The 120,762-nt window shown below is 45.4% G+C and overlaps 2 protein-coding genes across 11 annotated transcripts; both read right to left on the bottom strand.

The window, feature by feature from the left end:
* Positions 1–1,490: 1,490 nt before the first annotated feature.
* USP19 (ubiquitin specific peptidase 19) lies at positions 1,491–41,108 on the bottom strand. Of its 10 annotated transcripts, none has more exons than XM_078388799.1 (27): positions 40,973–41,108; positions 35,878–36,154; positions 31,632–31,688; positions 30,328–30,456; positions 28,461–28,594; positions 27,306–27,668; positions 24,211–24,463; positions 23,358–23,514; positions 23,107–23,178; positions 22,466–22,581; positions 21,618–21,832; positions 19,823–20,021; positions 19,549–19,682; positions 18,597–18,755; positions 18,327–18,437; positions 17,809–17,919; positions 16,059–16,160; positions 14,146–14,286; positions 13,856–13,974; positions 13,606–13,743; positions 13,029–13,432; positions 11,927–12,037; positions 9,517–9,733; positions 8,989–9,141; positions 7,835–7,998; positions 7,296–7,480; positions 1,491–2,595 (listed from the first exon to the last, which is right to left on the bottom strand). In XM_078388799.1, exons 2-27 carry the CDS (start codon positions 36,017–36,019, stop codon positions 2,476–2,478), a joined length of 4,206 nt encoding a protein of 1,401 aa, XP_078244925.1. In that variant the 5' UTR covers positions 36,020–36,154; positions 40,973–41,108; the 3' UTR covers positions 1,491–2,475. The 10 variants fall into 10 exon arrangements, with proteins under 10 accessions (XP_078244925.1, XP_020651062.3, XP_020651061.3 ...); XM_072989290.2 differs by lacking the exon at positions 1,491–2,595 and adding an exon at positions 3,783–5,497; XM_078388796.1 differs by lacking the exon at positions 1,491–2,595 and adding an exon at positions 3,783–5,497 and having other exon boundaries at positions 21,618–21,826.
* Positions 41,109–46,003: 4,895 nt separating this feature from the next.
* Positions 46,004–110,397, bottom strand: LAMB2 (laminin subunit beta 2). Its single transcript, XM_020795407.3, has 33 exons — positions 110,096–110,397; positions 100,599–100,768; positions 99,433–99,568; positions 94,842–94,915; positions 92,236–92,424; positions 91,985–92,048; positions 89,442–89,644; positions 89,192–89,312; positions 88,182–88,370; positions 86,555–86,734; positions 85,969–86,081; positions 85,801–85,880; positions 85,167–85,302; positions 83,098–83,256; positions 78,475–78,602; positions 73,836–73,956; positions 73,225–73,417; positions 72,354–72,497; positions 71,121–71,352; positions 64,212–64,375; positions 63,480–63,704; positions 62,909–63,126; positions 61,356–61,452; positions 58,602–58,968; positions 57,390–57,574; positions 56,311–56,552; positions 55,373–55,576; positions 54,992–55,136; positions 53,422–53,629; positions 51,356–51,497; positions 50,781–50,957; positions 48,194–48,353; positions 46,004–46,936 (listed from the first exon to the last, which is right to left on the bottom strand). The coding sequence occupies exons 1-33, from the start codon at positions 110,121–110,123 to the stop codon at positions 46,800–46,802; spliced, it is 5,331 nt and encodes a 1,776-aa protein (XP_020651066.3). The 5' UTR covers positions 110,124–110,397; the 3' UTR covers positions 46,004–46,799.
* Positions 110,398–120,762: the final 10,365 nt, after the last annotated feature.

Raw genomic sequence — 120,762 nt, 5'->3', positions numbered from 1 at the left:
TCTTTGCTTTCTGATCAGTTCAGAAAGTGTAAAGAGAGAAGGAATTGATGTTTCTTTTAGTTTGCCAAATGTTCACAGCTCAGTAAGCTTGTGTGTGTGAATAAATGCATGAGAGTCTACCTTTTTAAATTTCTCAAAGAGTAAGAGTAACCACCGCTCCTATCTAAATGACACAACCCTTTTGTTTATCTAAGCTACATTTGCTTTTCAACTAAGAAGAAACTTCAGCATACAATTTAGTGTCTATTCCTTCCAACTCTATAAGATAAGACAGCCATTTCCCACACATACCTCCATGTATGAAATCCACATCAGAGAAAACTCTTGTTCTCAAACATTTTAACTGATATAGTAACTTCTGAGTTTGGTGTAAGCACACAATGTACTGGCTATCATCTCAATAACAAAGATGGGAAGGCTGGCCTCTGTTACATCTGTTTTTCATATACTTGATAAGGTAACCCAGCCATGATGCTGAGCAAAGGTAGCAACTTTTACATTGATATGCTTTGTTTTAATCATATGGAAAAAGATATTTCTTCAGAACTGATAAAGTAATCTGTAAGATTCTTCCGGTGGGACGTGGTGGCGCTGCGGGCTAAACCGCAGAAGCCTGTGCTGCAGGGTCAGAAGACCAAGCAGTCGTAAGATCGAATCCACGTGATGGAGTGAGCTCCCGTTGCTTTGTCCCAGCTCCTGCCAACCTAGCGGTTCGAAAGCATGCAAATGCAAGTAGATAAATAGGGACCACCTCGGTGGGAAGGTAACAGCATTCCGTGTCTAAGTCGCACTGGCCATGTGACCACGGAAGATTGTCTTCGGACAAACGCTGGCTCTGTGGCTTGGAAACGGGGATGAGCCCTGCCCCCTAGAGTCAAACACGACTGGACAAAAATTGTCAAGGGGAACCTTTACCTTTACCTAAGATTCTTCCATTTGCTGGCTCTAATCCGCAAAAGCTTATATCATGCCTATCTGGCATCTTCCAGATACGCTGTATTTACAACTAGCATCACCCCAAGCCAATAATGATGAAAAGTATTAACCAATACTTCTAGAGAACAACAGATTGGGAAAATTTGGTTTATGCCACAATAAAATCCATCTGATTTGCCAACAAAATATTTGTCATGATAATTAGTACTAAATCTTGCAAATGTCAGGTGTACATGGTATCTCTGAATAATGGAATGCATACAGTAGTTCATGGCATAAATCCAGTACACTTAAGCAAGTGTGCACATAGCGGGAAAAAGAGTCAAAGGGATACTTCTGAGAACAACTTTTCCTCATGCCAAGAGCTCATGGCAGCCTAGCATACATTTTATACAGGAAACAAACTGTGCATCCAATCCTTTTTCACTCTAACAGCAAAGATGCAGGTCCTGATTCAGGTTGCAGTTTTATCAATTCATGGTAATCTCCAGTCTGGAACTCTCTGCTCGGGGGGTCATGCTAGTAGAGACGAATCACGCAGACACAGGAACAAGCAGCATTGAGTAGAATTTAATGACTCAGGACCCAAGACAAACACCAACTTTATACAAAGAGAGAGCAAGACAGAGGTCTCCAGAAGGGCCTCATTTGGTTACAGCAAGTCATAGCATGGGTAAAAAGGAGAGGGAGCTGAAGACTTAAATAGAGGTGATGATGGCAGTGGTTTCCCACCCCAAGGAAGTTGCAAAGGGAGAAGAAACCGAACATATTATTTGGGGGGGGGGAAACAACGCGTGGGGAGAAGGCATGCTGTAGAGCAAACCACAGTACCAGGCCTTCTGTGTAGAAGGAAAAAGGCAAGGAGGTGCCAACCAACGGCCCCCCTCCCCCTAATTGTCAGACTGGGTAATGCTGGTGAAGGGGCCCCCATTTTTTAAAAAAGCCAAAGGAACAAAGGACATAAGGAGATGTACACCTCCCTAATGAAGGCTTTTACAGCCAAAAATGTGTCCTGAGCTTAGAAGACCAAGAAAGAATAGACTTGGGAGAGAATGGAAAGGGCAGGCAAAAAGGGACCGTGGAAGTTTGTTAAGCAGGCACCCATGGTATGGTGAACTGGGAGAAGGCCCCTTAGGGGCAGACACCAAGGACCCCACCCCCAGCCCCACCCATACGACAGGTTACGGATGCAACAGAAGGTGTTCAAGGCTCACCACAGTTCATCTGCCTTTGAGACAGAGGACAAAACTAGAGCCTCTAGGGCAAGAAGAGCAGCTTTGGGGATTGCACTGGGGGCTCAAGGATTTCCCCCTGCATGCTGGCATAGAGCCGCCGCTAGCAGGGGACACAAAAGGAACCTTCCCAGCTTGCAGGGGAGGAGGACGTGGTGGAGCAGAAAGTGCTTGAGTGCTGAAGAAAAGGTCACAGCAGCTCCTCCTCCTTCCCACTGCAGGGGGTACGCCAGGACGCGGTGGGGGGGGGGAGCCACAAAACAAAGCCTTCTTATGTACACCCCACCCCACCCCAGTGTAGAATGCCTTAGTCAACTTCTTCCATGTTGCTGTAGGATGGCGTGGGATGCTCTACAACCCCTTCCGGTGCCAGTGCAGGAGCAACATCAGGGGCCAGGCTGGGTCCAAAGGGCGGTGAACTAATTCCCTATAAACAGAACAAAGTGTTAGAAGGGAGGTTAAAAAAAAGGCACAGAGTTTCTTACACTGGAAACATATACAACTCCTCCCCAGCTTTGTTAAAAAAAATGGCGTATTTGCTTCTCTTATCCTTTTAATTATTCTGCGGCACAATAACTACAGGTTATTGTTTTGGCAAGCCAAGCAGCATGGGTGCCTACTTTGAAAGACAAAAGAGTTTGTGAAATACAGTTCACCTATAGCCGTTACCTAGAGTTCTCTTCCACCCAGTCCTAAATGGTCTGCTATTAGGGCTGCACATAATCTTCTCCAAAATTTGTTTGCAGAATCCTATGGCAAAATTCCCTGAATTCTGCACTCAGAAAATCTGAATTCTTCAATCTGCATGACATATTAGCTCAGTGTATATAACATATTCTTCCTTCTATTAATATGGAGTGGAACAAAAAGTTAAGCAGTACAAACGCTCCTTCTAGTGACTGGAAGCTTTGCCAAGTCTCTCATTTGACTTCATAGAACTCATTAGACGTTGTCCACACCCTTCTAAGGTATTATTTATAGCTAAAAAAAATTTAAAGTTAGATCCTGGGAAATCCTTACCTCTCATTCTCTTGTGGACAATCTGTCAGGGACACTATGTTGGCAGTGGGCAAGGCCAAAGCCTCCCCCCCCCCACACCTAGTGGTCTCAAGAGGGGAGGAACAACTTGCCATTTGCCAGAAATCCTGGATGGATCTCCTGCAGAAATCTTTCCCATGCTCCATTGACTCTGCCAGATGTTTCCCAGATGTTTCCCAGAGAGAATGCCCCCACATTTCCATTCCTGTGCCCACTTGCCCCATTCCTACTTGTTTTCCTTTCTTCTGGATGAGACAATGGCCAGACTAACCACTTCAGTTTTAAATGACTGTTCTGCAATCTTTAGGTTCACACAGAGCTCTGTTCCAGCCCTTCTACGGCAGCTATGGCCTCTCTATTGCCTTCTTCTCTAATAGCAATATCTCACAATACAAGAACCAGACCAAGCCATTCCCCAGCCCCTCTAACAAAGAAACAGAACCAGCATCAGGCCTGTGAGTCTTTAGGAAGATGTCCATGAAGAGGCAGAGACTCACAGGATCCTTTAGCTAATTTTAAAGGGGCTGCTAAATCAAATAGGAGTGGCAGACAGGAAAAGAAAGGTGTCTGACCATATTTCTTTAGAACAGGTTAGATTTATTAAATACAATAAATAAATATTGTGAAAGCTTTCCCAAAGCACAATGAATGCCTTTATCCACCAGGCTGGCAGAGTATATATGACTCAGGGATTTTTTCCTCCTCAGTGTGAGCTGACCCCCACCAGAACAATGCATGGATCAGGCTGTGTTTTTTGGCACTATGTGGCCTGGAAGTGCCCATTCCTGCAGTACAACAAAGATAACTCAAGTGTTGGCACTGGCGGCAAAGCCAAATCTCATTCCTTTTTTCCACAAAAACAGAAAGAAATCCCTCTTTGAAAGTGCCAAGATCGATGCGTAGCATGTTGTTAAATTTATAATACACATGAGCAATAATAACTACCAGCTGCAATTATATGTATGCCACAGAAGGGTCCTGGGAAAAATTAAACTCAGCAAGACAACCAAGGGCCCACATCAGGATATTTGGTGCAGAACTGATTTTAGATTTAGATTAGAAGCACAAGAAGGATCCTGTGTTGCCTATAGGGAACCATAGCTTGCAGAGCTGAATTAAAAGAATACAAGGCCATACAATTGTGAGTCCAAAAAGACCCCCCCCCACTTCTACTATCTTGTGTGTACAGACACACAGGCATCCACAGAGAGAAGGAACAGAGATACATGTAAGATGCTGTATTCTGTACTGTAGTTGGAACCTTGTGCTATTTAACATTTAGCATTGTATACGTTTGGGTAGATGGAGAAGAACAACATGAGAAACTTTCCTTCACACCTTATATTCAAGTGAGCCTTGTGCCAAGACAAAACATGTAAAGATGACATTGTTAAAAAAAGGGGGGGGGAAGGAGGACAATTGTGATTTACTTGGTGGCCTCACTGTGAGGAATCTAATCTTCTCAGGTTGAAGAGTGAGCGTTGCACTGTCCCTTCCCAAAAGGGAAGAGAACAGATTCCCATTCAGAAAGATGGTCCGTCTTCCGTGATCAGCACTCATACTCAGCTCATAAAGCTGGCACAATCTTCAAATACTAGGCACCAGAGAAGGGGTTGGGTGGGCTGAAAAGCTATCCCAAGGCAGAGAATGGTCAGCACAAACGTATTACCATCCAGTGAGAGATATCTGTAGATAAGAGGGTTCTGCTGGAGTTCCTGTACATACATTTACCAGGCCTGGATTCAAATGGACTGAAGTCTAGAAAAGCCGTCTAGGAAAGGGTCAGTTCCATTATGGTACTCCAAGTGGCCAAGCCATCAAGAACCTTTTCCCAGTCACAAGCCAAGTAGTCATCCAAGTGGAAGAAAAGAGAGGAGATTCTGGACTTGGCATCTTCTCCATGTTGAGGTGAAACAGAGTGTCTTCGTGCACCTATCTGGTGATGAGCTTCCTAGCCCTTCACCAAAGAGATGCAATGGAGGCGAGCCAAGGCTGCAATACACTGGCTGCCCCCTACCTCTAAGCCCCCTCCTGGTGCCCTGTGGCTGCTGCTGCTGCTGGTGCGGCTGCTGCTGCTGCTACCTCCAACGGGTCTGATAGATGAGAGGATAGAAGACATTCAGGAAGAGGGCCACGATAGCCGCCATGGTGCCCAGGACAATGTATCGGACATGGCCTTCATCAGGACATTCAGAGGCAAGGTTCTTTGCTCTTCGGCTACAAGACCTCCAAGGGCTCCTCATCCTGGCAGCTTCCTCTTCAGCCTCCAGTTCCTGCCAGAGCAGAGAAGCCTGCGATGTGGAAACCTGCGTCAGCACTTGAGAACATAGTGGTACACCCCTCAAATCCCCACACACTCTGCCCTGGCCCTTCCCAGAACTGTCTGCACCCTGCGCACCTCTTCCACTGCTGAACTTTCTGGCCCCATAGATTTTCCCACAACCTCCTTGCTATGGCACCAACAACAGACCATGCTTGGATACAGAGGCCTCCCAGAGACAGAATGAGCAGGTTGCAAGCCTTGAGATGGTATCGGGTAAGGCCTGAATTGTTAGAGCGAGACATCCATGCTGGCTAGCTCTGGGGACATTTTTCCAGTATGCAAGTATGAAATGCCAGCTTAATTTTTTCAAGACTCAGTCACCAAGTAATCACACAGCCCATGCTTTCTTGTGTGCAGAAAGGTTATTCAGTTGAGCAACCAGTCACATTGGGTGGGAACACGAGGAATGTTCATAAACGGCCAATCGCAGTTGAACTTTTGTTGATGAGAACGTGAGGATCTGGTGATAATCACATCCAAGTGTTTTGCAGGTGAGAATAAGAGGATCTTTGTCGGGATGACAACTAATCAACAGTGGCACAGTGAAAAGCCATGAGACGACAACCAATTGTGCCACTTTTTTCTCTTTCCCTTTTCTTTAGTTAAAAAGATGCAAATGAGGAGGAAGAGGAGGAATTAAACAAGGGTAGCCATTCACAGACCTGTTTTTCCATGTTCAACACAACCACTCAAACCAGTTACCCAATAAAATTGATTTTCGAATGAGATTTTTAAAAGAAGGGAGAATCCATACCATTTCTCTCACTTGGTCTCCTTGAATTTGCGGACAAGGGTTGCTGCTTCACAAACTTGACAGTTAAAGCTGTTTGGCGAAGGCGGTTCTGGAGCTGGAGTTAAGTGCCAGCCTCACCACAGAGGTTGGCTGCCAAAGTCCACAAATACAAAGGGAATCTTGGCTTAATCTCGGGCAGCTTCTTTGAGTAGCTTAGTCTCTGTCTGCTGCTCTTCTCTAGGTTATGTGGCCGTTCCTATTAGCCTTGGCTTGCCAGGCATCCAGGCCTAGCAAACCACTGTGGATGCCATGCATAAACCAAACTGCCCAGCTCCTGGAGACACAACAGGAGGCACAAAAAATGCCAGACCAACACAGCATGTCCCATTGTACAGCTCTGGATGCAAAACAGTGTGACTCTTTCCCCAGGATGGCTTCCTGAGCAGAAGGCCATGATAGCACATGATAACAGAGTAATGGAACATGCCAGAAATCCCAGCCATATTCATATTGGAGAGGTTCTTGTCTGGTTGTGCCAGGATTGCTGGCAAAATGCCAGTGAGCTCACTGTTGGCATGCCATCTGCATAGTCTCTGCTATATCAACGGATGGGGAGGGAGATAGGAACAAATGGGAAAGACGCCTGTCAACATTGATGCTGAGTAGACACAGTCAAAGGCACCCAACTCCATCAGCTGATTTTGCTGAAGGCTTGTCATTGTCACTCAAGGTTTTCATCTTCCATGCGAAGAAGATAGTGATCCAGCCCTCTTTAAACCCGTGTACTGTATCTTTTCCTGAGAGAAGAATATACACATGTGTGTCTCTTTCTGAATTGGGATTTGCCACAACTGCCTTGAGCTCATGCACTTTCCTAGGATGCAACTGTTGATCCAATCCAGCGTACCAATGTGGTGGTGGAAACTAGAAGCTACTTCCTCCAGTATACAGTCAGTCATTCTAGAATTCCAACAAACGGGACACACCAAGATGGACATATAGAATGACACACAGCTCCTCCAGAAACTCTCACCTGATTGGCTGCTGCCTCTGCATTTGGGGCCAAGTCAGTTCGAGCATCTGAAGAATGAGGTGGCCCTCGTGGGGGTCTTTCTACAGGAGAGTTCCGTCGGCGGTAAAAGAGCACATAAGCGTATCGGGTCACCACCTGGCTTTCATCCACGGTGGTGACTGTGCTGTCATCAAAAAGCCGCCAGCCTGCATAAGAAAAGGAAGAAAGCTGTAAGCACAGAATCTTCCAAAGCAAGCACTTCTCACTGAGTATGGAGGCATGGATGCCTCTTTATCACCTCTTCTTCCCATCTCAGCCTCCCAACTGCATCATGGGAGTGTTCTTCGCTCTCCTACGTCTACACATCATTCTTAATGCTCATCCAACTGTAGTCTTGCAGCCATTGAGTCACTTTTGACTTATGGCAACCATGTTCAATTAGTGACTTCCAAAAGTGCCACTCTACTCAGATCTTACAAACTCAAGGCCATGGCTTCTTTTCTAGTCAGGCTCTAGTGTTGACAGTCACTGGACAACGTAATACCTCCATCCTTACTCACCCACATCACTCCGCTGACTGTTCTTGTCATTGGGCAGCCGGGCATAGGCTGTGTAGTGCCCACCAATCATGCCCCCATAGTGATTGATAACTGCATACAGGTCATACATGGGCAGCTGCTGCTCATCCTTCTGGCCTATGCAGAATTTGCTCAGGTCCAAGCTCCTGAAGACAAAGACAGAAAAGGTTAGACAGCTCCATACTGTGTACCACTTAGGCATGGAAGCAATATCATTCCATCTCCATCATTCCTTTCTTGGGGTAACTCAGCCTCCAGAGTTCAACTGCATTTAAATCCTATATGGAAATCCTCTATGCTTGTATACTTACAACTCAGCCTATTGCAATAGTTTAGTATAGGCAATGCTATTACCCAAACTGAAGTACTGAGAGGGACTCCAGTTCAGTGGCAGAACACAGTGGCAGAAGACTCTTCCAGCCCCATATTCAGTTTCTGACACCTCCAGTTAAACAGATCAGGCAATGAGGAAAAGAGTAGGTCCTACTGGATAAGATCCTGTGCGACACAGTACAAGACAGCTCCACATGGTTATCACAAACAGGAGAATGCCTCCACGGTACAGACACATACCGCAAAGGACATCATTTACATTTTCTGTTGTGTAAACCAGGCTGTGGTCACATCTCAGTAAAAACTCTTAAGAGCCCAACATGATTTTGGTGAATTTTTGGTCCAAAAAGATGGTGACTATGACCTCTTCTTTCATCACCTCCCCCCAAGCAACTAGAAGACCAATGGATCTACACCTGACCCTCAGATACATCTGATGAAGTACGTGAATAAAGATGAATGTCCTGCACCATCTACAAGGTATCATATATGCTCCTTTTCTACTTTTTTTTTGAAAGAAGTCCCTCTCAGCCAGATTTTAATGGTACAAAGGCCATTAAAAGAGTCTGCTACAGCACTCAATTTGTTGTACCAGACAGACTGCAGGTATCAGTGGCGGGAGGGTTCACAGGAGGACTGTACAGCCTCAGCAACAAATGCATTATACAGTTCTGAATTAAGGACAGGGACCAAACTCTGCAATCATGTTTGATCCAGATCAACAGCTTGTTGCTGCTCAGGAAAACATCACTTGCTCAAATGACAGAATAGTTGGGATCAAATTAACATACAGTGTGCATTACCTGACTGGGAAATCCACCATATCATTAATCTTGTCCCTCCAAATAAAGCTGCGGAAGGAGAAGCGCTTGAGCTGAATGATCAAGACATTGGGCAAGCGCCACAACATGAGCTGTTTAGATGCCTCCCGGTGTTGCTTACACTTTGGACAGTACCTATAGGAAAGGATGCAGGAAGGTTAGCATTTTCTGTTACTAATTTCAGGGGAGCCAATGCTCTCTGCCCCCCCCCCCCAGTTTTGCTGCACTCCTTGAGGACAGCAGCATTCAGATCTCTGAGATCAACGGGTTTAGAAAAAGGCTTCTATATGATGCTGCTGGGTAAGTGTGAGAGAAAGCATCATTAGCACGCGAGAGACAAAACGCTCTACCTCTTACCACCACTTACTAACGTGAGGACAGATACAGAACTCTTCCACGAAGCCTGGAAGCAGTTTTGTGAGGAATGAGTGGAACTGGAACTTAGTTGTAGTTCCCATGCCTGGGATTTCCCAGTCCACAAAGAAAACCACCCCAAACCTCTGTCCTTACCAGGCCTCCTCTGGAGCCAACACCTCTGGCTTGGTGAAGAGGTTGAGGCACTGTTCAAGGGTGAAGTGTCCTGCCCTGGCTGCTTCACTTGCAGAGCCTGGATCCTCCACACACTCTAGCTCCTTAGATTCAACCAGCACAAACTCCTTCATCCTCTCATTATTCTTCCAAACCAGGGCCAGAGAACAGTCATCTGTAAGGTCTAGTGGGGTATCATCTGTAAGACAGATGTTTACAGATGGTGTTACTCATTCCTTCCCATCAGGCTAGAACTGACATCAAAGTAATGTGCTTGAGAGAAGTAGTTTTCCTGCTCTGGTTTAAGCAAAATAATAAAGGGGATATATTCCAAGGACTATGAGAGATGCTGGCCTGTGTGTATGCAGAACAAAAGTACCAATGATACATTCTTATTTTATAGTTCATGCACTACAGTGTTCCTACAACTTCTGAGGAACCAGAATCAAGAGAAGATCCCCCCCATTCCACAGCCAGCCAAGAGGAGATGTAAGCTGCACTGCACAGGTTAACGGATAGGAGAGTGACTAACAATGACAGCATTTCATGAGGGAAGAGGGATGCGAGATAATGTCGAGACTGCAGAAGAGACATGCTGACCTCCTCCCACTATCTATTTCTGCAACTGTGTGGCACAAGGCAATGCCAGCTGTGCAGTTAGGAATTCTGATTTTCAATAAGGTGTATCCATTCCCCACAATGTGTGCTGGCCTGAAAACTCCCTTTGATAACTCTTGGCATTCCATGTAACCTTGATACTGGCACATGAATTAGTATCTTGTGAATTCAGCCTCTAAACATGGCAGTGCCCACTGGATTAGTAGACAAGTCAGGGACAGGAAGAATTAGATGCCCAAATGAAATTTCCAGGTTTTTGAGACTCTGCATAGCTGATCTCTTCTCTGCCACAACCAGAATGATGAAAAAACATTCTGTATAGACTTACACCTACAATTTGTTGACAATCATTTCTTACTGTCCCTAATATTAATTTTCAAGACCTCCCAAAATCCACCATTGAAAATTTATAGCATGATTTCCTAGTTTACCAGCTTTTCAGTAGCTGTTTTAAATTAGTTTTAGTTATTTTAAATTAATCAGTGACGAAACAATGCTTACTGGTTCTATTTTGGTTTTAAACCCTTGTACTACCTTTACTAAATGCAGACGTCTTCAAATGCAAGTCTTCAATCACTCCGTTTCTGAGTTAGGCTGCAACTACACTGGTTGAATGTGTACTTGATTCACAGCCTATTTTACGCTTCTGTTCAGATTAGATGATTACACAGAGACCATAGACTGTTTCAATGGCTTCTCCTCTTTTTCAAGCCACAGATGTTTGGACAGACTTTTCCTTATGTGGTTAGTGTTTCATTCTCCAAAAGGACAGGGGATATGATGCTCAACGTGAGGTGATTTTATCCACCACACAGCCAGCGGCTCCCCTCCTCTGATCGCACCCTTGGCCGATCTCTGGCTCTCTTTTTATAATTCACTGTAAACCCTGTGGATTTTTAAAGTGTTGCACAGCACTATGAGAAACTGACAGTTTTCCATAACATACAAACACATATATACTGCAGAGATAGACACCAAAGTCTACCCGTTTCACTCGATCTAGTCTGGGGGTGCGACTGAGGGGCCTAACACCGAGAGAGGCCCGGAAAGAAAAAGCAAGGAACTGGGCCTTCTCGGTGGTGGGTCCTCAGTTGTGGAACAACTTACCTTCAGAGATCTGTATGGCCCCTTCGCTGGGTGTTTTTAAAAGCCAATTAAAAATATGGCTGTTTTGCATCCACAGCAAATCCTGCAGCATTTGACCATGTAGTTTCAGCCTTAACTGGTGACTATTTCCTATTACAGGACTCAAAGTTAGGGGCTGTGATTCTTTGATGCCTAAATAGTCCCTAGCTATCAAGTCCTGCAATAAGAAATACTGAACAATTGCTAATTGACACTGATTGAAGATTTCCTTGTTCACTTGCAGTGATTAAGGTATAGAGCCTGAGTTTTAAACCAAAATGAAACCAGTGAACAATTTTCAGAAATAAACAAGTACAAATAACTTTAAATAAATATAAACAGCTGCTAAACGGCTGAAAAAATGTCTGGAAAGCTGGGCCACTGATTGCAACAGTGGATCATGCAGCTGATTTTTGGTATTTTTTTCGAGGGAGGTGCAGTCCCTAGGCTACTAGCCAAGATGAAAAATTTGTCTTCAGAGCTCAGGAGACAATCCACAACTGGTCCAAGTCTATTAGGCATTCACTGAACACCTTAGCCACGCTCAGCACAGAAAAACGCTCTCTGCAAATTGATTCAAAAGGCAATGCTATTTTAAAAAAAATATTGCTATATTCTGAACACCAAGTTCCTACATTTTCACCCTCACCTTTATCCTCCAGTTTCTGCTCTTTGTTTGCTGCATCAATCTTGGTGATGTAGAACTGGGTAATGTGGGAACTTAGCCCTTCAGCTGGATGCTGGTAACCAGGAATGGCAGCTGGAGACAGGCAGAAAAGATAGTCACTGACATGAAGCCTTTCTTTTCTTGGTTCAGCCGTTCCACAGTCTGGCACACAGATGAAAGGTAACAGCTGGGACAGCTTATGGGCTACAGCACACCAAAGGTACAGAAAGACAGCTGGAGACTTTGAGAACCACAGGGAAGAGGTAAATGGCCTTGTATCAGGGGAAGAATTTCTTCTTATCAACTAGGCTGCCCTCTGCTACTCAGAAGTACCCACTCACACCAAACAAGGCCACCTGCATCTGGAACTAATTATTTCCCTAAGCCAATTTGAACCTTCTATTTTTGACTTCAAGGGAGAAAGGGGACCCCCCCCCAAAAAACACAGTGGTGCCTCGCACCATGACGACAATCCGTTCCCCTGAAATCGCTGTTAAGCGAAAACATCGTCCAGCGAAAACAGTTTCCCCATTGGAATGCATTGAAACCCATTTAATGTGTTCCAGTGGGGAAAATACCTCGTCGTCCAGCGAAGATCGCCCATAAGAGAAGCCATTTTCTGAGCACCAATCAGCTGTTAAAATGGCTGCCCTGCGAAGCATGGGTCCAGAAAACACAGGGCAGCCATTTTGCGGAGCCGGAAAACATCATTGTCTTGTGAACAAACGGTTCGCAAAGCACAGACCTAATCGTTGTCAAATGAAAATCCCCCATAGGAAACATCATTTTGCGATCACTATAGCAATCGCAAAAAAGTCACCATCCTGCGGATTCATCGTACAGCGGGGTCGTCTAGCGAGGTACTACTGTATTAACCTTACTAAGTTGCTTAATATTAAGGCCCCCTTATGGAATTTAAGTATGCGAACTGCATAGATATTTGTCCTCTATGTACAATATGAGCTCCTGGTAAATGAACGCAGCAGAGTCCCACCAGAAAGCAGCAAACAGAAATTGTTAGGAACCCCTTGGAAGTAACAGCTGGGCGACTTTAGATCAAGTCCACAATGGGTCAACTGCTTACCTTCAGGTTTGGAGGTTCTTGGTAGCTCCAGGAAACTCTCAGACCGTGTGTCCAAGGAAGTCTCAGAAAAGCCTGAATCCAAACTTAGCCCCGAGCTTCTTCCAGTGGGTACCTTGCTTCTCACAGAGCTGGAATCTCCTAACTCAGGCTGTAGCTCAGGGGCTATGAAAGATGTTTGGGGTTCTGGCATCAGGTGTGGGGCTCTGGCACCATCTCCTGACTCCATTGCGGTGGCGCTGATGTCAGCAGCAGAAACTGCAGCTGCTGCAGCAGCAGCACATGCCACCGTAGCACTGCTATTCTTGGCCAAAGGCTCTTGTTTTTCACCAGGCTGGAGCTGCAAGCTTTGTTCCGGTGACATCCTGCCCATCTGGAAAGGGGGCTGGAATACACTGACTGAATACCTGAAAGAAAAAGCCACTGAGCATGTAACCTTTCAGTGTCAGAACAGTAACTGTGGGCTGGCACTCAGAAAGGAAATGCTGCTTTTTTCTCCACCACCCAGCCAAAGTCTGCTATGAGCCAGGAATCACTGCCCGTTTGCCCAAGAATGATGATAATCCTTGGGACATCTTACCTTGCATAACCTTCCAGAAGTTGGGCTAGCCGTGCATACGTGAGACGTGACTCAGGCACGCTGATGATGAAGGGAAAGCCAATGTTTTCAGGGCGGCACGAAGTTTTGTGGTCAGACCAGTGCGTTCTCTGACACATTCTGAAACACACACAAAACCCATTCTCATACAGAAGCAACATGCCCTCTTCCCACCTGCCTCGACCCCAAGAATAAAACAGGCCCTGCCTCTAGGAAAGGGAAGACAGCTTACACGTTACAATAGCCGACACGATAGCACCGAGTACAGCGCTTCAATTTCTCTTCTTCTGACTGCTGCTTCTTCTGACAGGCGGCACATTTGGTGATGGGTATGCTGGGCACCTGAGAGCGCTGAGAAGAACAGAGAAAGCCCACTTGGTAGGCAAAACCAATGGCCCTCTTAGACAGACTTGTTTTTTCCCCCATGATGCAAAAGAGGCTTCAAAGTCAACCCAACACACCTGTTTTTTGTCAACAGCTCTGGTCTGCCTCATTTCTGTCATCTCTATAGAAGGCACCTACCTGTTGAACCTGCAGCTCCACGACACGCTCCTTGGCCAGGTCTGGAGAAAGCACCTCAAAGCACAGTAGAAGGTCTGCGGGAGAAACCGTGTCCAGCGAGTTGGAAGGCAGGAACATGCGGTGGAAGCGGTTCTTGGACACCTAAACAAAGGAACAGGTAAGGTCCTGGCTGATCACTGTCCTTTCACAAAGCAGTTAACTTGAGGAATTTATTGTCACAAGACATTGGGGGTGGGGCTCTAAAAATGATGAGAAATCCACTCCAAAAAGGGGCTGCTTTATTAATATTTGCCACCAAATATTACACAGCAGACTTCTGAGCCTCTCTAACTAGTAGTTAAACAGTGGACAAAGATTTGCTTTGCATGTTATCCAAGACAGAATGCTGATCTATATAAACTACTGGTTTAATCAAATAAAACAATAGTGAAAAAATAAGTTGCAACCAAGTACTCCAATTAGCCAAATATGCCATTTTCTGTGATATTCTATCTAATCCCCCCTTTTCAACCCCTCCCTCAATTTATAAGCCCCCTTAGCACGCCATGCCCACTGAACATGGTCAGTCCTCATGGAACTGCTTGACCCCACCTCTCTAATAGTTTTTCTCTCTCTTTTTTCACTTTTTTTTAACTTCTGCAAATCCTGGAACTTTCTGAAACCTGCTGATACCTCCCTTCTCTTCATTCATGGCAAGCTTCTGGCTATGTAAGGATCTACATGATGGGGCTTTTGTAAATTATACCTATTCAGGCCCACAGCAAGAAGGGAAAAGAGAAAGGGAGCCAACTCTAACCTATGCAACTCTTCTCAGCTTTTTTCCATGCTGACAGTTAAGAAACCATTAAAAATGCATCTCTGGGATATGCCTCATGACTGTGGCGTGGCCCTGACCTCCAGCACATTCCTCTTAAAAAACTGCTCCCCACTCCTCTCTCTCTTCTCATTGAGACCTGCTCCTTTTCTTGTGGAGGGAAAAGGAGAGAAATCTCTGTCTTCAACCCTCATCTTAAGAATTCCTGGCAATGGCCCTGCTGCAACAATGTAGCCCAAGACCGTGGGAATAGTGAAGTTAATGAAGAATTTGGTGAGGCGAGAAGGGAGCAAGGAGTTGGGAGCAAATTTTTTTAAGAGGAACATGCTGATGGTCAGGGCAGTTTCCCAGAGTGCCACTTTTAAGTCTGGTTTCTTAACTGTCAGGAAGGTAAAGGATGAGAAGGGTGCATAGGTTATAGCTGCCCAGTAATGGCGGGGGCCGGGGGAGAGGAGAGAGAAAACACACTATCTGAATGCTGCTTGGTAAAGAGGTCCCATGGCTCATCTCTGAGGAGCTTTGAGAGAAATTAAGTGTCGAGCAGGACATTTGCTACATGGCTTGGCATTTCTACTGATAAGTAAAAAATGTGTACACACGTAAGTTCCAGTAAGAAGTAGGGGGAAGATAAGTTGAGATAACCCAAGGACAGATAGGGTTCTATGTACTGCCATAAAAGAGAAACTCTGGATGCTGCAGCTTTAGGGAACCCACTTAAGTTGCTAAAAGAGTCTGGAAAAAAATGCAGCTCATTGGACGAAACCCTTCAGCTAAAAACATAGGCTGCCAACCTCACTGGTCTCATATACAGCTAACAGATTTCTAAGGTCTGGCCAGATTAGATCAAGGGAGGAGACATGTGCTATGAAAAGGGGCAAAGAATTCACAAAAAGTAGCAGTGTTGCAGTCTGTGCAAATGTCTGAAAAATCATTTCCAAGTGTGGCACAACTTTCACCTTTTTGAGCTCCTGCTTGTATTCTTACAAAAGAAGACATGGACAAACATGCATTAAGCAGAGATCAATTCAAGCTGGATTCAGATACAAGAAACTAAACCACCCAAAGTTTGCCATTAGGACTGTATAGGAGTGCTGATCACCTCGGCCAGGCGCAGGTTCTCAGGATTCACTCGCACGCTATGGGACACTGAGTCAAGCACCTCCATGGCAGTGGAGTTCTCCTTGCTGATGCTCACCAAGAACTGTTGGAAAAGAGCAATATTGGGGTGAGAGTACATTTCAGGTGGTGTAGCCATTAGCTGCCAAGATCAAACATGCTTTCCCCCCCATCCTGAAAATCCCGATTCTTTACATACTACAGTTGACGATTACCCCGCTTCATGACAAAATCGCTTCACAATGAGTTTTTTGCGATCGCATTCAAAATGATTGAATGGAGAAAATCTGCTTCACGGCGATTGGTTCCCTGCTTTGGATTCGTATTACGAGGATCAAAAACAGTTTTCAAAATGGCGGCCCGCTGTTTTCCGGACTTATTTCGGGAAGACAGCGACCAAAAATAGCTTCCCCTATGGAGGATCTTCGCTAGACAATGAGGTATTTCGCCCATTGGAATGCATTGAACCGGTTTTCAATGCATTTCAATGGGATTTTTTATTTCACTTGACGATGATATGGCTTAACAGCGATTTTAACGGAACGGATTATCATCGTCAAGCGGGGCACTACTGTACTCTCAAAAGTAGAGCTTGGAAGAAACAAATTAGAAGCAATGCAGTTAACCTACAAGCAGTTGTTTTCTGACTAACTAGTAGTTATACAAGGAGTAATGACAAAGTTACAGTAAATATATTGTAATGAAATTGCAAAAATAATTTTTAGGTGTGCAAAGTAACCTTTCTAGTTGCTTTTAAAGAACATTTTAAAGCATTTCAACAGGCTGTTTCCAGTTCTGTGCCATTCTATCAAGTCTAAATAGTTTGCTTTTTTTCCTTTTTGTAAATATTTGCAGGGGGCAGTATCAGAATTGGCACTGTAGAGAAGAAGTCTTTCTCAGCATTTTTCAGGCTTGTTGGTAACTACGATACATGTTATTAACAAAAGAGTGACAGCTCTAAGTTTAAACCTGGACATGTCACTATTATGGAGAAAACAGGGAATAGACTGATATGAAGTTGGACACAAGCTTAAAATCTAAACCACTGGTTCTTAACCTTGGGTTACTCAGGAGTTTTGGACTGCAACTCCCAGAAGCCTTCACCACCAGCTGTCCTGACTGGGGTTTCTGGGAGTTGAAGTTCAAAAGCATCCAAGTAACAAAGGTTACGAACCACTGGTCTAAACTCCAAGATACTATTATCTATATATCAGTCTCACTGCCAGTAGTTCAGCTGAGGCCAACCAACTCAGTGCAGGTATCTAACAAGGAGGAAATAAGCAGCAAGAAGGAGGATACAGCTCTTCTAACAAGTGGCTGTTTTTGCTTCCTAGCCCTGCTTTCTATGTGACTGAGGTACACCTTGGTTGAAACACCTGGAACTGGCATTGTCACATCTAGTTTGGCCCTCAGAGACAGTTTCGCACTGCTATTACACTCTATTGAAACAGTCCTCGGAAGTACAAATAAGGCTTCTCCTGACACGGACACCCACCTAGAACTAATAACTAAGAATCTTAAAGCATCTGTTATGTGGTGCAGGCTTTAGTGGACTACAGACCATTACATCAGATACGTCTAAATAGGGTCTGTGGTTGAACAAAACTTATGCCAAACAAAACCTTTTAGTCTTGAAAGTGTTAGAGCCTGCAACAGACATGCTAGCTACAATCTAGGATTATTTATATCGTAAAATGATTCACGACATGTACCTTTGCAAGTTGGACTCTTACCTTGATAGGTTTCTTATGGGGTTCTTTTGCAAAGTAATAAACTGTCAGCACCTTCTGCTTCTGGGGAAGGGGGACTGGCAAATAGAGGAAGGGATCAAACGTGATAGACACCTGCAAGTAAGGGAGACAGCCATCAGTCATTACTCAGAGGAATTCATATACTGTGCTGGGCACATGAGTCAATCACGGAGGAAGTAGAGAGGGGTACCCTGGGCTTAGAAGGCCCTGGCCTGAGTAATGAGGCAGCTCAGAAAACATGTCAGTAGGAAAGCAGGACCACAGCTCTTGACGGCCACAGAGATAGTGGAATGGAGGCATACAAGCTAAGGAAATGCAGAATGACCATGAACTGAGCCTTGGCATCACATTGAAGGGCTAAAGCTATTCCCACCCCCAACCCCCATCCACCACTCATCTCACAACCAGCAGGGAAAATGTATTTGTGAATACAGACATCTGACCCTGTAGGATTCTCACAGATAGAAAGAAAACACAAAACTTGAAGGTAAATACTCTACCTTTGAGCACACAGGGCACACTAGCTTAGATTTGTACTGGCCCTGGAAGAGGTCCACAATGAAGGAATCATTCCTCATTTTGTGCCGATGCCAAGCCTCTTCTGCCACAACCTAGCAGGAGCGAAAGAACAAAAGCTGAGCAGCTGCTTAGAAATTATATTAGCTGGCATGTAAGTTCCACAGATAAACATATAATCAATATATTCTCTTGCCAGGCTAGCCCCCTTTCCCGCCCCACTCCTATAATGCCCTTTCTGTAATAAGAGTCACCTCATCCGGCCGGCCATCTGAGTCCACTGTTTCTGTGTAGGGCTTATTATGGATGCGGTTCAGGTCCTCGTGTAGCCCATCCAGCAAAAAAGCCATGAATTCCTGGGCATCGTGTTGAGCATAGCCCGTAAACTGGCTAGCTTTGCTGGCCACAATTGCCTACAGAAAGAGGTTGGATGACATGTGCAGCCAGTTATTTCCCCTCACCCCTTCCATCCCCAGAAGAGTCAAGAGGGGAAAAATCAAGAGAGAAGTAAATGCATCCGAAGGAACTTTTAAAGCTGTAGGAGGGGTGACTGGCGTCGGGAGTGTGCCCTGCCAAGACCAAGAAGCCACAGAGACTGACTGCAGCTGTTTTCTAATTTATTTCTAACAAAAGGCTAATCATTACAATAGGCAGATGCCAGATCCATGGGCTATGTGGATCCTGAGGATAGCTATCCCTCAGGTGCTCTGTACAAGGGATCCTTGTCAGTGAGTAGCAAACCACCCAATGTGAGAGGAAGCAGCTGAGTTCTGATCTTATTGTCAACAGCCCCCTGCCCCCACAAAGGAGAACTTGGCAAGGAGTACATGGCCGCCATTCATACACACTGGAGACAGGAAAGTGATGCTCTTCCAAGAACATTTGGGATGAAGTCTAATCTGTTCTCCCTGGGCCACAGTAATGCTCATTCTCATGCTCTAATATTATGAACACTGGGCCTGCTCCAACCTGCCGAGTCTCATCCTGAATGCTCTTTCTTGGCTGATCTAGGCAATCATATGAACCCAGGGTCTTCTGCACTAGCCATAACCAACAGGGTCTTCACCCTGGATGACAGCACAGCATTAGAAGCTAGTGTTTGTCCACCAAAGCAGTGTTTCTGTCATGAGGAAGGCCTCACACTATTTTTTTTTAAAAACCAACTCTCCCAACCCTGCATAGGCTTCTTTCTGCCGGATCTCTTACCTTCAGCTTGGAAGGCTGAAAGGCATGGTGGGTGCCTTTCCAAAGGGCCCTCAACAGCACAGCAAAACCAATAGCCAGGCGCCCCCCAGTTCCCAGCGGGTTGTTGTAGTTTATTTCAGACTCAAAAGACCGATCTAGGAGACATGGAAAGGGGGGGGAGAGAAAGATGAGGCCTGCAGCAACATCTTCTGGTCAGTGACCCAAAAACCAAAAGGGGGATGAGCAGAGCACACACAAAGGTACCTCCCCCTCTCCAGCCCAAGGGGCAGATTACCATGAAAGTAGTCCCGCAACTCCCTGGTATTGGAGAGAGACTGGATAACGCTGTTCATGAAGCAAGTGTTGCCCAGGTTTACTAGCCCTGTGAACCCTGGAAGGCACACCTTCTTGTCCTCCTCCTCTTCTTCCTCTTCCACACTTTCACTGTTGACAGGGCTGTGAGTCATTGGTGGGACCATGCATGTGGGCTTGGGCTGGAAAGGAACAGGTTTCTAAAGGTTAACATGCAAGCTTCGATTGTTGGCAAGCCTCTCTCTCTCTCTCTCTCTCTCTCTCTCTCACACACACACACACACACACACACACACACACACACACACACAGAGCACACTATTGTCATCACACCTCTTTTAGGTGTAGGTCAGTGACACAAACAGCAAAAAAACCCACCCATCCAGTGGAGGATGGGGCCTGCTCAATTACATGACTCCAATTGCATGAAGCTAGGGACGGATCATGCCATTTTGCCACTCCTCAGAAGCCTTACTGGGAATATTTTACTGGCCACTAACAGAATCCAGCCTTTGCACTCGAACTCCAATGTGTTGGGACAGCAAATATCATCCTCAACTGGCAGAACCCTCAGCTTAGGATGAAGGGAGATACGTATGACCAAATCTAACTGAAGGGCAGAGAGTTGAGGAAGGCTAGGCTGGATGGACCCAATCGAGCAGTTCTTGGGCTAATGTTCTGCATCAATTCAGGGTCTCTCTATTTTATTCCATAGGGAACCCAAGATGGCTCACAGCAGATAAAACAAAAGATTTAAATACATGGTGTAACTGAGGGTAAGATTTCTATGGCATGCCATCTTTTTTCTGCAGCCCATATTTGAACCTATAAGTGGATTTTGAAATGTTTATGAGTAATTTGGTGAGAAAGCCCAGATTACTCATAAACATGTTTAAACGTGCCTGTGGGTTCAAGTATAAGTTGCAGAGAAAGTGTGAAATGTCATAGAATTCCTAAGACAACTTACTGCTTAAAAGCCTGCCTAAAGACTTTTCCTTGCAAGATTTGGAATCTTATACACTCTGTATGTTAACAGCAAAGTTTCTCAGTGCTGATCTCTGCACAATGTAAAGGGAAACAAAGAGGGAGCTGCTAAAAGAATGCATAGATTTCAAGGAAAGCTTCCCCTCTCCACCAAAAAACCCTCTCCAAACAGACTATGGGTCGGTGCAGTTACATGCAAAGTGAAAGAGAGAACACACAGCCCAGTCAGGCCATCAACAACCCTGGCTGCAGAAACTCTTTCTGTGGCCAGACCACTCTAACACTGCCAACCCAGCAATTACCCTGCACTTTTCTTGGCTCCTTTACTGCCCCCAGTTTAGACAAGACTTTAAAGGAAGAAATATGAGCTTTCTATTGCCTTTCTTCTGAGCACACTGACAAAACCTGAAGCCTTCTCTACCCAGGAAACAGGAGTTGAAAGCAATGTCATTTCCTAACCAGTTTCCTTTCCTCTGGGCCATGGAAGGAAAAGCTCTACGACTGCATGGCGGCATCACACCCAAGTCTTTCTAAAGGCACCAGGTTCAGAAACTTGGGGGAGAATCTACCAGACAGAAACACTTCCAAACCTGCAGGCCATGTTATATTCTGGAGATTACATATAGCTCAGATTAGCCATTTTAACCCATTTGTGCAAGACGCCAACCCATATAAATCCAAGCAGCTTTGACTTGCTTGCACCCCCACCCTTCCCCAAGAGTCAGCTTGCTGGCTGCATTAAGGACCCAGCAGATTTGGAAATGGAAACTCAAGCAGAAGGTGTGAGTTCTCACCGAGGGCACAAGGGGTTCCTGCTTCACGGGCACATGCTCTGGCATGGTCCGCGCAGCTACACCATCGAGGCCACCGTCCTCCGTTCGTGGCTTCTCCTTCTCACCTCCTCGTGGTTCCTCTTTGGTAGACAGAGGGTGCTGGTTACTTCCTTGCTGGCTTTTATCCAGGGGGGTAGGACCTGTTGGCATGGCAACCTTTGCACCACCCACTGCACCTTAAAAAGGGGGAAAAGGGGGCTTGCGGTTAGCAGCACCACGGACAAGCAGTTCATCCCAGAGTGCAGGACAGGCAACAATGGGGCTCAAGTTAAAGGAAGCCAGATATCGGTTGAATATCAGGAAAAACTTCCTAATAGTGCGACAATGGAACCATTTACCTCGGGAGTTGGTGAGTGCTCCAACACTGGAGGCATTCAAGAAAAAACTTGGGATAATCACCTGGAAGATATGCTTTGATTGTATTCCTGCACTGAGCAGGGGCTGGACTTGATGGCCCTGTAGGCCCCTTCCAACTTCAATTTTCTATGATTCTATGCTATTGTACTGCTGATATGTAAGGAGCACCATTCCAATTCCTTTCTTAACTGATATTAGACAGAAATACGTCGAAAACCAGGCTAACAAATTGAACTAACTGGACTGGTACTCAACTTCAGAAGAATGACCGCCCTCTCCTTGACCCCCACCTAAAAGCAATGAAGTGATTCAAGGAGAGCAGGCTATTCCTTTCCCTGATTAAGTGGTGATTTCAGAATCATCAGCCTCCCTGGAATCCCACAATCCCCTCACATTGCCAAGCCCAAGAAACCCCAACAATAGAGTGAACTCTGAAAAGTCAAGGCGCAGACCTCGTGCTGCTGGAGCCTCCAGGCCCCCCCAGCGCTGGCTCTGCCGTTTCTTCAAGCAGATGTCAATGCGGGCAGGAGTGAAGTTGTACGTGCACTGGTCTGGCTCTATGAGGTTCCTACATGACAAACCAATAGGATGGAACAAGGAGATGAGAGAACATCAGGTTTACAATCCAACAAAGCAAAGGACTTCTGCACATTATGGAAGTGATTGATTCTGGAATGTTCAATTCATTCATTCCATTTTATGGGGAAAGAAAAAGAACCTCCTAACAGCAGAGGTCCCAGGCTAGTGATCACCCTGCTGCTCTCAGCATTTCATTTCTGACGAGCTTCGATCATGAACACTGCTGCACTCAAATAGCAGAGAAGAACTGCAGAGTTGGGGAGGAGATGATGAGACCAAAGCAAAACTAACAATTATAAAATCCAACTGGGACAAGTCCATAGCTTTGCTGACCAGTAACATGTAGTATAGCCAAGGCTGGTGTTCATGCCACAGAAAAGAGATGGTGATCAGAAAGATGATGGGTTTGTTATGAAGCCACAACTAGACCTCGTGCCTGTTAATGGTTTCTAAGAACATAATGCAGTCATTGTAGTAACTGGCAATATCAGAAGAACTCAAGAAAATTCGATACCTGAGTTTTACTTGCCACCTGAATACTGTATGAGGGCCACAGCTGGGATGCACTCGCAGAAAATTGGCATCACTGCAAAGAAAAGAAAAGTAAGGCTTCCAACACAAGCTGGAGAATATACATAATTCAATGCACTCCAACCTTTGCCTGAGTCAATCCAGCTAACATCCAGTCCTCACAGGTTTTGATGATTGGAACACTCTAGTTCTAGAAGAAGAAGAGCTAGCTTACCCCATTTGAAGTCATCATACCTTGTCTGGAACATTAGGGTGAAGTCTTGCTCCCGAAAAAGCACCTTGGACATCTCCTTCTGAATTTCCTTCACATAAACATGCACCACCATAGAATCGTTCCCTTTCTCATAGGAATCATTCTTCACAAATGTGAGATTCACAATGGGCTCTGGTTCTACAAGGGAAAAAGCAAAGAACAATAATAAGAGCAGAGGGACACCCTCCATAGGGGCTCTGAAGTACTCCCGACAACATTGGCCAAGGCAGGAAACGTGGCAAAGAACCAGAATCTCCACTGACCCATTTTCAAGAGATTCTCTCTAAGGGCCATTTAACAAAGAGGATGGAACACAGCACTAAGGAGGGAGCTCTTAAGTACTACAATTCTGTAGCAAAAGCTTAACTCTAAAAACTGTACACGTTATGCAAATTAAACAGACCCACATAAGATATACTTTCGCTAACGGTGCACAGATCCAAAGAACTATCCAGAACACTGATCTGACCCTCTCAATGCTAGAAACTATGCCTCTGCTACTCTCCGTCCCCAGTATAATATGGATATAAACGTTACACACATGCCATTTAGGTCAGTATTGTTTCTTCCAAACAGTAAGCAACTGTCATTTTTCCACCATATACAATCTCTCCTGTTGCTCAAATATTGTCAAGTATAAGTATATGCTTTGGAATACAGGAAACTATCTTAAAAAAAAAAATCGTATTTCCTAGGCCAATCTACACTGATTATTAAACAGAGAGTCAAACAAGGACCTGGTCTCTATGAACCTTGGCGTCCAGTAGTAGAGTTCTGTGGATCTGAGTTTTATTCCCCCACCTAAAAATGGGAGAGCTCCACAACCTTCCTCACCATTAGCAACAGCCTCAAGAGCCTCCTCCTCCCTGGACCAGTCTGTCTTCTGAGCGTCATCAGAAGGCAAGGAAGAAGAAAGACTTTTGCAGAAGGTAGATACCGCTTCTGGTCCCTGTGCATCCTCAGAGGAACCGGCGGCCTGTGATATCCTCTTCTCTGGGCAGGGCCCAGACTCAGGAGGCAATGGATCTGCAGGGGCGGCAGGCAGCGGCATTCCCATTGGCATTGACTCCCTCTGCAGTCTATCAGCCTAGCAATCCAGAGAGAAGAACAAAAGGCATAATCAGACACTGAGACAGCCACTGCAAAATGTTTCACTCTGCCATCGTGAGCCTTCAATACGAAAACTCCTAATCTATGGTCACTTAAAAAAAAGCTGTGATAAAACAGTAGTGAGAGACAGTATGGTGCAATGGGTAGAACAGTAGTTCCCAACCTTGGATAACCCAGGTGTTCTTGGACTGCAGTGCCCAGAAGCCTTCACTACCAGCTGTGCTTGCCAGGATTTCAGGGAGGTGCAGTCCAGGACACCTGAGTTAACCAAGATTGGGAACCACTAGGATACAGTAAACAGACTACTGTATTCAGTTTCAGGACACCTGGATACAAATCCCCATTTAGCAATGGAAGCTCAAGGGCAGCGGCAATGATAAAACTAAGATATTTAGACATATTCTGTTTCACAGTACCATTAAAGATAAGAAACCACTGTCAGAGGAGAATCTGGTATAACTCTCTTAACCACTGTTCTACTAGAGTTCCTCTGTTCCAGAAAGATAACAATGCTTTGGACTAAATCAAAATTCCTCACAGTAACTAGAAAAAAATGAGGCAGTGGGGCCCAAGCCAGCTTCCCATGAAGTTCCTACAGATAAAGTCACGTCTCAGCTACTTCCTTTGTATTCCTTCCGGCAAGAAGACAACAGAATATTTCAGGTGGGAGAGCTATTAAACGTGCAAGAAACAAATAAAATTCATGTTCTCAAAACTAAACAATATTAATAGGGCATAAAACTAGCTGTGGGTGATTTTACAGTAGCTCTAATTACCACGAAGAAAAAGCTGTGTTGTTTCATTTCTGACCCTTACGCCAAAGGCTCCAAAAATGTTCGGATCTACTTTATTTTGTACTTTTCTATTCCAATCACCCGTGATTATGATCAATTTCCTCCTGGACACCTACATACAGTAAAAACTTTCAATTTATTTGTCAACAACATAGGCAGAGTTACATTATAGCCCTTTACTGCTTGTGTTACAGTGTCATTATTAAAGTGACACAATTCTTTATGAGTCTGCCTGCCTGGAACTGTTCTATTCTGGTCCACTTCAGCTTGCTCACACCAAGCACTGCAATATTTGAAAACTCCATTACTGGTTACTGGTTTCAAGACCAGCTCCAGTCATACTTGTCAAATTATGTGTTCCAATTACACATGCAGAGCAGCATCAGATTTCCCTTTTGCTCTGTGCACACTGACAATCAAATGTCCTTTCAGTTTTAATCAAGCCACTTCATTTAATGACAGTGCTATCCATGCTTGTTCTTTGCTCTTTCCCAGCAGGTGACGGAGGATCTTTCTAGTGTCAAGTCCCATTTTGCAGCACTATCTGTTGTTGCTTTTTGAACTTGTTCTTCATAGGGATTTCAAGCTATAAAACATTCAGAAATAGTTTAACACTGTCACTGTTTGCCTAACACCAATTAAAGAGTCAGTTTGAATATCACTGCTGTTTATGAAAAGATCCTACACCGGTGCTGCCTTTCAGTGCTAGTGCTGCTGCTGCTGCTGCAGTGGCAGCAAACCAAGCAGTTGCAGATCTCAGAAATAACACCAAGTTGCAAGCAAAAAAAAAAAAAAAAAAAAAAAAAAAAAAAAAAAAAAAAAACGGCAATATTAGGAACAGCATACATACTGTGCTGATATTTAACAGATACTTAGTTTTTTTTGTTAAAACTTGTATCTGTTATATAACACTAGTCAATGTTTTCATAATTTTGATTGACCGTGCCTGGTGTTTTTGAATAACCACCACTACAACCACGACCTCTGAACTGCAGAGCTGGAAGAGACCCTATGGATCACTGAGTCCAGTCCCTCTCAATGAGGCACAGTGGGGGGAGCTGAATTCCCAGCTTCTGGCTCTGCAGCCAGAAACCTAAGCCACTGAGTTATCCAGTGGTTCACACAGTTACAGTAAGATTTCCTTCCTCTAAATATAGACCAGGTAGACTGGACTAGTAAGAATTATAGAAGACAGCACAGCAGATCTACTGCTTGTAGATGTGTTTTGTTATGTATTGTTATGTATTGTCAAGTTGCGCCCAACTTCTACCAATACAAATCTCAAGGTGCATGAGATTTTAAAAATGGTTTTACCAATGCCACACACACTACAGTGAGTTTCCATGGCCAAGTGAGGATTTGAACCCAGGTCTCCTGAGTCTTAGTCCATCATTCTAGCCACTACACTACACTCAACCCTTATCTGTAGAGGTTAACAATACTAAACCTTGTTTCATTTCAGCTCTTCCAAACCATTAATGATGTGCTATAAAGCAGGAGTCCCCAACCCCCGGTCTGCGGACTGATCTCAGTCTGTGGAGACAAATCTCCCCCCACAACCCCGCAGATGCATGCATAGCCCTCCCATGCACGCACACCTCCATGCTAAACTGGTCTGTTGAGGCAAAAAGGTTGGGGACGACTGCTATAAAGAGAATTAGATGGATAGTGAATGCTGCAGCATTTACCTGATGTGGACATTAGGATGGATGTATTGACATGCCAATGTTCTGAATGAGAAACACTGGATTTGTGAGGTTAATTTGACACACAAATTCAACTATTCAATTTTCTACTTTCAGTTTTTTTCCTCTTGTAGGCATAAGTCTCTGTTCTTTACAAACACCCAGCCCTTCTTTTCTGAGAGTAGACCATGAACCCCGAGTTCTTCCTTTGATCCTAAGTCATGTGACACAATAATGACATGGCCTACTGTACTTTAGGTAAAGAGCAAACCATAAGACTCAAACCTTGGATCAAAAAACACCCCCCCCCCATACACACACTTCCTCTATTTCTCCTCACCTTCAGCCCCAATGTGACACCTCCCTGGGCTCCTAGGCCAGTCCTCTGGCTATCAAGTTCCCTACAGAGCACGGGGCTGCGGTTCCCTTCTTCTTTCAAGAGGCTGGCCTTGACACACACTGCCCTTTTTGCGCTGGGACCAGCTGGCAGACCAGGACTAGCTGGGTTCTTCCCTCCTGTGGTTTCATTCCTCCCAGGAGCTCGCTTTGGGTTTGAGGGTTCTCGTTTGCCCTTGGATGGCTCCACAGTACTACACGGCTGGAGAGTCTCAGTTATGTCCTCCACAGAAGATGGTTTATCTTTGCCATTCTCCTTACACACAGCCTTCTTGGTCTGCTCCCTTGAGCCATCCTTGGAGCGCGTCTGGAAGAACAGCAATAAACCAAATTCAAAATAATTATAGTAAGTTACAAAAAGAAACAAGTTTCTTTGGATAACTGAGCTTAACAAATTTACTGTAATTGCCTACAAGAAATAAATGTATACCAAAACTGGGTGAAGAGGTAAAACTGTTTGCTCTGGGCTGCAATGGATAAAACTTTCTTTCAATAAATCACTGACATACAGTGGTGCCCTGCTTGACGATTACCTCATTAGACGAGGAAATTGCTTTACAATGAAGTTTTTGCAATCGCTTTTGCGATCGCAAAACGATGTTTTAATAGGGAAAAACCGCTTTACGACGATCAGTTCCCTGCTTCGGGAACCGATTTTTCGCTTAATGACTATCTTTACAGCTGATCATCAGGTCTTCAAAATGGACGCTTGTTGTGCAAAATGGCTCCCTGCTGTGTTTTAGGACGGATTCCTCGCATTACAGGCACTAGAAAATGGCCGCCCTATGGAGGATCTTCGCTGGACGCTGAGGTATTTCGCCCACTGGAACTCACTGAACCCGTTTTCAATGCATTTCAATGGGCTTTTTCATTTCGCTTGACGAGGATTTCATTCTACAGTGATTTTGCTGGAACGGATTATCCTCGTCAAGCGAGGCACCACGGTACTTGAAAATGGAAGGGCCAGTAATAATGAGAGAAGATAGCCCACCTTCTATTCTTACCAGGAATCAGGATCTTGTGAAAGACCAAACAAAGGAATAAAAGGACGCTCATAAAGACATGAGACAGACAGAGTGAAGAGAAGGCTGAATCTTACTAAGAGGGAAGCCCAGTTGTGCAAAGGGATCTTCTTCTGCAGCACCAGTTGTAAGATGTTTCCCTTTTTGTACTGTACTTTGGTGCAAGAGCTCTCAACTTCCTCATAGAACTGGCAGTTCCACTGGCGGCCATCTGCAGAGGGAGAGAGGCAATAGAAAACTCTCAGGGATACACCACTGTGGCTTTTCCTCCCTCGCACAGTAAACTGAAGGGCAAAACATAGTGGTGCATATGCACAGCTACAAAAGGCACCATGCAATACGTAGAATCTTGAATGAATGGATCTGGACTGGTAAAAAAACTGGCCTAACAGCTTGGAAAGGCCACTGAAAATTATTATAGATAATGCAGGGCTATATGGCCTGATACAATGCAGGAAAACAACTTTACATGTCTGCAATGCTCTTACTGTTCCACAGCTCAACCAAAAACCTACTTCTATTTGATTTATTTATTTATTTAACTTATATTTATTTATTTATTTATTTATTTATTTATTTATTGAATTTATATGCTGCCCACTCCACCCGAAGTTCTCTGGGCGGCTTGCAGCATTTAAAATACAATAAAAAGGCAAAATAAAAGGGCAAAATAATTAAAATGCAAATAAAAATATATATTCTAAAAGTTGCCATCAGACCCAGAGCTGATATTATTTCAGTTAAAAGCCTTCTGGAACAGGAAGTTTTTGAGCTGGCACCGAAATGTGATCAGCGTCGGCGCCAGTACTTCTACTGACATAACTAGGACAGTCCTCTTCTCATGTCACGACAGGTGACAAACATTAATGCTGAAATATTTGTATTAAGAATAAATCCATACATGGATTTGGTTCAGTGACACATTATGTCTCATACATAATATGAGTTCTGTTGATTCAAACCAAATCCTCTTTAGTCCAGGGACGTGGTGGCGCTGCGAGCTAAACCGCAGAAGCCTGTGCTGCAGGGTCAGAAGACCAAGCAGTCGTAAGATCGAATCCACGCGACGGAGTGAGCTCCCGTTGCTTGTCCCAGCTCCCACCAACCTAGCGGTTCGAAAGCATGCAAATGCAAGTAGATCAATAGGGACCACCTTGGTGGGAAGGTAACAGCATTCCATGTCTAAGTCACACTGGCCATGTGACCACGGAAGATTGTCTTCGGACAAACGCTGGCTCTATGGCTTGAAAACGGGGATGAGCACTGCCCCCTAGAGTCGAACACGACTGGACAAAAATTGTCAAGGGGAACCTTTATCTTCATTTCCATTGCGGCCACTCAGCTGCCTACTGGAAATCTATCAGAAGAAATCAAGTCCAAGACCACACCTCCAGTTCTTCAACAAATGGTATTTACAATTTGCAAGTAACTTTTGGGGGAAGGTGTCCTCTGAAGTGTGGAGTTTCATGAGAAGTCTCATGGTGCAGTGGTTAAACTGAAGTACTGCTGCCAAAACTCTGCTCATGACCTGTGTTCAATCCCAGATAGCCGGCTTGAGGTTCACTCAACCTTCCATCCTTCTGAGATTGGAAAATGAGTACCCAGCTTGCTGGGGGCAACATGTTACCAGCATTATTAAATTATAAACCACCCAGAGAATACAAAATGTCTACTATTCATGCTTTCTTTCCACAGAAAGGTAAGTAATTGTCCTCCTTTCTCCTGACAAGGCTCCATGTTCAACTTTACTAGTTTTTGTTGCTTCAATTCTGACCTGATTCTCTCCATTCTCTTCCATTCTGCTTTGAGTTTTATTTTAGAAAGGTTGATTTCTATTCCTCATCCCCAGAAACTGAACAAAGGAAGCTTCTGTAAAATATGGAGAAGCTCATTCCCCTAATTTGAAATGCTGAGAGCCGGGGGGGGGGGAGTTGCATCACATACCAGGTAATTTGACAACACAACTGGTGTCTGTGAAAGACGTATTTACTTCTTCGGCTTTCAGGACCTTACTGCCCAAGCTCAGCCTTACAATAATTTCATCAGCATTCTGCTTCCAGTCCAGTAGCAAGTCTAGGAAACAAAAGTGATAAAATGTCAGTCTCTCACTTGCAGATGCAAATGGCAAGCTTCTCAATTCATACAGAAGGATGTAAAAACAGAGCATGGATTAGTTAATAACAAAGTGCAAATAAGATTACTTCTTTTGACACACAGTGCAACCAACACATGGGAGTCGCTGCCACAATAAATGTTAGCATGGTAACTAGCACAAACTGTTAGCCATTGCAGAAAAAAAAAGAAACAATTCTGGAAAGTGTGTGTTAATCAAGTATGTCAGAATGGTTGCAGTGCAGTGGCTAACTGTAAGATGTGAGTGAAAAGATCCCACTTGAAAGAATCTCTCACCTCACACAATAAACTTATCATGTGACCTACAGGCAAGCCTCTCAGCACCACATTTGCATCCTGGATGTAATCCAACTATACATGACTGTTAAAAGATTTATGGAACTCATGCATGTGAACCAGGGTTTAAACTGCTATATTAATTCTAAATACTGTATTATATACTCAGTAGCAATTGGTGGAGATTAATAAATAAGGTGCAATGGATGTCCCCAGCATGTCTCACCTTTGGACTCTGCCTGAAGACATTTAATATGGCAATAGTCAGCTAAGATCGATGGATCAGTGACATGATCCAACACAAATATTCTTGGGATCTCTTCAATCCAAAGCTTCAAACAGGAAGAGATATCCCTGAATACCCATCTATTCCATAAGAAAAGACACAGTTCTGATGCCCTGGTCCCATATGCTGACAAAGGGTCAGTCTTAGCCAGAGACTGGAAAACTGTCATACTCACTTGGGTATTCTGGGAAGTACATAGTCGAAAAAAGGAACATTTCCAAGCTTTAGTTTAACACATCCTTTCCATGATTCAAAGAGCCAAAAACAGGGTCAGCCCATCCCTACTGAAGCTGCCACAGAACCTTCTTCTTTATAAAGAATGTGACATTCTTCATAAAGAAAATAAAGAGCCTGCTTCTCAGTCACACTATTTCTACAGCATGTGAGACTGTCTGATTTCTATAATTTACTTGACTGCTCGTTAGGAAAGCAATCCTCGGGTCCAAAGATGGCAGAAAAGGTCACAAATAGTGAGATGATACATGGTGAGAACAGACTGGGTAGCTCAATACTTGTCCAATTTACTCATGCACCGTCATCCCTTTTGACTTACCCTCCTCAGACTCCCTCTGCCAAATGGGCTCTATCAGCTCCAGGCCAGGGAAAAGCTCTAGTGATCAAAGAAACACAGAAAAAGTGTGTTGCTTTGCCATGAGCCATCTGAGCAGCTGCTCTTCTGCTCATTTTGGAAAAGACCCTCTAAAAATTATGTAATTTTAAATGGCATGTTGCTACAGAACTACCTGAGTTGCCTGGATAAGACAGCTACACATCATGAACAATAGGCAGTAAAACATTTTGGAAGAGAACAAGACAAGCAAAGCTTACTTGATTTATCAGATCATTACTTCAACTCCTTAAGGAATTAGAGCAAATGGTGTTTCCTTGTCCCTTGGTCACTACATACAGGATTGCAGCTTGGGAAAGTGACTTTTTAAAAACACAATTTCTAGAACCTCTAAAAAGTGCAGAAAGTCACCATGTGAGCTGGGGAGCTATAATTTAAAAAAAGTTTTCCAAGGTTTGCACCGCATATAAAAGAGGGCCTGCATCAGATGTACAAAGGACTGGGAGAAGAAATGGCAGCCCTTGAAAACTATAGTCTCTGTCAACTTTGAGACAGGATAAATGATCTTGGGGCAGTGAGGTGAGCAGTAAATGTCTTCAAATAGCTCAGCACAGTGCTGGAGCCCAATCATAACCTCTACCTCTGCAGTTTCTTCATTGCATAATTATAAATTCTGGGTTTACAGAGAGAGTAGGCAAAGTGGTATATGTGACAGGAAAAGAAGCAGACTATATTCATCTGTTGTGATGCCCAATTAAGTTTAAACATATTGCTTATATGATAAAGGTTTTGAAATATATTGTTCTGAAATAAATTGGTTTGGTACAGTATGTGATGGGATGAGGAGAGTGAGGAGCATGGAATGATGGTATGAATGGTTCTGATTAGCCAGGAGAAACTAGGGGAGTGGTTAGGGTTGGTTAAGGTTTGGGAGCATCTGTGGGTTTAAGAGATCAAGCCTTCACCACCACCTCTGCTGGACAGTATTTCTGTGAGTTGAAGTCCAAGAACATCTGGAGGCCCAAGACTGTGGACTACTGAGGTAAAGCACTGGTTCCCAACCTTGGGTAACGCAGGTGTTCTTGGACTGCAATTCCCAGAACCCTTCACCACCAGCTGTTCTAGCCAGGGGTTTTGGGAGCTGCAATCCAAGAATGCTGGGGTTACCCAAGAGGTAGAGGGTGATTCTTAATAAAAGAGTTGGGAATTTGAAAGAGGAGAAAAGAGGCAGAGAGTGAAGAGTGGTGCCAAATGAATTCAAAGCCTGGAGATAAATAACACATTTGGATACTATTATTTAATAAAACCGTACTAAAATATCCCAAGATTAACAGTGTAGAGCTCAATACATCAGGGCTGGCTATGTGGATGGAGTTCCAAGGAGCAAATACACACATATGGGGCAACTAAAGGAGGGTGACAACAAAAGTTGAAAAGAGAAGAGTAGTGAAGGTTATAAAGAATATTCCAGTGGTTATTTAAAGAAACTATTACCTAAATAATCAACTAGCAAGACAAGGGGAATCTGGACATCATTATGAGAAGGGTAGGACACAGGTACACAAAGAACTCACATATTGGCCATCTAAAGATCAGGCTGAAGATAGAAGGCCTGAGGGGGAAACAGTCCCCAGCGAACGAGCTGGAAAAACAGATACTGAGCAAACAGAGACTGAGAGGGGAAGCACACTGGAATGAGCCTTTTGTACATGAGAAAGTAATGAGGGTGATTTAATTTAAGTTAGAAACTACATACAGTAACTGTTTACAAAGAAGGTGGGTTACCCAAAAAGACATTAGGCAAAACTCCCAAGAGGTAAGAAGGCTGAGAAGCAGAAAAGTATTTCCAGTGGATGGTTAGAGAAGAGTGATCTCTTGGTTTAATAAGCAGTTTCAAGTAAAGCTGGCATTACAAGTTTAGCAGAGAAAGATTGGAGTCCCAAGAGCACTGAATGAATAGCATATGTACATGTATAGGAATGGGTTAGAGGATACATCCCTAAACCTCCGGATAGATACTTCAGTATATCAGCTTAATTATTTCCATATACTGTAGTAAGAATAGCATCTCTGTTGAAGAGGAGGAAGGTACTTCTTGTGTGATCACATGCACTTGTGTGGATAAGTGAAGGAGAAGGAATGGATAGCTGCAACGTGATAGATTTAAGTGGATGAAGCAAGTGTGGGATGGCAATAAAATTGATAGAGAAAGAGTGTGACAGCTCAGATTCTGCCCATAAGCAGAATGCAACTCCTGATACATTACTCCTGAGTCAACAGGGCTCTCAAGAGAAAAAAGGCTGTCCATTTCTGCTTTATATATATAACTTACTGTTTGAAAAAGTCCATGACTGAGTCTTGTGTGATTTGTAGCTCACTGAACTGTGTTGCTCTCTGCTGTAACTTTATCAGAGAAATTGTTCTGAGAACTGTGAAGTCTGAGAACTCTAAACAAATGCAAAAACTTTCCATCTACCAAGCCACAGTCCCTGTCAATTTAGAAAACCATGACCAATGTAGAACCTTGGTAGGAATCGAACTTGACATGCCTTTAACTTCAGCTTCTCTTCCTTGGCTCCTACCCTGCAGTTCTTTGCTTATCCTCCTACTTATTTCCCTGACATGTATCCAAGTACAAAGAGAAATCCTGCTTTCAGTACATTTGATCCAAATTCTCCTTTAGTAAGCTAGCCATTTAGTCTCTCTACCACTGTCAAGAGTTAATACTTCTGCATTTATCAGATCCAGGTGGGTGTCTGTTCTTTTCTGGTTTGTGACCAAAAGCTTATGGACCGCCAAGAGAATTCGGTCCACTATGTGTTTCCAAATACTCAAAACCAACCAGAAAGTTAAATTTCCTACCATTACTACGGAACAAGATAAGTCTGCATTTTACTCTGTTTCTCCCTCTTTATCCTAATGTGATTCTAAATGTATCCATTCTGCATGTTGGATGATTCATCCTGTGCCAACAGAACTCAAGGTAACTTTTGTTGCTTACTCCTTTCCAAGCTATGCCTCACTATTTCCCTACTGCCCTTCTCCCTCCTTCTTGGTTGAATTCCAGTTCCACACCTCTGTCTATCTCTGCCACTGACAGTGAGAAATCTGCCAGTCTAATGCTAGCAGGGTGACACACTAATCTAACCACCTTCCTTCTGCGAATATATACGATAATATATATAGTCTCTAATGGACATCCCTCTCTTTAGGCCTATGAACTAAGTCCTTTCTGACTAATTTATAGCACCGTCATAGCATAGGGATCATTTTTCCTTTCTACTCCATAAATCTTCATCTGTTGTGAGCCATCTTTGTTTCTCCTCAGTCTTCTGCTATGATCTTCTATATTTCTAGAACCACTGTCCTTTTTCTATTTGCCAAAGCCACCTAGTCCCCTTTTCAAACTCTATTCCAAATATCTGCAGAAAAACCATTACTGGTGCAAAATTTAATCCCTCTACTCACATATTTGCTGTTAGTCCTGCTTCCACCTTTAATCTAGCCTGGTGGTTCCCAATCTTGGGTTCCCAGATGTTCTTGGACTAAAACTCCAAGACGTCTTCACCATCTTTGCTGGCCAAGGTTTCTGAGAGCTGTAGTCCAAGAACATCAGAGGACACAAGGCTGGGAAGCACTGTCTAATTCATCATACAAGGGATGCATTTTTAAAATTCAGATAACATGAAACATCTTTTTGTGTTCAGAATTTTATGAGTGGGTGAAAATTGGCATAATTTGTGTTTGCTGAGTTGTATGTGGGGCAAATCATCAATACTTCTATGTAGCAAAATATGGTAGTTGTTCTGTTTGTGGCTCAATAAATGAAGCCACAGTCTCAAGTTTGTAAGAGTTTAAAGGAGTTTGCAAGACATTCTGAAGGTCACTCATTCACAGGGTCACCATGGGCCATAAGAGACTTAACAGCAAATATCATCTCTGATTAATTAATCCAGAGTAAAATATAGTCTTATGTATTTAACCCGACTGCAAACTCTTTGAAAGAGAGCACGTATCACAGTGAAATTCTTGGACAACAGTATCATACTGTATGTGTACAAGAAAAACGTATTTTCCGGAGTTCAGAAGTATTTTTCTTACTTAACAAATAAGTTGGGATTTTCTGGGCTGTGATTCAGAAACCCTGCTGGCTTTGCTAGAATCAGTCCACTACAGATGGCTCTCAGCTTTGTGCTTGTGCTGATGGATAACCTACAGCATAAAGCCCTACCTTTCTTTGAGTCACTGCCAGCTGGCCTCTCGCCTTCTTTACTTTCCTGATTGGCTCGGTCCTTCTGCTTCTTCTTATTGGCGGCATCATCCACTGCCCGTGCTGTTCGTCTCTGACCAGGGACACTGGCACTACTGGACATTTTCAGCCGTTTGGATGAGACAAACGGCCCGCCGGGGTCAGTGACGGAGTCTGGGTCAGGGGTGCGACGTTTTCTTCCCGAGCCAGCTATCTTGGCGACTCTTTGTGGTCAATCTCTCTGGCAAGGAACAAATACCTGGGGGGACACATGAAGAAGACATTAGGTAAATGTGGCAACAGAGGAAGGGAAAACAGCTCTGTCCTAGCAAAAGTGTTAAAAACACTGGAAGATAAAAAACAAAATAATCCTGCAATCTGAGCACCACACATGACAAACAAACCAAAAAGAATGGCCAAAAATCCTGTTGGCATAAAGTTAATGCTACAGAGTCAGATCATCATCATCATCCATGACAGTAATATTTAATTTAAATGAATCAAAAACTTCCTGTCCTCATTTCAGTTTCTTAAGCTTCCTAGAGCTCCTTTTTGCCATGAGAAAGTATTTGGGAGCCTAGGGAAAAGGCTGAGGTTTGAACAGTGGAAAAAGCCCCACTGGATCACTGCTGGTGGTCCCTATCCTGGTGGTAGTGATTTGGCAAAGCCCCATCCGGGCAAATCCTGAAGCTTCCAAAGGCTTCCCTTGACCAAGAGGAGAATAGATCTGATAGATGTGGTGAAGATCTAGGAGTGTAAATGGGTATCTAAGCCTATCAAAACTGGAGTGCTGTTATTCAATTCCTTTTCATTACTAGTCACTGTCAGAACAGTTTACAAGACTGTTCGTTTCCATGCAGAATGGTGCTGCTTCAGAAACCAATATATTTTTCGTGATAGGACCAAAGGCCAGTAAAATGTCATCTTAAGTTAGAGAAACTACCTGGTACCTCCACAGTTCTACCAACGCCTTTTCACTGCTTGACAATTTGAGTGTTGAGCATCAAAAAGATCCACTGTGTCTTAAATATTTAATATCTTGCAGCTGAAACATTTTAAAAGTAACTCTCTGAAGCAGTAATCAGAGACAGTCGCAGCCGGGGTGAGCAAGGCAGACTTCCTGCTACACTTCAGGCAAACAATGAGCATGTCTACAAGTCCTGCCTCAGCCAACTCAGGTCCCTAGCTACCAAATGCCACTTTCAATTTCACTGCCACAGCAACTGTTCCAAACACAGGGTTAGACTGCCGTATGAAGAAGCCAAGATTATACATTTCAATTTTTTTTCCTAGTTCATATTCTGCCAATTCAACTCTAAGGAGCACCCCCCAAACAGCTTCACCCACTAATTAGTGCACTCTTGGCACATACTAAAGAGAAGATAAAACCTGGCAATCCTTACTTACAAATGTCACACAAGTTCAGAAAGTACACCGCCAAAATAGCAAGCTCCTGCACAAATACAGTACCTGGAATATGTGCCCTCACAAGCAGCATAATATGAGCAGAGGATAGCCAATCAGACCATAAAAGATATTCCTAGAAAGAAGCACTGGATATCCTACCTCAGATGGTGTTTGAACCAGGCTGGTCCCTTCTAATATTATGAGTCTCACCTATCTTGTTCCACAAAGACAGACTTGCAAGCTATATCAGCCAATGAACCGAGTCACTGTCCACGACTCTTCTCTCACTAAAGCAGCTACATTTTTTATTTATTTATTAGATTTCTATCCCTCCCATCTAGGCCAAAGGTCTACTCTGGTGTTCTGTTTCTGGTGGGCCTAGTGGTCTGCAAAATCCATGGGCACAAATACGGTTGAACATACAGTGATTCTGGGAACCACAACAGTCAGAAAAGAGGCATGGAAGAGAAGTGAGAGCCTCAGAACAGAATACCCTGGGAAACAGTGGGTGGGGACAGATCAGCTCCTGTTTTGGGGAGCACCCAGCAAATGGTCCTTTGGTGATCCTTCTCCTTATCCACTGCTGGACTTCTCTGGCAGTGCCAACCAACACCAGCAGCCTCGAAAATGATAGTGGGTCTAGCCACCATTTTCAACATGTCAACAGTGTCTCCACTGAAGCATAAACTCTCAGTTACTGTGGGAAATTAAAACAGCTATTAAACCCAGATACTGTACCTATGGCTGCTAACAACAGTAAAGGGGGGACATCAGCAATGGTTTGGAACTGACATTTCAAAATACTTCTTAAACACTTAAGGGCCCCTCCTGCTCTAAGACTGCCTAGCCATAATCTCCAAGCCCAATTCAGTTTCCCTAAGAAGAAATTAGTCAGCATAGTTCTTCAGTCAAGCTAAAATAAGACACTCAAGAGATCTACTTCTAGGTTACACAGGAGAGCACTGCCAGCTCCTTTAGCAATATGCTTGGGCTGACATGCCCAAACCACTCCCAAGCAAGGAGTCGATGACTCAGGGCTAAGTGCATGAGATAAAATAGCATCTACAGTGCAGCTATCATGCAGAAGAGAGAGAAAACTTTTGCTGCCTGACAATAAATGGAAATTACAGATTGAAGCCTGACATCATGCAAAATATTGTCCCCACCTGTGAACACATGGTTTAGGATTATAGCATTACTCATGAAACCAAGGACTAATGGCTGGCTCTTAACCATCGATGCTGATCTCTCACTAAGTAGAAGTACTAAGCTTTTCTCCAAGAAGCACTGTTCTGAGGCGCATCCTGAAGGAAGACCTGAAGCCTCATCTAGGACTGGGAAAAGTCACCATTGGGAAAGGTTGCCATTAATACCTGTCTAACATCTAGAAGCCTTAGGATCCTTTAGATACATAGGCAATGAAACCTTGCTTCCCATGCCTCAAAAGGGAGTATTCAGAGTTACAGCCCACTTAGCCAGCCTGGCACCATCTAATTGGAACAATTTTTAGAAAAGAGAATGTTGCCTTCTGATAATGTCTATTTTTCTACTTTATACACAGAAATGCAAGTTCTGCAGTACACAGAGGGCATTTTTATTCTATTTTCAAGATCCTTTTCCATCACCCCTCTTCCATCTGCACATAAAATTACAATTGAATGGTGCTAGAACATTATTTCTCCATATATGAGGCTATGAAATCAAAGTGACATTGTGCCACAAAAGTGCCAAAGTGGTAAACATTGGCACACTACTTAGGCAACCAGCTATGGGAAGAAAAAAGAAGAGTGAAACAAAAAATGCAAACAGTTGCTATCCAAATGAAATATTCTTCCAGACTTGAAAATATAATAATCACTCATAACCAAAACTGAACTTGGGGTGGGAGGGATAATTCAAGACTGAACAAAGACAAACTAAAAATTTTAACAAATAAAGTCTTAGATTTGTCAGGATGAGTACTGAAGAAAGCCAGAAGAGCGTAAAAACCACAAAGCTAATGTTGATTACTCATACCAGTATGAGGACAACAAATCATTGTCTGAAAGAAGGTACTCAGAAAAGTACAGATAAAACAATAAATTTTACCTGCCATGAAAAACAAAGGTGTTATCCAGGCCCACACTGGCTAAGAGCAATAGTTAACATATGGCAACTTAGAAATACTAGCTGCCTTTCTAGATTTTTTTTGTAAAAGCTACACCAGAAGATATACGTAACCCACAATATGAACAATGCAATCCTATGTCTATTTGCTCAGAGGCAAGTTCCACAGAACATATAAGGCTTATTCACATACATGGTGGATAAAAATCAATGATTTTTAAAACTGATTTAAATTATGATTTAATATTTTTTAAATGATGTTATTTAAATTGTCAAAAACTTCAATTTTTAAAAATTTAAATTGTAATTTATATCAATCTGATCTGAACAAATCCGCCCTGTTCACAAACACAGGTAAAGAATGATAGCTTATGTGGTATCAGTTGCCATTGGGTAGCATTTATCACCAGGACTAACAAAAATGGCAGCCTCTGAAAGCATTACTAAATGTATAAGCTGTAGGATAACACCCTGTGTCTCCTTCCAGCCGAAGGCTCAGCAATTCAAATTCAACAGAAGCTTGAAGTCTCGTTTAAGATGCCCCAAACAAACCTCACACCAGGGGCTGTCATACCCTCCTCTGCCTTCTGGTTAAGGGTCTGTGTTCATCACATACAATGAGACCAAGTGGTTGGTTGCGCCTGGCTATTTTCATTACCCTGACCTAACCAAGCTCAGCCTTGGGAGCCTCTCCCCGCTTTTCCCCAGCTGGCATTTACCTCAGGCCACCACCCTCTCTCCCGCCTGCTTCCAGGGGCCTTTATTAGGGAAGGAGCAGCCAAGAGAACAGGGCCGTTTTATTCCCAGCCACTTCTTCCTCTTCTCCTAGGGAGGCAAACGCCCGAAGTAAAAACCAGGCAAAAGGACGTCTCCGGCCTCACACCCTTGATCCCTCCCTCCCCCGCCTTCTGCAAGAGGCTCCTCGGGTGACACCGGCCGTCCTTCCAGCCTCTGCTGGCCGACATAAAGGAAGGTGCGCTTTCGGCAAAGGCCTTTTATCTGCCCGCTGCCCACCTTCGAAGGAAACTGAGGCAGCCCGAGCAGAGCCGAGCCTGAGCTCGGGGAAACAAAACACCCCGAGGGAAAGCGAAGGAGACGAGGCTGCCCTACGGGGCGGACCAGGCCCGAAGCCCGCTGACGGGAGCCCCCTCCCCCCCGAACTGCCCCCCCCCCGGAGCTCCCTTTTGTTGTGCCCACAGAGACAGACGCTCAACTCCCGGGCCAGAAGGACGGCGAGCGAAGGAGCGAAAGGGAGAGGCAACGGCCCACAGGGACGGCGCCTGCGCGGACAAGGAATACACACCTCACGAGGTGTGGAATGCTCGAGCCTCTGCACCTCACCCGCTTAAGTAACCCCAGCGGTCCCACAGAGAGAGAGAGAAAGAGAGAGAGAGAGGCCGGCGGGCAGGCACGCAGGCCCCTCAGCGTTTCCCCGGCAAGCGCCTCAGGCCAGGCCAGGCCAAGCCCCGCCCCCTCCAGGCCCCGCCTTCCCAAAGGACTCCGGAGCCCCCCATCCCCCTGGCAGGCCCCGCCCTCGCGCTCCTCGGCCCGCGCGGTCACTCACCGCGGTCACTCTTTCCCCCTCCCGCGCGCCCGGGCCGCTCCCACCCCCCGCGCGGTTTTTTTTTTGTTGTGGTGGTGGTTTCGAACCGCAAATCCAGGCGAGCGGGCGGACTCAGGAGGAGCCAGGCCCCAGGTCGTGACGTACTTCCGGAAGCCGGCACCGCTACGCAACCACGTGACGACGTGGAAGCAAAAGCGGCGACAGAGTGCGCGTGCGGCAAGAAGTGGAGGCCAAATAAATAAAGAATAAATGCGGCGTCACCTGACGGGGGAACACAACACACGCACACGATTTTTCCCCTACTTGGACTTTATGACGTCACAGGGCGTCCCCATGGCAACCGGGTCATAAGGAGACTGCGAGGCGATGCGCATCGTTATAAAGCTCCCTGTTCTTTCAGGGAAGCCGTTCCGCCATTTGATGACTTACAAACAGCGGGCTTTCAGTCATTGTGTGTGTGTGTTTAGTCGTTTAGTCGTGTCCGACTCTTCGTGACCCCATGGACCAGAGCACGCCAGGCCCTCCTGTCTTCTACTGCCTCCCGGAGTTGTGTCAGGTTCATGTTGGTTGTTTCGCAGACACTGTCCAGCCATCTCATCCTCGGTCGTCCCCTTCTCCTCTTGCCTTCACACCTTCCTAACATCAAGGTTTTTTCCAAGGACTCTTGTCTTCTCATGAGATGGCCAAAGTACTGGAGCCTCAGCTTCAGGATCTGTTTCAGTCATTAGTGGTATGAAATTTCCGATTTCACTGGGAGGCTAAGCCGTCTGGATCGATTCCCTGCTCCCTCCCCACCAACGCCTCCCCCACCCCACCTCCGGTGGACCCGCCGTGGCTCTCTGGGCGGTGGAGGCGGGTTGCCCTTTTCTTTTCCTGCAGTAAGATTTGTGGTTCATGTGGCCGAGATGCCGTCGAAGGACAGGCGTACAACCACTGTGTGTTTTTTTTTACAGCTTGCCAATGTATACATTTGAGGCTCTCTGGCTTGACAGTTTAGTTTGAAGTTGGAGTCAAAAAGGCTGAAAAATGGTAGTAAATAATCAGGTTTCTGAGGAGTTACAGTAGTCCCTTGGGAGAAAGAGAAGCCAATGAATGGGTTGCGCGCCGCCGCCGGTCCCCTCCAACCCCGAAACCTGAAGGAAATCTTGCCTTGACAGCCTTGAGGGCAGGGATGGCCGATTTGAATGGGACCCTTTTCGGCAAGTGAGAAGGGGGAGTGGCTGAGGAGGAGTTGCTGGGCGAAGGAAGAGAAGATTTGGTAGAAATAATTTAAAAAAAAAAGGATCCACGGGCAGGAGAGTCGGTCACTGCTCAGGTGTATGGAGAGGAGTGGCTGAACGAGAGAGGAGAAGAGAAGGCGGTGTGGAAACCGCCTTATTGAAGGGAAACGGCAGAGACGGCAAGAAGGAAGAAGAGCGTTTAGAGAGAGAAAAAGCAGAGAAATCCGGGCATGCCTAACTTCCCTTGGGATCAGTCTTGGGAGGAGGAGGCCTTTCCCTCACAAATCTGCAACGTTGTGGGCAAGAAAGTTTGGGAACGGAATATAGATTGGTTATTTCACCGCTAGATCCAGGCATGGAGTTGGTTGCGGTGTCTTTTGGCCATTACCTCTTTCAGGTTCAGTTAAAAGCCAAGGAGGGGACATGAACGTTTTAAAGAAGGGATATTCAACACCTACAGACGGATGTTTTAAAAGTTCCAAGTTAGATAAAACAGTGGGCAAATATTTCTACCATGTTTAATAAACCTGTTGAATTTAAACTTGAAGGTATGACTTGGTGGTTTGAATGAAGGAGCTGGGATGGAAATGGGACGAGGCTTGCAAAATCCTCACATTCCTATGATGCAGGTACAGTATGTGTAATGTGCAAAAAACAAAACAAAACCCCACAAACCCTTTAAAAGATGTTACCTACAGATAATATACTGTGGCATTTTTATCCAGACTTCTTTGTAAGCCATTGTTTCATTGCAGAACTTAGAAATACTAAACACATATTAAAGGCTGTGTCATCGCTGAAAACACATTCTGGAGAAGCAGGTAACAGGATACAAATCATGAGTGTCTGGTAGAAATAGGTTAGGAAAATCTGGCCATCTAGGAATTCTGCAGAAGACTTCACTTAGAAGTCTCTAAATGTATATATTCCTAGATGGCCAGATTTTCCTAACCTAGTATTTCTACCAAACACTCATGGTTGTATCCTGTTACCTGCTTCTCCAGAATGCTCCCCACTAAAAGCAGATAACTTTACAATTAATGTACTGCCAAGTCAATTCTGACTCATGGCAATTCTTGCCAGGGTGTTCTATTTACAAAGTACTCAGAAATGGTTTCCCATTCCCTTCCTCCAAGGGTGCCTTGAGACTACGCACCTTGCCCAAGGCCACGTAGGCTAGTTCTTCTCCTGGGAGCAATAGTGGGGAATTAAACTCTGAACTTCTGGCTTCACCACCAGTTACCCAACTCCCTAAGCTATTACAGATTATTTACAGTGAGCCTAAACTCACTGAGAAAAAGCTGTCCGCAGGCAGCAGAATTAGATGGTTGGACAGTGTCATCGAAGCTACCAACATGAATTTGACCCGACTCTGGGAGGCAGTGGAAGACAGGAGGGCCTGGCGTGCTCTGGTCCATGGGGCCACGAAGAGTCAGACATAACTAAACGAACGAACATATACCTGGTTGCACAATGATCTATACTGTAAAAATAATAATTAAAAAAATCTTTAGCAATGCTGAAGAGCAGTACAGGATTGGTTGATAGCTTCTGAGTACAGCTAAACTAGTTAAGTGATAATATATTATCTTCCATCTATGTAGTTTTTACATCCTTAAGATAAAGGCATAGTCAGGATGCTGTTACCTTGATTGTTACCATAGCAACCACGATGCTGCCATGGCAACCAAAAAGTTTCCGCCGCAGTAACAACCCTAAAATTATTGCCATGGTACCCCGTCCATGCCATCAGCACTGGTGCAACATTATTGAAATAAAGACTGATAGTTCACCAATATGATTGATGCTTTGTCAACCCTAAAGAAACCAGGGTGACAGTCAGTGGTAACTTAAACGTTGACAGAAATGCCTTGGAATATGTTTGAAGCTATTGTACTTGTGTAAAAGGCTTAATAACGACACAAGAACTTAATAAATAATGCTGCCTGGTACCAATAGAAACACTATAGACAACCTCCCACACACTCTAGTTCTCGTGTTATGTGGCTGACAGGTGTCTTTTGTCCATACTGTTTCCAGGCAGACATTCCTACATGTAGGCATTTGACAGGGGCAGCAGTGCACACAAAATTTTGTTGTCTTAGGCTAAGGCCAAGATCTCTCTCCTAATAGAAGTCAACTGGACAGACAGTTGACTCTTATTGCAATACAAGTGATGGCATAGTGTCCTGCACAGTTCTTGCACGGTTACAAGTTCCCTAGTCAGGGTACAGTGGATGGCAGTGTGATGAGTGAGAGCAGAAGCAATTCTGCCATCATAATGTGGTGAGGGTTATCCTCATGATGCCAGATTTATTCAAAACAAGACCTCTAGGCATAAGCTATTATGCCAGCTTCTCCATTAATTTCAATCTAAGGGGCAACTCTGCATCTTTTGACCTCCCTGGGTTTCTTAAAGTTGATTTGGAGGACTTGCAAAGTCTGTTAGCAAAGTCTGTACAAGCCTGAAAGCTGTCAATCAGGAAGAGAGAAAAGGTATTGCAGGGGACCTCATTTAAAACAATGTTTTTGGTATGTATAATTTAAAAATGTTTCTGTTGTGTATCATCAAGTCACCCCAAACTTACGGTAACCCCATGAATGAGCCTTCTCCAAAATGTCCCATTCTCAACAGGCCTGTTCAGCTCTTGCAAACTCAAGCCGGTGGCTTCCTTTAGGAAGTCAGTCCATCTCTTTTCCTGCTGCCTTCAACCTTTATTAGCATTATAGTTTTCTCTGGTATTCTGTCTTCTCATGATGTGCCCAAATAGGACAATGTCAGTTTCAACATTTTTGCCTCCAGAGATAGTTCAGTCTTGATTTGAACTAGGACCCACTTGTTTGTCTTACTGGCAGTCCAGGATATCAGCAAGAGTCTCCTGCAGCACCACATTTCAAACAAATCAAATTTTCCTTGTTAGTTTTCTTATTTGACCAGCTTTCACACCCATACACGGTGATCGGAAATACAAAACTGTGGATGGTCTTGGTCTCTAGTGACACATCCTTGCACTTGATGATCTTTTCTAGTTGCTTCATTGCTGTTCTTCCTAGTCTCAGTTGTCTTCTGATTTCTTAGCTGCAGTCCTCATTTAGATTCATGATTGAACCAAGGTAGATAAAATCTCAATTTTAAGTTCTTCATTGTTAATGCTAAAGTCTAGTTCTGCTGTTTAGCCTTTTGTTTCTGATCATGGGGCGTTCTTGGCAAAGATACTGGAGTGGCATTGCCATTTCCTACTCCAGGTGGATTGCGTTTAGTCGGAACTCTCCACTATGTCTTGTCCGTCTTGGGTGTCCCTGCACGGCATAGGCCACAGCTTCTCTGAGTTACTCAAGCCCCTTCGCCACGACAAGGCAGCAATCCATGAAGTATCATGCTGTAGTCATGATAAAAATATACAGGGCAGTACTGCAATGTTTTCAGTGCAGCATGCCAAATAATGTGTGTAGGACTGCAGCAAAATGTGCAGTTTTGAGATTTAGCATTTGCTAACCCCACCCAAAAGAAAGCAAGGACATGATACCAAGTCTGCCACCAGTTACATGAAAGGTTACTCTTTAAGACTCCAGTTCCTCACATTCCACGCTGGCGTGGCCAAGGGCCAAGTGCTGCTGAACTTCAGGTGCTGCTGAACTTCATCTCCCATCAGCATTCATCAGCATAGCCATGAGTAACAAATGATGGGAGTTGCAGCCCAACAACATCTGGAGGGGCACAGTCCCCATCTAGTCTCTGAAGTGAAGTGCAACTCAAGAGTCAAGACTAGTTGTGCAGACAAGACACAAACGAACAAACAGGGCAGCTAGCTGCAGAGAGCAACGCCACTTTGGGCCTTTATTCTCACACAAATATAAGCTACGCTGGTTGGGGCAGAGCATGTGTAAAATGGGTCTCCCAATGTACCTTCTTCGCCTCCTCCCCATTCTGCTGTGAACTGTTTCCCTTCTTTCCGCTCAGTGGTGTTTTGAACATGATGGAAGAGATTGGCAGATTTCAGCAAGGGAAATGTTCCTTCAGCATCTTAGTGCCTCTGTATGCTCTGATGCAGGAGACCAGCTTGGAGGAAGTCCTCATAATGTAGCCTGGTTGTAGGAGTGCTGCTTTTGGGGAGCATAGGAGACTGAGGGCAAAACTATATGTTACAGAGAACTTATCATTCTCACAAAGATCACATAAATATTTCAGAAACAATATTCCAGCAGACATTTACTACTGAGAGTTTTATGAGCAGAAAACCAATCACAAAATAAAGCAATTGTTTGCAGTTGTGACAATCAGGTGTTTTCAGCTGTTAAAGAATTCTCTTTTCTAATGACAGGCTATCTCTAACGTATAATTTTGCCCTGAGGTGAAGGGTGACAACTCATGTCAAGCACTGCTGAAAGAAATGATCAAAGGAAAAACAGTGCTCAGGGCACTAGCTAGAGCAGACTTCTCCAGCTTGTTGCCACCAGATATGTTAAGACTACAATTCCCAGATTCTGGGAGTTGTAGGCCAACACTGAAAAGCACTAAGTTGGGAAAGGCTAGAGCAGAGCGTTAGCTAACAGTTCTTCAAGCACAAAGGCAAGGGCAGTGAGTGGCAGGGGGAGAAAATGGTGCCTCACTGGCAGGTGTTGTAGATCTGGATCTGCTGGTTGATGTCTCCCAGGATGCTCCTCATCTTGGCCTCCAGCCCGTCAAGTTGGGCTGCTTTCTCTTGCAGCAGCCGCTCATTTTCTTCATACGTTTCTTCCAGTTCTGGGTAGACGAGAGGGAAAAAGTAGGGGCTGAGATGGAAAATGCAAGATGGAGAGGAGCAAGGAACAGGCAGCACAGCTCACACATTCCCATTCTTCAAGCCAGCATCAAAGCAACCAGTTCAGCAACTGGATTCCTGCCATTCCAGACACTCCCTTTGAGGTGAAAGAATCATTTATTCCTTCAGCAAGAATGTTTGCATTGCTTCAGTGCTACATAATCTGTCCTCCCCATTGGATGCCTGAGTGCTGGGAGCAAACCAGGAAGGTGAGGGTGGGGGAGGCTTAGGAAGTGTACTGGATCTAGGGTTTAACTTAACTGGTCCTTCAGTGGCCCATAGAGCCTGGCTTTGCTGGCCCAGACAAGGCAAACTTCCCCTTGCTGTTTAGGAGAAGCGAAAGAAGAAGTCCAAGCATCTGCAGTGGTTGAGGGCCACAGGATGCTGAATTAAGATGGGCCCTGCCCTGCCTTTGTTTAGACCTGTCTCATCCAATAAAGTCCTCCTATCCTGGCAGAGATGGGCAGTGTGGTTCCCTGTGGGTGCTGCTGGACTGCAACCAGAGCTGAGAGGAACAGCAGTTTGATATAATCTATAGCCTGTCATATCTTCTCTCCTGGTCATCCAGTTCCCTGTTCTCCTTAGCACTGACCTTTCTTTCCAGATGTTTATTATCCCAGTCCTTGTGGCATTAGAGAGGGGAGGGAATTAAGTTTCAAATTAGGACACAATCCCTACAAAATAATCTATTCTGAATTCAGAATGAGGGTAACCTAGGCACCCAGTTGATTAAAAAAACACATTCAAGTTCACATATACAACCCCCATCCCTTCCCAATGCTCCCGGTTACTTTACAGCAATGAGGCAGCTGTGGTGGATGAGCCTTTTTGGAAACCTTTCTAGATGTCCTATAGTAAACATACAAATATCAGAAATACCAAAATGTATAATGTAACATAAAAGAATGTAAATCACCCTCCTGACTCCAAGAATAAATTGCAAAAATGGATGGAAGTCAATACTAATCACATCCCATCACATATCTGGGAATAGAGAAGGTCTTAACCTGGAGATGAAAAGGTGACAAATGTCTCCCTGGAAAAAGCTGGTCGGGGGGCTAGGGAGAACATAACCGAAAAGGCCCTCCCTCTTGTCGTTCCCCTCTCAGCCTCCCTCTGAGGAAGCAATCCAGGGAAGGCCTCCATTGTGTGTGTCCTTGCCTGACGTGGAAACTCTTGGGGTCTTGAGTGATACTTACCACTCAGCCGCCGCAGTTTGACATCAGCATCTTTCAGAAGCCCCTTGGCCTCATCTCGTAGGCGCTCTGCTTTCTGCCGAGCCCCCAGGACGTGCTGAGCCTTGTGTTCCACCAATTCCCTCATCGTGTGGTACCTGTCGCCCAGCTGGCCATCCAGGATCTGCAGTGCAAGACACAGGCTAGCCGGTGAGCAGGACCGAAATCTGTCCCTCACTCCTTACCACTTCGGTGTCACAGTGAAAAGAGATGATCAAATCTGAGTCTTGTAATCATCCTTTTGTTGTGAATCCAGGATGGATGAGATCTTGTTCTTGCTGATAATCCTGCCGACCATATACTTTCAGCAGCCGTACCAGTACTTTACACATGGAAAAGGGCAAGTCCCTGCCCCAAACCCTTTGCAGTCTTTTTCATCCTGTCTGTACCCAAGAAGAAATATCCTCCTAGATCAGAGCAGTTTCCCAGGAAGGATTAGGATGATTACTGGAATTGTTTTCCCATGAGGCACCATATCTCTTTTTGAGGCACATAATGGACTAGAAGACTGCAACAGAGGGATGACCCTGCCTCATGGACTCTGAGCGTTACTCTTTAAATATCCAAAATGCGTTATTCCACAGGAATGCTTCAAAGTTAAACAGCTAAAGCCTTGTGGTTAAAGGAAAGGACGTTACCCACCTGACTCAATCCACCTCCCAGAGGCTTTATTACACTCTCTGTCTCCCAGCCAGGGCAGGACTTCATCTCAAGGAACTGCTGCCTTTTGGCATTTGCATTTCGTAAGCATTTGGAGTCAGATGCATTTCTCCTGGACAGTTTCGCTTGCTTTGATTTCAGAGATCTCCAGGTATTCAACCCTGCCAATGATTTATTGGCCAAAATCCTGTGCCAGGTGTAAGCTCAAGCCTACCTCTCCATCTGTTCCTCTGTCATAAGCTGCCACTGCCATGATTCTCAGGGGTGCACCTGCATCCGCATACAACCCCAAGAAGGGCAGCAGTGGCAGGAACAGGTAGATAGTGACCCTTGGGCTAACACTACGAGCAAGATCTCAGGCAGTGAATGCTTTACTAGCAATTGCAGATGCTCCTTGTCACGAACAGGCAGTCACATGATCTCTCAGCTGAAACTACATTATAGGGTGTTATAAAGCAGTAGTCCCCAACCTTAGGCCTCCAGATGTTTTTGGACTGCAACTCCCAGAAGCCTTCACCACCATCCCTGCTGGTCAGGATTTCTGGGAACTGAAGTCCAAGAACATCTGGAGGCCCAAGGTTGGGGACTACTGTTATAAAGGATAAAGCAGGATGGGGTGATCCTGGAACAAAGAGCTGAGCACTTTGGAGGATGAGGGGGAGATTTGTAACAAATAGAAGAAATGCATTTCATTTACATGCTGTAATTTAAGAAATTGCAATGGAGCTTGTCAGGGCTTTTTTTTTTTTTTTTTTTTTTTTTTTTTTTTTTTTTTTTGGGTTTCTGATAACAGTGGGATGAAACTGACAACTCTAAATCCCTGGAGGCACTCACACAAAAAGCCAGTGGAACTGGCAGAAGAATTGCGACAAAAAGTCTAAGAGGATATATGAAGTTACCGAGAAAAAAATATGAAGAGCCTCCAAAGATTGATTTATACCAGAAACACTTGATTGCTATTATTTATTGGAAAATGCCTAAAGTCTTTAAGAAGAAGTGAAACAGAAATCTTCTGCAAATTAAAAAAAGCAAGCTAATTAAAACCAGCAGATTAGTAGCCTTGCATGAAGGCCCTGCGCTTAGAAAACAGGGAGGTTGTTTCCTTCACCCACTTTCTAAATCCCAGTTCAGACCAGTCAGTGGGGCAGCTTTGTCAGTCATTATTGGATTCTTTTTAAAGATTATTTTTATTACAAATACATACAACAAAAATCTTTTTTTAAAAAGAATATTATTCTGTATATCCTTTAAGTTGATTCAATTATTTAACAATATTTTATTGCTTGTGCCCCAACCTGATATCTTTCAATATGGAATGCAATGCAGATACAGTACGATCCCTGTATCCAAGGCTGAAAGCCTTGGATAATAGTGAATGCTATACATAGCATAATACAGTAAAAGAAAAAAAAATCCAGAAATACGGTATGTATTTTCACCATGTATTACCAGAACTGGTCACTAGAGGGAGCAAGAGACTATGCTGTGTATTTCTTCAAGAACAAGAATTCCTAACATGGTCTCCCACTAGTGGCTAGTTCTGGTAAAGACATCATTAAGATATGTATTTCTAGCTCAAAAAAATATTGTTAATATTTTCAGACTGTAGATAAGTAAAACCATGGATACTGACCCTGCAAGCAAGGAGGTCCTGCTGTGTTTCAGTAAATAAATAAATAAAGTTGGAAGCGGGGAGAAGAAAAAAACGGAGGAGGGAAAGTGGGAAGACCCTTTGCAACAGTGGTGGAGAAGTTGGTCTGCTTTTTTAAACCAGCTCAGAATTCCCATTAACTCCTCCTCACATGAAGAAGGATAAGGGATTATGGGAACTGCAGTGTAAAATATCTGGAAGGCCCAAGTTCCCCCGTGTCTGCTTTGGAGCCTCACATACCTGTTTGGCTTCCTGAGCTCGCTCCCTTGCAGCACTGGCCGTCTCCTCCGCTCGTGTGGCTGCCAGGCTGTTGTTGGCCCGCTTCATCTTGAGGGCATCCACCTGCCTGTCAAGGTGGCCCACCCGCTCCATCACTGCGGCCAACTGACCCTCTGCGCTTGCAGTCTTTTTGCGGATCTGGTGGAGAAGGGAGAAGACGAGGGGGTGGTATGCAGTGGATAAGCCCTAGGAGGCTCACCTTGGGGTGGGGGGGGGATGTGCCTTCTTGTCTATAATGGCCCTGCTCCCATACAAGTTCTCTCTTTTAACTACTTCACTCTTGAAGCAATAACTCGGTAGAGCTCCAGGCACTAATGCAAAAGCTGCCTTGACCTGGGAAAATGAGCATGACTCCTCTGTCAGTGCCACGTTTCCCCTGAAGCGTTTCTTCCCAGTGGTTTTGTCTCAGAGAAGGTTAGCCTCTCTGTGTGGCTTATAAGAAATGCAGCTAAAACTGTCAAGATCTCTCTGTGCAGGTTTACAAGTATGTTTTCTAAGGAGGGGCCGGGAAAAGTTGGGCCCAAGGGGTGGCGTACCTGGTTAACCACATCTTCTGTGTGGTAGATGTCGCTGGCTGCATCGCGGATGGCTTTCTCTGCAGCACTTTGGGCACGCTTGGCATCGTCAAGAGCCTTCTTCACTGACCCAGCCGTACTCTTTACACTCTCTGCCCGAGCGCTAGTAGGAGGAAATAGACGAACATAGAAATACAGCTCCCATGTTGACCAGCAGTTCCAGCATTAGAACAGGGGGTAAATTCACAGAGGCAATCCAACTACAAGCAGGCTTTAGCCATAATCACTAAGTGAAACCTCTATGTACGGGTGCAGTATCTCTTGAATTAGCAGGTGCTCCTGCAGGATACTAGGCTAAGGAGTGCTATGAGGAAAGACTGAAAGAACTGGGCACGTTTAACCTTGAAAAGAGGAGACTGAGGGAAGACATGGTAGCACTTTTCAAATGCTTGAAATACACTCATATGGAGGAGGGGCAGGATTTGTTCTCGATCATCTCAGGGTGCAGGACATATAACAATGGGCTCAAGCTACCGGAAGCCAGATTTAGGCTGAATATTGGGGAAAACGTCTTAACTGTTAGAGCAGTACAACAATGGAGCCAATTACCTCAGGAGGTGGTGAGTGTCCCAATGCTAGAGGTGTTCAAGAGAAAATTGGACAACCCTCTGCTTTTATTTGGATCTCTGCCCTGAGGAGGGCATTAGACTCAATGGCCTCTTCCAACTCAATTATTCTGTGATTCTCTGGTCTATATCAGCCATTCTCAATGGGGGCTCTGTGGCCCCATGGGGCATCCTGGCACAATTGAGGAAGGGCACAGATGAATCTGTTTGTGTTGTATCTTTGTTTGTACAAAACCAAAGGCTTTCCTTTTTTGACAGGGGTTCCTGGAACTTGAGAAGATCTCCTAAAAGAGCTGTGCCCCCACCCCCAAAAAAATCAGAATGGCTGGTCTACATCCATGCCAAAATTCAGTAACCCTCCAAGGTTTCAGAGCAGAGTTCTTCTCAGTCTAAACCTGGAGATGCTGATGCCTGAACCTGTGACTTCCTGCATGGGAAGGAAGGGCTCTGCCCTTGAGCTCTGGGCCCCTGTCAGGACAGGAGGGACTGCAGTGCCGTTGTAAAGAGCACATATTCTGCATGCAGAAGGACCCAGTTTGAATCCCTGGCATTTCCACTGTGAGTAGTAGGGCTATGGATAAACCCTGCTGGAGTCCTCAAAGAGTCAATGCTGATCAAAATAAAGCTCCTGAGCTTGTTGGACCAATGCTCTGAGGCAGGATAAGCAAGCTTCTTGTGTTCATGGCTATTCAAGTTCCTTGTAGGAAAAAGGGCCTCTTGTCCAGCTGCCCCTGTGCACAGAAAATGTTCCTGTATCTTTGCAGGAATATCTTTTCCCCAGAACTTGGAAATATTTCTTACTTACTTACTTACTTACTTACTTACTTACTTACTTACTTACTTACTTACTTACTTACTTACTCCCATCCATCCATCCATCCATCCATCCATCCATCCATCCATCCATCCATCCATCCATCCATGAATGAATAAATGAATGAATGAATGAATGAATGAATGAATGAATGAATCTTTCAGCCAGTGCCATCATTGGCTTGTTACTTGAAGGTTTCCAGGAGCTGGAGTCCAAAAATTGTGCTGCCTTGTATAACAGTCCTCTATTGGAGTCCAGATGGTCAGCCCACTCACTCAGCCTGTGACAACAACCCTGCAAGTTTCACCACAAGCTGTGGAGTTTCTTTTTTAGTGTGTTTTGCCTGGAATACAAGCACCCAGGCCAGCCTTACCCAACCTGTGGCCCACCAGCTGTGTTCGACTGCCTCTCCCACCCTTTCCTGTCAGCATGATTAAGGAGACAGTCCAGTAAATAAACCCGAGTTCCACATTAGGCACCAACATTAGGCTGGTTAGGCAGCAGCTTGGGGAAGACTCTTAGCTTTCCTTTCATGCTGCTAAACATGGCCCGGCTGCTCTTGGGAAGGTGGCTCCTTGAACAATGGTGTGGACCTCCCAGGGCTGAAGAGCGCCGCCCTCCGCTGCCACACTCCCCGCCCCACTCACTTGGCACGCTGGGCGTTCTGCAGCAGCTGCCCTGCCTTGCGCACATCCCCTGCCGTTTGGTCCAAGATGGCATCCACGTTGGCCAGGCTGCTGACGCGCTCCTTGATCTGCTCGGCGAGATGGTGGATTTGAGCAGGGGACGCCGGAATGGAGAGTTCCAGCACACGAGAGGCTACCAGGGCAATGCTGTCTGGATCAGCCCCCTCGACTGCGTAAGGAATAGAGCAGTGAGAGCAGTTCAAGAAAGGGAGGGGCTATCTTGGAGTCAGACGGGGGTGGTGGACCCTCCTTCATTGGGGACAGGGGGAAGGTTGGGTAGCTATCTTTCAGAGATACTGCAATGTGGATCTCCTGCTTTGGCGGGGGTTGGAGTTGATAAACCCTGGGGTGCCCTCCATCTCTATAATCCGATGATTCAAATGAGTAAGCTGGCACTTCCCACCCACTCCCTCTGGGCCACCCCCTTAAGGGTACCTTTGCCTTCTGTTCTCCTCCCTTCATAACTAATTCTCCAAATCACCTTAAGTTATTTGCTGCTGCTTAATCTTACACAGTTCTCCTGACCATGAGAAGAGTTGTCTATTTAAATGTGGAAGCTAATTTGAGAGTTTTGCTGCGAAACAGAGGTGTATTTTTAAATCCTCCAAAAGAAAGGGAATCAGAAAAAGGAGCATATTACTAGAGTAGCATTCTTTTATACCACTCCTAGGGTGATTTTCTCCTTTCCACTGTAGACAACAAGGTTATTTCCTTCTTAAAAGGAGAGCAAAGGAGAAGACGTCTGAAAACTATCTGGCACGATTCCTTATTATTATTAGAAATAGAGACTACACAAGATCTCCAATTAGGGTCAGACCCTTGCCTGAAACCCTAGTGAAATGCCACTGATCAGAGTTGACAATAGAGGAATAGATAGAGCAAACATTTGAATCATTATAAGGTAGCTTCCTACATTCCTAATCTGTTTCTTTGTCTACCACAACAGTTTAGTATCAGCATCTGCTAAAACAAACCTCATCTCAGATCTTGACACTTCTCTCCCCACACTCAAAATTATCTAAGTTTTGCAAAGAAAATAAGGTTTAAGAATTCTACGTTGTTTTGCAAATATTGGGGGGGGGGCGGGGCGGGTGGGAATATTTGCATATTAATATCTACTGATGAACTTGCCCAGGTTATCCTAACCATAGTATTTGCATGTCGTGGTGTGTGATGAGGGTCACTTTGGTGTCAAAAGGAAACTACTTTTTGTTTCAGAAAAGACCTCGACTTAGAGAGGCCATGCTGACACAAGAGAGGGAGTGTGCGATCTCTAATTAATCAGTTCTATTATGCTTCTGCTGATTTGAAGGGTGGGATGGGGTAGGAGAGGTTTGATTTGGGGGGGGGTATTTGTTTTTTGTTTTATTTTTATTTCTACCTCTCTGTTTTTTGGCATGGAATATTTCCATGAGCTATCTTGAGAGAAACTCCTTCTTAAGGTGGGAAGCAGAGAAGAGAAAGGTGAAAACAATTATTAATATATTGAGAATATGGCATAGAAATAGATTGCTTTTGATTCTGCACTTACGATTCAGGAATCCCTTGATCTGCTGGATGAGATCCCGCAGCTCCTTATTCGAGCGCTCCAGACGGGCTTTGGTGGCATTTGCATTGTCCAAAGCCGCCTGGGCCCTCTGCTTCGCTTCACCTGCCCGGGCTTTTGCTGCAGCCACCTGCCAAGAAAGGATCAGATCCCCTATTCAGCCAGCAGGGGGCAACAAATACTCAAGAATGCAAAGGACGAGGATTCCAACAAGAAAATTATTCATCATTCTATCAAAAGCCTATTGTGGCATTTAGGTTGTACTTGTGCCCCACATGGATCTTTCTGATGGAACAGCATAAAGCTTTTCACCTGATACATTTCCAAAATATCCAGTCTCCCTCCCCCCGCCGCACTTTTTATTACCTGGCGCAAGAGGGTATCCACATCAACCACAGCCCGGCGTAGCTCTCCCTCCGCATGGCGAGCCCGGTCCAGTGCATTGTCAGCTGTGGCCACTGCCCCATTGCAGTTGAGGCCTCCGCAGTGACGCCGGCCATCTTCATCACGGCAACCAGCCCCTCCACAGGGGCTACTGGCACAAGGGGCATCCCCCGGGGCCCCACATACCTGGGCAGAGGGAGCAGCAGGAGAGAGAAACTCTGAAGCTCTAGGGATCATTTCTCACTCCCCACCATGCCTTTCAAGACTACCTGAGGCCCTCTTTCCCTCCATGGAGGCTGATAGTTTGTACTGAGATTGGGGGGGGGGGAACGCTGGTGGAATCAAGGAGCACTTTGGAGCTGCTGTAGGGCATCATCTGTGCTGAAAAAGTGGCTTTTTGTGTTTCTCTCCAACCTGGAAGTGACTTGTTCAATTATAGTTTTGGAAACGTCAATGCTTTTAGAAGAAAAGCATAGATCCTGGAAGCTTCCTGGGGTGCGATTTTCCTTTTGTTTTGAACAAAACAAACAAACAAACCCAGCCAAACATTTTCTCCCAGCAGCAGTCCAGGGCCCACAAAAATGGGGGGCACTGTGTTGCTCATCACATGAACTTCCTTACTCTTGTGTTCTCTTGTTTTATTACCTACACTATGTGGGCTCCAGCTGAATGCTAGACTCTTTTATTCTTCACGTAGTTTGCCCCTGCTGAAAAATCCCCTCAGGGAAGGCTTCTCTGTAGCTCGTCTTGTTTTGTGCATTTTACACACACACACACACACACACACACACACACACACACACACACACACACACACACACACACACACACACACACACAAAAGCTCCAGGCTTGTTTTGTGCATTACACACACACACACACACACCCCTGTACGCATGCACACACAAAATCCCACCTACCTTCTCATTGATCTGATGCAGGCTCAGCCCTCCAACACGTGTCGACAGGTCTATCAGGCCTCGACGGTTGGCCGCGTTCTGCTTGTTGAAGGCATCTCTTCGCGAGGCCATCATTTGTTCTGTGCGGCGCCGGGAAGCAGCGGAGTGGCTGACGGGGCTCGGAACGGCCAAGGTGGAGAGGTTGGCCCGATGCTCTGCTTCTCGGGACTGCACAAAGGACTGACGGACACTGTCATAGGCACCTGGAATCATTTCAAAACATGGGCATCCAGGGATCGTACTAGATGGTGAAGACATTGGCAAGTACTTCTGCTAGCGTGAAACCCTACTCCCAGATCATTGATGGGCATGTAGTTTATGACACTTCTAGTGACAGGAGCCGTAGAAGCATCTAAACTCTCTTGCCTCTCACCAGGGTGATTTCCTGAATTATAAGTAACAGTGAGGTACCTTGAAATTAGCGCTAGGCTGCAAAGGACACAGTGGTTTAGCACTGAACTCTTTACTGTTGTTGCTGATCTAGCACTGTTTCTCCTATTGTGAAGAATCACACGAGGGATTCCCTATTCTAAAAAGCTGACAAAACAATCTCACAGCTTTCTTTTCAATGTGAGGTATGAAATCCGGTCGGATCACCAGTAAAATGGAGTGAAAGTGACACCGATTTCTTTAAAAATGTAAATTATTCTATGCTACTAGTAGGTTTCGCATTACAGTAATTTGATAGACTGCAAAGCAGGAATCATTTTTGTGATAGAATCATTGGAAATTGCAGTGATGTACTGTATAAAGAAATGCACTGACTGGTCTCAAAACTGTAGTGTGAGCATCCAGGCAGAAAAGGGGTAGGTGGAGGAGGAAGAGTTGCCAACCTTGGATCTCCAGATGTTCTTGGACTAAAACTCCCAGAAGCCTTCACCACTAGTTGTGCTGGCCAGAATTTCTGGGACTTGTTGTCCAAGAACATCTGGGGACCCAAGGTTGGAAACCACTGCAGTTAAAAAATCGTACAACAAAATGCATGGCGAGTTAGGGATTTTGAACTGCTTTGGGCCTCTAGATGAATGTTGGATGCTTACCTAAAACATTGGCATTGATGAGGGCATCCAGCTGGCGCACCAGGTCTGCCATAGTGAGATTGAGGCCACGAGCGCCCCGCTCCAGTGTGCCCAGGGCATGGTTTGCATTGAAGTTCTTGTCCTGGGTGGCTGTCAAGGAACCCTCCAAACGAGTCAGTGTTTCTGTTACATCAGCGATCTCTTGCCTGGGCAGAAAGAGAAATCAAGGGCATCACCCCTGAGAGGCTTGACTATTGCTCCTCCTCCATAACAATGCACCGTAAGCCTTGCATTGATTAGGGGGACTGTAGCTCAGTACTGTAGTAGAGAGCAGGTGTTTTATGCACTCCAGGCTTCCAGTTCAGTCACTTAGACAGATCCACTCTCTAGTAATGGGAAGGAAAACAAGCTGTTTGCTTAGGAGAGCAGCTGCCAGCCAGAAACGCAAGCAGCCTGACCTGGTGGTACATGGCACGTTCCTATAGTTCAATGTTTCCTCTCCAGCAGTGGATTGCCAGATGGGAAATCCTATCTCCATCAACACATGGGAGGAAAGCGACAACATAGACAAACCCCTGATGTTTGTCCTGGGCTGATCTTTGAAGGCACATCACCTGGGGATGCGCAGGTGGCATTTATAGTTGAGGAAGGTGAAAGCTGTTGACAGACAACTTAATGAGGAAGGGGCAGGGAGGAGAATGAATCCTTTCTAAAAGACCACTGGCTGGGCTTTCACTGGATCTAAAGGAATCCACTGCTTCCAAAATCCTGCCATCCCATTCCAACCAGAATAGAAAGTGTGTGGTAGAGAGGTTATGGCCCTAGCATATTTTTTTCCAGGCCTGTTTCCAGGGTTCAAAGTGCCTTTTGGGTGGGCTGAAAAGGTTTTTGGCCAATGAATCCAGGCATAGGTAGCTGTTGTGGGGGAGCAGATGGATAACTGCCTTGGCCCCTCTTTGGGGAGAAAGGCAGGATGTAAAGAAAGTGACTAAACACAAGAGAAAAATAAATCCACCACCCGCCTGTAGCCCTCCATGAGCCAGATTGTGCCAGCAAGGATGGCTTTTCCAACCTCTTTGTTCTGCTTCCTGCTTCCTTGCCACTCAGATATGGCCACTGTCCCTAAAAAAATAACTTTGCCACCTGACCCATGCCAGCATATCCGTTTTTCCCCTGGCCATCTCTGTTCCCAGGCCGATGCCATTTCACAGTGGTGCCTGACTTTTGACTCACCGCAGCTCATCCATGCTATGCAAGAGGTGGGTGCTGGCAGTGGCATTGCGGGCACCGATGATCGCTTGGGCAGCGCTCAGCTTCTCCTGCAGCCGCCGGAAGGCCCCTTCGAAGGCTCCAGTCAGGCCTGACTGTTGAAGATGTTGGGCGCGCTCTGCCAGGCTGCGGGTGCGAGCGGCCAAGTCTTGAACAATCCGGTCCCAGTCCCCGAAGCATTCATGGCAGGGCTGGCAGGCAGGGAATTCACCAGCAAAACCTCGGGAGCACTGGTCGCAGCGCACCCCGGACACGCCTGGGCGGCAGGAGCAGTGCCCCGTGAGGGGGTGGCACTGGGGCTTCTCGATCCCACGAGGGTCACAGTCACAGGCTGCACGTAAGACAGATTCTGTAAACAAGAGAGACCTGGCCCACCCACTCTTCCCTCTTATACAGCACATCCTAGCCAGTGACTGTTTTGAGTTACACTTCCCCCCTCCCTCCACCTCCAAAACCCCAGCCACTACAGCCCGTCAGCAGGCTGTCAGGGCCAGAAGCAAACTTTTCAAACTCTGAAATTTGCAGACAAAAGCCAGACGGCATCTCCCTCACCTGCCGCCTCCCAATCTGGCTCCTCAAAATGCCTCCTTCTCATCTCACTCCCCTCCACACTACTTCTTCTTCTTCTTCTTGTTACTCTCCTACTAGAGGCTAGGTGTCATCCTGGCTGTTCTGGCTTTAGACACAGCAGTTTTAAATGCTGATCTTGTCTTGCATTCAAAGCATCCTCCTCTGTCTTCTTCAACCAGGAAATTCTTCTCCTTCCTGAACCTCTTTTCTCACGGAGCAGCGGGGACAATCTGTACTTTTCACTTCTCAATAACTGAACAAAATATTTTGGCTTCCTGCATCCATGGTTTGTAGGTTTACTTGCTTTTTATTCCTTTGTTTTATTGTTTCTTCAGAGTCATCCTTCTAATCCAAGACATTTATTGCCACTTCCAATAAAGCAATATTTCAAATGCTTCTTTTTTCTTCTTCACATAGTGGCTTATCTAAAAGGCCAGGATTCCATACCATGGTGTAGAATTGAGAATAACCAGCACTACACAACATGCACTTGCCAAGCCACTTTATTTTCTTGTTTCTTGTACATCCCAACCTTCATCTTAAGGAAACTTTTCAGAGCCCCCTTTGATCTGACACTTGTTGCTTGCCTTCTCTTCTACTTATATTCTATTTCATAGAATTGTGAAGTTGGAAGGGGCCTGTAAGGCCATCAAGTCCAGCCCTCTGCTCAGTGCAGGAATACAAATCAAAGGATATCTGCCAGGTGGTTCTCTAAGTGTCTCTTGAATGCCTCCAGATTTGGAGCACTCACCACCTCTCGAGGTATTTGGTTCCACTGCCGTACTCCTCTAACAGTTAGGAATTTTTTTCTTGATATTCAACTGAAATCTGGCTTCCTAGAATTTGATCCCATTGTTGCATATCCTGCACTCTGTGATGATCGAGAACAGATCCTGCCCTTCCTTTGAATGATAGCCTTTCCAAGTATTTGAAAAGTGCTATCATATCTCTCCACGCTCTTCTTTTCTCAAAGCTAAACATGCCCAGTTCTTTTAGTCTTTCCTCACATGTAAGGTTCCCTATAAGTTGAGCACGCGTGCCTCTGCCTCCTTCCATGCAGATGTCTTCCTCCACGACACAGCAATCATGTTAGTTTCTGGTCGCAACAGAACCCTGTGCATGGGGGTGCGGAGTTGCGCATGGAGGAGTAAAGTCATGTGTGAGAGAGGCAGAGCCCTGCCCAGCGGAGCTGGAAGTTAGAGGGCACGTTTGTTTGTTTGTTTGTTTTTTGGACTTATATACCGCCCCATAGCGCTACAAGCACTCTCCGGGCGGTTTACAATTTAATTATGCAGGCTACACATTGCCCCCCCCCCAGCAAGCTGGGTACTCATTTTACCAACCTCGGAAGGATAGAAGGCTGAGTCAACCTTGAGCCGGCTACCTGGGAATTGAACCCCAGGTCGTGAGCACAGTTTTAGCTGCAGTACAGCGATTTAACCACTGCACCACGTTGCTCATAGGGCTTGGTTTCCAGCCCCCTGATCATCCTTGTTGCTGTCCTCTCAACGTATTCCAATCTGTTCACATCCTTCATCAAGTGTGATGTCCAGAACGGGACACAATACTCAAGGTGAGGCCTACCCAGTGCTGAATAGAGGGGGACTAGCACTTTGTGGGATTTGGAGACTATACTTCTGTTAATGCAGCCTAAAATAGTATTTGCCTTTTTTGTAACCACATTACACTGTTGGCTCACATTAAGCCTTGTGATCTACAAAGACTGCAAGATCCTTTTCGCTTGCAGTATTGCTGAGCCAGATCATCTCTCTAGATCATTTTAAATTTTGTTTCTGTCTTCCCGGGTATTAGCAATTCCACCCAATTTTGTGTCGTCTTCAAATCTGATTAGCATTCCCTGTATCCCCTGATACAGGCCATTAATTAAAAAAAATTGAATAGCACTGGGCCCTATGTTGTTTATTTAATTAGTGTCTCGATTCTCCCTGTGTGTACCATTTATCTCATCCTTCATTTTTTTTGTTTACCAGTCCATTGAAAAAAAAAATCCAAGCAGCTCATTTTCAAGATTTCTCTATCCCTGTTATCACTGAATTTCAGCATGGACATGGTTCCATTTGCCCGTATTCTCCAAGGTTTTGTATCTCCCTTGCCAGGATTCATTTCTGCTCACCGCCACCTACTCACCTCTGCATTGCTGGCTGGGTTCACCCCAGTGGTTCGCCTGGCATTCTGAGCAGGTGCGGCCACCAAATCCTGGTCGACACTGGCACTGCCCTGTGAACTGCGAGAAACTCCCTGTTAGAGCGACAGCATCGGAAAGACCCTCAGACCGCCACCTATGTAACACCCCACAGCAAAGTGAAATAGAAAAGGTGCCATCAAGGCGCACAGGCAGAGATGCAAACCAATGATATGTAGTACGCAGCAGTATTAGCAGCACGACTTGGGTCATATCGTGCTTTAGGGTGTTCAGAGGATTTCAGATATATTTGCCATGCAATATTTGTTGCAGACCCATTCTTTAATCCAAGCCAGAATCTCCTGGGTGAAGCACAACCAGTTCACCCCAGGATTTAGATCAGACTGGCAAGGCAAAGGCTGTCTCCCTGTTGCTGGGGTAAAAAAAAAAGGAACTATAATATAAACTCTTATTTTAAATTTGGTGGTTATTCCAAAACATGCCTAGGTCTCTGAATACAACATTCCCCAGTCCACTACTCTTCAATGGTGTGCTAGAAGTAATGAAAATGGTCATCTGAAAAGTCTGAAGGGTGCTGGTTTGGGAGAGACAGCCTTACATTGACCCCACCAGGTAGACAAGAATTATATCATCCATTTACCCCAGTGATGCACGTGGCATAGCAAGGGACGCATTTGAAACTACAGGAACATGGCTTGCCTTGGCCCATCTGAGCTCCCAGCAGAGGTGCAATCTGGCCAGGAGACTTCTCAGTTCATGGCTCCGTTTCTCTGCACTCTTGCTAAAGAAACCTAGAAGAGCTCCTCTACTTTGCTGTCGGACAGATGCCGTAGAGAGACGGGTTTGCAGAGAAGAGACCGGTTCAGTTCCCCATCTTGGCTTAGTGCCAAGCTGAAGGATACTTCCGTTCATGCACTCTTGCTTCCGTGTTGAAGCCCTGCACCTCCTACGCCTTGCTGTAACACCCTTGGGTGATGCTGCCCATCGCCTGAGCATCCTGGCAGATTTATTTATTTATTTATTTATTTATTTATTTATTTATTTATTTATTTATTTATTTATTTATTCATTCATTCATTCATTCATTCATTCATTCATTCATTCATTCATTCATTCCATTTATACCCCGCCTATCTGGTCATATTGATCAGATCTCCTCTATATCCCTGCCTCGTGCTTCTAGCTACACTGCGGCCCGACATGGATCTAAACAGGTGGCTTCATCTGTCATCTTGACGCGGGACGTTTCCTCCAAGCAGCGGAAGGCAATTTACATGGCATGTGCCCTCTTCTCCTCTTCATTTTATCCTCAACATAACCCTGTTAGGTAGGATAGGGCTGAGAACAAAACTGAGGGGGACTAAAATGACCAGCTTGCATTCTTCCAGTGAAGTTCATGGCTAAGCAGGGATTTGAACCCAGGCCTCCCTGGTCCTAGTCTAACATAGTAACCACTGCACGACCATGGCTCTGAACCCTCAGACCTGCCTGCGGATGCTCCTGGCCCTGCCTTGTGCAGCATACAGCGAGGCCTCACCTGATTGCAAGCGGAGCTCAGTGAATACTGGGGGTGGCAGGCACACGGTTGGCAGCCCTGCCCGCTGGCTAAGTTCCAGAAGTTGGGGGCACAGTGGTTACAGTTCTGCCCTTGGACGTGGGGCAGGCACTGGCACTGGCCACTGTACCTTTCACATTGGCACCGATCCTGCCCTTGACACGCGCTGGGCACGGTGCCTAGGCTGTTACAGGAGCAGCCTGCAATGAGGAAGATGAGACTCAGCATTCTTATTTCAGAAAAATGACACAGTTAAAAAAGAGAGAGAGAGAGAGAGGCAGCAGTGTGTGTGTGTGTGTGTGTGCGTGTGTTCAGTGCTGTAAAGCTGGAATTGACTTTTATTGACCCTAACAGGGCTTTCAAGGGAAGTGAGATATTTAAGGAGGGGTCTTACCAGTTCCACTTCCCCAGGCAGTTTCTGTGGCTGAACAGGGATTTGAACCCTGTTCTCCAGAGTTCTAGTCCATCATTGGTGTACCAAATAGCTAAACGCATGTGAATTAAAATAATTTCTGCAAAAACTGACACTTGTCTCTTCCCAACAAACACTCACGGCGGCAGGTGCGTCGGGTGGCATCGCCATAGTAGCCCCCTTGGCAGAACTGACACTGGTCCCCTTCTGTGTGGTAGAGGCATCGGAGACACTGGCCCGTCCTTCGATCACAAGACGCAGGGTCGGTCATATCAATGTTGTTATTGCACCCACAGGGCAGGCACTGGCCCCTGGCCTGCCAAGGGTTGCCATAGTAACCAGGTGCACATTCATCGCAGCGTGGGCCTAGGTAAGAGAAAGGAGCTGTGTGGGATGGGCTGGCACAAGCAACGGCAGTTTTGACACCCTCCTCTCTGCTCCAAAACACACACACACACATACACACGAATGCACAGGCATCCAAGAGTTGTGTTTACTAGGACCAACTAAAAGTTTCACAGAACTGCACAAGCTTCCAAGCTCTCCGTTAGGCATAGAGTTCTAGAGAACTCAAGAAGTTGCACATTTTTTTCTGGTGACATTTACATTGGTCCTAACAAACCTTCTGGCAATTTTCAAGCAGGGGCCGTGCAACTACTTGTGCTTTATTCCAAATGCACACAGTGTCTCTCTAGAGCCACAGGTCTTTAACAGACTTACAGCCACCTCTGGGCACCGTCCCCAAGGCCCGAAGAGGAGGTCATCCCGGTGAGTTCTTGCATTCTCGCACTCTTCCAACATAACCTGGGCCTTCCCTCCTGCCTTGCAACCCCAGCCCCACTAGGCGACAAGAGAGATCAACGCAGGACTTGCCAGTATAGCCCGGGAGGCAGCTACATATTACAGTTCCAGACCGGCTGTCTTGGCGGCAAGCAGCAGCAAAATGGCGTCCAGAGCCGGGTGCCTCGGGGCAAAGGCAGGGGCGGCAGTGACCACCAGAGGCCAGCAACGGGTTCCCGTAGTATCCAGAGACACAACTGCAGATGTGGGAAGAGGAAGGTTTGCTTATAAACACATGACCCTGTGGCACTCTAATACAGTAGGGTTCCTGCATCCGCAGAGAATCCGTTCCAAGCCCTCCCACGAATGCTGGAAAAAGTGGGGTTACTTACCTGTAACCAGGGTTCTTCAAGTGGTCATTCTGTGAATTCACACATAAAGGGTTAAGTCAGCGCCAGCGTCGGTTCCTTCGGAATTTTCTAGAGCTCTGGAAATGAAACATAGTTTAACATCAGTCATACTGCGCATGCTCCGCCCGCCTAAGCCCCAGTTCCATTTTCCGCCACTATAATAGAGTGAGTTACTAAGAAAACAGTGACGGAAGTGGGGAGGCCGGGCGGGCATGTGTGAATTCACAGAATGACCACTTGAAGAACCCTGGTTACAGGTAAGTAACCCCACTTTCTTCTTCGTGGTCTTCTGTGAATGCACACATAAAGGGTGACTAGCAAGCTAAACTCACCGGAAGGAGGGACGTCACTGTAGGGCGGATGCCAGCACAGCTCTCCCAAATCTGGTCTCTTTCTTTGCTCTGATGTCCAGCCGGTAATGAGTAATGAAGGTAGACGGCTGCGACCACGTAGCAGTGCGGCAGATATCAGGAAGGTCAATGCCATGTAGAAGAGCAGTAGAAGAGGCTACAGCCCTTGTAGAGTGCGCACGTAAGTGCTCAGGAGGAGCCAAATTGTGAAGTTGGTATGCCAAGGAAATTGTGGATACCAGCCACCGGGAAAGCGATGATGGAGAGGCCGGGAGTCCTTTTTTGCGTCCAAAATAGCAGAGGAAAAGCTTCGGGGAGGAGCGGAAGTCTTTAGTCCTTGACACATAAAAAGCCAGTGCCCTTTTGACATCTAAAGTGTGGAGCATGCGCTCTAAATCAGAAGTTGGAGAAGCAAAAAGTGTAGGTAGTACTAACGGCTGGTTCAAGTGGAACCCAGAGACGACTTTAGGTAAAAAGGATATGTCAGTGTGTAACACAACCTTGTCAGGAAAAAATTGCAGAAAGGGTTGATCAGCCCGGAGAGCGGCCAATTCACTGGCCCTACGGGCAGAAGTGATCGCAACAAGAAACAAAACTTTGAGAGACAACAGTTTCAAGTCACAAGTTGCTAGAGGCTCAAAGGGGAGTCTCATAAGGGATTGTAACACTAAGTGGAGAGACCATTGAGGGAGTGGAGGTTTCACAGGGGGGCGCAGATGTGTAAGTCCTTTAAGGAATGCTTTAACTGTAGGATGTGAAAACAAACGGGAGGCTGGTGAGTTCCTAGGCTGGAAAGAAACAATAGCTGCTATGTACACTCTTAACGTAGAAATAGACAGTTTAAAGTCAAATAAGTAACGTAGAAATAGCAACAAGGTGGATAGGTCGACTGGAGAAGACGGGAGACCTCTAGACTGTGTGAACTTGAGGAAGCTGTTCCATTTATATTTATAAAGCAAGGAAGTGGAGGCCTTCTTAGACTTGTCAAGGACCTCTCTTATTTCGGGGATATCCTCCACGCTGTGAGATGGAGCGTCTGAGGCTCGGGATGGAATATGCTGCCCTGGTCCTGAGTGAGTAGGGCTGGAAAGATTGGGAGTTTTACTGAATCCACTGTCATCGACATCAAGGTGGGAAACCACGGCTGTCGGGGCCAATGGGGTGCTATAAGAATCGCCTCGGCGCCGTCCTGCCGAAGTTTCACCAGGGTTCTCTGTATCAGGGGGAACGGAGGGAAGAGATATAGAAGATCCTCTGTCCAAGGGATCATGAAGGCGTCCCCTAGCGAGCGAGGGCCGTGTCCTGCCCTGGAGGCAAAAAGAGGGCATTTCGTGTTGGCATGTGTGGCAAACAGATCGATCACCGGTATGCCCCAACGACGGCAAAGGCTGTGAAATATCCGCGGGTGGAGTTCCCATTCGTGCATCTGAACAGCGCGACGGCTGAGCTCGTCCGCAAGGGCATTGTCTTGCGTTGACACATGGACCGCCACTAGGAATATGTGATGACGGTAACACCATTCCCATAACGTTACCGTTAGATACAGGAGAGACTGAGAGTGCGTGCCTCCCTGTTTGTTGAGGTAGTACATGGCCGTGGTGTTGTCTGTCACTACCTGTACAGCACGACCATGTACTAGCGGGAAAAAGGATTTGAGAGCTTTGATAACGGCTATCATCTCCAAGTGATTGATGTGAAGGTTGTGTTCCTGTGGGGACCAAAGGGCATGAACTCGATGAGGACCGCAATGTGCCCCCCAGCCTGAGGGGCTGGCATCTGTGGTGACTTGGACAGATAGTTGTAGCGGACGAAATGGGCGTCCCACGCGTAGATGAGGTTGAAACGTCCACCACCGCAGTTGACGGGCTAACTCTGGGGTAACTGTCAGCCGGCGTAACTGATGATGGGCAAGAGGATCGAAAAGAGCCAGGAGCCATGATTGCAAGGATCTGAGTTTGAGTCGGGCATGCGCAAGTGCCGGTGTAGTGGAGGACATTAGACCCAGAAGATGCTGGGCATGCAAGGCTGTCACCTTGGCACCTGGTTTGAATTTGCGAACTGCTTTTATGATTTTCAATATGCGATCCCGAGGGAGAAATATGCGGCCCTTTAAGGCATCCAAGGTCGCCCCTATGTAGTCTACAGTCTGAGAGGGAACAAGGTGAGATTTTTTGTAATTTATTTGGAGCCCCAAATTGCGAAGTACATGAAGGGTGAATTTTGTGTCCCGAAGGGCCTTGCTCTTGGATGGGGAGACGACTAGCCAGTCGTCGATGTACGGGAAGACCTGGATTCCGTGAAGTCGCAGGTAAGCAGCCACCGGGGCCATACACTTCGTGAACGTCCTGGGAGCTGTGGCTAGGCCGAATGGAAGGGCCTGGTACTGGTAAGCGGTGTCCATGAAGATGAACCGGAGGAATCTGCGATGGGTGGGATGGATGGAGATGTGAAAATACGCATCCTTCAGGTCTATCACCGTGAACCAGTCGTTTTGCTTCAGGAGGTGGATGATGGATTCTAAGGTGACCATACGAAACCTGCGAGGATGGAGGTAAGTGTTCAGAGTTCTGAGGTCCATGATAGGCCGTAACCCGCCGCCTTTTTTGGGCACGGCGAAATACCTTGAGTAAAAACCGTTGAAAACGTCCCTTTTTGGAACTTTCTGGATGGCATGCTTGTTGAGCAAGGATCGAACTTCTGCCTGCAAGGTAGGGTCGAAAGATGTGTATTTTAGGTGACCTAAAGGTGGATACTCGGTAAATTCCAGGCGGTAACCGAAACGAACGATACCAAGGACCCAGGAGTCGGTTGTAACTGTGGACCAATTGGGAAGGTATGGATGAAGTCTTGTGAAGAATTGTGGGCAGTCAAAGGTACTGCTTATGTTTCTTAGCCGGTGGTTTGTAGGATTGGCGACGGCGAGAAGACTGAGCACGGTAAGTGGAAGCGGAGGTATTGCTTTGTGAGGATGTAGGTTGAGACTGAGTCTTGTACTGTCGGAACTGGTGGGACTGGCCAAACTGGTTGGGAGATCTTTTCCAGTGGTATTTGGTAAACCTAGGTTGAGACTGAATAAAATATGACTTAGCAGTCTTTTTCGCTTTGTGTAACTCCTCAAGGTGACTATCCGTTTTTTCACTAAACAGGCCAGAGGCGTCAAATGGCAAGTCCTCAATCTTAGCCTTGACATCCTCAAGGATGGAAGCTGAACGAAGCCAGGCATGCCTGCGCAAGGAAACAGAGGAGACAAGGATACGAGCTGCTGCCTCCACAGAATGGCGAGTAGCGATCCTCTGATGCTTCGAGACCGTTTGAGCTTCTTCAAAGGTGTTCAGACAGCCCTGCCTCACGTCATCAGGCAGTGACTGGAGTCCTGGGAGAAGTTTAAGCCATAGTTGCTTCTGGTAAGCACCGAGAACCATCTGATAATTAGCTACCCGTAGGAGGAAGGAGACTAGAGAGTAGATGCGCCTTCCAATCATCTCCAGCTTCTTTCCCTCCTTATTAGTAGGGATAACATGTGAACGTCCGGTAGGTTTGGAGCAACTAGTTTCAACGATGAGAGAGTTAGGGATGGGATGTTTTAAGAGAAACTTGGTGTCATCCCCAACAATCTTGTACATGTTCTCGGTGCGCCTTGGTAGAGGGATGGAGGATGAGGGGTGATCCCACAGCTCCTTGATAACTTTGAGCAAGGAAGGTAAGTAGGAAAGGCTCGGTGGGGGAGTGCGCTCCTTGACAATATCCCCAAAAATGAGATCTTCCTCTGGGGGTGGAGGTTCGTCCACCCGCAGCTTAAGGGTCTTTGCTAGCCTGGACAACATCTGTGAATAAGAGGAAAAATCCTCAGAAGGGGAGGGATCATGGGGATCACCGGTATCCGACTCTACAGTCTCACCAACGGGCAGAGGAACCGGTTGAGGGTGTTGAGGGAGCTCATCCTCAGATTCTGATTGCGGAGACGAAAAAGGCTGATCGTCATCAGAAGATGGCTCATGAACCCTCTTACGGGGTCGAGGCTCGACCTCGACCGCGGGAGCAGGAGCAGAAGGTGTAGGCAATTTCTTTGGAGCAGCAGGTTGAGGCAAAACCGGCGGAGCAACCGGTTTGGGTGGTAAGGGGACCGGTTGAGGAATAGCGTCGATGTCGTGCTTGTGTCGGTGTCGACGACGACGGGGAGGAGTCGAATCAGAAGAAGAAAGGTAGATGTATTTGACGCGTCGACGTCTGTGACGTCGATCGGAGGACGTCGAGGAAGAGGACGAGGAGGAGTCACGCCTTCGACGTCGCGTATGCTTCCTACTTGAGGAGCTGGAGGATGAGGAGCCCTCCGAGGGAGACCGACGTCGGCGACGGGATTTCCGATGACGAGCCCCGTGCTCCTTATGAGCGGCTTGATGTCGCTCTTTAGAAATATGCTTAGTCTTCTCCGTTCTCTTCTTCGGCGGCGAGCCTGCTCTCGACGGCGACAGAGAGACGGAATGAGCCACAGAAGCCCGCCCGGTGGAAACAGGGCTGTAATGGGCTAACCCCAAGCTTGCAGTTGCAAGAACAAGCTGACTTGGCGTCGGAGACTGAACGCCAAGGGGTAATACTGGCTCCGGCTGTCGAGGAGGGAGCGACGTCGCTGCCTCCGACACCGATTCGACATCGCGGGACGTGTCCTCCAAGATGGGCGAAGGAAGAGAAGTCCCGACAGTATCCAAGTAGTCAGTAGAGAACTTATTTTTGGAGGGCTGTTTAGCCTTCTTGACAGGCTTGGCAGACGCAGGCTTAGAAGTAGATGATTTTTTCGGTACTTTCTTAGGCGGTTTAGCAGGAGCCGCTCCAGAACCCTCCGCCTCCGGTTGTATAGCAACAGGCTGGGGTTCAGAAGCCGAAGCGGTAGATGGGAGCTCCATGGCCGATGGCTTGGAAGAAGATAAGGTGGAGTCCCACAAATGAAGTTTTAGCCGCTGCTGTCTGGCTTTCAGGGCAGCCTTAGTGAACGCTTGGCAATGTCTACAAGTCTGGGGAGAGTGTGATTCACCCAGACAAAAGAGACACGTGTCGTGCCCGTCTTGAAAGGGGATTTTCCCCGAGCACACAACACACCGGCGAAAAGGTCCGGAGGGTGGAGGGGGCATAGGCAAGGACCACGGGGACCGGGGAAACGGCCGGTAAAAAGGGCGGGAAGAACGGTGAGGGGAGGAAAAACACCAAACAAGTCCGCAGGGAAACCAAACCAAGTCCGTAGAGCGAAAGCAATGTCCTTAAACGATCCTAGTCAAGCCAAAGGAGAAAAAATCCACGAAAAAACAGTCCAAAAGGCGAAAGTTTAACAGAGCTAAGCCGAGAGGAACCACTTCACACGGCGGAGAAATGGAACTGGGGCTTAGGCGGGCGGAGCATGCGCAGTATGACTGATGTTAAACTATGTTTCATTTCCAGAGCTCTAGAAAATTCCGAAGGAACCGACGCTGGCGCTGACTTAACCCTTTATGTGTGCATTCACAGAAGACCACGAAGAAGAACGGCAATTATAGTGAACACTATGCATACCGTAGCATGATCTATGGCTCCCTCTAGTGACCATATCTGGTAACTTCACCTTTAGAAATCTATATTTCTAGGATTTTTTCTTTTAATATTTTTAATATTTTCTGAGCATAGATGTGACTCATCAGATACTCATCCCATGGATAAGGGTGTCCTACTGTATATAACGCATGCTAAGTCTTAAGGATTCCATATAATGGAGATGGTCTTGTATTAAAAGCAGCAGCACCTAGCACCTGGCACAGAAATATACACCACATTAGGTTTCTTGGCTTAAACAGTCTATTTTATCCTTGCTTCTATATTCTGTTGTTTTTATGTTACTATACAGTTTTAAAACTTGCTTTTAATGTTATTGTAAGATGTCCTGAGAATTTGGTTCAAGGGCATCACATTAATATTTGAAACCTTCACAAAAAAAGCTAGTTGACTGAATTCAACCCATGTCAAATGAGAGCGCGGGTTTATACCCAGGGATACCACAGCTCGCGGGCTGGGCTTTTTCTGGCATTCAGGCCTGACTGTGAAACCTGCCCCTTCACACTTGAGATATATGTAGGTGTGCCCCTCCTTCAAAAAACGTCTTGAAGAAATAAGTTTTCATGCCTGCAACTCAAAGCATCACAACCAATGGCGGGGGCATTTTGAAAGTCATTGTAAAAAAAAAAAGCAACTCTTCTAGGCTTAATACTCTTCTCTCTCACCTCTGGCATCGATCTCCTTCCGTTTGGCCACGGCACTTCAAACAGCTGCCCGTCTGCGAGTCACATTCCTCTGAGCGCCCGTTGCACTGGCATGGCCGGCAGTTTGGGAAACCCCAGTGGCCAGGCTGGCAGTGGTCACAGTGCGGCCCGAAGGCCCCTGGCCGGCATGGACACTGTCCGCTGAAGTTGTCGCAGAAACTGCTCAAGGACCCTTCGCTGTTACACTGACACGCTGCAAAGAGGAAGAAGCCACAGTTATGCCTATCTGGGGCTCTCCAAGACGTCCTGCAGCCTGAGATTTGGCACAAGGGGGGCGTCCCTCCACTCCAGGACGAGCCCATGACATTCTGCTCCCTGGTGTGTGAAGCCGAGAATGGCACCCACTCACCCTCACACAATCAAGAGGCCCAGGACTGAAAGCCAGAAAAGTTACATTGACACAGGAACTAAAGTTCCACAACCACCTCTCCCAATTTCTGGCAGGAAAAGGCAACAGAAATAACACAAATAAGTTTAGTGGTTTAGGTCTCTGGCTGCAGTGCTAGAGGTTGTGATTTCATCTCCTCACTGTGACTCCCTGAGAGAGCTGGACTTGATGATCCGTAGGGTCCCTTACAGCAATGCAGTTCTAAGATGGTTATTATTATTAGAAGAAGACCAGCAGCAGCAGTGTGGTTTCAAATGGATATTTATAATTGAGGAGTGATTCTTTCTACTACCAGAAAAAGAGGAACCAGATGGGCTCAATATATCTGTCTCTAAACTGTCTACATTAACAATGACCATGACTGTATATCACAACAAGCCATGTTGTGGCTTGTTGAAATAGAGTTTGTGCTAAAGAACCTGCTTTTGCTAACAAGCCATGGGTTTGTTTGCCAGTCAGAAACCACTATATAAAGTCATGGTTTGTTGTTGGCACATGAATACTAGCTTGTTTAAACCATGGCTTATCTAAACCTATTATCATCGTTTGTTCCTGTTTTGTCCCCATGCCCCCAACTTCCCAACCTGAAACAGGAGCTGATAAAAGGGATGCAACAGAAACTAACTATTAAGTGGGGGGAAAGCCACAATTAACAGCTCAAGCAACAAATACTGGTTAACACAAACTATGGCTGATGGCAACATAGGAACTTGGCCAGCAATTGAAATGGGCTCACTCAGCAGGGACTGTTCTTTGCTTTAAAAAGAAAGAACATTGTCTGGGGAGGTAACCTCGCTTCTACTCACCTCTGCAGCCACTCGGCCCAAAGCCAAAGGTGCCAGGGGAGCATCGTTCACAGCGGCGGCCCATGACGTATGGCTTGCAATGGCACTGCCCACCATGCGGGTTGCACTCAGAGCTCAAGGAGCCCTGGGGGTTGCACTGGCAGGCTGGTAACAAACAGAAAAAGTGAGCAGCGGGGAAATAAAGAACAGGAAAGGGAGAAAATGATTTTTCACAATGGACATGGAGGTTCTCTAAAACGCTGTACTGCAGCTAAAACTGTGCTCACGACCTGGGGTTCAAATCCCAGGTAGCCGGCTCAAGGTTGACTCAGCCTTCCATCCTTCCGAGGTCGGTAAAATGAGTACCCAGCTTGCTGGGGGGGGGGGGAATGTGTAGCCTGCATAATTAACTTGTAAACTGCCCAGAGAGTGCTTGAAACACTATGGGGCAGTATATAAGTCCAATAAATAAATAAATAAATAAAAATAAAGCCAGTTAGAGAAGATTATGTACGGCCAAGGTTTCTGCATCCCAGTAGAATGTGCCTGCCCTGCACAAGCAGCCCAACCCTGGGCCTTGACTCTAGCATGGAGGCAGAAGGACAACTTGGTGTGAGACTGCGGGCACCACCTTCAGTACAGCACCTGGATTCTCTTTGGTGCCACAAGTGTTTCTCCATCTTTAGCCCATCAAATATTTATACTTCAACTCCCACAATCCTCTGAGGTTGGCTATGTTGGTTGGGGCTTCTGGGAGCTGAAGTCTCAGACATCCAGAGGACCGAAGGCTGAGCACCATTGAACTCCGGTGAGTGACGAGGTCTGCCTAGTAGCGACTTGAGTGGGTGTTGCCCAGGGGGGTTCTCCTGCTCTCCAGTAGATTAATACTCACATAGTGCTCCCTGGTGGATGATGGCTGACATGCTAGTAAGCAAGGTGGCACAAGGTTCTGGGGTGGGTGTCTTAATCACCGGACGAGCCTGCTGGACACAGCGGTAGTGCTCGAAGGTCTTTCTGCGGCCAATGGAGGCAGCATCCCCAGCAATGAACATCTCCATGGAAGAATAACGTGGCATCAAGACCAGCTTAAGAGGAAGGAAGTGAGAAAGAAGAATTGAAAGAGAAGAAGAGGATCTGTTCTCGACTATCCCAGAGTGCAGGACACATAACAAGGGGCTCAACCTACAAAAAGCCAGATTTAGGCTGAATATCAGGAAAACTTCTTAACTGTTAGAACAGTGTGACAATGGAACCAATTACCTCTCGTGGTGAATGCTCCCACACTGGACGTGTTCAAAAGACAATTGGACAACTATCTGTCAGATCTGCTTTGACTAGGATTCCTGCACTGAGCAGAGAGTTGGACTCAGTCACCTTATAGCCCACCCCCACACTTCTTTATTCTAGGATTCAAACAGATCTGGGTCCTTTGCAAAAGTTGCCTCCGGGCAGACTCCAGTTTTCCTTCCAGGTAGTGCCAGGGTTCCACATTTCTGTACTTACGGAGTCAAAGAGCACAGCAACGCTTTGCAAATGATCCCATCCTCCATAGCGGGTGAACTCTACCCGGATGGTGTAGCTAACCCCTTGCTCCAGACAGACCGGCTGCGGTAACACCACATATCTGCAAAACACAAGAGCCTGTTCACAGCAAAATTCAGAATGAAATGGTTTGATAGTGGGAGGGGTTGTACTATATCAGGTGTGGGCAACTGGCAGAGGCCAAGGGGCCACACAAATGCCTACACCAGCCATTTACACAATGTCCAAACTGAAAAATCCTGCTTGTGCTCCCCTCTAGTGGCCATACTTTTTCCCTATTTTTGAAGGCGTGCTTGCGGGGGGGGGGGCCTTGGGTGCTGCAAGTCTCAAAGAACCTGCTAGACAACATAAGGGCACTGTTTCAGATAGTTAAAATTATTATTTTAACTTTGGGGTGATTAAGAGTAAAGGGGGGAATATGTTGCCCACCCCTGTATGATGGCATCTTTCAAGGGTGTCAAATAAGAGATGGAAACATCTGGGGGGGGTCAGGGACCTGCTACTGCTTCGTAGGACATAACTGGGGTGCCATCTCCCCATGCGTGCCAATGTTTTTGACCTGAGAATGACCATTTGTGCCTCCAGACACCTCTAGAGGTACAATTGACCATTTCTGATCAGCAACCTGTTCCACATTTCAGGGAATTACTTATTCCAAGACTGCAAGTGATGTCTGGTTTATTTTGCATTTTGAAATAAAGCTTCTCAGGTTAAAAATAGATTTGGGGACTTAGCGATACTTATAGTCAACTCTGCCTCATGGGGGCCTCTGTGGTACGACTGGGCATTTTTATGCTATAAAAAGTGGGGTGAATGAGGTTTAATAAGAATTATGTGCTGTCAAGTCAATACTGACTTATGGGAACTTTTTCCAGGGCTCCCTAGATAAGAAGAACTCAGAGGTGGTTGACCATTCCCTTCTTTGGGGGATGCCCTGGGACTGTGCAACTTGCCCAAGGCCACCCAGGCAGACTCTTCCCCCAGGAAGCACAGAGGGAGATCAAACTCCCAAACTCTCACTCAGCTCTCCAGACAGCATGAGGCCTGCAAAAATGGGCTTAAGCCCTTCCTACAACCCACAGAATCCATTACTTAAGATTCAAGTGCTAACTTTGCTAATGATGGGCTTATCAGCTGTCTCTGTTTAGGGTAAAGAGTGCTATCTTTAGATTTATTCCTTTCTCAGAGGAAGGTATGAGGGAGAAAGAATCTCTACCAATGCTCTTTTGCATGTTTCAGGATTGTGTAAAAACTGCCAGTGCAGTGATTTATTAAAAACCCTTTCTTTCTTTCTTTCTTTCTTTCTTTCTTTCTTTCTTTCTTTCTTTCTTTCTTTCTTTCTTTCTTTCTTTCTTTATTTATTTATTTATTTATTTATTTATTTATTTATTTATTTATTTATTTATTTATTTATTGTCTTCACAATAAGAGACACTTGTAAATATAATGACTGGAGAAGATGAGAAAGAAGAACACTGTTGCCTGTCGTTTCCATGTTAATACCTTTGCCAGGGAACAGGGAAGTAGCACTAATGAGAGAAATATTAAGATGATCCGCCCTCGGAGACTTATGGATCCAGATGGATTCCTGAATGCTCTGGGGGAGTATCCGTCTGATATGGTTGGCGCTCCTGTCGAAGCTCAGGTCACCCTATGGAATAGGGAGATGACCCGGGCGGTTGACACGATTGCGCCTAAGCGCCCTCTCCCTGCTCGCCGAGCCCAGACAGCTCCCTGGTATACTTCTGAACTGCGGGCGATGAAGCGAGAGGGGAGACGGCTAGAGCGCAGGTGGAGGAAGTCCCGCTGGGAATCTGATCGAACACGACTTAGAGCCCATTATCGGGCCTATTTCGTGGCAATACGGCTGGCGAAACGGCAATATTTCTCCAGCCGCATTGCTTCCTCAGAATGTCGTCCAGCAGAGCTGTTTCGGGTGGTCCGGGATCTTCTTCAACCGGGAAACCCGGTGGAGGTCCCGGACTGCTCATCAGCTCGCTGTGATGAGTTTGCTATTCATTTTGAGGAAAAAATCGCTCAGATTCGCAGTGGGCTGGACTCCACTGTTACTGCAAAATCGGAAGATGTGTCCAGTGTGCCGTGCTTAGGTCAAACTTTAATGGATGAGTTTCAATTGTTGAGACCCGAGGATGTGGACAGGGTGCTTGGATCTGTCCGTTCTACCACCACGCCGCTCGACCCTTGCCCATCTTGGCTAATTGGAAGATCTGCCAGGGGGGTTCGCACTTGGGTCCAGGAGGCCGTGAACGCCTCTCTGAGAGAGGGAGTGGTCCCTACCGCCTTGAAAGAGGCGGTGATTCGACCACTCCTTAAAAAGCCTAACCTGGACCCAAGGCTGGTGGTCAACTACCGACGAGTGGCGAACCTCCCTTATTTGGGCAAGGTGTTGGAGCGGGTTGTGGCCGGGCAACTCCAGGCGCTGCTGGATGAAACGGATTTTCTGGATCCATTTCAGTCGGGTTTCAGGCCGGGTTTTGGTACAGAGACAGCCTTGGTCGCCCTGTATGATGACCTTTGCCGGGAGAGAGACAGGGGGAGTGTGACCCTGTTGATACTCCTGGACCTCTCAGCGGCTTTCGACACCATCGACCATGGTGTCCTTCTGGATAGGCTGGCTGGGTTAGGAGTTGGGGGCACTGTTTTACGGTGGTTCCGCTCCTTCCTAGCTGACCGTATCCAGAGGGTGGTGCTGGGGGACAGTTGCTCTGCCCCATGGCATTTATGTCATGGGGTTCCTCAGGGCTCGATACTGTCCCCCATGCTGTTTAACATCTACATGAAACCGCTGGGAGAGGTCATCAGGAGGTTTGGGCTGAGGAGTCAGCAATATGCTGACGACACTCAGCTCTACCTCTCGTTTTCCACCAATCCAGGTGAGGCGGTTTCTGTGCTGAACTCGTGTCTGGACCTGATAATGGACTGGATGAGGGTTAATAAATTGAAACTCAATCCAGACAAGACGGAAGTGCTGTTAGTGGGTGCTTCGCCGGACAGGTTGGAGGGCCACTTCCCTGTCCTGAATGGGGTTACACTCCCCCTAAGGGACAGGGTCCGCAGCCTGGGGGTGCTCCTGGACCCCAGTCTAACTTTGGAAGCTCAGGTGGACTCGGTGGCCAGGGGTGCCTTCCTTCAGCTGCGGAAATTATACCAGCTACGGCCCTACCTGGACGAGTGGAGTCTCATGACAGTTACACATGCACTGGTAACATCTCGTATTGATTATTGCAATGCGCTCTACGTGGGGCTGCCTTTGAAGACGGTCCGGCGACTGCAACTGGTTCAGAATCGAGCTGCGCGGCTGGTGAGTGGTGGGGCCGCCAGAGAGCACATCAAGCCGATTCTGTATAATTTACACTGGTTACCAGTTGCTGTCCGGGCCCAATTCAAAGTGCTTGTTTTGACATATAAAGCCCTAAACGGCTTGGGCCCTGGATACTTGAAGGACCGCCTCCTTCCATATGAGCCTACCCGGCTGTTAAGATCTAGCCAGGGGGCCCTTTTGAAAGAGCCATCCCTCAAGGAGGTAAGAGGGATGGCTTGTAGACAAAGGGCCTTCTCGGCAGCTGCCCCCAGACTATGGAACGCCCTCCCAATTGAAATTCGCCTGGCGCCGACACTGATGATATTTCGGCGCCAGGTCAAAACCTTCCTGTTCCAGAAGGCTTTTAATTGAAATAACATTAACTGTGGGTCTTAATGATGGCAATTTTAATTGTATTTTAATTGTATTTTAATTGTATTTTAATCATTTTATTTTATTCCATTGAATTTTAATTGTTGTAAGCCGCCCAGAGACCTTTGGGTAGAGTGGGCGGCATATAAATTAAATAAAAAAAAAAAAAATATTCAAAACATCTGAAAGCTTCTTTGCCTGGAAGATCTATAAATCTCTGTAGGACTCCTGGAGGAGTCAGTTCTCCTTATCAGGTTCTGACATCCAAAAAACTTTGGTGGGTTCTTGAATATCACCCATGACTATTTGCTGCCTGTTTACCACCACCCCCATTCCCCCCAACCACTATGCTTTTCTCCCTCCCTGTCATTCCTTCTGCTTGTCACTTGTTAAATCATCTTTTTTTCCCCTCTGCTGTTGAGAAGTGCTTGGCTTCGAAAGTGTCATTCTTGAGAGCAGAATAAATGATGCCACAAAAGAAGAATGCAAAATATATTTAATCTGCAAAATTGTTCCTAGCCTTAATTCTTCACTGTCATTCATGCAGACATTTTTTGGCGGGAGGAGCAGACATATGCTATACATCTGTTAATGCATGTAAATTTATGCATTTTTAAACTAGTGTTTATCTGGAAATAAGAATTTATCTCTCACCCACTCTCTTTCTCTATCACACACACACACACACTGGCACACACGCACATTAATACACGCACTGCAGTATAAGTAAGCCCAGATAACCTTAAATGGCTAAGATATGGCCCTGTCAGGTCCTGATCCTTTTTATCTACTTCTCTAAATTCAGATATCTGCAACTCTATTCCCCTCCCCACCCCCAAATACACCACAATGTCTTCCCTATAAAATCAAGAGGACTTCCCTGATTCGTTGTTTCTCAGGACTTACCGAGAGGTGGGTGGCAGAGATGTAGACATAAAATCATCAGTCGGGATGGTGTTTCCACATGGGCTGCGGGCGGGGATAGGCCCAGGTCGCACTACGTTCACCTTCACCTCCTCCCATTTCGCTGGCAGCTGAGGGCACAGAAGAGAGTTTACTGCACGGCTCATGGAACCGTTCATCTGGATGGGAAGCAGGCTTAGGTGACAACAGGAGTCTAGCTGGAGGAGAAGCTATCAAGGTAGCATCAGAAGAAGGTAAGCCTAAGGTGGGGCTGCCTCAGAGACAGCCGTGAAAGTCAAGGTCTTCAGGGTCAAGGTTTAAGATGGCACTGCCTCAGCAGCAGCTTTTAACGCTGAGATTCCTAAAACTGAGGGTAAGGTGGTGCCACCCCAGAGATAGCTTTTAACATCACTGTATGAACAAACCACTGTACAGAATCACACTGTCTGTCCCTAATACACTGGGGTCTGAAGAAAGCCCATACATCACACACAGGAACAAAAAAGGGGCATGCATAGATACTACAAGGGAAGAGAGATTTCATCAGGCTTTGTGAATTTAAAAAAAATGCCTTTTCTTAGATTCCCTGAGCAAATTTATAATCCAGACTTTACTAATTTCACCTTGGCTAAATGGACCAGCTCAGATTTCCACCAGAGCCTGAGAGTGACCTGTGACTTACTCTCTGTTTATCAGAAAATTACTTCAGCATCCAGAACCCCTTTTGGTCCTCTAGAGATTTAGCCAAAAAGAATAGAGACAGGCACATTCCCTCCTTATGGGAAGTAGCAGGAATCAATGTAGGGAAGCAGACATGACATTACAATCAATGATGGTGAGCTCATCAATATTAATTTACTGCCCTGATTTAACGTATCTCATGCAACTGTGAAAACAAAATGAGAAACGGATGTGTTATGGCAATTTAAAGACTTAAAAATTATGTCCATGTGAGTTTTTGATAAAGGAGGATTTAACACATGCTGCCAACAGATTTCACTGGCTTCGCTCTTGGGCCTTTTAATAATCTCCTGAACCTTTTAGGCAAATATTCAGCAGATAAATTTTTTTCTGGCATGAAGATAATAGTGATGGGAGAAGCTTGCCTTGTTTCGTTTTCATATTCGTTTCAACCCTATTAAAGCCACAAAAAGCAGGATTACTGAAAACAACACAAAATGCTGCCAATGTCTGTTTTCATAGTCCAGAAAGAACAAGGAAAAGATAGTGTGGTCCCCAAAATTACACAAATGCAAGAGTGGGGCCACTAAAAAATCAAACAAATTGGCATTTGGAACAATAGGCTGCTTCTACCTGGTGAATAAACCAAATTATAACTCCTCTCTTGTGCTTGTTGTTGTTTAGTCGTTTAATTGTGTCTGACTCTCCATGACCCCATGGACCAGAGCATGCCAGGCCCTCCTGTCTTCCACTGCCTCCCAGAGTTGGGTCAAATTCATGTTAGTTGCTTCAATGACACTGTCCAATCATCTCGTCCTCTGCTGTCCCCTTCTCCTCCTGCCTTCACACTTTCCTAACATCAGCGTCTTTTCCAGGGAGTCTTCTCTTCTCATGAGATAGTTGCCATAGTTTGCTGTGGTCCACACAGTCAAAGGCTTTTGCATAGTCAATGAAGCAGAAGTAGATGTTTTTCTAGAACTCTCTGGCTTTCTCCATAATCCAGCACATGTTAGCAATTTGGTCTCTAGTTCCTCTGCCCCTTCAAAATCCAGCTTGTACTTCTGGGAGTTCTTGGTCCACATACTGATGAAGCCTACCTTGGAGGATTTTGAGCATAACCTTGCTAGCGTGTGAAATGAGTGCAATTGTACAGTAGTTGGTGCATTCTTTGGCACTGCCCTTCTTTGGGACTGGGATGTAGACTGATCCTTCCAGTTCTCTGGCCACTGTTGAGTTTTTCAAATTTGCTGGCATATTGAATGTAGCACTTTAACAGCGTCATCTTTTAAGATTTTAAATAGTTCCACTGGAATGCCATCACCTCCACTGGCCTAGTTGTTAGACAAGCTTTCTAAGGCCCACTTGACTTCACTCTCCAGGATGTCTGGCTCAAGGTCAGCAACCACACTTTCTGGGTTGTCCAGGATATCCAAATCTTTCTGGTATAATTCCTCTGTTTATTCTTGCCACCTCTTCTTGATGTCTTCTGATTCTGTGAGGTCCTTTTTGTCCTTTATCATGTTCATCTTTGCACAAAATGTTCCTTTAATATCTTTGATTTTCTTGAACAGATCTCTGTTTTTTCCTTTTTTATTATTTTCCTCTACTTCTTTGCATTGTTCATTTAAGAAGGCCCTCTTGTCTCTTCTTGCTATTCTCTGGAAGTCTGCATTCAGTTTTCTGTAACTTTCCCTATCTCCCTTGCATTTTGCTTCCCTTCTCTTCTCTGCTATTTGTAAGGCCTCGTTGGACAGCCACTTTGCTTTCTTGCATTTCCTTTCTTTTGGGATGGTTTTTGTTGCTGCCTCCTGTACAATGTTACGAACCTCTATCCAAAGTTCTTCAGGCACTCTGTCCACCAAATCTAGTTCCTTAAATCTGTTCTTCACTTCCACTGTATATTCATAAGGGATTTGGTTTAGATTATACCTGACTAGCCCAGTGGTTTTTCCTACTCTCTTCAGTTTAAGCTTGAATTTTGCTATGAGAAGCTGATGATCAGAGCCACAATCAGCTCCAGGTCTTGTTTTTGCTGACTGTGTAGAGCTTCTCCATCTTTAGCTGCAGAGAACATAATCAATCTGGTTTCGGTATTGCCCATTTGGTGATGTCCATGTATAGAGTCGCCCCTTGTGTTGTTGGAAAAGAGTGTTTGTGATGACCAGCTTGTTCTCTTGACAAAACTCTATTAGCCTTTGCCCTGCTTCATTTTGAACTCCAAGGCCAAACTTTCTTTATCTCTTGAACCCCTACTTTAGCATTCCAATCCTCTAGAATGAGAAGAACATCTTTCTTTGGTGTCAGTTCTAGAAGGTGTTGTAAGTCTTCATAGAATTGGTCAATTTCAGCCTCTTCCGCATCAGTGGTTGGTGCATAAACTTGGATTACTGTGATGTTGAAAGGTCTGCCTTGGATTCATATTGACATCATTCTATCATTTTTGAGATTGTATCTCAGTGCAGCTTTTCCCGCTCTTTTGTTGACTATCAGGGCTACTCCATTTCTTCTACGGGATTCTTGCCCACAACAGTAGATATGGTAATCGTCTGAAATGTATTCACCCATTCCCCTCCATTTTAGTTCACTGATGCCCAGGATGTCAATGTTTATTCTTGCCATCTCCTGTTTGACCACATCCAGCTTCCCAAGGTTCATAGATCTTACATTCCAGCTTCCTATGCAGTATTTTTCTTTGCAGCATCGGACTTTCCTTTCACTTCCAGGCACGTCCACAACTGAGTGTCCTTTTGGCTTTTGCCCAACCACTTCAAGTAGCTCTGGAGCTACTTGTACTTGTCCTCCACTCTTCCTCGTGCTAGAGACTGTTATATCCTTGTATTGTTTTTCCTCAGCTCCACAGCAAAAAAAAGCAACTATGTTTCAAGCAGGCAATGTGAATGTGTGTGCATCGGGGGCAAACACAGAGTAACCTTTTGGTCCTAAGAGATCGGTGCAAAATTTCAAATCCAGCTGCAAGGATGTTTGAGACCACAGCCTCAAGAGGACTGACATCACCTCTCACAGACTTATACTATCAATTTTTGAACTCTTGCCTACAATTTTTATGCACTATCCATGATGAGTTTGTGCTCAGCCTGATGAAGTGGAATTTTCTCTATGAAAGCTTGCAATTTGTTTGATTTTTAAGTGGTCCAATAAAAGGTATCACCCACTCTTACATCAGTTTTTTTATTTATAACACACCTCTTAAAGAGAATAGGAACAGAGGGACTAGATAAAGCACAGTCCAGAAGATACCTGGAAGATTTGTGAACTAAGGGCAAGATCAAAACAAAATTCTGAACCACTTCCAAGTTCACATGGCTAGAAGTCAACATTCTAGATTTCAAATAATGAAAATCCAAAATCTATTTTAGATTCTGTGGTGTCTTAAAAAAGCAACAAGTTTTATTTGGCATACGTTTTTATGGTCAGGAAGTACATGGTACATGAAAGCTTATACCAAAACAAAGCTTGTTGAACTCTAATGTACCATAAGACATTTATTTTTGCTGTGGCAAACTGATACAACCACTTTCCTCATTTTTTCTTTTTCAAGTTTGAGTTGATTTTTCCATTTGTTTTCTTTTGTGATTTTATTGTTGTTTGCTTATGGTTTATTTTATCTTGCTATATTGTAAGCCACCCAGAATAGTGCTCTGCACTAATGGGGCAGTATATAAATAAATAAAATTAATTTTAAAATATCATAATTTCTTGTCCTCACATTTCAGCAATCATTTATATTCTCATGAGACCTACGTCCTTATCCTCCCCGTGACATAAAAACCTGAAACCTTCACTTAAAAGTAGGACATCTAGGTTAATCATATTCCAGATTGAAATTTGAAGGTCAGCCGTGTGGCCCAGTATTTATTTCAGCTGCAGTACAAAGGCAGGAATGGGCCAGAAGCCATATGGCACAATAAGCCAAAGCAAGGGTACCTGAGGTTCATAGCGTAGCAGTATGTCATAGTCCATGGTGAAGGGCACGTCACTGATCTGGAACTCTACCACGCTGCCCTCCACCACCTGGGCAAAGCCTGAGCCTGTCCACGTGGCTGGGCGGCCAGTGAGATGCACTCGCTCCAGAACTTCAGCTCCCTGCCGAGAGAAAGACCAGTAAGAGTAGAGATGGAAAACACGAGATGTCTCTGGGGATGCTGGGAGTTGTAATCCAAACACCAACCAGTCCCAACTCTTGAGTAAAATGCCTCCATCTCCAGCAAAACAAAGAAATCACTAGTTGTTGTAGGTTTTTCGGGTTGTTTGGCCAGAACACGGCCAAACAGCCTGTAAAACCTACAGCAACCATCGGGGCCTAGCCATGAAAGCCTTTGAGAATACAAAGAAAACACTGTTTTTACCACAAAGTCAACTTTGCTGGCAGAATTAAAGAGGGAACAGATACAGAGAGAGAGAGAAGACAAGACATTGGGACACTTTAAAGACTTAACACATTTATCTCAGTGCGAACTGCCCAAGGATCAAACTTTCAACTACTACCCAGGGCCTCCCCAGTCTGGAAGGGTGAACATTTGATTCAATTCTTCTGTTTTAATAAGAACCTACCAACGTTTGCGAAGTTGTTTAAGAATGGAATAAAACAAGTTTGAGCTTTTAAGAAAAGTGTGGGAAGAAACAGAACTTACAGATCAGCCCATGAGGAAAGAAGGCATTGAGTACAATGCTCTGTTCATCAAACCTATGCATAGTCATCCATGTTTGTAGTGATGAATTAGGGTTGCCACCTTTCTTCTACATTTTTTAAAACTGTTTTGGACAGGCTTCTTATTGCTAACAAGACAGCAGAGGTTTTTTTCGGGCATTTTGATTTTCATTAGTCTACCAATTCACCAGACGACAATTTCATTTACCAAGCTACAAGTTGGTCCTTGCCTTTTTTTAAAGATACCACAATGCAAATTACCAAAGTGGAAATCCAGTGGTATTTTGTGGAGAATATTACTAGCAGAGTGCATGACAGGCCGAGCCGGAGTCCCGGAGGCAGCATGTGTCGTTCTGCCAACTCCTGCGACATCGCTGGAACCAGTTGTATTGGCTCTTGCCTTTCCACTGGACTATTTCAGTGACGTGGAGAGGGGGGGATTTGCTGGTTGGGTAACAGCCTATCCTCCATATTATTTTACCCAGGCTTCGTGCTCTGGAGAGAACACTCCAACTTCATGTACAGTGTCAAAACACTAGACGCTGTTCCAAGTCCTCGATACAGAGCACGTTACCATAGTCTCTCGAGACTGAAGGATGCCTATGCATCCCCACATTTTTGTTATGGGAAGAGCCTAGGGAGCTATGGGAGAGCCTTAACAATTGAAAAACTGTGGGAATGACAAAGTGAAAATGTAACATCTCTCTCTCTCTCTCTCTCTCTCTCTCTCTCTCTCTTTGGTCTCACCATATTTCCAATTCCGCCTCTTCCCCAGAGCTCCCCCAGGATCCCTTTCCTCATCAGGAAGCTGCTGAGGTCCATGGGATTGGTGGAAAGGCTTTCATCACCTATAATTGCTGCTGCCAGGATAACTTTACTGGCAGTAACAATTTTCAATAATTAACACACAATAAGCACATAAACACCCAGCTCCTCAACGTTGAAAGGGATTCCACAGGAGCTTAGGGGAGAGGGAATCAGAAACGTTTTATTTCTGAAAAATCCCCAAAACTGATGACATCAGTATCAGCCTTATGTGGCGTAACTTACAGATCACGATTTCAACCCATGTCATCTCCTGTCGGCCTTTCATTCATTCATTCCTCTACATTGCCATGTACAGGTGGCAGCCAAGCTAAGGCTAGTCTGATGAGCCCTTTCGAGCACTCCTTCCCCCGTTTCTTGGTCCTACTGGATGTTGGATGATACGGATTGACTCATGGTGGAAATGAATGCCCTTTGCATCTCTTTGCTCTACTTCATGGCCAAGTAAGCTCTTAAGTCCTCACTAACCATTTGCCCCCCCACCAAGCACTGACGTCCAGCCACCCACTGTCCACGTCACCTGGTGAAGTTGAGCCTCCTCAGCCTCGTACGTGTAATGATCCAGTGCAACACGATAATAGCCCGTTTGCACTTGGCTGCACTGCCTGCCCACCATGTGGCTGCGGCACCGGCACTGTCCCGTTTCTGTGGCACACCTGCAGCGTGAAAGAAACAGGCTCGAGAAAGGGTAAGGACTCCCAGCACAGGAAGGTTGCCTGACCTGTCTTTTACCTACTCTCAACGTGAAGGGCTCTGGTCCAAAGGCAGAGGATCCTGCACCCCCTGCTGAAAGTGTGTGCCTTTAGATCTGGGCCAGGCCTGGATGGGAGACCACCTGGGAACTCCAAGCGTGCTACCTCGACTCTTCCATGGAAGAGAAGTTGGGTTTGAGTTTCACAAATCCATAATCAGCCAAGAGGATCACCAATCTCTCCACCTGTCTCTCTCTCCCTGTTTCATCATCACCTGATCTCTGTTCCCCATGCCATCTCTTCCTTTGCAGCAGGAGAGATCCTGATCTCTTTCCCCTCCTGCCCCTGAGGTGGGTTCTTTTCATGGAAACATTCTGGATTATTCCACGTTCCCTGTCCGGCTTCCTCCTTGCACGTTCAGCCTCCCCAGCCAGTGCACGGAACTCCCCACACCCTCCTTACTGGTTGTCGTGGGCACCTCCTACATCGCAGTCACAAGGCCGGCAGCCGTGCAGGTCGGGACTCAGAGCCCAATGTTCAGGCTAGGAAGAAGCAAAGTGGACCTTAGCTCCCAGGAAAGCAAAGCAAAAGCAAAAGCCAGTGGCAAAACCAGGGCTGCCCAGTACTCACCAGGCACTGGTTACAGCTGCGCCCAGTCACCAACCGTTTGCAGAAGCAGTCACCTGTGAAGGCATCACACTGGGGCCCATCCTGCACCGTGCCTCGTGGGTCACACTGGCAGCCTGGCAGATCAAACAAACAGGGCAAAATAACCTGCAGAGCTTTGTGGAACTGGCCCCGATCCAAACCAGGGTGAGTTTTCCTGACATGGCTTCCTGTCAGCCCCAGTGCCCGGCATCTGGCACTCCACCAAGGAACTCTGGCCTCACCTCTTCCCCCCCAGTCAGCCTCTGACACCTGAACAAGTCCTTTTTCTCCCACACCTGCACCCTTCTGACCGGTGCATTCAGTTCCTTCAGCACACTGAACGGGACAGCTCACCCACCCTTTTAATCACATATTAAAGTGACTATTCAGGGATTTGAATCCAGGTCTCCTTAGGCCAAAATCCTACACACACCCGCAACTGGAGACCTCCTGCTACATTACAAGAGGACCCTCCCGAAACCCACCCACAAACACATTTTTTGCTGGAGGGAAAGGATGACGGCATTGCTTCGAAGCAGCCACTGGGTGGGGAAGAAAAGGCACCTACGCTGGCAGCCTTGCGGGTTGTCTGCACTCAGTCCAAAGAAGCCTGGTTTGCACTTGTCACAGCGGGCGCCCTGCACGTGCTCCTTGCAGCGACACTGCCCAGCAATCAGCCCCAGCATTGGGTCATCGTGTGTGTCACACACCCCGCCATCTAACGTGCCATCAGGGTCACAGTCACAGGCTGTATGGTAAGCAGAAAATGGCTGACGGTCAAGTGAAAGAGCACAGGACCTGGCTCCGCAGGTTCAGGATACAAAAGATGCCATTGGAAACACTTAGGCGGACCTACCCTGCATCCAGTTAACCTAAGAAATTTAAAGAAAAACAACACTCACCCCTCTTTTGGGTAGGAGAATATCACCACTAATAGAAGAAATCTGTTTCTTACTTGGGTAGTGATGGGGAAATCCTGTTCAACACTCTGGCTCTTAGTCTATGGTGTCCCCCAGGGCTCAGTCCCATCCCCCCCAATTTCTTCAACATCTACATGAAACTGCGGGACATGGTTATCCAGAGTTTTGGGGTTCAGTGCCATTGGTATGCGGATGACACCCAACTTTATCCCTTCTTCCCACCTCATACCAAGGAAGCTGTTCTGTGCATAGGCCAATGGGTCTTGTCAGTAATGGATGGGAGAGGGCTAACAAACTGAAATTTAATTCAGACAAGACAAAGGTGCTCCTGGTCAATCATAAAGCAAATCGGAGGACAGAGATCCTGCCTGTACTGGATGCGATTACATTCCCCTTGAAAACCCAGGTGTTGTGCAGCCTGGGGGATTGCTCTTGGATTTGTCTCTGAGTCTAGATGCCCAGGTTTCAGTGTGGCCAGGAGTGCATTTGCACAGTTGTAACTAGGGTGCCACCTGTGGCATCCCTGGAGAGGTTTGATTTTGTCACGGTGACCCATGCTTTAGTTACAGCCTATGGAAAGTGTCAGAAAACTTCATTGGGTCCGAAACGCTGCAGCTGGTTACAGGGACCACAACCTCCCCCCCCCCCCCGCGCTTTTACAGCAGCTCCACTAGCTGTCAATCCATTTCTGGCCACCATTGAAAGTGCTGGTTTTAATCTATTAACCTAAATGGCCTGAGTCCAAGCTATCTCAAGGACTGCATCTCCATTTATGAGCCTGCCCAGCTGTTCAGATCATCAGGGGAGCCCTTTCTCTCGGTCCCACCACCTCACGAGTGTCTTTGGTGGGGACACAGAAGAGGGCCTTCTCTTTTGCTGCTCCCAGACTTTGGAACTCCCTCCCACAGGAGGCCAGGTTGGCCCGGTCTTTGCTGTCCTTCTGCTAGAAGGCAAAGACCTTTCTCTTCAAGCAGGCTTTCCTCTAATGACTGGCTGTAGAACTGCACTGTGCTTTGTATGGTTAATGAACACATCGGTAAGAATTCCTTTTGGCCCCACCCACTTTGCTTTGGCTCTGCTTTAACTCTACCTACAGCTAGAATGTGTCCTCCTCCCCCCCCCCAAAAAAAAGATCTTCCCAAAGGGGATGCCGGGAGATTAAACTGGATGATACTGTATGTGGTAAAGACGACAAAGGAAATGCCCATAAACAACCTTGGCCACATTTCTGCCCTCCCTCACCCTCTCCTTTCCATGCATACGGCACACCCTCACCGTGGCACACGCTGGGGTCACGGATATCCTTGGTGGGGTCCTTGTAGTAGAACGGCTTGCAAAGGTGGCAGTGACGGCCCATGGTGTTGTGCTGGCACTCATCACAGACCCCACCACTGGTGTTGCCCGTGGCCAGGTACACAGCCATGTCGAAGTGGCACCTGTGCGAGTGCTCGTTGCAGTTACACTCTGTAGGGAGAACAGAGAGAGAAAGAAAGGACTAGCCTTGCCCACGGGCCTGTGCTCTTAGCCCCTCTCTCATCTAAATCAGTGGTTCCCAACCTTGTGTCCCCAGATTTCCTTGGACTAAAACTCCCAGAAGCCTTCACCACTAGCGGTACTGGTCAAGATTTCTGGGACTTGTAGTCCAAGAACATCTGGTGACACAAAGTTGGGAATCACTGATCTCAAACCAGAGCTTGGAAAACATTACTTTTTTTTCAGACAAGAGACCCCATCCCCTTCCCCAGTTCCCCCTTCCAGCACCTCCCTCTACTGCAGGGATGAACAACTTCCAGAGAGCTCCAGGGGCTGCATGTGGCCATCGCTGGACCTTAGAAATGGCCCATCCCTGTGCAAGCACCCCCACAAATATTTTTCCTCTATTTATTTATTTTTTGAAAAAAACAAAATCCCCCCCCCTGCACCTTCTAGTGGCCAAACATTTAAATAAAATGAATTGATGTTTGGTGGGTCTAGAAATAATGCTGGGGCTCGAAACATGGCAACATTCCTCTCCCCCATGCCCCTTAATGAGCACAAGGGGACTTTCTGAGCATCCCACCTTTTAAAAAAAATGAATCAGCGGTTGGGGGAATATTGATGCTGAAGGTATTCTGGGAGATTGCATGATACTCCTGGCTGAATTTTGCCCAGCCCTGCTTCTCTGGGACTGGAGAGAACTCCAGCCCCTGTATATGTGTTGAGACAACACTTTCTGTTTCTGACCACAGCTGCCTCACTCCAGCTACCACATTTTGTTCCTCCCAGGTTCACCTTGAGACACTTACTCTTGCAGGCATTGGTGCGGCGTCCCTCCGCTGGGCGCCAGGGCAGTTCATGGTAGAAGTTGTCACACTGCTCACAGTTTAGCCCCTTGGTGTTGTGTTTGCAGACACAGCGGCCATGTACCTGTTGGTGAATGAACAAGGGGAACAATATAGGGCCACTATCCTTATGGGAGGAGCTGGCACCCCTAATCCAACAGGCTAAGGACTGGGTATGTGTCTATGTAGCTTTGTAGCTAGGAAGAGACCTTACCATGCCCTCGATATCAGGAGGGCTGCCAGACAGGGGGGCACACTCTGAGGCATGCCCATAGCAGAAGCAGTTGCCCCGCAGCACCATCTCATATACGGCATAGTAATACTTCTCCTTGATCTCCCGCCGTGAGTCTAGAAGATTGTCTCCTAGTGTGTGAAGTTTGGTCAGGTTCACTCTCAAGTTGGTGACTTTTAGGAGATCTGGTAAGCAGAAATTCAGGCAGGGGAGAAAGTAAGGCCAAAGATATGAAAAACCAGGAGACAAACTTTTTAGATTGGCTTTGAGTTTGAAGGGGCTACCTGGGTTATAAAGCCTGACTTAACAGTCTCTGCAAGATTTTGACTTGAATCAATAAGAAGAATACAGACTCCAGGGGAAAAGGTAGGGAAGGACAACAGCTTCCCAGACACAGGTTCAGGACCAACAGCTAAATCGAGCTGCTGCCAAAACAGAAACATGTCTAGGACCAAAATGATCTGGCCCCGAATAGAACCAAAGACAGGGACAGCTGCAAGCCGTACTGGGATGACAAGAAAGCTCTCAAGCTTATGGAGAGAGACAGAGTGTCTCCTATGGAATTCTGTGGGGTTTATTTTCCAGAATGTGCTGGAAAATGTGTTTGTGCAAGGAGCGTATTAGATCTAGTGAGAAACAATGCCGTTGTTCAAAAGAATTACAGAATTGGAAGATACCTGAAATGTCATCCAGTCCCTTTACCTGCAGAAAATCCATTCCTGCATCAACCTCAAGAGATAATCACACAGTCCTTACTTAAAAACCTCAAACAAAGGAAAATCCCACCTCTAAGAAATTCAGGGTGTGACTACATGGCCCAGTTATCTTGGCCTGAATCAGTCTAGATCATGCTAAACAATGTTGAGATGTAGCACATCATTGGGGGCAATTCTTGAACCCACATGCACCATACCTAAAGCAATTCTGTTTAACATAACCTAGACCAGCTATTCTCAATGGAGGTCATATGACCCCCTGAGGGGCCCTGGCACATTTGAAGGGGGCCACAGTCTGGATACAATTATTCACATACCACTTTATAAGGTTATAAAAAACCAAACCAAAATAACCCCCCTACTGTTTCTTCCTGAATACTTTGCTTAAGCCACTTTAGTAAAAGGCAAAAGTTTTATACAATCTGAGGAGAAACCAGAGTATTTGTCTAAGCCACTTAACAATCTTAATAAAAGGAAAGTGACACAAAGCTTTCAATATATTTCTAATTATTGCTAATAGTACAGTAGATCAGTTAAGCCCTTTCAAAGCATCACTGATGTGTTAGCAACAATTAAGCAGAAATTGAAGACTTCCTTTCTCTTTCCCTCTAGAGGGAGGTGGGAAGGAATCTTTCCATTTCTCAAGATTGTTACGTGGCTTAAATAAAGGAATAGCTTCTGCCACCTGCTTTAGTTTGACCCAGAGATCACATATGCTTAACCAAACCAAAATGGACTGATCCTACCAGCACACACACAAAAAAAAAATTAAAAAGAACACCTAACAAAAAGGTGTGGGTAGGCAATAATTAGTGACCAGCTGGTTTGTTCGGTCACCTAGAGAAGGAGCAAACCAGCCAATCTCTAAACCAGACCAAACTTCAGGATTAATATCCATCTAGCATTTTAGTGAGTTTCCAACATGCATGTATCTGTAACTGAAAACAACTCTCATTAACCAGTTGCCACTTCACAAGTTAGAACACTTGACATCTCTTAGGAGCTTGTCTGTGTGTATAAAATGACATACGGATACTATGTTGTTGCTGTTGCCATCAATAATACATTTCTATCATGTATTTCTGGCAAGCTACATAATTTCAGCTTACAACATGATTAAAAGCTTACGTGATTAAAAATACAAAACACACTATCTACAACACAACAGTGCACATTTTAAAAAAACTGCACAAGAGTCCTGAAAAAGCCTACCTTTGGAAAATCATTGTTACTGTCTGTCTAAAAACAGGAGGCCCAGGCACACTTCACATAAGATGTTTTTCCAAATCCTGGAGACACTACAGATTAAAAAGGCCCTTCCTGGAGAATCTACCTCATGTACCAGACTGCAAAGATGAATGGGGATTTCAAGCATATTCCTATGGGCCATGATTTTCCAAAATGCATATGTGTGCACTCATGTTCAAAAATGCCTAAGCATATGGTCATTTTCCTGAGAGGAGATCATAAGGCAACACGGTGTGTGTGTGTGTGTGTGCATGTGTGCGTGTGCGTGTGCGTGTGTGCATGCATGTGTGCATGTGTATGTGCAGAATGTTGCATGTGTATGCAACAGAAGCAGAACACCTTCTTGCTAATTTTGGGGGGGGGGAATTCAGTTTCTGTCTTAAGGCCACACACCATCCTCATAGAAATATCTGATGCAGCAGGTGCATTTCAAGCTCTCTTCCAGATCTCTTCCACTGGAAGCCATCATCTCCTAAAAGAAGTAGCTATACATTATATGCCTAGCTTTTCTTTGTCCCAATTGACTCCTCACTTCTCTTCTCATCCTACAAAGAGACTCACTCTGGATTCTTGGACTGTAAGGGTCACGGATGCGGATAGCTGGGTCAAGCACTCTGTAGATGACCTGGAGCAAGGAAGAGAGATCTGTCACAGAACAGAAAAGGCCAAGCAGTGCCAGCCAAAGATAGTTAAAGCCAGCTCAAGGCACCTACTTTGAATAGAAACCCTTCTGCTAGGCATCTACATCGAGTAGAATGCTGAACCTGGAGCCTGTATCCATCTCTCCTCTATTGCAAACCATCTATACTCACCTCCCCCTCAGTAGAGGGCTCAATGTCTGAGTAACGTGATTCGCAGATGACATCATCTACCCGTCTCAGGGGTCCCAAGGAGGCAGAAGGGAAGGACGCAGCACAGTCGTAGGCAAAGTAGCGGTACACCTGCCAGGTGCGGCCAAAATCTGCTGAACGCTCCACCAACATGGCTGCTGGTCGGAAGGTCTGCCGGGTTAGAAGGGATCCAAAGAGCTTTTCAGGGTGGGGTGATGTGCAACAGCCCGTTCTAACATTCAAAATCTCACTTAGCATGGTGACGGTCAAGGAAGAAATAGGCACGCATGAGCCAGACCCTAGTCTTGAACACTGTGACATGCTGGATAGCTCAGTGGTTTAGGTCTCTGGTTACAGAGCCAGAGGCTGAGGGTTTGATTCAGAACTATGCTTCCTTGACAGAGTCTGGATTCAATAATCCATAGGGTCCCTTCCAGCTGTGCAGTTCTAAGATGATGATGATTGGAAGCATCACAGGTGAAGGCTTATTTTGTGATGTATGAAACTCAGTTCCTTTCATCTGACTGGTATCCTTTTCCCTCCTTCTCTGTTTCTTTTCCTCTTCACCCGTCTTTTACTTTAGGTCACAAGCTTACAAACAAGTTATATCTTGCCTTAGGTTCTCAGCATCTTTTAAATACAACATCATGATTAGTGCTTTTGAAACTGCTCAGAATGTGCAATATCAGACAGTAATATTGGTAGGATATTATTGATAATTATATAGTTTGTGGAAGATAATGACTTAATACCTAGCTATAATTTTGAATCTTCCTCTAAACAGCTGGCTGGATAGCTCAGTGAGTTATGCATCTGGCTATGGAGCCAGAAGTTGGGAGTTCAGTTTCCCACTGTACATCCCAGTAGAAGAGCCAGCCTGTGTGGCCTTGGGCAAGCTGCACAGTCCCAGGACGTCTCCAGAAGTGAATGGTAAACCACTTCTAAGTACTCTCTACATGGAAAACTCCAAGTTGATATAAATCAGAATTGACTTGATGGCACATGATGAGGATGATTAAGTCATGAACACACAGAATATTATATGTGTAGTATGGAACTGCAGCTGGACGCTAGTCTGAGATTTAAAAGTTTGCTATCCAACAAATCAGTTACCCAATTAAACATTTATAAATATTGCCTGGAAATGTCAGTTGAATAATTCCCTTGTTTAATTTAAACAGCACTCATTACCGGGGGGGGGGAGGAAGCATATTCCATAACAGCCATATTATCTTCCAGATTTTTTTCCATTTGGGGCTATGGAAAATAAATAAGCCCAAAAAGAAAAACTGAGTCTTGTTAACTCCTTGTCAAATACAGTGTTTTCTTCTGGATTTTCTCTTCTGCAATGTCTGTAAAACAGGAATGTCCACAATACTGTAGCAAAGCCACAAAGTTTAAGATTACTTCAAAGGTGGTGTAGTTTTCCCCTCCCTAAAATTAACATAAACTTGTGTTGTTGAAGAAGACAAACATTCCTTGAATGTTTTTGCACATTACAACAGAATTTGGAAACATTACTATGACTGTGCTGACTGGGTGGATTCTGGGACTGGTCGTCTAAAAAAGTAACTTTTCAAACTGGAACAGGCAATACAATCAAGTAATGGCTCCTTTCCACCCACTGCTGTTGGTCTACCTCTTTGTAAAGGAGACGGCATGCAGAACCAGCACCCAGGAGGGTAGCGGAGACTGTAGTTTCAAGGAGCGCCAACAAATGTTGTGCCCTAAAGACCAAGTTAAATCTGATTACAACCACCTGATTTGGCTTTCAGTAACTGATATTTAAAAAATACTTATTTGTTATGTGAGTAGGTAAGGGCCATCAAGTCACTTCTGAGGTATGGTGACCCTGACAGATTTTTCAAGGTCAGTGAAAGGTCCAAGAAGTGATTTATCATTGCCACCCCCAGGATGTTTTCATGGCCGAGAAGAGATTTGAGTCCTTGTCAACACTCTGTCCACTATACCACACTCTCACATTATTTATGTTGGTTAGTTGGTACATTTTATACTGAGAAGGGCCACCTGAAATGGAGGACAGAGTTTTTGTACCTTTATCCTGATGGAATCTTAAAGCATATGCTACCTTGAGCGTCACATGCTGAAATTTCTTTTCCTATACATTTATTAAAGGCAGAGAAGATCCACTGTTTGTTTCATGTGGCCACTCTATTTATATCCTGCTTTTCTTTGAATGATCTCAAGGCAGAATAAGCTCATAATGGTAAATATGCCTCTCTTCTTCTGCACCTTAATTTCACAACAGACTTGTGAGGTAGGTCAGGCTGAAGGACTAAATGTCCCAAGGTCACCCGGCAAAGATCAGAGATCAATGAGGAGGACTACAAATTGGATCTCCCAGGACTCAAGCCCCTACATCACACTGGCTGTCATAATAGCTGGAATGGGAACAAGAGAAGACAGCAGGAGACCAAATTATGAGAGTGTCAACCCTTTACCCCCTTAATGGTCTTAATTAGAACAGGGGCACTAGAACAGAACGTCACTCACATGTTCCAAAAGAGAAGAAAACCTAAGAGTGTCTCCACAAGAGTAGAAGTCCACCAATCCTAAACAGGACCTACCTTGAAAGTCATGATGAGGTGAGTGAAGTGGAACTCAGCTTCCAGGTCCAAACGGATGCTGACCTGCTCCACGCCTGGAAGGATAGGCAGAGAGAGATGGGTGTTAGGGTGGCCTCAAGAAAACAACTTTCCTTAGGGCGGTAGTATTGAGTCTTGAGTTGAGTGCAGTAACACACAGTTGGGCTCGTTTGACACACAAAGCGCCCTGAATCTTCTGAAGGTCTGCTACCATGAGATGCGATGAAAGATGCTGAGCCCTCAAGTACGTATCTTGAAGTCAGTTTAATTTGCTTCTGTACATGGAATGGAGGGGCCGCCACGTGTCTCAGCAGCAGGCCGATCTCCAACTTCCGCCATTCTCAAGCAGGCCCTCCCCTCTTCCCTTTGCTGGCCCTGAAAACCTCAATAACCGAGGAAGCTGCCATTTTGATTATCTATATATTTATATGATTTCTCCCCTAGTGGGGACCCAAGGTGGGTGTAATTAAAAATCTAAAATGAAACATTTATTAAAACAAGCCAATTAAAATTTAAAACTGAAATATGAGGATATTTAGAAACATCATTGGAAAAACTATGAATCAGAGGTTAAAAGACTTTCCTATCTTAGCTGCTGGTTGACTGTTGAAAACGCCATAGAGTGATACTGGTCACGGGTGTTGAAAGGCATTATAACAACAGCTCTCAAGTGCTTGGCGCTCACTGGACCATTTTTGCTTGTTTCTATCACTGCCAGATGAGCCCACATAGGAGAGAACACGTTTTCTCTAGCTACGTTTACAATACTCAGAATACAAGACTTGGTTTGGTTAAATATTTTGGCAACTATAAGCAAGCAGTCCTTTGATTTTTTTTAAATATTGCTGTGCTTAAATGTTAAGTAGCAAACTTGGTAGAAAAAGTGCAAGGACAATCCAAGGCAGAGTGAAAAATGTTATATCCCAAATTAAAGTACAGAATGATCATGTCAAGTCATTTTAGAACCTGAGGCAGAAAATCCCTCTAGCCCTCCTCATTCCTAACTATTAGTTAATAAAACAGTTAGTAACACTCTGCTGCCTTTTGGCAACACCAAAAATCTTCCATCAGAGACTGCTGCGGGCACACTGCCTAACGACAGGGCTGGCCCTGCTTCAGTGTATATTTATGGAAGAAACAGAGATCTTGGGAGACGGGACTGTGTAAATGTAAATTTAGATTCAGATTAATAGCAACTCCAGATGAACTGACATGCAGGGTTAAAAAAAAAACCACACACACATATGGCATTCATTTTTACAGGGGTGGGAAAGTAACTGTGAGGGCACCATGCTAGTGTTATACTGAGAAGACACGGCCTTGTTCACAGAGACCAACTGCCAGCATGTCTCTGAGAATACCAGGTCCATCTCTCCTGTTTGTCGCCCCCCCCCCCCGCTGCCCTTCTTGTTAAGGGCCAGGAAAAAAGGGAGTCATGGGGGTATGATTCAGCCATTTCCTCTGCGTGGGAGAAAAAGAAAAGCAACTAGGCTCCGGGGACATCCTCTGTACTGCTGCTGCTGCTGCCTCAGACGTGCCATGTCCCAAACAAAGATCACTCTCCACAAAGGCTGCCTGCCCACATATTCAGGGCACGGCGGGTTCACCCAGTTGTGGGCAGAGACATGAATGCTGTGTTTCTTCAGGTGGTGCCTGCATTGTTTCCCCCCCCTTCATTCAAAATAGGGGTGCTAGACTCTTGTTTTGCTTTGCCACAAGAAAATAGGAGGCGCTAAAAAGTAGTATTTTTAATGTACGCAGTTTGTACACCCTGCTGAACAAAATGCATTCATCCATCTTTGCCGATGGTTGGCATTTCATTCTCATGTATGTAAAAAAAAACATGCACATGGTTCTGGGTCGTTTCTCCAGAACAAATCATTTCAGAGGCAAGGCACACTTTATTTTGCAGCAAGTCTCAGGAGCTGCAAAACTGACGATTTTGACAAGTTTGAACCCTACAAAATTTATTATGAGAAGCAACACGGACCTGCAAAGCAAGGAATGCAGGCACACAGGTGTGGGCTGTTTCAGACACAAATGGTTATAGGTATAGTTTCCCTCCGTACACCAAATAACTGCTGAGGTGGTGCTAGCCCAGCCATTAGCCATGGTGAAGGCTATTTTTCTATTTTGGGGGAGAAAAATAGGGGGAAACTCCCACCCCCCAAAAAAGGAAAAATTTGGAAATTTTACATCTCTAGAGAGAGTCACAGCAGGAAGTAAAGTGCTATGGCAGAGGAACTGTGGCCACCCACTCCCTGCAGCTTGGTTGACTCCAAATCTGCTTTCAGTCTCTTTCCTCAAATTGTCACCTGCTTATAAACATGGATGCTTCTCAGCCGGCCGTTTGCATGATGGTTGGCTCTCTGGGAGTCCTCAGGGCCAAAAGAGAGAGGGGTGGCCAAAAAATTGCCTGCTGGGCATTATCCAGATAGCCACATTATGTGGGCGGGCATATGGTGATTTGAGGAAAAAACTTTTGCTGAGCAGAAGTTAGAGAAGCCAATCCTTCAACTCAGGGTTGGCGCAATCTCTCTTGCCCCTTGAGGCAGAAAAAGAAATGCCGCCCCCATGGCTATCGCCCTTCTCTTCTCCTTCCCCCAACAACCCCCCTGCCCCACCATGAGTGGTACAATAGGGCAGCAGGACTATCTGCAGCAGGCAAGAGGCCATTACAAAATGCAGAATCTTGATAACTGAATGCAACTCTTCTGGGGGGAAAAAGCTGGCTGTGAAGGAGGCCTGTTTCTAGCATGAGACAGACTCCTTTCATGCAAAGAAACCAGCTTTTAGCCTTTATGGATCAAATCCAAGTTTTTAAAGGTGTTGGAAAGAGTCACACATTCAAAACTGAGCATTGCGGCAGTGTAAGCACCTTGTGTGCATTGACCAAAAAAAGAGAGAGTGCTTTACGTGGCAATTCTCCTCCTATGATTATAATGGAACACAAGACACCTTTTTCATCTCCCTGGCAAAGAGTTCTGTGCAGAGGTGAGGGCATCCACACTCTTGTACCTAGTAAACAAAGTGCCATAACCGAACCACACAGCTGGGGAAAAGACTGAAAAGCCGCATCTGTTATTCCAACTTCCTGCCCCAAAGGCAGGCCTTGGTACTCACAGGATTTCACTCAGTCCTAAACGGATAACCATTTAAGAAAACAAGCTTGCAAATACCTCCTGGTTGACTCAGGCCCTCAGGAGTCCACAGTAGAGTTGCAATTTATTTTTTTTTAGTTTTTGTCCTTGGACCTGCATAGAAGCAGTTCGCTACTAGTGGGTGTGGATCTCCTGGTGGCTGCAGTAGCTCAACAAGAATATCTGACTCACTGTTATCAAAGAATAAGGCTTCCTTCACTCTCAGTTAGGATCCCAAGTGAAACAGACAGAACAACTGAACTAAACAAAAATGCCTGATTTTTGTGTGGAAGGACTGTGAACTCAGTTATGGCACTGGGAAGAAATCCTTGACGGAGTACATGCTCAGGGATAACCTGTTTCTTAATCATAAATATATGTACAGTATGTCTTAATTCTCCCTGGCTTCAGGATAGATAGAGCAAGCCTGAAGAAGTCTACCCATCCATGTTTTCTCCTATCCCATAAAGTTCCTAGCTCCTCTTGCTTTCCACCATCTCTTGCGTGTTGTCTCTCTTTTTCTTCTACAGATGATGGCAGCTAAAACAGGGAGGGATGACTTTTCTGAGTGATGGACCTGTACTGGTCTGCCTCTGAACTCACTGGGGACTGCGCCTCCCACACTGTAATGTTGCCAAATTTAGGGTGGCCAAATCAAATGGAAGACGCTGCTCGGGTATCAACTATCTTCATTAGTTGTGTAGAAGAGAATGTTTCAGTAGGCTTAGCTTATTATGAAAGTTATAACTCAAATTCTTCTTCCATACAACTGTTAAAGGTACAGGAGCCTGTCCTCCATTTCATGTGACCACCCTAAACAAAACTCAGTTAGCACAAAAGCAGGGGAGAAAAATACAGTTTGGCATTAATAAATACACACCATGTTTTCAGTACAATCAAGGATTCCAAAAGCATACCAGGAAGCCTTCTGAAAGAACTTGCAAATATTGGAAATCAGCATCTTTTTAAAAAAATAAACCCCAGCTTTGAGTTGGGAACAATGTAACAAAACCAAATTTCAATAGTATAATTCACTATTTGTTTTTAAAATAATATGTGGGGAGAGTGTAAGCCATGTCTACAGAGTGATTGTCATCTTGAAAACAAGGTGCATGCTCCTGTCTGCCTTGATTTAAGTGGAATTTGTGGATTTCTCCCCTGCCATAACTGCTGCACCAGACTTGTTATATCAAGCAACCTACAGGTTTTGTGTTGCCCACCTGTGAGTTAAAACAACCAAATTCTGCTTTAGTCTATATTACCAGTTCATGATTGTGTCAAGGGTAAAAAAAGAGGCAGTGAACAGTATTTTCATTTGCAGTTAAAGAACAGTTTTGAAATAAGCAGGCTTACCTGTGTTCTGTACAGCTCCTCCTAACTCAACTAAAAGTTAAAATGCCGGCTCAGGAGGGATGGGGACCTCCATCACTTACCATTCTCTGACTGCCACCAGGACTTCCTGCGGTGTAGTGCAAAAGCGGTGATCACATTTTCAATGCGATGGCTGTTAGGATGTGATAAGGGATCATACGGCCGACGGGAGTCACATACAAAGCACTTTTTCTCATCCTGTAACAAATGCAGGGGTCACTCATATGCTGGGCTGCATATATATCACACAATTGCACAGCACCTGGCAAAGAATCTGACACTGGGAGTCAGCATCTGGGGGAAAAAAATTCAGCTTCATCACATGCGCACTCACAACTCTTTAACTCAGTGGTTCCCAACCTTGGGTAACCCAGGTGTTCTTGGACTGCAGTTCCCAGAAGCCTTCACCACTAGCTGTGCTGGCCGGGATTTCTGGGAGTTGCAGTCCAAGGAACCTCTCAGGACCATTTGTTGTTGTCTGAGACAAAGAACCACATGGTGCCTCCTCATACCCGTTCTACATGTACAGAACCTGATTGCCTTGGTAGGTGAACTGTAGCCTTGTAATGCCAATGGGACAGTGTCCTCCACTGCACCTGCATTCAGACAGCTGAGCTCAGGAGATAGCAAGAGAGCAAGTCCTACCATACACCCAGCCCTCTTTTTCCTTCATGGTTTTTCTTTCTGAATTTTAGCCTCTGCCACCCGAGGCAAGTAATTCTGTCTCTCTAGCAATGGAGACAAGATACCCACGTGCACATATAGACATGCAAAATAAAAGCTCACACCTTCGGCGTGTGGTGTCTTCTCACCAATATTCTATTCATTACCCCACAGCCACTCTCTTGCTCTGGAGCAACCGCAGACCCTGCCCAGGCCTGCATCTGGCATGGCCCAGGAGAACAAAGCGAAAGAGAATCCAGCTCTGCAGCTGGAATGGCGCTGGCATTTGGCATGCCCAGGAGAATTTCAAGCCCTACGAAAAGCTGCCCTCCAAATGCTATCTCCTCCCCTTACTTCCAGACATCTCTATACCCGGGAGCCCCATCTACTCTGTTCTACCTCAGTATAGATTGGGGCCAGTCACCTTACTTTGTAATCCAAGCAGAAAAGTGTGACCTGAAAGGGTCTAGCTTTCTCATAGTGGATCTATGTCCTGCCTTGGCACACATACACCTGCTGCCACCAGCCACTGTGTACAACCCTTATTTTGCTATTTGAAACTCACCTGCAAATGGCTGACAATACAATAGGGTTGGGGACGTCGCAGACCACATGTGGAAGTGGCAGAGAGTCGATCGACTCGGCCGACCAGCAGGTCTCCCGTGGCTGGGTAGCAGCTGCCTTGGGAACAGCCATGGGGGGGCTCAGGCTCTTGGCACAAAGCTCCCCCTAGCACTGTGGAAAACAGAGACAGCGAAAGAAATAAAAAGAAGGGTGGAAAGGACAAGGAACACCATGACTGGGGTTGCCCCAGTCTGAATCTACACCATGGGTGGCATTCAATACAACACTTCAGTTTGTTCAGGGGCAAAGTTTGAATTCCAGGCCTGGATAAATGTGAGACATGTACAGTGGAACCTCAACTTACGGAATTACTCCATCTTGGAACGGTGGCTGCAGGTTGAAAAGTCTGTAGGTTGAGGCTCCATTGACCTACAATGCATTGAATACCGATTAATCCGTAACTGGCTGTTTTTGTTCCATTTTGTTTTTTTTCCTGGTCTGTAGGTCGATTCTCCGGCTGCAAGTCGAACCTAAATTTTGCAGCCAAAGAAGTCTGTAACTCAAAAAGTCTGTAAGTGGAGCAGTTTGTAAGTAGAAGGTCCACTGTATTCAGCTTGAACAATTACTGAAGGGGTTTCCTCTGCACTGTACAGTGGTGTCTCGCTTAACAATGTTAATTTGTTCCAGCGAAACGCTGTAGAGCCAAAATGTCGTAAAATAAAAATAAAAAACCCGGCTAATGCATTCCAATGGGTTAAAAACTCACCGTCCAGCGAAGATCCTCCATATGGCGGCCATTTTCAGTGCCTGTATAGCAAGGAATCCTTCCCTAAGCACAGCAGGGAGCCATTTTGAGCACCTGGTGGCCATTTTGAAAACCCAACGATCAGCTGTTTTAATTGTTGTAATGCGAAGAATCTGTTCCCAAAGCAGGGAACTGATCTTTGCAAAGCGAAAAAAAACCATTTAAAACATCGTTTTGTGATCGCAATTGCGATCACAAAAACATCGTCGTAAAGCGGATTCATTGTTATACGGGGCAATTGTTAAATGAGGCACCACTATAGTTTGTCAACAATAGGTCACAGATGAAGCTAGGGACGGACAGTTCAACACAGAGAAGAAATAAAAGAGAAGCTAGAACAGGTCCATATTTTCGTGTTGCTGGAGCTTTCAAATGTACGAGGTTCTTAATACAGCACCATCTAAAGCCATGTCAGACCAACAATAATTAGGAGAATATGGGAAATGTGTATTATTAACCATCCTAGGTTTTTACAAATCTATAAAAGCAAGGTTCCAGCTCTCATGAGATACTTCTGAAAACAGCGGATAAATGAGAAAGAAAAGGCACAGTTCAATTAAAACAAAGTCATTTCAAAATCCCAATAGCTTCAGCAAAAATGTTTAAATCTAATTGTATAGCATGTTTACATATAAATAAGCCTAAGTAATTTGAGTGAGATTTACACTGAGCACATTGGGACTTTTCCCCAGTTAAATATGGAACATCTTACCACTAAAATCAATACAACTTTAAAAGCATTCAGTATGGCTGGGCAACAACCAAAATTAAAACAAAAGTCTTGAAGCTACCTAGAAAGTTAACAAGTTTTCTTTGGCATAAAATTAAAATCCACTCCACATACATGCTGAAGTGAGCTTCAGTACATGAAAGCTTGTGAGAAATAAAACTTGTTACAGTGTGACTACATTACCCAAACAATCTGAGAGTTGTGTCGGAGTATTGTTCTACCAATTCATGTCATATGCTCTTTGTGTCACTGTCCCCATCCTCATGGAGCAGCTCAATTGAACTAGGTTGATTCGATGCAGGGGACTACATCACTCTTCAAATGGCCTTAAATAGACCCAGAATTGGCTCTTTGGTCCACCCATAGGTTTGTTCTGACCCCACCTGCATTCTGTCCTTGTCCATAACTATCTTGTCCAGAGTTATTTTTCTCTTTTTTATTCTAAGTGGCATAGCGCTGGATAAATGTTGCAGAGAGTAAGACTCCAGTGCCTATGTGATGCAGTGCTAAAGCTAAATAATTCTTGTAAAAAAAACCTTAAAAAGGTAAATAGTTTGGCCAGAAGGCATAAATGCTGATTTTCTGATGAGACAGCATCCCACACTACCTCAAACACATCAACTAGATGTCAGGTCAGGGAACATCCCTACACACTCAATACAATGACATGGCTGTTAACACAACCAAAGCTAGTTTTTTAAAAATGTGACATAAAGAGATTTAAAATAGACAACTTCCTGATGGGTGTTCAAAATGAAATGATTCTTTGAAGTGCAAGTTTCCCCCATGCTTACAACAATGTCATGTAATTGGGAAATTTTGAATCAAGCCCAGAGTAATTGGAGGAGTGCATTGCAATGTAGTCACACCCTTAGGCTTTAAGTTGCCACTTCTTTTTTTCCCAGAGTAAACACAATTGCCATTTTAAAAAACCCTGAAGATTCCAGCTATTTACTATTCTTCTAGAAACATCTGCACAAATTAACAAAATGTTGTCATAAAGGAACTGTTATTAAGATTTTGATTCCATGCACCAGCCCCACCCACAATTCCTGAGGAAAGCATTTATATACAAATATACTGTATCTGGTTTATTCCATTTTGTTTGGGCATTAAAGGTTTCCCTTTATGGGCATTTACATTCAATCTGCTGCTATATATATATTTCTCTCTATATATACAGTATATGGCCAATATATAGGCAGGAATTGGAAAACGGACAATATTCTTCTGCATTCCGCAGTCCTTGTTATGGGCACTTGACTTCCTCTTCAGTTACGTGCCTCCTACACAGCTCTTGTGCATCTCATTCAAATATACTTCCCGACCCACCACACCACTGCATGTTTTCTTCATTCTCTACCCTGCATGCAAAAAGAGCCAAATTCCACTGAAGGGCGATATTCTGTGGAAAAAAGTTTGCACGTTTGTGCAAAATCTGGAATGCCAGTACCATTGGGTGTAATTTGCTTTGAACTGAGAATCTCGGTTTCTTTGGCACAGAAAAATTACTTTGTTCTTAAGTTCATTTATTTCGGTTTTATCGGCTCCTTAGATTGACAGGTAATTTTTCAAAATAATCATTTAATCAGGGTTTACGAATCAACACTGATTATTTGGGCTTCCTCAGCATTTCTGCCGCCCAGGTTTTAAGTTCAGGTTCACTTTATTAAACATACAGGCACCTGCATGTTTTGTTCAAGGGGTGGATCAAATAGAAAGGAGGTTTTCATTAGGGGAAAAAAAAGGTGATTGGAGGAAAAATTCCATGTCTGTACTATTAATAACAATAATCATATGCCACCAAGTACATTCTGACTTACGAAGATGCTTTTCAGGGTTTTCCGCACAGAGAATACTCAGAAGTGATTTACTTTTCCTTTTTTCTGAAGGTACCCTGAGACTGTGCAGCTTGTCCAAAGCCACCCAGGCGAGCTCTTCTCCCAGGAGGTACAGTGGGGAATCAAACTCTGACTCCGCAACCTAACCACTGAGCTGTGGTCTACGTCTAGGCTCCAGGGGTTGTATCTATTTTTGGCCTGAGCAGAAACATAGTTTTAGGGGTAGGTATAAGATATCTAAGAGTTAAAGAAATGACCATGCTTTACTTATGAAGGGTGCAGTAACATCTTGGCTGTAAAACTTCCTCTGGCTGGTTCCATCCTGGTGGACTCCTAGGAAGCAGCGAAAACTACATTATTCTGTGTGTCCTTTAAAACTGTTTTTTTAACTGCTTTTTATATATATATATATATATATATATATATATATATATATATATATATATATATATATATATATATAAACCTAATCTAAAAAGCAGTTTAAAAAACAGTTTTAAAGGACATATATTTGCGTGGAAGTTTTCTGAAGTCTAAAATCTATTTTACTGAACATCGTTTGGGAACCTTGGGAGGCAGAGAAGTCACTTAACAAAAATGGTGATTATTTATTATTATTATTATTATTATTATTATTATTATTATTATTATTATTATTATTATTATTATTATTATTATTATTATTATTATTATTATTATTATTATTATTTTAAAATTAATAAATAAATAGAACAGGGGTGAAGAAGAGAGAAGAGAATACATCTAGATTTTGCAGTCTGAGGCTAAGGACACATTGGAATTGCCTTGCACCCAGTAAACAAAACTGGGAGAAACTGGCAACGGAATCTTATATTCCTATGGCTGATGGGATAATCTGGTTTACCATGCCTGAGGGACACAGACTCAGTTAGGGTGGTGAGGGAGGTTCTGCCCTCTCACCACTTTTCTACAGCTCCCAGCTGTTGCTTCCCAGACGGGCGAAGCTGCTTAGGGTGAAACAGCAGCGACACAACACTGCTACGTCTTGTAGCTCAATGAACAGGGAAAACTGGGAAATGAAACCCAGTGCACGTATCCTATTGCTAGGATAATGGGAGTTGTTGTCCACCCTGTATATGAGTTAGGGAAGGCTCCTAGGAAGATTAAAAGCATTGCAGTTAGACTGGAATTTGAGGAATTCAGGTTCAAGTTCTCTCACTCAGCCATGAAACTCACGGGGTGACCCTGAGACCATCAATAACACTGCCCTGCCCTGCCTTACCTCGCAGGATGGTTGTGAGGGTCAAGTGCATATAGGAGGAGAGTCCTTGAGCTCACCGGACAAAAACTAAATAAAGAACCTAAACGCTAGTCAGCATCTTGTTTTCTGCTCACATTTGCCCATACACGTGAGACACCCCCCACCCCACCCCCATGACAAATCACCACAGGAGGATCCCAGGCCTCTCTCTCCTGATGAGCGAGATTTCTTCTTTCCCTCAGACACCCCCTCCGGGCCTATCCCCGCCCCCCCCCCCGTCCACCTGTTTCTGTTGCTCATACCAAGGGTGGGCCTGGAGGGAGAAATGCCTCTGCCCTCACCCTCCCCTGCCCAGCACGGGGCCTGGGAGCGGAAACTGCTGCTCTGCCAGAAATAACCCTGGCGGGGACAGGCTCTGTTGTTCAGCCAGGCTGGCCCTGCGCCAAGGACGTGGGGGCTTGAGGGGGCTGAGCTGTGAATTTGACACAGCTAACTTGGAGAGAACATGTCCCTTCAGCGGCCTGTCAGGAAAGGAGATGCCAGACGGAAGAGGAGCGCCGAGCAGGGAGCAGAGCGCAGGGAAACGTGGGTCCCTCTGGATGCCCAGGCCTTCTCTCCCTTCAGCAAGGGCACCCCCTTCTCCATGACAGGCTGGCACAGGAAGCCTGGGCATGGGCACTGTGACAAGGAAGGAAAACTTCAAGGACTGTTCCTTCCTCTGCCTGGATAATTCCACCCCCCCCTCCCTTGCAGCTAAGAGTCTTACAGCTGCTGAGCAGAGAGGCCAAGCAGGTAGGGTGGGATCCGTCCTGTGTTTCCCCCTCTCCCGACTCACCACCACCACCCCTGATCCCACCCATCAACACCACCCTTTTGCAGTGCCGGCTGCTCCCTCCCAGGCACCCTGCCAGCTTCCTGAGCCTCAAATCCCCTGGAGTCAGAGCTTCAAAAGGAGTCACGGACAAAGACTCCAGCTGGTGGGGCTGGGCGGTGTTTTGTTCCCCCAAAACAAGGTACTTGGGATTCAAAGGAAAAACCGAAAAGCATGTGCACACACACGCATGCACGCACACCCATGTCACTAGTCTAGCGGCAACAGAAGAGGGGTGTGGAACCCCCCCCCCCAAAATCAAGGACAGGGGGAAATGAAGTTAAAGCAGACCTGAGCAAAGTGTGGCCCGAGGGCCACATACGACCCGCAAGCCACTCCTGTCCGGCCCACGGACAGTTTTGAACATCAAAACCATTTATAGCTTTTTGTCTGAAGTTGATCACTTGCTTCTCTATAACATACCGCAATAAACAATCATAACAGCACTGTTTCATTTTATTTTTAAGTAAAGTTGGTTCGGCCCCCAAACACAGTTCAGATTTTTCATGTGCCCCCCCTATAGAAATTAATTGCCCACCCCTGAGTTAAAGGGTGGATCTGCATGTTGTATTGTGCCTCTCCTCCAGTGACCTCAAAGCAGTGCATGTCCCTCTCTTCTTCACCACTTTATTTTCACAACAGTCCTGTCAGGTAGGCCAGCCTGAGAGAGACTGGCTGGTCCAACAGTTGAAAACAACTTTGCAAACCTTACAGACTAGCACACTGTTTCAATCAAGATGAAGCAAACTGGAATTAACAGCCATCTTTAAATCACAGGCACAGATAAGAATCTTAGTCCCATGTCTAAACATGCATTGGTGGGATGATCATCCTAACCATTGATACAGTGACATGATTAAAGCATGTAAAGAAGTACAGTACTGTATGTAGCTCCCTTTAAAGTACCCTTGAGAATGGCCACCAAATAAGGGTCAGTTTCACATACCCTTAATGCTCCCCTCGTGGTGGTCATAAATCTAGGATAGACTATTTTTCTGAACCATGTTTCTGGCCATGCTGACTGAGGGATTCTGAGAACTGGTCCAAAGATGTTACTTTTCTAAGCTGTCAGTGGCTGACAGTGGGGTTTTATACTTCCTCAATACACAGCTATTTGAAGTGATGTAGGAGGCAGTGATTATGAGGATGAGAACACTTTTGACTCTAAACCAGTATTTCCCAACCATTTTCAAGTTGTGTCACCCTTTTATAATAGTCAAGTAACCTGTGACCCCCACTTCATTTGTATAAAAAGGCATTTTAATGGGGTAAAGAAAAACATTAAAATAGATTTTTCAGAATATAATTCAACCTAATATTTAATGCAATAGTTGTACTTGCACCTGGGCAGCCAGCTTCAACATTTGCGACTTAGTATTTGCTTATTGATTTTATTGATTTCAGTTTTTACTCTGCCCATCTAGTCGCCAGGCCACTACTCTGGGTGACTTACAGCCAGAACATCAAGATAAGCTTATTATTAATTGTAATATTAACAAACAAACAAAAAAACCAACAAAAAACCCTCCCAAGCCTAACTACCGCATATAAAAAAATTCTAACCTAAGACAAAAGATGGTGGCAGCTGCAGAACAATCAGCCCTTAAACTGTGGGTCATCAAAAAAGTTACTGAGACCAAAATTAAACAGGGGTAAGACTGTAAGAAGCTTGAGTAAAAAGCCAGGTCTTTACATGATTCCTAAAACTGCGGAGGGAAGGAAGCTATGACACTTCCACCAGGAGGACGTCCCACGATGTGGTGGCCACCACCAAGAAGGCCCAGTTCCTAGTTGTTGATTTCTGGGCCTCTCTTGAGGTGGCCAACTGTAGCATCATGGATCGGGAGGTCACTGTGAGGGTGAGTGAGGTCCTAAACCATTTAGGGCTTTTAATGGGAACACCAGCAGCCTGAACTTGGGATGAGGAGGGGGCCAAATCACTTCAGCGACAGTGGCGGCAGCAGCCTTTTCCTCCTCCACCACCACTTCTCCCCTTCCCCTTTCAGCCTTGCCACTGCTTTCTCCCCTTTCAATCCCCAATGAGGCCAACCTAACTTGGACTGAGGCTGGGTCCCACCCTTGGGGGGTTGCAAACCAAGGGTTGGGAACTCATGGTCTACAGTGAGAGTGGAGGGTATCTGGTCTTCTAGATGCTCTTCACCTGCACATCACAATGGCTTTAAGCAGTGTGGCCAATGGTGTGGGACAATGGGAAAAGCAATCCAAGAATATCTGGAGGACTACATATTCTTCATGGAGGTAAACATTATTCTCAACCAGTTGACAGGGAGTTGAACTTATTAATTATGGCCATGGTGTTGACAACGCCCAAGTTAAGGACCAGGAGAAAGAGAGTCCCAGCTTAGACTCATAGGCTTAGATATTTGCCAAAAGAGAAATAAGGGCTTATCTTAGACATTCATAGATATGTACACACATATACAAACATTACGTCTCCCTAATGCTGTCTTTGCCACTGCTTGACATTCCAGTACTAAATAAAGCCACAGAATAGACCCTGTCCATTCTATAAATTACTGGCCCAACATATCAGTTTTCAGAGCATAGTAAAATCAATAACACTTTGTATAATTTAGTTACTCTTCAAGAGCCTGGCCAGAATGATTGTGCTTGTGCGCACATGCACAGAAATATTTTTTTTTCACATTACATGTGCAATTCCATATGCTACGTCTCGGTAAAACTGAGATTCTAGTCTGCATAAGTGACTCTGTGTAACACAGAGCACATTGATATATCTTATGAATGAGGCATCAGTGTTCACTCTTACAAGAGTAACTAGGCAGGCACCAACCCTTAATGCAAGCCCCTTGGCACTCACACAAGCCGATCCTTAACAGGGCATACACTTTGAGTGCAATCTCTTGATACCTCACATCCTACATTGTTACCTTAGAAAACATCTCACCATTGTTTGTGAGGATGTCTTCTTTCTTAACATGCATAGGATTTATGTTCCCTGTTTGAGGGAACTAGAGGTAGATCTGACAGGCAGAAAATCAGCAGGTGTAGCTCTCTCTTTTTTTCTTATCACGTGCTGCTATCAGAGAAAACACCACCTATAGGTTTTATGACTATCACACAGCAATGGAAATGAACAAACAGGTGGTGCTTTCTAAGATGGGGCAGATATTAATAGATTTAGAATCAAAAGTCAAATAAGACCACACCATATGCAAGAGAAGAGATTGGCATATTGTGGCAACACACACAATCACTGCAATCTAGATAATCATGTATCCCCAAAACACACACGCATGCACGCACGCACGCGCACACACACACACACACACACACACACACACACACACAGAGGAACTTAGAAGTGAAGAAACATTTCAGCAAGAAAAAGACCCCTAGTCTTCCACAACTGGGCGCTGTCCAGACACGTTTGACTACATTTCCCACCATCCCCAGCTAGCTTGCCACACCAACTGGAGATAATGGAGTTGCAGACCAACTTTGCAGAGAGGAGGACGTTGGGGAAAGTTTTATGTTATTTTGGGAACAGTCAGGGGGCAGGGAGCAGGAATCCCAGTGGTTCCCCCCCAAATCTTTCCGTCCTCCAGAGCACAGGGTTGTAGCCCGGTACAGCATCCTGCCCACCAGGAGGAGGTAAAACAAAAATTCTCTTTTTATCGTCCCCAAACCCGCCAGTCTCCTGAGGGGGAGCAGGCAGGATGTCTGTGTAAAGCTGAGAGGAGATGGAAGGCAAAGGCGAGACGGTGGTCTTCATCGTGTGTGTGGGAGGGGGAAGGGGTCCTGACCCCACGGGAGCGCGGGAAGACACTCTCTCCAACCAACTCCGGCGCCCGCTTCAGCTCCTTGCCCTTGCAGAGCCAGGCTGGACGCCGAGCTACTCCCGAGAGCAATTCCGCTGCCCAGCCGGGCATCGCACCCCCGGCTGCTGAGGGGGCAGGTGCCATGTCTTCTTTTCCCGCCCCCCCTTCTTCTCCCTTGTGGGGCGATGCGGGGGCGCCAGGGACTCACCTGCAAGTAGCAAACCCCACAGCCTCATTGGGGCCGGTTGGATGCTCCTCTTGGAGGGCTGAAGGCAGAGAGCTACGCCGATGGAGAGGGTACGGGCTGGAGAGGGGGATACGGGGCCTGGGCTCTCTCGGGTAAAGGCGGACCCTTTTTCCCCCAATTCAGACCGTTCCTATCGAGCCCCTCCTCCCTAGGCGTCGCTCATCCAAGCCCCCTGGGTCTGTATCCCGCCCGGGAACCTTCCCTGACCCGCCGTCAGCTTCTGCCCCCTAGCGCTCGCTCGCTCGCCCTCCCGCCCTGAAAAAGTCCCTCACACCGCTTAGACTGATCCAGATATTAAAGTTTAGTTGAGAAAAGTTAGCCTCAAGGCCGAAGGAAAAGCGCGGGGCGGATTCCAGTGGGATCTGGTCCTCCCTGAAGCCATCGTCGGCATAGGACGGCCGTGCGCGCAGTCCCGACTTCGGAGGATTTGGGGGTTTGTTGTAAGTTTTTCGGGCTGTTTGCAGGCATTATTCAGCATTATTAAGATGCTTCCTGCTGGCTACATTGAGCTGACATTCCATTCCAAGTATTGCAGCGATTCTTTGGAAAACATTTACATACATCGATAGATTAATTCGTTTAGTATGCTTTTCGGCTCTCTCTTCAAAGGGCAGCGCGTAAGATATTTATCCGATAAATTTTTTCATTACGAACAGCCCTGGGAAGTAGGCGAGACAGAAAGCCTGTCGCTTTCCAATAGTCCTGGTTAAGTTGTTTTGTCCCAACAGAACGTTTCTGAACATCAGTCCAGTATAGATGCAGCTTTGCTTGGCACAAGAATCACAGGAAGGAGAAAACACCACCTGGTGAATGTCTGCCTGTTGCACCACTATTAAAGGAACCTTTTAAAATGCCATGGTTCATTCACATAACTTTTTGTTTGCAATATTTTGGCCTACCCTAAAGACATGGGGTGGGATGTGTTCTTTCCCTCACACAAAATGTTTGCTGATGCTGAATTCTCAAAAATGGGTAGAATAAACTGTATAATTTGAATTTCATTGAATTTCTCTAATTTGGATATAATTATAATTGATGCCTATTGTAATTGTTTCATTGTTATTAATGTTTTTACCCAGTTATTATTTGTGGGGGTTAATTATTTAGTTTTTGTGATTAATATTTTTATTATTTTATTTTATTTTGTTATTATTATTTTTGTCTTTATTGTTTATTATTTTTGATTACTTATCTTAATTATTATTAAGTTTGATACTGTTGTTTACATGTTTTATTGATGTATTGAGTTTATTGTTGTATTGTATAATTCTTTTTTTTCTCTCTTTAATTATATTAAGTTATTAGTTCTTTTTATTTTTCTTTCTATTTTTCCTTCTCGTCATGGATTGGAGGGCCCGCCTTCCCAGCGGGGGGCCACAAAACATCTCTGTCATCACGGGTAGAGGGCGATATGGCGTTGGCTCCTTCCCTACTCGTGTTAGAAGAACAAGGGACAGATGTTTAAAGGCTGTTCCTTGTTCTGAGATGGAGACCAACCTCCAGTGCCGAGGTAGTCAGACCAGCCAACCCTCTACTCTACGCCTGGTGTTGTTGAACGCCAGGTCTGTATCTAACAAAACCCAGCTAATTTATGATCTTATTCTGGAGGAAGATGCAGACCTGGCCTGCATAACCGAAACATGGATTGGCGGAGAGGGGGGTCCCCCTCTAGCTCTCATCTGCCCGCCCGGTTATGCTGTCCAACACCAGGGCAGACTAGAGGGTCGGGGGGGGGAGTTGCCATCGTTTATAAATCCAACCTGGAAGTAATTAGGCGCTCCTTGGTGGTAAAACCAGGTCTTGAGGCTCTCCACGTGTGGATCGGGGCCAGGGACGGTATTGGGATCTTGCTGGGTTACCGTGCTCCCCGCGACCCAGCCACTTCCCTACCGGAGCTGGTGGACTTTGTCTCCGCGGCACTGCTGGGCTCCCCGAGATTATTGGTCTTGGGGGACTTCAACGTGCATGCGGGGGCAGAGCCCGCTGGACCAGCTATTGAGTTCTTGGAGACCATAGCCTTCTTGAACATGTCCCAACATGTCAACGGCCCTACGCACGTGGGCGGCCATACATTAGATTTGGTTTTTTCCACCAATGGGAGTGAAAGTGGACCGATGGTGACTGACCTTGAGTCGGTCCCCTTGTCATGGTCGGATCACCACCTAATAAAATGCTTCCTCAAGTTGGCCCTCCCCCCTCGCAGGGAGCAGGGATCTATTGTCATGGTCCGCCCTCGAAGGCTACTGGATCCGATTGGATTCCAGGATGCCATGAGAGGGGTTACGGCTGACCTGGCTGGCGCTCCTGTCGAGGCCCTGGTTGACGGCTGGCTCACCGCCGCGACTAGTGCCGTTGACACGATCGCACCTAAACGCCCTCTCCGCCGCAGAGATCGCCCGGCGCCCTGGTTTAACCAGGATCTTCGGGTGTCGAAGCGGGTCAGGAGACGGCTGGAGCGCAAATGGAGAAAGGACCCGACGGCTTTCAATCGTATAGCTGTTAAGGTCGCAACTAACCTTTACCAGTCTAAGGTAAAGGCTGCCAGTAGAACTTACCTCGCTAACCGGATAAGTGAGGCATCCAACCAGCAGGCGGAACTATTCCGTATAGTACGTGACCTATCCGGAGTTGACCCGGGAGATAGGCCTCCCCCTAGTCTTACCCCGGACCAATTTGCAGCATTTTTTAAATCCAAAGTGGAGGCCATCCGCTGGGATCTCGCTCCTTTTTTGAATACAGTGAGTCGAGTTGAGATGTCCAGCGCTCCGTCTTGCCCGGTGTCTTTTGACTCTTTTCAGCCCGTATCGCCCGACACTGTGACCAGGACGCTTGATCGCTGTCGTGCCACCACCTCCTCTTTGGACCCCTGCCCGGCCTGGCTAATCAAGGCAGCCAGGCCCTCAACAACGGAATGGGCTACTGTAATAATTAATGGGTCTTTCCTTGAGCGTAGATTTCCCTCTGCCCTCAAGGAAACACTCATTAGGCCCATAAGAAAGAAACCCAGTTTGGCGGCGGACGAAATTGGCAACTATAGGCCCGTCGCCAATGTTTCTTTCTTAAGCAAGGTAGTCGAGAGGGTGGTGGCCGATCAGCTCCAGGCGTTCCTGGATGAAACAGATGCCCTGGATCCATTCCAGTCGGGCTTCAGGCCGCGCCATGGGACAGAAACGGCATTGGTCGCCCTGTGTGATGACTTATTGAGGGAGGCCGACAGGGGCAAAGTGTCTCTGTTGGTCCTCCTCGATATCTCAGCGGCCTTTGATACCATTGACCATGGTATCCTCCTGGGGAGGCTCGCCGAGTTGGGGATAGGTGGCCGGGCTTTTGCTTGGCTCCGTTCCTTCTTGGAGGACCGTCCCCAGAGAGTACAGCTTGGGGAGAATGTTTCGGCCCCGTGGTGCCTTAATTGTGGGGTCCCACAGGGGTCGATCATCTCCCCAATGCTGTTTAATATCTACATGAGGCCGCTGGGAGGGGTCATCAGGAGGTGTGGAGCGCAGTGCCATCAATATGCGGATGACACACAGCTCTACATCTCCTTTTTTCCAACTGCAGGAGATGCCGTTCTGTCCCTTCGGCGTTGCCTGGAGGCTGTACAGGAATGGATGCAGGAGAACGGGCTGAGGCTGAACCCGGACAAGACGGAGGTACTGAGGGTGGGCTCCCCCACACCTGGGGACAAGGGAAACTCCCTCATTTTTTGGGGGGTGACCCTGCCCGCCAAGGATGGGGTCCGTAGCTTGGGTGTCCATCTTGACCCGGCGCTCACCATGGAGACCCAGGTGGCGTCCGTGGTCCGTTCCGCTTTTTTCCATCTCAGGCGGATAGCCCAGCTGCGGCCCTACCTTGATGTGGGGTCTCTCACCACTCTGGTGCATGCGCTTGTAGTCTCGAGATTAGACCACTGTAATGCGCTCTACGTGGGGCTACCTTTGAGATTGCTGCGGAAACTACAGGTGGTGCAGAATGCGGCGGCCAGACTACTCAGTGGGCTGAGAAGATACCAACATATCTCCCCCACTCTGGCCGCACTGCATTGGCTGCCCATCCGATTCCGCATTGATTTCAAAGTGTTAACGCTTACTTACAAAGCCCTAAACGGTTTAGGACCTCGATACTTGGCGGAACGCCTTCTCCCACCTAGATCTACCCGTGTCACTCGCGCGAGCCAGGAGATAAGGCTGAGGAGCCTAACGCCGAGAGAGGCCCGAAAGGAAAAGACCAGAAACCGGGCCTTCTCGGCGGTGGCTCCTCGCCTTTGGAACAACTTGCCCCCTGAGATTCGCGCGGCTCCCTCGCTGGGCATTTTTAAGAAACAACTAAAAACATTGATGTATAGGCGGGCCTTCCCAACAGAAAACCCTTGACGATCTTTTTTTTTTCTTATTCTGTTCTTTATTTTTTATTTACGTTTGTGCTGTAAAGTCTTAAAATTACATTGTTGTTTTTACTGTAAGCTGCCTAGAGTGGTCTAATATGATCAGATAGGCGGGATAGAAATAAAATAAATAAATAAATAAATAAATAAACAAACAGGCTACTTTAACGATCAGGCACAGTGTGAGGCTAATTTTGAGAAAAAAAACCTTACTGTGCGTTATCTAAAGAGATTGACTAGGGATTACCACAGTTACAAAGAATGTGTGAATCCTCTCTGAAGAACAACCATGAGGAAAATCTTTGCCAAAATCAGCAAGTGAAGCATGATGGCTGTGAATTGCTCAGTCTCAACACTTAAATAGGGTGAAATTATCTTTGGGAAATATCAATACAGAACAAACAATCCCTGTGATTCTTTTACTGGCACACAATAGCTTGGAATTTTTTCACTGCCAGCTTTGGTTATAGGTGTGTGTCTGATATTTATAGTTGTACAGGTGTTGAAGAGACCGTTCATTTTGAGATAATTTCAGATAAAGTTTATTACATCACTTCATCATAACAGAAATTCAAAAGATACAGCCTTCCTTCAAAAATGCTTGTTTCACAACTGTTAAAGATACAGGAGCGCTGCCATTGAAAAGGTGGATATTCTATTCTGAAGCAATCACCCATGCCTACCCGGGCCCATGACAGGAACTTTATTGAGATAAACAAAACTTATTTTCATATGGATCCAAATGTAAAAAAAAAGCTCTTATCTCTATATTTGTGTAGGAATCCATACATACCTTTATGCAGAAGTCAGCTATAACATATTCCTTCTCCAGGTGTGATTCATCGTATCATGATGTGTACATTTATACCTGGATGAATTTTCTAATTTTCAACATGTTCCTATACTTGTTTTGAAAAAAACACACAACAGCATACAGTGGACCCTCTACTTATGGAATTAATCCGTATTGGAATGGTGGCTGCAGGTCGAAAAGTCTGTAGGTTGAGTCTCCATTGACCTACAATGCATTGAAAACCGATTAATCCCATTTTTGTTCCATTTTGGTTTTTTTCTGGTCTGTAGGTCGATTCTCAGGCTGCAAGTTGAACCTAAATTTTGCGGCCAGAGAAGTCTGTAAGTTGAGCCGTCTGTAAGTCGAGCCGTCTGTAAGTCGATTGTCCACTGTAAACACATAGGCAGTGGAAGCCTAATGATCTTTACTCAGAAGTACATTCTACTGAGTTAGACTGTACTAAATGTTCTTAAGAATACAACAACTTTACATTCTTGTTTAGTTTAGAATCCTATACATACCTGGGCAGGAGTAAAAGTCTTTTGAACAGATATGCATTGGAACATACAGTTCACAAAAATCATATTAGGCTTAATTCCAAAAGCAATTTCTGCAAAGACCAGATCAGTCACTGATCTTCCTCACTCTGTGCGTTCAATTCCATGCTCTTCTTTTTGTTTTGGCAGAGTGGAATATATTTATGTGTTATTGCCATAAATTAGTTCAGCCACCACATGCAAGTGAATGCATCAAACTACAGGTACTTGTGCATGTTCCGGTGCAAAAATACTGTATGTTTCCTCCTTGTTTCAGATAATATTTGAGAAAGGGAAGGGATAGAACCAAAAAAAAAAAAAAATGAAACCAGCTCTCTCCTTCTATATGGATCCATGACAATAAATAAATAGTTCTGCTATTTGAATGCAGAAAATGAACAAGAAAGAAATTTAGATTTTTGGATTTGACTAGCTAGTGGTCCATTCTTTACCTCTGTGAAACTACTGCCACTTTCATGCAGGTGTAATAGCACAATCCAAATGTTGCCCCATTCTAAAGACAACAATTTTGCCCCTCACTATATTACATGAATGTAAAAGAATGAGGGTATGACTACATTGCAATATACTCTCCCAATTACAATGGGTTTAGCACAATGCAAATCAATTGAAGATTTCCCGGCTTCCAATGTTGTTGTAAGTGTGTGGGAAACTTACACCTTTTTTTGAGGAATCATTGATTTTTTAACTTCTGTTAGGAGGTTGTTTATTTTAAATCACTCTACATCATGCTGTTTTTTGACCTGGTTGTGTGAACAGCCCATACTGTTATATTTTTTTCTGCGGGGCTGTTTTCTATGCTGACATTTTGGTCATGTATTTGAGGTGGTGTGGAATGCTGTCCCACCAGGAAATTAGCAATTATACCTAGTGTCCAAACTGTTTCCCTTTTTAATTTTACTTTTTTTAATTAATTGTTTGACTTTAGCACAGCATCACATAGGCACTGGGGTCTTGCTGGCTTGTTATTGACCTGTGGTTTGCCTTCCGTCTGGTGACTAGCTTCTCTGCACAAACATTATGTCAGCTTCTTTTCTTATATTTCTTTTTCTTACATCTCCATTCTTGTTGGGCTATTTTCTTACTTTATCTGTATTGTTGCATTTACAAGCCTTGGCAGTCTATTGCACAGAAGGTCTATAGTTAACAGTAGATTATCAAAGGAGATGAGAGGGGAGTTTCATTTGCAGAAAAATACACTATCTGCAACACCGATGCAGCGCTATGCCACTTAGAATAAAAAAAGAGTACAGAATTATTTGAAAACTTGAAGGAACAAAAAAAACCACACACACACCAGTGCAAAAGTTCAGAAAAACATAAGTTCCAGATAAGACAGTTAAGAACAAAGACAGAATGCAGGCAGAGTCAGGACAAAACCATAGACAGATCAAAGTACTTAAAGAGCTGTGTGGTCCCCTACACCGAACCAATCTGGTTCAATTAAGTCTGTCCCATGAGGATGGGAACAGTAACACAAAGAGCACATGGCATGAATCAATACAGTAATACCTTAACATAACTCTTGGAGTTTCTAGGCAATGTAGTCATACCCAGAGATAAGATTTTGGAACTTCCTAAAAACCAAGCTTTAGAATCCATCTTTTCATGTCAGCTGAGATATGGCTTTGAATTAATATATAGACATTTTTATTTATTTTTCTGTGCATCATGTAAATAACATGAGATGGATTCCTTCAATTAAGCTATATTTACAAGACCTTGGCAGAGCTATTAATGATAGGAACTTTGGGTGGGGGCGTGTCATTGAATCATGGGGTTGGCAAAGTTTGCATATAGTTTGTTGGTACATAACAAAATGTCAAATTAATTAGAAAATAACTCTCTGGATGTTATGCAATATTTTTGCCTTTTGTAGTTTTGTTTTCCTTTGATTCAGTAATGTGAGAAAGCTGGTATTCCATGTTTGAGGAATACTTAATTATAAGAACACTCAGCATGGTTTGTTGTTGTGCATTTTCTTGTGGCTTGATATCTAGAAGTCAGACTTACATACCAGTAATAAATATCAGCAACTGGATCAGTACATTTTGCTGGATGCATCCTCAGTGTTCATGCTATCTATAGATATTTTGGTGAACTATGACACAGCTCTGAAGGGTCAATGGATACTAAGTTAAACACCAAGGAGGAAGGTGTGTTACATTTATTGCAGCACAATGAAGAAAGAACCTTATGGCACATTTAATACTAACATGATTTATTTGGCATAAGCATGCATGGATTGCAGCTCATGTCCTCAAATGTAAGTCTGATTACTGCATCTAGAATGGAACTGGCCTCCATTCCATGAAAGCTTATGTCAAATAAATATCTTAAATGTGCTACAAGACACTTGAAACTATCCAAGGGAGAAAATGGGCATTAGATTTGTTTGCCCCTCCCCTTCCCTCCCTGGTAATATCTATGTTAAGACAAGCTATGATGTGACATCATTACACTGTGCACACAAACCCCGTCACACAAACCCCGAATACAAGAGCCAACTATGTGAACTGGGGCAAAGAATCAACTAACACATTGCCTTCATACTATATTGCTAGATGTTGCCAGAAAAAGAGGAGAAAGATGCAAAGTGGCCACAACTCTGTCTCTCTTGCAGCATCTACTTTTATATTTATTAAAATCCCATTTTAGTTTCCAGTATCACAGGCTAGTTCAGCATTATCTAATAGGCACTGGCTCTCTAAGGTTTCAGAGAGGATTTTTTTCCCCATTTGTATCTGGATCTGAGAATGAGCGGACCTAGGCTGTTCTCCTGTAAGGCATGTGTTCTGTCATGAAGCTACAGGGCCAGCTCTTCTACTAGACAAAGTATGATTGCTGTCTCAGGTAGCAGATGCTAGTGGCAGGTTGACAGCATCTTGGAATTTGCTCTCTGTTAGGCTACTCTTCTCTCTTTTAACTGCTTTGCTGGCTCCAGGAGTGGAGGAAGCAGGCCTTTCACCGGTGTTGAAACAAGATTCAACTACCTGTCCAGTTTGATTCTATATGGTGATTGGACATGGGGCACTTTTATCTCAGGTAGCAAAATCTTGGTCTAATCTTGTTGAACCATGACCACAAGGATCCAATGGTCAACTTCTGCTGATGTCACTGCTTCTACCAGAATCTCAATATCCCTTCCCTCTTCCAGTCCCTAAAAAAAATGTCTTTGAGGGCTCAAATCTAGAGCAGTGGTGGCAAACATTTTTGGGCTTGCATGCCCAAACTGGGGGGGGGGGGGGGGAACACTGGGTGGTGGAACCGGAAGTAGCGGCGGCAGAATCGGAAGTGGAAGGGGGAATCCTGGCATGGAGGTGCCTGGAGACCCCACTCCGGACCCGCTGCCAGCACCAGTTGCTCCGGATCCACCTGCTGAAGTGCCAGCACCACGGCTGCAGCTGCCTTCTCAGATTTGGCTACACGGGGGGGGGCAGAGTAGCGATCTGGCGACTTATGGCTCGCGTGCCAGCAGAAAGGGCTCCGCGTGCAAACTGTGGCATGCGTGCCATAGGTTCGCCATCGCTGTTCTAGAGGAAGTTTAGTGCAGTGGTTAAACTGCTGCATCACAGCCCAAACTCTGCTCATAATCTAGGGTTCAATCCCAGGTAGCTGGCTCAAGGTTCACTCAGCCTTCCATCCTTCCAAGATGGGTAAATTGAGTACCCAACTTGCTAGGGATGGGACGTGGGAGAGCAATGTGTTGCCTGCGCAATTAAATTATAAACTACCCAGAGAGTGCTTTAAGCCTTAGGGGTTGGTATATAAGCAGCACACTTTTCTTTATTTTTTCTATTGCATCATGGAGTGGGGTGGGAAAAGGACAATGTCCCAGTTCTGCTGGTTTGCTGCCAAAATGCACTGCTGGATTTTTTCTTATATTTCCACCATCTGATCTTGAAATATGTTTCTATGTTTTTAATAGATGATACTTCTGCTGTCATTGCAGGACCTTTCCTTGTTATGCTTTTACCTACTACAGTACTTTATCCTTTAAAAGACGGAGCTGAAAACTTACATATTCACAATTACAGATAATTTACCACTTGACATACAGTAAATGTAAAGGTAAAGGTTCCCCTTGACAAATTTGTCCAGTCGTGTTCGACTCTAGGGGGCGGTGCTCATCCCCGTTTCCAAGCCATGGAGCCAGCGTTTTTGTCCGAAGACAATCTTCTGTGGTCACATGGCCAGTGCGACTTAGACACGGAACACTGTTACCTTCCCACCGAGGTGGTCCCTATTAATCTACTCGCATTTGCATGCTTTTGAACCGCTAGGTTGGTGGGAGCTGGGACAAGTGACGGGCGCTCACTCTGTCGCGTGGATTCGATCTTACGGCTGCTTGGTCTTCTGACCCTGCAGCACAGGCTTCTGCGGTTTAGCCCACAGTGCCACCACGTCCCATACAGTACTTTTTATATTTTTTTCATATTCATAATCAAACCTGGATTCACCCTCTTCACTGAGCATGCTTATAGAAAAGATTTTTTTAAAAAAAATCTATATTGTGAATGCACAGAATAAGATGATTGTTACTGTGGATTAATTTAAATATAAGGCTTTTTAAAAAAAATGTATGTACCTCTTTTGTTGTTTAGTCGTTTTGTCCAACTCTTCGTGACCCCATGGACCAGAGCACGCCAGGCCTTCCTGTCTTCCACTGCCTCCCAGAGTTGGATCAAATTCGTGTTGGTCGCTTCTATGACACTGTCCATCCATCTCTGTCGTCCCCTTCTCCTCTTGCCTTCACACTTTCCCAATATATGTACCACTAGTACTTTGCAATCCTTGCTTAGTAACAAAACTCAGTTTAAAAAATCAGTTAAAATGAATGGGCAAGAGGAAGCTGTTTTTAGGCTCATGCTTAAAATATGTGATAATGGTTGCTATG

This window comes from Pogona vitticeps, chromosome 2 (genome assembly GCF_051106095.1).
Source record: "Pogona vitticeps strain Pit_001003342236 chromosome 2, PviZW2.1, whole genome shotgun sequence".
Lineage (NCBI taxonomy): Eukaryota > Metazoa > Chordata > Lepidosauria > Squamata > Agamidae > Pogona > Pogona vitticeps.
The sequence above is the reverse complement of the archived record's forward strand: the minus strand, read 5'-3'. Positions and strand labels throughout refer to the sequence as shown.

What these genes read in the sequence shown, in the direction of transcription:
- USP19 (XM_072989290.2), bottom strand. Translation starts at nt 36,019, where the DNA reads ATGTCCAGTAGTGCCAGTGTCCCTGGTCAGAGACGAACAGCACGGGCA. An exon ending in ACCCTAATGTTCCAGACAAG is followed by an intron (nt 23,179 to 23,357) that starts GTATGATGACTT and finishes TTTTCTTTGCAG; the next exon opens with TGATGCCAATTTTCTGCGAG. An exon ending in CAGTCAGCGGAGTGATGTGG is followed by an intron (nt 7,481 to 7,834) that starts GTGAGTAAGGAT and finishes TTTCTTATGCAG; the next exon opens with GCTGGCGGCTTTTTGATGAC.
- LAMB2 (XM_020795407.3), bottom strand. Translation starts at nt 110,123, where the DNA reads ATGAGGCTGTGGGGTTTGCTACTTGCAG. An exon ending in GATCAAGGGATTCCTGAATC is followed by an intron (nt 53,630 to 54,991) that starts GTAAGTGCAGAA and finishes TTCCTTACGCAG; the next exon opens with TCGAGGGGGCTGATCCAGAC. An exon ending in CAGAAGATGTGGTTAACCAG is followed by an intron (nt 50,958 to 51,355) that starts GTACGCCACCCC and finishes CTTCTCCACCAG; the next exon opens with ATCCGCAAAAAGACTGCAAG.